The sequence below is a fragment of the Brienomyrus brachyistius genome, chromosome 2 (assembly GCF_023856365.1).
Source record: "Brienomyrus brachyistius isolate T26 chromosome 2, BBRACH_0.4, whole genome shotgun sequence".
NCBI classification, from domain to species: Eukaryota; Metazoa; Chordata; class Actinopteri; order Osteoglossiformes; family Mormyridae; genus Brienomyrus; species Brienomyrus brachyistius.
In genome coordinates, this window is record NC_064534.1 from 34,098,064 (window position 1) to 34,242,242 (window position 144,179).

Genomic DNA, 144,179 nt, shown 5'->3' on the forward strand with positions numbered 1-144,179 from the left:
GAAATGTAACAGGTGTGTGAATTGTGTCTAAACATGTGGTTAAACTTTGATTGTGTTTGTACATGCAAAAATTTGATCAGAGTACTGTTTATTAATGACAATGTAACTTTTAATCTGAACAACAGTGGCAGCACCAAGGAAAAGCTTGGGGGGGGGGGGCTCTAGCTCCTCCTCCAATGACCATAGTACCCCCACAGCACCCCCAAAATATTGGTTTCATTTTTTCTTTAACTATCTGTAAAATCTGTATATTGTGTAAGACATTTTTGCGGTTTTTACAGCATACTTGTAGTGTATTTTTTCTTCAAAGTACACATAGAGGCTCTGTGAGCTAGACGTTAGAATTTCATATTTTATCCTATTTTATCCATGCTGTAGCTTATCGTGCTGTGTGCTTCTATACACCATCTACATAAGCTGAAAAGCTAAAGCACCCGGTCTAAATAATCTCACTCCCCTATAGCACCTGTAGCATTAAGTCACTGGCGCTGCCACTGCTGAATAAACGACTCCAATCTGACTAAACCGCTTAACTTTTCCTCCCCATGTTACATTTCAGGACAAACGACGTAATATGTGTCCTTCTGATAAACCTCTTCTCAGACCTAAAACTGCCTTGGCTTCCAAGGACACTAAAGAAGCTGAAGGAGACCGTCTGGCTGTTTCTGATGGCTGATGGTCCTGCAATGTGGACCAGAGGAGGAAACTGGGAGGGAAAATGCTTTGCTTTATATCATGCCCACCCAAAGCCCCCAGTGAGTAAGCCATAGGCGCCGATAGCATGGAAAAACTCCCAAGAAGGAAGAAACCTTGGGAGGGACCAAACTCAAAGGGGGAGCCCATCCTCCTGGGGCCGGCAAAGTGTAGGTGCAGGATCACAAAAAAACTTGACGAGAGAAACGAGAGAATTCGACTGTCCCTCACAAAAACTGTAAAGTTTTAGTGGCTAAATTGCTTTTTCTATGCCTTTTCAAACAGGAGGAGATTTGTTTGGCTATACGTAGAAATTTTCTATACAATTTAGACAGCACAGAATCATTAACCTACTTTAATGCATTTATTAATACAACCACATATTTCACACATTTTGACATCAGTCATGCAGTGAAGATACAGTCTCTTTATTTCTTGACGCCAACCCTCCCCATTAATCCGGGCTTGGGACCGACACCTAGTTGAGCTGGCTTTCTCCCTTAAGTGGCTGGGTTAGGCTAAACTATGTACATATTTATGAAGACTACTATAAATTTATAAAGACCTCCCTAAATATGTAGTCTAACAAAACGCAGTTTAAAGAAGGTAGCCTACCTGGTAAACAAAGAAATTAAAAGGCCCACAGCATATAATCGGGCTATATCCAAGCAGTTTTTAAGAACGTAACCTACATGGCGAAATTGAATTACTTTCTGGACCAACAAACGCAACCAGACATGAACATTATGCACCTTCCTAGTCTTGATGTATGTCGTCATACAGATGAGGACGTTAAGGCAGCCTTTAGGTCCGACCCATCATGCACTGCAGTTTTTTGCAAATTCCTCAGATGGAAAACCATTAAATACCTCTTCTATTACCTTATATTACCTTATATTCATGTAATAAATATACAAATATCAATTAGTTGGAAATCAGCCAGACAGACGTAATTACTACAAATGGTTTCCACTGTATTTGTGACTCTGAGTGCCGCAGGCTTGGATGCAGTGCCGCACCATTTTGTAAGTAAATTAATAAATATTAATGAGACATCACCTACCACCCTGCAAAAAAGAAATTTGCCGCTCGTCCCCCTGCACATGAACCAACATGGCTGTGTCAACCAGCGGAGCTCCGGAGCCTCTGGAGAAACACGCGGCAAAAAAGGCTCGCATACGGTCTTCCAGAGTTTGGGAATACTTCAGTCATGACACCTTTTCTGCGCCTCTACTGTAGCTGGCGTTAATGACGCTGTTTCAGCCATTTTATATTTTCTGTTTACTTATTCTGTCATGTAAGACTGAGACAAATTATCGTTTACGACTATTCTTACACACTGTAGCCTGACTTGCTGACTTAAGTAAGCTTAACTATAAGCTACCTTTGCTAGTGTTTGTGAATAACATGTTTCTCTAGTTATGAAATTATTCCATGTTTTAGCATCTGTTTCAACATTAAAGTCAAATTGGTATATTGAAATATGTAAAAACTATTGAACTATTAGCTTAAGTCTAACATAGAAAATCCTACTGAATCTCTTAAGATTTTCCTTTTTTGTTAATGCACTAATGTTTAAGAAGTGTCTTAAATTGAATTTCAGATTTGTGTGTGGGTGGGAGTGGGTGAATTGTATTAAATTCATACATTCATTCTTTTGGCTCAGACATTACTGACCTAAAACAAATTGAGGCATTGGGTAAGTGCTTAAATTAGCTACTAAATGGCAAAAAATATTCTAAATATCACATTTTCCATTCTTCGGTATAATTTTAATGAATCACCTATGCTGCCAAACATTAACGCATAGATTGTCACAACACTCTATGTTTTAGTTCTTCTTTATGTGTATAGGACGGTGTGATGGTTCTGGTGGTGGGTGTGGCCGACGCTGCTCGCGATGTTTGGCTATGCTGCAGTCCCAGGGACCAAGTTGGAACACATTTCCACCTTCAAGCTTAGGTGGAAAAACGGCACCGAGACCCAGCAGCAGGACAACTTCTTGTCCAGACAACCAGCCCTGCTTCATCATTGAAGTAAGCCCTGTGAACAGGAGCGAGATGTACTTCTGCAGTGGATGTTATAGCGGAAAGAACATCCCCATCCTCACGTCTGCCGGAGTGCCCCCTCAAGTGGGTGTGTGACTTAACTCGATGGATGAATTGGACAGAATGTACTGTTACTAGAGGTCGACCGATATGGGTTTTTCAATAGCCGATGCCGATATTTAGGAGTCAGGGTCAGGCGATGGCCGATATATGCTGCTGATTTTTTTTGGCCGATAATTGGACGTTTTCCCCTCTATTTGCATGGTAAAATATCACACTAATAATAACAAACGATACACAAAATTTCTCAATTTAGCATTTATTGAATACTCAACTTGGAAACAATAACACATTTATAAACAATAAAAATAGCAGCATCAGAATCTCTGTTAGTGCACAATATAGCAGCAAACTCCTCATGTTTGACGGAAGGAAATTTGTAAACAATACAAAAAGGAATAAGCATGTTATCTTTAGTTGTAATCCCACTTCCAGTCCCTGAGTCTTACTCACCACACTCATACTTCACAGCAAACAGACAGCAGTTAATTAACCAGAAGAGAAAAATGCAAAAACACAACAGAACTTGTAAATAATAACAAACTAATAGACAATAAAAATAGCAGCATCAGAATCTCTATTAGTGCCAAATATAGCAGCAAACTCCTCATGTCTGACGGAAGGAAAATTTGTAAATACACAAAGGAATGAGCACATCTTCAGTTTTAATCCCATTTCCAGTCCCTGAGTCTTCCTCATCCCACAAGCAGGCAAGGCATGTCACCCCGGTTGTGTGACACTTATTTTATATAATAAAATAAGTGCCCCCTGCGGCCCCAGAGCCCGAGCAGCCGTCTCCGCTGCATGCAGCTACCGCGCCCACGTCCGAGGCGCTTTCCCTGCCTGCAGCTCCCGGGCAGGCGCCCCCTCTGCAGCCTGCAGCTCCAGTCCCTGGCCCCACTCCAGTCCCTTCTCCCCCTGTGACTCTGGTACCCTCACCCCGACGAGCCCGACCCCGGCCGCAGGTCCTTATGGCTGTGTCCCAAAAGGGGAGAGGACACAGACGCACGGCTGGGGTCCCACCCGCCCAGCCCCCTGGCTCGCCCTCCCTCGCCGGCGCTAGGGCTTGGTCGGCACCTGCGGGTCCTGGCCCTCCGGGTCGGCTGTCGTCTGCGGGTCCCCCTCCGCGGCCTCGTCGCCCTGCCTCGGTCCCTCCTCCGGCGTCTTATCGGTTGCCTGCGGGCCCCCCGACGGCGGCTCCTCATTCGCCTGCTGGTCCTCCCGCTCTGGCGTGTCGGAGGACGTCGCCGTCTGCTGCGGCTCCCCCTCTCTCCTTGCCCTCGCCAGGGTCCCTTCCAGCTCCTTCGTCCCCTTCCCTGGTCTCCCCTCCGACTCCCTCCTTCGTCCCTGCGTCTGTCCCTCACCCCGTCTCCTCGGCCCCTCCGGCTCCGGCCTCCCGGCCGCCTGCAGCCCTTCCGGCTGCCTCCCGTCGCCCGCTGGGTCTCCCTCGGGCTCCTCTTGGTTCCCCCTCCTTCTCTCCCTGGCCTCCCGTCTTTGTCCCTCCTGCCTCTGCTCCCCCTCGCTTTGTTCCTCCTGTCTCTGTCCCTCCTCTCTTTGTCCCTCGTCCCTCTGGCTTCTGCTCCTCTTTCCCCGATGTTCCCTTCATTCACTCCCGGTCCTTTTGTCCTGCCTGTTCCCTCCGTGTCCCCCTTTCTGATCTGTTTCTCTGCCTTTCCTGTCTTATGTCAAGTCTTGTCCTGGCTCCTTCCCCTGTGCCAGTTCTGTCTGTCCGTTCTGTTCCCTGTCCCTCATTAATGAGGTTTTATATAGATATACATATATGCCCGGCTTGTCCGCTCCTCGTGTGTGCCACGCCCCCTGATTACCCACGTGTGCTTCCCTGATCGTCTCCTGCTTTGCCCGATTACTTTGATTAGTCATGACCTATTTTAAGTCCTGGTCTTACCTGTTTGCCCTGTCCGTCATTGTAGTTTGTCAATGCCTGCGTTCCGTCCTGCTCTACCCGCTCCGTTTCCCCGATTAAAGACCCGTTTTCACAAACACAAAAAAAACTATATGTATACATATACATACACTGAACAAAAATATAAACGCAACACTTTTGTTTTTGCTCCCATTTTTCATGAGATGGACTTAAAGATCTACAATTCATTCCAGATACACAATATTACCATTTCTCTCAAACATTTCTCACAAATCAGTCTAAATGTGTGATAGTGAGCACTTCTGCTTTGCTGAGATAATCCATCCCACCTCACAGGTGTGCCACATCAAGATGCTGATCTGACATCATGGGTAGTGCACAGGTGTACCTTATACTGCCCACAATAAAAGGCCACCCTGGAATGTGCAGTTTTGTCTCACAGCAAAATGCCACAGATGCCACAAGCATTGAGGGAGCGTGCAATTGGCATGCTGACAGCAGGAATGTCAACCAGATCTGTTGCTCGTGCATTGAATGTTCATTTCTCAACCATAAGCCGTCTCCAAAGGCGTTTCAGAGAATATGGCAGTACATCCAACCGGCCTCACAACCGCAGACCACGTGTAACCACACCAGCCCAGGACCTCCACATCCAGCAGGTTCACCTCCAAGATCGTCTGAGACCAGCCACTCAGACAGATGATGCACGGCCCCATGTTGCAAGGATCTGTACACAGTTCTTGGAAGCTGAAAATGTCCCAGTTCTTGCATGGCCAGCATACTCACCGGACATGTCACCCGTTGAGCATGTTTGGGATGTGCTTGACCGGCGTATACGACAGCGTGTACCAGTTCCCACTAATATCCAACAACTTCGCACAGCCATTGAAGAGGAGTGGACCAACATTCCACAGGCCACAATTGACAATCTGATAAACTCTATGCGAAGAAGATGTGTTGCATTGTATGAGGCAAATGGTGGTCACACCAGATACTGACCGGTTCTGAGTCCCCAGACCCCCAATAAAGCAAAAAACTGCACATTCCAGGGTGGCCTTTTATTGTGGGCAGTATAAGGTACACCTGTGCACTACCCATGATGTCAGATCAGCATCTTGATGTGGCACACCTGTGAGGTGGGATGGATTATCTCAGCAAAGCAGAAGTGCTCACTATCACACATTTAGACTGATTTGTGAGAAATGTTTGAGAGAAATGGTAATATTGTGTATCTGGAATGAATTGTAGGTCTTTAAGTCCATCTCATGAAAAATGGGAGCAGAAACAAGAGTGTTGCGTTTATATTTTTGTTCAGTATATATATTTATGGGTGTATCGAGACTAGATGGTCAGTATGGATAACTAAGGTGCACTAAAACTGGGTGAGCAGGCAAGGCATGTCACCCAGGTTGTGTGACAATTATTTTATATAAATGTATATATGTATATATATATTCCATCCACCATCCCTCCTTTACGGAGAACTGCGTTATTTTTATTGTCCATTACGAAAAAAAAAAAAAAACTATATATATATATATATATATATATACATATATATTTATGGGTGTATCGAGACTAGATGGTCATTATGGATAACTAAGGTGCACTAAAACTGGGTGAGCAGGCAAGGCATGTCACCCAGGTTGTGTGACAATTATTTTATATAAATGTATATATATATATATATATTCCATCCACCATCCCTCCTTTACGGAGAACTGCATTATTTTTCTTTTCTATTGCTAATAAAAAAACTATATATATGTACATATATATATATATATATATATATATATATATATATATATATATATATATATATATATATGGGTGTATCGAGACTAGATGGTCAGTATGGATAACTAAGGTGCACTAAAATTGGGTGAGCAGGCAAGGCATGTCACCCAGGTTGTGTGACAATTATTTTATATATATGCATATACATATTCCATCCACCATCCCTCCTTTATGGAGAACTGCGTTATTTTTATTGTCTATTGCAAAAAAAAAACAGAAAAACTATATATATATATATATATATATATATATATATATATATATATATATATATACATATATATACATGGGTGTATCGAGACTAGATGGTCATTCTGGATAACTAAAGTGCACTAAAATTGGGTGAGCAGGCAAGGCATGTCACCCAGGTTGTGTGACAATTATTTTATATAAATGTATATATATATATATATATATATATATATATATATATATATATATATTCCATCCACCATCCCTCCTTTACGGAGAACTGCGTTATTTTTCTTTTTTATTGCTAATAAAAAAACTATATATATATACATATATATTTATGGGTGTATCGAGACTAGATGGTCATTATGAATAACTAAGGTGCACTAAAATTGGGTGAGCAGGCAAGGCATGTCACCCCGGTTGTGTGACAATTATTTTATATATATATTCCATCCACCATCCCTCCTTTACGGAGGACTGCTTTATTTTTAATATCCATTGCGAAAAAAAAACACAAGAAAAAGAAAAAATATCTATATATATACATATATATATATATATATATATATATATATATATATGGGTGTGTCGAGACTAGATGGTCAGTATGGATAACTAAAGTGCACTAAAATTGGGTGAGCAGGCAAGGCATGTCACCCAGGTTGTGTGACAATTATTTTATATAAATGTATATATATATATATATATATATATATATATATATATATATATATATATATATTCCATCCACCATCCCTCCTTTACGGAGAACTGTGTTATTTTTCTTTTCTATTGCTAATAAAAAAACTATATATATGTACATATATATATATATATATATGGGTGTATCGAGACTAGTTGGTCATTATGGATAACTAAGTTGCACTAAAATTGGGTGAGCAGGCAAGGCATGTCACCCAGGTTGTGTGACAATTATTTTATATATATATGTATATATATATTCCATCCACCATCCCTCCTTTATGGAGAACTGCGCTATTTTTATTGTCTATTGCAAAAAGAAAAAAAAAAAAAAACAATACATATATATACATATATATTTATGGGTGTATCGAGACTAGATGGTCATTATGAATAACTAAGGTGCACTAAAATTGGGTGAGCAGGCAAGGCATGTCACCCCGGTTGTGTGACAATTATTTTATATATATATTCCATCCACCATCCCTCCTTTACGGAGAACTGCGTTATTTTTATTGTCCATTGCGAAAAAAAAAAAACTATATATATACATATATATTTATGGGTGTATCGAGACTAGTTGGTCATTATGGATAACTAAGTTGCACTAAAATTGGGTGAGCAGGCAAGGCATGTCACCCAGGTTGTGTGACAATTATTTTATATATATGTATGTATATATTCCATCCACCATCCCTCCTTTACGGAGAACTGCGTTATTTTTCTTTTCTATTGCTAATAAAAAAACTATATATATGTACATATATATATATATATTTATGGGTGTATCGAGACTAGTTGGTCATTATGGATAACTAAGGTGCACTAAAATTGGGTGAGCAGGCAAGGCATGTCACCCCAGTTGTGTGACAATTATTTTATATAAATGTATATATATATTCCCTCCACCACCCCTCCTTTACGGAGGACTGCTTTATTTTTAATATCCATTGCGAAAAAAAAACACAAGAAAAAGAAAAAATATCTATATATATACATATATATATATATATATATATATATATACATATATATATATTTATATATATATATATATATATATATATATATATATATATGGGTGTGTCGAGACTAGATGGTCAGTATGGATAACTAAAGTGCACTAAAATTGGGTGAGCAGGTGAGGCATGTCACCCAGGTTGTGTGACAATTATTTTATATAAATGTATATATATATATATATATATATATATATATATATATATATATTCCATCCACCATCCCTCCTTTACGGAGAACTGCGTTATTTTTCTTTTCTATTGCTAATAAAAAAACTATATATATGTACATATATATATATATATATATGGGTGTATCGAGACTAGTTGGTCATTATGGATAACTAAGTTGCACTAAAATTGGGTGAGCAGGCAAGGCATGTCACCCAGGTTGTGTGACAATTATTTTATATATATATGTATATATATATTCCCTCCACCACCCCTCCTTTACGGAGGACTGCTTTATTTTTAATATCCATTGCGAAAAAAAAACACAAGAAAAAGAAAAAATATCTATATATATACATATATATATATATATATATATATATATATATGGGTGTGTCGAGACTAGATGGTCAGTATGGATAACTAAGGTGCACTAAAATTGGGTGAGCAGGCAAGGCATGTCACCCAGGTTGTGTGACAATTATTTTATATAAATGTATATATATATATATATATTCCATCCACCATCCCTCCTTTACGGAGAACTGCGTTATTTTTCTTTTCTATTGCTAATAAAAAAACTATATATATATGTACATATATATATATATATGGGTGTATCGAGACTAGTTGGTCATTATGGATAACTAAGTTGCACTAAAATTGGGTGAGCAGGCAAGGCATGTCACCCAAGTTGTGTGACAATTATTTTATATATATGTATATATATATTCCATCCACCATCCCTCCTTTATGGAGAACTGCGTTATTTTTATTGTCTATTGCAAAAAAAAAAACAAAAAAAACTATATATATATACATATATATTTATGGGTGTATCGAGACTAGATGGTCATTATGAATAACTAAGGTGCACTAAAACTGGGTGAGCAGGCAAGGCATGTCACCCAGGTTGTGTGACAATTATTTTATATATATGTATATATATATTCCATCCACCATCCCTCCTTTACGGAGAACTGCGTTATTTTTATTGTCTATTGCAAAAAAAAAAAACAAAAAAAACTATATATATATATACATATATATATATGGGTGTATCGAGACTAGAAGGTCATTATGCATAACTAAAGTGCACTAAAATTGGGTGAGCAGGAAAGGCATGTCACCCCAGTTGTGTGACAATTATTTTATATATATGTATATATATATATATATTCCCTCCACCACCCCTCCTCTACGGAGGACTGCTTTATTTTTATTTCCATTGCAAAAATAAAAAATTTTAAAACACAAAAAAAAAAAAAAACGAAAATAATAATAATAAAAATAATTTTGAATGTGTATTCAAATAAGTTTGAATGTGTGTGAACTATATATAAATATATATATACACATGCATATACAGAAATATATACACACACACACATATATATATATACACACACACACACAGACACACACTCACATAAACACATACACACACTGTGTACAGTCTTATGCAAAGGTTTGGCACCCCTTGACAAATAACATCTTTTCAATTACAAAAGCAACAATATCAGTTAATACAGTCTCTTTAGGAACTGGGGGAAAAATACACAATATTTTCAGCAAACATTGATGAATAGTTACTTTTTATGCCATAAATTGAACAAAATTACAAAATAAAAACATTATTATGGCACTCTGCAAAAGTTTGGGCACCCTACGTAATCAGTACTTAGTAACACCTCCTCTGCCAGATATCACAGCTTACAAGCGCTTCTTATAGCCAGCTGAAAGGCTTTCAGTTCTTGTACTTGGGATTTTCTCACATTCTTCCTTGCAAAAGGCTTCTAGTTCTGTAATATTCTAATATATCAAGGGCTGTATTGTCAAATAGGAGATCGGCAGCATTCTCCCACCTGAGAAAACTGTACTACAATGCCCTTGATAGTGTGTAGAAACACACTCGTCAGCTCTAGTCCTCCTGTAACAACGCAAAAGGACTGGCAACCCTCAGGTATTTATGCGTGCGATTGTATGATAAATTCACCCTGACAGTCTCACACTTCTCTTGGTACCAACAGGTCTCATGGAATATATAAAAGGCAACTGCAACAATTATACTCGGCACTAAACATCGAGGCACGGAAATGCAGCAGAGCTTGTGTATTTCTCAGGATGCATTCTAGTAAAATGCCCGGAAAATGAGCTAAAGACATATTTCAAGGGGCACTATATAAAACCGATGGAAATTTTACTGATTAAATAAAAGGAAAAGCATCGTTTGAAAAATCACAAATGTTTCTAAGATTCAATGCATCGCTTTTTGACCACATCATAGCGATGAACACATCATTGTTCCTGACAATGTCCTAATACAGAAATAAAACTTTATGTTGGTAAACTCAAAAAGCCTTCAGCTGTCACACTGGCTAACGATCTCAAACGATTATAAAGCAGCATTTTGAAAAGCGCTGTTTTAAAATAACAGATACAACACTTACCTTGTCTTCTGGCCAAATGCTTTTCACGGCTTGGCACTCCAACGGTGCTGAAACGAAATTTGTATTTCCTCCTACCTCGTTGGCCCTTCAGTTCTTCTTTTCTCCCTTTGGATGTTTTTTTCCTTCTTCTTTGGATATTGTTTTTTATTTTTGTTTGTTTTATTTTACTTTGCATGTTTTTCCTTCTTCGGATATTATTTTTTTGGCTTATTTTTTTAGACGATGTTTTTTTCGTCTTCTTTAAAAATTGATTTTTTTCGTCTTCTTTAAATATTGTTTTTTTTTTCATCCTTTTGATGTTGTTTTACGGAACAAGAGCCGTACAGTGCTACTCTATCAGGAGGTAGCGCCAACTGAACGCCTTGAAGCAGTACCCAGCTCTTTTATAGGGAGCGTCAACCCGAAGTCAAGTTCTAGAACGTTGCACTCACTTTTCATTGGTTTCCCAGCTATGCTGTCAGAATAATGTTTGCTGATTGGTCGAAAATTTTAAAACGTACCCGAGTACTGTAAAAAAAACTCAAGATCTTGCTACCCTACGGAGCACCCATAAGGTGATTTTTTTTATACGTTATATGCAGCTATTTGTAGCAGGCCGTAATTAGACTAATCCACCCTTTGTCAATAAAGCCAACAAGAGAACAGGTTGCCCAAAGTTTGCTCAGGTACACGCCACAGCACAACCTTAAAAACACATCCAGCACAAATCACACTAGTGAATGACACAGCAAATCACAGCAATAAAAAAGACCCCTATGGGCAATCCAGCACCCAGACTACAGGTGCCAAAAGGCCCAGCCTGCCTAATAATGAACCCAAAATATACATACAACAAAGAAAAAGACACAAACAAAAAAGAAAATAAAACTAGCCAGCTGCTCCCACTAAACCCCGCTCCCGAGGCCACTAAGCCGGCTGGCTTGATAATACACGATACAACCTCAGATAAAACATATTAAAGCAACACCAGGGAGGTTTACAACCTGATCCTTAAAATTATCGACCCGTAATTCCACCTTGAAAACCCCTAAAGAACAGTAGTTTACCCCATGACTCACTGCCCCATTCAAACAAAAAAAAAACAGGTTTTTGGGGTAACCTTTAGGTCAGCTCTTCAAAACCAGGTATGAGGACTCTTCAGCTAATCAGTCCTCTAATTAGAAATCTAATTAGGGAGTTGCAGCGAAAACCTGCATACACACCGGCCCTTTGCGGATAAGATTGTTCACCCCTGAAACAAGCAAACAGAAAGGCTGCTACACTGCAAATTCAATATGCCCGCCGATGCTCCACCAAATCTATCAGGACCCTGCCTGTCTTTCCCGTGCCTGCTCCTTTGCCAATATGCCCTACCATCGGAACATGCACAGCCATCTCGCCCCGGCTATGCCTCCAGTCCGAACTGCAGTTCCTATACCTGCCTATAATTGCCTGGCTACAATCCATCCCCCAAAATGAAATTGATGACCCAACGATCACAGCTAAGAATTCTATCCCCAAACCACTGGTCTTCCTCCCCAACCGAACGATCATTCACTGACCGTGGTAACTTATAAGGGTTGGTATGATGACCAGTGGTGGACCTCACCGAACGTTTAACTGGTCTCTACACCTCGGGGGGGACATAACCTCCTCCATTATACGAGGCCTACTTGTGGATGCTCTATTGCGACCCCTCCCACCAGCCCTGTCCCCGTAAAATCACAGAGTCCTCATCCGATTCCATTTCTGTTGCCCCTGTGGGCAACCCAGACTCAGGAGACATTACCAGAACATCTTCCCCTGACATAACAACCCCCTGTGGTACTGGACGCAACTCTGTTCGGTGAACTTGACGGACAACCCCGTCCCCCTCCATTGGAGTTGCAGAGTAAACTGCACCCTGATCTTGGGGACACCGAACTACCATATACAAACAGGCATCCCAATGATCCTGTATTTTACCTCGAACATGGTTCCGCAAACACACCAGCTGACCTTCATCAAACCCCTAATCATTAACCAACTCATTGTGTTTCCGATTTCGTGGTGTGGCTTGTTCCTCCAACTAAGCCTTCACATACTCTTGAAGCACCTGCAAACTTTCCTGATGGTTTTGTACCCATTCCTCCAAAGGTCCACCATACTGACTGATCCCGGCAGGAGCCTGAAGATAGTGTATCGGTAATCGAGGCTCACAGCCAGACCTTAAATAAAAAGGCATCATCCAGTCATTTGGTGGGGTGTAGTATTGTAAGCTTCTCTGCTGGAGGAAGTGTGTGAAGCAAATTGTGCAAAAAAAATATTAAAGCAACACCAGGGAGGTTTACATCTAGATCCTTAAAATGATCGACCTGCAATTCCACCTTGAAAATCCAATTACCATATAAAGGATACAAGATGTAAAGATGACAAATGACATGGCACACATTTGTTGTTTAGACTGTTGTGTCAGGTTAATTGAAAGCTGAAGGATCTTAGTGTTTACTAGTCTAAGTAACAGAATGTCTAAACACTGTGCTTGCCTTTATGGGTTTTTAAGCAGAACATATAGGTATAGAAACATATTAACATTACGTTTCACGATTCACTGACTGGAGAATAGGAGAATATACACATCAATATTACTACTTAAGTTAACTAACCCTAATCCCAACCCCTATTGGCACGGAGCCCGCCAGGGTTCAGGTGAGATATAAATCTGTAATCTGTATCAATGGTTTTGCTATCCATACCCACCCTATTAATGTTAGCTTCCCAGGGTTTCTTGTTAGACAAGCTCTGTGTCTCTCTATACCCCCATTTACTGCACGACTGATTGTCCATTTATAAAGAATCAAATAGGGTGAAGATGGTTTTAGTTTACAATTACTCTGGAAGGTGACCAGATTAAAAAAAACTAAATACCATGCCTACGTGTATGTAATCTCCATCACAGTCCCCATTTTCCCCATAATCCTCGTTTTGATAGTGCCAATTTGTGTAATGTGAGTTTTTTTTTTTTTTTAAAAACTGTTATAGAAGAACATACTGGATGCCACATGTGTACAATTACCCCTTTCTAATTAGTGGGGTCCGTTGTGTCAGCTACAGCCTTTACTAACATACACATAAGTATACAGTCTTACAGCACTTTTGTTTTCCTTTTGTATTTAATGGTTTTCCATTTAGGGGGCAGCATGGTGGTGCAGTGGTTAGCACTGTTGCCTCACACCTCTAGGGCCCGGGTTCGAGTCTCCACCTGGGTCACATGTGTGTGGAGTTTGCATGTTCTACCCATGTCATCGTGGGGTTTCCTCCGGGTACTCTGGTTTCCCCCACAGTCCAAAAACATGCTGAGGCTAATTGGAGTTGCTAAATTGCCCATAGGAGTGTATGCGTGAGTGAATAGTGTGTGAGTGTGCCCTGCGATGGGCTGGCCCGCCATCCTGAGTTGTTCCCTGTCTCGTGCCCATTGCTTCCGGGATAGGCTCCAGACCCCCCGCGATCCAGTAGGATAAGCGGTTTGGAAAATGGATGGATGGATGGACAGTTTTCCATTTGAGGAATTAGCAAAAAACTGCAGTGCATGATGGGTAGGATCTAAAGGCTGCCTAACGCCCTTAATTTGTTTGCAATTTCGCCAGGTAGGCTACCTTCTTTAAACTGCGTTTTGCTAGACTACACATTTCGAGATGTTTTATTGTAGTCTTGGTAAATATATATATATAGTTTAGCCTAACCCAGCCACTTAAGGGAGCAAGCCAGCTCAGGTAGGTGCCAGTCCCAAGCCCGGATTAATGGAGAGGGTTGGCGTCAAGAAATAAAGAGAAATAAAGACAACTAATACTCCTAGTTTGCGAGATCTGACTGCAATGGCAGCACTGCTACAAGGGTGTGGATAAATCTATACAAATATCACCTGCATGCACATTACTTCTTTTACAATAACCAACTCCTGATCCATACTGTTAGTCGTGAAAAAAAAAACTATCGTGTACATAGAGGCCCTGTGTAAAAAGATAACTGCCAAGGAAAAGATCAAAAACATTTATTTCAAGGATACAAAGTTTTTATGGTCATGTACAGTGTACAGTGCAATTCTTATTTGATTAACTTGAATGTCTCCACAGACTAGACGATTAAACAAATAAAGCAGCGCAACATTACAATAACTAATAACAAATAAACAAAGCTCACGAGTACTATTACAGTATTTATATCATTTATTTAAACTTAATTTTACCAGGTAAATTAACTACAAAGCAGTTACCACTGCTTTACCTGCTTCTCGGGAGAAATAGCAGATATACGTCATGTATGTGACTAAATTCTTAAGCCAATAAGGGCAAAGTTGTGTCGTAATGGAGGCGGATCCAGTTTGTGCAGCCGGTTAAAGACACTACGGGCATGTAAATGGAGAACGAAATTATAGTTATACCGAATCTCCTACACACAATACCAAGGTTACCAACTTTGAGATGGAAACCTGGGATATTCAGTCGAATCAGATCAAATATGATGCTAAGTTAGTACTAAGTTAAAATATGTTCCGCACTTGTAACATGCACCCATGATTTGGAACAGCAGCATACCTGTCAAGGTTTGGATTTGAAAATAAAGGAAATTTTCCGGCACCCGCCGTGAGCCATCCCACCACCGCAACCAGGCTCCAGTATCCCTTACATTTTAAGACAGGAAATATAAAATAATATAAATTATATAAAATATAATATAAATATAAATATAAATATATAAAATATATAAAATATAAAATAACCATTTGTCATTTATTTTCTATTAATTTTTCATGTTCACTCATGCGGCTCTGTCATTCACTAATGACTTGGATTTTTCATGCCGACTGACATCGTTCCTTCCCCGTGGGAGACAAATCTTACAGAACGCGTGACCCATCCTGCTCCTCTTCAGGAAAGTAAATTCGTCATCTTCGTCATCACCCCTTAAAACAATTACTGAAGCGAGACGGCGCACGCGTTACGGCGACAGATTTAAATTGTGAGTGCACTATATCTCGTCGCAAATGGTGCTTAACCACGGCGGGTCTCAAGCACAGGAGACTCCCAATTTCTAAATGACACACACTTGGCTCACAGCGCAAAGTTGTGTTAAACTTGCTTTGTCTAAAGCAGGCACACACATACGAGTATGATCCTGATAGGTAACTAAGCTATCGGTCTTATGTCCAAGCGCAACATAATTTAGGTTAGAACCTCATAACAAGTATTCCCGTTCGCTAATAGAGAGATCTCTCCCAGGATATATAGAAACGGAGACACTCGTCCGAATTGAACCTGGAAACAAAGCGCTACATCTGAGAATCTCGTCAGACATAGGGTTAAAGTTTACTGCAGTTTAATACGAAAGAACTACAATGAAATCACCGAAAATAAAACAAAATAATATAACTACTAATAATAGAAATAAAAATAACTATAATAAGCCCATATGATCCCGCTTAAATGCCTTCAGATTGCCATGAGTGCGACTTTTGCAACCAGTTGACAGTAGCGCTTCTTCACTGCACGTTCGGTCATAAAAAGTTTAAATTGTGTGCTCAGAATAAGTTTAAACCTTGTGCCTTGTGATTATTAACCAATTTTTATGCTGAATGGTCGGCTCAAACTCAATTGCGAAACACCGTGAGTCTGTTAATGTGTGACTTAAATGGAACTCATTAATAACCAGTATCACGTAATAACCTGGGTTAGAATAGAAGGCTTGTCCAACGAGCTGCGTCACCAGGTAATGTAAACGATCGGTAGCGAAGCTCCCCTCACGGCCAATGAGAGAGAGTCTCGCGATATTTCAGGCGAATTTGAGGTTTCAGAGCGTAGATCGCACAGGCAGGGATTCTTGTGAGCACTCAATGAACGGAGGCTGAAGTTGTGTAAAAGACATGCATTTATTCCTATAACTAACATAAGACAGACATTACACCTAACAAACAATAAACACGAAATAACGGAGTGGACACAAACAATGTAATCATGAAAATGCAATGACCAGATTTAAAATGAGTAACCTTAAAAGGGAAAATACTGTTCTGCAAAGCAAGCAATTTGTGGAAATACTGTCCTAAAGTAATATAGCAGGTGAATAGGAGTTTAGGTTGTTATAAATGAAAGGAAGTTTGTTTACTTGGTTGCAGAGTGGGGGGGGGGGGGTCTTGGCAGTTGGTTGCGGAGGCTGATGAGCTGATGGGTGATGGCACTCAGGGAGGCGCGGTGTTTGCAGCGGTTGTTGGAGTGGAGCCCCTCTGATTCCCTCTCCTGGTGAAGCTTGGGCTTGGTTGCAGTTCTCTGTCCAGCTGGGTCTTCACTGATAGGCTTCAGGAGGGCTTCTTGTGGGCTTCTCTTCTCTTGGGCTGATGTTCTCTGCCTCTCTTCGTGCTGATGGTCTTTTGTTTTCTCCTCCCTTCTGTTTCTCCTCTCCTGGCTTTGTTCTGAGGTGCCAGGTTTTATAGTGTAAAGTTCGTGAATAGGAGTGACCAGGAATTCGACTCCTGGACCAATGGCTGACCATCCATTTGGCGGGTTTTCGGAAGGGGGTCTGTATCAGTCCTTTTGAGATTTATGACCAGAGTGATTTCCCTTGTATTGATGATTTTCGTTAGGCTGGTGTAACTTTTGATATATTCACTTTCGTGGTAACCACTGACCAGATTTGGAAACTGGAGTGATTTTCCATCGGTTTGATACCAAACATGCCATAGCAGCCTAGCGGTTCACACCTCATACCATCTGTAATGATTAATTAATGATTACTTATATTATGTCGTTATGTTATATTACTCACACCTTATTTTATGCCTCACAATCTATATAATTGTAAATATACTGTGTAGCTGCTGGCGCGTTCCAAACTAAATCTCATTGTACTTACAATGTCAATAAAAACATCCATCCATCCATCTAGGCAGGCCAGTGTCGCCTCCATCCTTCCTGAAGTCAGTGATTCCTTTGTCTTTGTGCTGTTTAGTGCCAAATTGTTTGCTGAACTCCAACCTATCAGTTTCTGGACCTCATCTCTGTAAGCTGACTCATAAGAACCAAAGAGATTTACAAATGAGAGGAGGCCATTCGGCCCATCAAGCTCCTTTGAGGAGAACTTAGCTAATAGCTCAAAAATCTTATCTAGCTCTGATTTAAAAGAACCCAGGGTTTTAGCTTGTGTTACAATAACAGGAAGACTATTCCATACTCTAACTACACGCTGTGTACAGAAATGCTTCATCAAATTCGTTTTAAAATGTTCTCCAGCTAATTTCCACTTATGGCCACGAGTTCTGGTATTTAAACTAACATTGAAATAGCCATTTGGCTGAACAGCATCCAGACCTGTTAGAATCTTAAACACCTTGATTATGTCCCCCCTTAGTCTCCTTTGCTCGAGGCTAAACAGATTCAGCTCAGCTAACCTCTCCTCATTAGACATTCCTCTAAGACCAGGAATCATTCTCGTTGCCCTACGTTGCACCTTTTCCAAGGCAGCAATGTCCTTCTTAAGGTATGGTAACCAAACCCGCACACAATATTCTAGGTGGGGTCTTACCAAGGAATTATATTATCGTAGCATCACTTGCCTTGTCTTAAACTCCACACACCTAGAGATGCAATGTGCCTTCTCGCGTGGTGTTCCTGCAGAGGGAGTCTGTGAGTGCTGGAGATTGGGGGAGGGGGCAGTGTGGCTATGTCTGCTCTGTGTTCCTCCAGACGAGCAAAGAAGCTGTTTAGCTCCTTTGCTAAAAGGGCGTTGCTGTTAACAGTGACGGTGTTGTTGCCTTTGAAGTTTGTAATGTGTTGTATTCCCTGCCACACCCACTGTGGGTTGTTGTATGTGAAGTAGACCTCTATTTTCTGTTTCTCTGCCTGCCTGGCAACCTTGATGCCCCTATTCAGGTTAGCTCTGGCTGCACTCTGTGTTCTTGACTGCGCTGTCTTGTCCTGTAGTATTGTATTGTTGCTCTTGTGTTTATCTTGCACTTTCTCCCTCTGTTTGTGCTCCTTTCACTCTGTATAGTTCTATCTTGCCCGCACTTGTGTCATCTTGTGTTGTTTCTGTTTTTCTTCTTTGTGTTGCACCGTGGTCCAGGAGGAACAATGTTTCCTTTCACTGTGTACTGTGTATATTGCTGAAATAACAATAAACCCACTTGACCACCTGCCTCAATTCATCCTGAAGAGTTTTCCAATGTTGTTCAAAGGTCTGTTTGTTTCGAGTGAAGGACACGCCCCTGGACGTGCTGGATAAGGGGACCACAGATCAGTGTCCTCAGTCCTGCTTCTCCCTTCAAAGCTGAGAGGAAGATGACCCGCCTGCTGCTTCTGGTTTTGGCTTATGGAGCTCTGCTTATCTCCACAGAGGCCCAGCAAGATTACCACAGTCTCCCTGCACTCACAAGACGGCCATTAAACTCGCAGTCGAAAATGCTCATCAAGGAACCCGTCAGCACATGAATTTCTATAACATCCAGGGCCGTCCGAAGGTAACTGCTGAGAAAGTGTTTACAAAAGTGTGAAACTTTCATCATCTGCAAGCTGAACTAATGAGTATCACATTGATTTTGATGTTTTAATTTCAATGCATATGATGCTTAATGTCTCTTCACAATGAAAGTGATGGTTGTATATCTCAGCCCTGGTCAATTTTACCTTCTCACAGTTTCTCTCTGAATCTGCTGCAGTCAAGTCTGTGACAGTTTGCCATTTTTTGGGTGATTATTGTTTGTTATATTGCCTTTAAAACAGTTGTAGGCAATTTTGTATATAACGTGTTTATGTGATTTAGATCAGCAGTGAATACATTGACATTGAGATTCTCTTGAGAGCAACAAAATGTCCAAAGTCAACTGCAACAGACCATCGGGCTGACTGTATTTTCATGGACAAGAGGGTAAGTAAAGAGTCACTGTGACTGTGAGCATTGGACATATCAGTTAGCAAATTAATTTAGGTTCATGTTAACTTTTTTGATGCCCTGCGGGGGAAAGTTAGCCAACAATAAAGTAACAAATACATAGGTGGCCTCAAAGAGCCAGTTCCTTCACCTTATTCTCAAATTTTAGTAGGTTTACAGGCTTAAAGGCTGGATTACCAGGCAGAAGCAAATGCTAATCATCTGAGGGGTGACCTGTAGATTATGCTTCGAGCTATGAACCCTAGCTGGCCTTATTTAAAGACCTGTGGGCTGTACTACAAAGCGGGTTTTACATACCCAGAGTTAACTCAATCGAGCCAGGTTAACTAAAACTCATTGTTGAAATCAGCCTTAAATGGCAGTGTGGTGTTTTGTGGTGAAAGGGCAGGACTTAACTCTTGTTTTAATTAGAAAGCCAGTAATTAAACCTGGTCAGAGCAGGGTAGATGTGCAGTGTGAATTACCCTTTAAATTTACCTCTTTAAATAGTGAACTACAGGACCACTTAGCTTGATCGGAGGACAGTATTTTAATACAGAGCAGTGTTCAGTTAAACGGGATTTGTTGTTCATACTTTTAGATGAACTTGCTTTGTATAATATAGCCTTATGGTGACCCTGCTTTGGAAGCTCTTTCCTCTAAAATTGTTCTGTGTCATTAAACCCTGCACTCCAGCAGCTCTGCCTTAAATCATTAGATATATCTTTACTACACCTTCTCTCACTGTATTTATTGCCCACCACTCTTTAAATACTGTTTTTGTGTGTCTGTGTGTTTTTGCAGCCATTCATTAACTGTAGAGTTTGCAGCAGACGGTCTGGTAATGATCTTACACATCCATCAAATGACTGTGTACCAAACAAGAAAGTGGATGAAGTAAGTGTAGAGAGTCTTAGCATTATGGAAATGTAACAGGTGTGTGAATTGTGTCTAAACATGTGGTTAAACTTTGATTGTGTTTGTACATGCAAAAATTTGATCAGAGTACTGTTTATTAATGACAATGTTACTTTTAATCTGAACAACAGTGGCAGCACCAAGGAAAAGCTTGGGGGGGGGGGCTCTAGCTCCTCCTCCAATGACCATAGTACCCCCACAGCACCCCCAAAATATTGGTTTCATTTTTTCTTTAACTATCTGTAAAATCTGTATATTGTGTAAGACATTTTTGCGGTTTTTACAGCATACTTGTAGTGTATTTTTTCTTCAAAGTACACATAGAGGCTCTGTGAGCTAGACGTTAGAATTTCATATTTTATCCTATTTTATCCATGCTGTAGCTTATCGTGCTGTGTGCTTCTATACACCATCTACATAAGCTGAAAAGCTAAAGCACCCGGTCTAAATAATCTCACTCCCCTATAGCACCTGTAGCATTAAGTCACTGGCGCTGCCACTGCTGAATAAACGACTCCAATCTGACTAAACCGCTTAACTTTTCCTCCCCATGTTACATTTCAGGACAAACGACGTAATATGTGTCCTTCTGATAAACCTCTTCTCAGACCTAAAACTGCCTTGGCTTCCAAGGACACTAAAGAAGCTGAAGGAGACCGTCTGGCTGTTTCTGATGGCTGATGGTCCTGCAATGTGGACCAGAGGAGGAAACTGGGAGGGAAAATGCTTTGCTTTATATCATGCCCACCCAAAGCCCCCAGTGAGTAAGCCATAGGCGCCGATAGCATGGAAAAACTCCCAAGAAGGAAGAAACCTTGGGAGGGACCAAACTCAAAGGGGGAGCCCATCCTCCTGGGGCCGGCAAAGTGTAGGTGCAGGATCACAAAAAAACTTGACGAGAGAAACGAGAGAATTCGACTGTCCCTCACAAAAACTGTAAAGTTTTAGTGGCTAAATTGCTTTTTCTATGCCTTTTCAAACAGGAGGAGATTTGTTTGGCTATACGTAGAAATTTTCTATACAATTTAGACAGCACAGAATCATTAACCTACTTTAATGCATTTATTAATACAACCACATATTTCACACATTTTGACATCAGTCATGCAGTGAAGATACAGTCTCTTTATTTCTTGACGCCAACCCTCCCCATTAATCCGGGCTTGGGACCGACACCTAGTTGAGCTGGCTTTCTCCCTTAAGTGGCTGGGTTAGGCTAAACTATGTACATATTTATGAAGACTACTATAAATTTATAAAGACCTCCCTAAATATGTAGTCTAACAAAACGCAGTTTAAAGAAGGTAGCCTACCTGGTAAACAAAGAAATTAAAAGGCCCACAGCATATAATCGGGCTATATCCAAGCAGTTTTTAAGAACGTAACCTACATGGCGAAATTGAATTACTTTCTGGACCAACAAACGCAACCAGACATGAACATTATGCACCTTCCTAGTCTTGATGTATGTCGTCATACAGATGAGGACGTTAAGGCAGCCTTTAGGTCCGACCCATCATGCACTGCAGTTTTTTGCAAATTCCTCAGATGGAAAACCATTAAATACCTCTTCTATTACCTTATATTACCTTATATTCATGTAATAAATATACAAATATCAATTAGTTGGAAATCAGCCAGACAGACGTAATTACTACAAATGGTTTCCACTGTATTTGTGACTCTGAGTGCCGCAGGCTTGGATGCAGTGCCGCACCATTTTGTAAGGCATGCACTGGCCAATCATGTAGCACTTCTCTCATAAATATTAATGAGACATCACCTACCACCCTGCAAAAAAGAAATTTGCCGCTCGTCCCCCTGCACATGAACCAACATGGCTGTGTCAACCAGCGGAGCTCCGGAGCCTCTGGAGAAACACGCGGCAAAAAAGGCTCGCATACGGTCTTCCAGAGTTTGGGAATACTTCAGTCATGACACCTTTTCTGCGCCTCTACTGTAGCTGGCGTTAATGACGCTGTTTCAGCCATTTTATATTTTCTGTTTACTTATTCTGTCATGTAAGACTGAGACAAATTATCGTTTACGACTATTCTTACACACTGTAGCCTGACTTGCTGACTTAAGTAAGCTTAACTATAAGCTACCTTTGCTAGTGTTTGTGAATAACATGTTTCTCTAGTTATGAAATTATTCCATGTTTTAGCATCTGTTTCAACATTAAAGTCAAATTGGTATATTGAAATATGTAAAAACTATTGAACTATTAGCTTAAGTCTAACATAGAAAATCCTACTGAATCTCTTAAGATTTTCCTTTTTTGTTAATGCACTAATGTTTAAGAAGTGTCTTAAATTGAATTTCAGATTTGTGTGTGGGTGGGAGTGGGTGAATTGTATTAAATTCATACATTCATTCTTTTGGCTCAGACATTACTGACCTAAAACAAATTGAGGCATTGGGTAAGTGCTTAAATTAGCTACTAAATGGCAAAAAATATTCTAAATATCACATTTTCCATTCTTCGGTATAATTTTAATGAATCACCTATGCTGCCAAACATTAACGCATAGATTGTCACAACACTCTATGTTTTAGTTCTTCTTTATGTGTATAGGACGGTGTGATGGTTCTGGTGGTGGGTGTGGCCGACGCTGCTCGCGATGTTTGGCTATGCTGCAGTCCCAGGGACCAAGTTGGAACACATTTCCACCTTCAAGCTTAGGTGGAAAAACGGCACCGAGACCCAGCAGCAGGACAACTTCTTGTCCAGACAACCAGCCCTGCTTCATCATTGAAGTAAGCCCTGTGAACAGGAGCGAGATGTACTTCTGCAGTGGATGTTATAGCGGAAAGAACATCCCCATCCTCACGTCTGCCGGAGTGCCCCCTCAAGTGGGTGTGTGACTTAACTCGATGGATGAATTGGACAGAATGTACTGTTACTAGAGGTCGACCGATATGGGTTTTTCAAGTCAAGGGTCAGGCGATGGCCGATATATGCTGCTGATTTTTTTTGGCCGATAATTGGACGTTTTCCCCTCTATTTGCATGGTAAAATATCACACTAATAATAACAAACGATACACAAAATTTCTCAATTTAGCATTTATTGAATACTCAACTTGGAAACAATAACACATTTATAAACAATAAAAATAGCAGCATCAGAATCTCTGTTAGTGCACAATATAGCAGCAAACTCCTCATGTTTGACGGAAGGAAATTTGTAAACAATACAAAAAGGAATAAGCATGTTATCTTTAGTTGTAATCCCACTTCCAGTCCCTGAGTCTTACTCACCACACTCATACTTCACAGCAAACAGACAGCAGTTAATTAACCAGAAGAGAAAAATGCAAAAACACAACAGAACTTGTAAATAATAACAAACTAATAGACAATAAAAATAGCAGCATCAGAATCTCTATTAGTGCCAAATATAGCAGCAAACTCCTCATGTCTGACGGAAGGAAAATTTGTAAATACACAAAGGAATGAGCACATCTTCAGTTTTAATCCCATTTCCAGTCCCTGAGTCTTCCTCATCCCACAAGCAGGCAAGGCATGTCACCCCGGTTGTGTGACACTTATTTTATATAATAAAATAAGTGCCCCCTGCGGCCCCAGAGCCCGAGCAGCCGTCTCCGCTGCCTGCAGCTACCGCGCCCACGTCCGAGGCGCTTTCCCTGCCTGCAGCTCCCGGGCAGGCGCCCCCTCTGCAGCCTGCAGCTCCAGTCCCTGGCCCCACTCCAGTCCCTTCTCCCCCTGTGACTCTGGTACCCTCACCCCGACGAGCCCGACCCCGGCCGCAGGTCCTTATGTCTGTGTCCCATAAGGGGAGAGGACACAGACGCACGGCTGGGGTCCCACCCGCCCAGCCCCCTGGCTCGCCCTCCCTCGCCGGCGCTAGGGCTTGGTCGGCACCTGCGGGTCCTGGCCCTCCGGGTCGGCTGTCGTCTGCGGGTCCCCCTCCGCGGCCTCGTCGCCCTGCCTCGGTCCCTCCTCCGGCGTCTTATCGGTTGCCTGCGGGCCCCCCGACGGCGGCTCCTCATTCGCCTGCTGGTCCTCCCGCTCTGGCGTGTCGGAGGACGTCGCCGTCTGCTGCGGCTCCCCCTCTCTCCTTGCCCTCGCCAGGGTCCCTTCCAGCTCCTTCGTCCCCTTCCCTGGTCTCCCCTCCGACTCCCTCCTTCGTCCCTGCGTCTGTCCCTCACCCCGTCTCCTCGGCCCCTCCGGCTCCGGCCTCCCGGCCGCCTGCAGCCCTTCCGGCTGCCTCCCGTCGCCCGCTGGGTCTCCCTCGGGCTCCTCTTGGTTCCCCCTCCTTCTCTCCCTGGCCTCCCATCTTTGTCCCTCCTGCCTCTGCTCCCCCTCGCTTTGTTCCTCCTGTCTCTGTCCCTCCCCTCTTTGTCCCTCGTCCCTCTGGCTTCTGCTCCTCTTTCCCCGATGTTCCCTTCGTTCACTCCCGGTCCTTTTGTCCTGCCTGTTCCCTCCGTGTCCCCCTTTCTGATCTGTTTCTCTGCCTTTCCTGTCTTATGTCAAGTCTTGTCCTGGCTCCTTCCCCTGTGCCAGTTCTGTCTGTCCGTTCTGTTCCCTGTCCCTCATTAATGAGGTTTTATATAGATATACATATATGCCCGGCTTGTCCGCTCCTCGTGTGTGCCACGCCCCCTGATTACCCACGTGTGCTTCCCTGATCGTCTCCTGCTTTGCCCGATTACTTTGATTAGTCATGACCTATTTTAAGTCCTGGTCTTACCTGTTTGCCCTGTCCGTCATTGTAGTTTGTCAATGCCTGCGTTCCGTCCTGCTCTACCCGCTCCGTTTCCCCGATTAAAGACCCGTTTTCACAAACACAAAAAAAACTATATGTATACATATACATACACTGAACAAAAATATAAACGCAACACTTTTGTTTTTGCTCCCATTTTTCATGAGATGGACTTAAAGATCTACAATTCATTCCAGATACACAATATTACCATTTCTCTCAAACATTTCTCACAAATCAGTCTAAATGTGTGATAGTGAGCACTTCTGCTTTGCTGAGATAATCCATCCCACCTCACAGGTGTGCCACATCAAGATGCTGATCTGACATCATGGGTAGTGCACAGGTGTACCTTATACTGCCCACAATAAAAGGCCACCCTGGAATGTGCAGTTTTGTCTCACAGCAAAATGCCACAGATGCCACAAGCATTGAGGGAGCGTGCAATTGGCATGCTGACAGCAGGAATGTCAACCAGATCTGTTGCTCGTGCATTGAATGTTCATTTCTCAACCATAAGCCGTCTCCAAAGGCGTTTCAGAGAATATGGCAGTACATCCAACCGGCCTCACAACCGCAGACCACGTGTAACCACACCAGCCCAGGACCTCCACATCCAGCAGGTTCACCTCCAAGATCGTCTGAGACCAGCCACTCAGACAGATGATGCACGGCCCCATGTTGCAAGGATCTGTACACAGTTCTTGGAAGCTGAAAATGTCCCAGTTCTTGCATGGCCAGCATACTCACCGGACATGTCACCCGTTGAGCATGTTTGGGATGTGCTTGACCGGCGTATACGACAGCGTGTACCAGTTCCCACTAATATCCAACAACTTCGCACAGCCATTGAAGAGGAGTGGACCAACATTCCACAGGCCACAATTGACAATCTGATAAACTCTATGCGAAGAAGATGTGTTGCATTGTATGAGGCAAATGGTGGTCACACCAGATACTGACCGGTTCTGAGTCCCCAGACCCCCAATAAAGCAAAAAACTGCACATTCCAGGGTGGCCTTTTATTGTGGGCAGTATAAGGTACACCTGTGCACTACCCATGATGTCAGATCAGCATCTTGATGTGGCACACCTGTGAGGTGGGATGGATTATCTCAGCAAAGCAGAAGTGCTCACTATCACACATTTAGACTGATTTGTGAGAAATGTTTGAGAGAAATGGTAATATTGTGTATCTGGAATGAATTGTAGGTCTTTAAGTCCATCTCATGAAAAATGGGAGCAGAAACAAGAGTGTTGCGTTTATATTTTTGTTCAGTATATATATTTATGGGTGTATCGAGACTAGATGGTCAGTATGGATAACTAAGGTGCACTAAAACTGGGTGAGCAGGCAAGGCATGTCACCCAGGTTGTGTGACAATTATTTTATATAAATGTATATATGTATATATATATTCCATCCACCATCCCTCCTTTACGGAGAACTGCGTTATTTTTATTGTCCATTACGAAAAAAATAAAAAAACTATATATATATATATATATATATATACATATATATTTATGGGTGTATCGAGACTAGATGGTCATTATGGATAACTAAGGTGCACTAAAACTGGGTGAGCAGGCAAGGCATGTCACCCAGGTTGTGTGACAATTATTTTATATAAATGTATATATATATATATATATATATATATTCCATCCACCATCCCTCCTTTACGGAGAACTGCGTTATTTTTCTTTTCTATTGCTAATAAAAAAACTATATATATGTACATATATATATATATATATATATATATATATATATATATATATATATATATATATGGGTGTATCGAGACTAGATGGTCAGTATGGATAACTAAGGTGCACTAAAATTGGGTGAGCAGGCAAGGCATGTCACCCAGGTTGTGTGACAATTATTTTATATATATGCATATACATATTCCATCCACCATCCCTCCTTTATGGAGAACTGCGTTATTTTTATTGTCTATTGCAAAAAAAAAACAGAAAAACTATATATATATATATATATATATATATATATATATACATATATATTCATGGGTGTATCGAGACTAGATGGTCATTCTGGATAACTAAAGTGCACTAAAATTGGGTGAGCAGGCAAGGCATGTCACCCAGGTTGTGTGACAATTATTTTATATATATGTATATATATATTCCATCCACCATCCCTCCTTTATGGAGAACTGCGCTATTTTTATTGTCTATTGCAAAAAAAAAAAAAAAAAAAAACAATACATATATATATACATATATATTTATGGGTGTATCGAGACTAGATGGTCATTATGAATAACTAAGGTGCACTAAAATTGGGTGAGCAGGCAAGGCATGTCACCCCGGTTGTGTGACAATTATTTTATATATATATTCCATCCACCATCCCTCCTTTACGGAGAACTGCGTTATTTTTATTGTCCATTGCGAAAAAAAAAAAACTATATATATACATATATATTTATGGGTGTATCGAGACTAGTTGGTCATTATGGATAACTAAGTTGCACTAAAATTGGGTGAGCAGGCAAGGCATGTCACCCAGGTTGTGTGACAATTATTTTATATATATGTATGTATATATTCCATCCACCATCCCTCCTTTACGGAGAACTGCGTTATTTTTCTTTTCTATTGCTAATAAAAAAACTATATATATGTACATATATATATATATATATATGGGTGTATCGAGACTAGATGGTCAGTATGGATAACTAAGGTGCACTAAAATTGGGTGAGCAGGCAAGGCATGTCACCCAGGTTGTGTGACAATTATTTTATATATATGTATATATATATTCCATCCACTATCCCTCCTTTATGGAGAACTGCGTTATTTTTATTGTCTATTGCAAAAAAAAAACACAAAAAAACTATATATATATATATATATATACACATATATATTTATGGGTGTATCGAGACTAGTTGGTCATTATGGATAACTAAGGTGCACTAAAATTGGGTGAGCAGGCAAGGCATGTCACCCCAGTTGTGTGACAATTATTTTATATAAATGTATATATATATTCCCTCCACCACCCCTCCTTTACGGAGGACTGCTTTATTTTTAATATCCATTGCGAAAAAAAAACACAAGAAAAAGAAAAAATATCTATATATATACATATATATATATATATATATATATATATATATATGGGTGTGTCGAGACTAGATGGTCAGTATGGATAACTGAGGTGCACTAAAATTGGGTGAGCAGGCAAGGCATGTCACCCAGGTTGTGTGACAATTATTTTATATATATGCATATACATATTCCATCCACCATCCCTCCTTTACGGAGAACTGCGTTATTTTTATTGTCTATTGCAAAAAAAAAACAGAAAAACTATATATATATATATATATATATATATATATATATATATATATATATATATATATACATATATATTCATGGGTGTATCGAGACTAGATGGTCATTATGGATAACTAAAGTGCACTAAAATTGGGTGAGCAGGCAAGGCATGTCACCCAGGTTGTGTGACAATTATTTTATATAAATGTATATATATATATATATATATTCCATCCACCATCCCTCCTTTACGGAGAACTGCGTTATTTTTCTTTTCTATTGCTAATAAAAAAACTATATATATATACATATATATTTATGGGTGTATCGAGACTAGATGGTCATTCTGGATAACTAAAGTGCACTAAAATTGGGTGAGCAGGCAAGGCATGTCACCCAGGTTGTGTGACAATTATTTTATATATATGTATATATATATTCCATCCACCATCCCTCCTTTATGGAGAACTGCGCTATTTTTATTGTCTATTGCAAAAAAAAAAAAAAAAAAAAACAATACATATATATATACATATATATTTATGGGTGTATCGAGACTAGATGGTCATTATGAATAACTAAGGTGCACTAAAATTGGGTGAGCAGGCAAGGCATGTCACCCCGGTTGTGTGACAATTATTTTATATATATATTCCATCCACCATCCCTCCTTTACGGAGAACTGCGTTATTTTTATTGTCCATTGCGAAAAAAAAAAAAACTATATATATACATATATATTTATGGGTGTATCGAGACTAGTTGGTCATTATGGATAACTAAGTTGCACTAAAATTGGGTGAGCAGGCAAGGCATGTCACCCAGGTTGTGTGACAATTATTTTATATATATGTATGTATATATTCCATCCACCATCCCTCCTTTACGGAGAACTGCGTTATTTTTCTTTTCTATTGCTAATAAAAAAACTATATATATGTACATATATATATATATATATATGGGTGTATCGAGACTAGATGGTCAGTATGGATAACTAAGGTGCACTAAAATTGGGTGAGCAGGCAAGGCATGTCACCCAGGTTGTGTGACAATTATTTTATATATATGTATATATATATTCCATCCACTATCCCTCCTTTATGGAGAACTGCGTTATTTTTATTGTCTATTGCAAAAAAAAAACACAAAAAAACTATATATATATATATATATATACACATATATATTTATGGGTGTATCGAGACTAGTTGGTCATTATGGATAACTAAGGTGCACTAAAATTGGGTGAGCAGGCAAGGCATGTCACCCCAGTTGTGTGACAATTATTTTATATAAATGTATATATATATTCCCTCCACCACCCCTCCTTTACGGAGGACTGCTTTATTTTTAATATCCATTGCGAAAAAAAAACACAAGAAAAAGAAAAAATATCTATATATATACTATATATATATATATATATATATATATATATATGGGTGTGTCGAGACTAGATGGTCAGTATGGATAACTGAGGTGCACTAAAATTGGGTGAGCAGGCAAGGCATGTCACCCAGGTTGTGTGACAATTATTTTATATATATGCATATACATATTCCATCCACCATCCCTCCTTTACGGAGAACTGCGTTATTTTTATTGTCTATTGCAAAAAAAAAACAGAAAAACTATATATATATATATATATATATATATATATATATATATATATATATACATATATATTCATGGGTGTATCGAGACTAGATGGTCATTATGGATAACTAAAGTGCACTAAAATTGGGTGAGCAGGCAAGGCATGTCACCCAGGTTGTGTGACAATTATTTTATATAAATGTATATATATATATATATATATATTCCATCCACCATCCCTCCTTTACGGAGAACTGCGTTATTTTTCTTTTCTATTGCTAATAAAAAAACTATATATATATACATATATATTTATGGGTGTATCGAGACTAGATGGTCATTATGAATAACTAAGGTGCACTAAAATTGGGTGAGCAGGCAAGGCATGTCACCCCGGTTGTGTGACAATTATTTTATATATATATTCCATCCACCATCCCTCCTTTACGGAGGACTGCTTTATTTTTAATATCCATTGCGAAAAAAAAACACAAGAAAAAGAAAAAATATCTATATATATATACATATATATATATATATATATATATATATATATATATATATATATATATATATATATATATATATATATATATATATATGATTGTGTCGAGACTAGATGGTCAGTATGGATAACTAAAGTGCACTAAAATTGGGTGAGCAGGCAAGGCATGTCACCCAGGTTGTGTGACAATTATTTTATATAAATGTATATATATATATATATATATATATATATATATATATATATATATATATATATATATATATATTTATATATATATATTCCATCCACCATCCCTCCTTTACGGAGAACTGCGTTATTTTTCTTTTCTATTGCTAATAAAAAAACTATATATATGTACATATATATATATATATATATATATGGGTGTATCGAGACTAGTTGGTCATTATGGATAACTAAGTTGCACTAAAATTGGGTGAGGAGGCAAGGCATGTCACCCAGGTTGTGTGACAATTATTTTATATATATATGTATATATATATTCCCTCCACCACCCCTCCTTTACGGAGGACTGCTTTATTTTTAATATCCATTGCGAAAAAAAAACACAAGAAAAAGAAAAAATATCTATATATATATACATATATATATATATATATATATATATATATATATATATATATATATATATATGGGTGTGTCGAGACTAGATGGTCAGTATGGATAACTAAAGTGCACTAAAATTGGGTGAGCAGGCAAGGCATGTCACCCAGGTTGTGTGACAATTATTTTATATAAATGTATATATATATATATATATATATATATATATATATTCCATCCACCATCCCTCCTTTACGGAGAACTGCGTTATTTTTCTTTTCTATTGCTAATAAAAAAACTATATATATGTACATATATATATATATATATGGGTGTATCGAGACTAGTTGGTCATTATGGATAACTAAGTTGCACTAAAATTGGGTGAGCAGGCAAGGCATGTCACCCAGGTTGTGTGACAATTATTTTATATATATATGTATATATATATTCCCTCCACCACCCCTCCTTTACGGAGGACTGCTTCATTTTTAATAACCATTGCGAAAAAAAAACACAAGAAAAAGAAAAAATATCTATATATATACATATATATATATATATATATATATATATATATATATATATATATATATGGGTGTGTCGAGACTAGATGGTCAGTATGGATAACTAAGGTGCACTAAAATTGGGTGAGCAGGCAAGGCATGTCACCCAGGTTGTGTGACAATTATTTTATATAAATGTATATATATATATATATATATATATATATTCCATCCACCATCCCTCCTTTACGGAGAACTGCGTTATTTTTCTTTTCTATTGCTAATAAAAAAACTATATATATATGTACATATATATATATATATATGGGTGTATCGAGACTAGTTGGTCATTATGGATAACTAAGTTGCACTAAAATTGGGTGAGCAGGCAAGGCATGTCACCCAAGTTGTGTGACAATTATTTTATATATATGTATATATATATTCCATCCACCATCCCTCCTTTATGGAGAACTGCGTTATTTTTATTGTCTATTGCAAAAAAAAAAAACAAAAAAAACTATATATATATACATATATATTTATGGGTGTATCGAGACTAGATGGTCATTATGAATAACTAAGGTGCACTAAAACTGGGTGAGCAGGCAAGGCATGTCACCCAGGTTGTGTGACAATTATTTTATATATATGTATATATATATTCCATCCACCATCCCTCCTTTATGGAGAACTGCGTTATTTTTATTGTCTATTGCAAAAAAAAAAACAAAAAAAACTATATATATATATACATATATATATATGGGTGTATCGAGACTAGAAGGTCATTATGCATAACTAAAGTGCACTAAAATTGGGTGAGCAGGAAAGGCATGTCACCCCAGTTGTGTGACAATTATTTTATATATATGTATATATATATATATATTCCCTCCACCACCCCTCCTCTACGGAGGACTGCTTTATTTTTATTTCCATTGCAAAAATAAAAAATTTTAAAACACAAAAAAAAAAAAAAACGAAAATAATAATAATAAAAATAATTTTGAATGTGTATTCAAATAAGTTTGAATGTGTGTGAACTATATATAAATATATATATACACATGCATATACAGAAATATATACACACACACACATATATATATATACACACACACACACAGACACACACTCACATAAACACATACACACACTGTGTACAGTCTTATGCAAAGGTTTGGCACCCCTTGACAAATAACATCTTTTCAATTACAAAAGCAACAATATCAGTTAATACAGTCTCTTTAGGAACTGGGGGAAAAATACACAATATTTTCAGCAAACATTGATGAATAGTTACTTTTTATGCCATAAATTGAACAAAATTACAAAATAAAAACATTATTATGGCACTCTGCAAAAGTTTGGGCACCCTACGTAATCAGTACTTAGTAACACCTCCTCTGCCAGATATCACAGCTTACAAGCGCTTCTTATAGCCAGCTGAAAGGCTTTCAGTTCTTGTACTTGGGATTTTCTCACATTCTTCCTTGCAAAAGGCTTCTAGTTCTGTAATATTCTAATATATCAAGGGCTGTATTGTCAAATAGGAGATCGGCAGCATTCTCCCACCTGAGAAAACTGTACTACAATGCCCTTGATAGTGTGTAGAAACACACTCGTCAGCTCTAGTCCTCCTGTAACAACGCAAAAGGACTGGCAACCCTCAGGTATTTATGCGTGCGATTGTATGATAAATTCACCCTGACAGTCTCACACTTCTCTTGGTACCAACAGGTCTCATGGAATATATAAAAGGCAACTGCAACAATTATACTCGGCACTAAACATCGAGGCACGGAAATGCAGCAGAGCTTGTGTATTTCTCAGGATGCATTCTAGTAAAATGCCCGGAAAATGAGCTAAAGACATATTTCAAGGGGCACTATATAAAACCGATGGAAATTTTACTGATTAAATAAAAGGAAAAGCATCGTTTGAAAAATCACAAATGTTTCTAAGATTCAATGCATCGCTTTTTGACCACATCATAGCGATGAACACATCATTGTTCCTGACAATGTCCTAATACAGAAATAAAACTTTATGTTGGTAAACTCAAAAAGCCTTCAGCTGTCACACTGGCTAACGATCTCAAACGATTATAAAGCAGCATTTTGAAAAGCGCTGTTTTAAAATAACAGGTACAACACTTACCTTGTCTTCTGGCCAAATGCTTTTCACGGCTTGGCACTCCAACGGTGCTGAAACGAAATTTGTATTTCCTCCTACCTCGTTTGCCCTTCAGTTCTTCTTTTCTCCCTTTGGATGTTTTTTTCCTTCTTCTTTGGATATTGTTTTTTATTTTTGTTTGTTTTTTTTACTTTGCATGTTTTTCCTTCTTCGGATATTATTTTTTTGGCTTATTTTTTTAGACGATGTTTTTTTCGTCTTCTTTAAAAATTGATTTTTTTCGTCTTCTTTAAATATTGTTTTTTTTTTCATCCTTTTGATGTTGTTTTACGGAACAAGAGCCGTACAGTGCTACTCTATCAGGAGGTAGCGCCAACTGAACGCCTTGAAGCAGTACCCAGCTCTTTTATAGGGAGCGTCAACCCGAAGTCAAGTTCTAGAACGTTGCACTCACTTTTCATTGGTTTCCCAGCTATGCTGTCAGAATAATGTTTGCTGATTGGTCGAAAATTTTAAAACGTACCCGAGTACTGTAAAAAAAACTCAAGATCTTGCTACCCTATCTTGCACCCATAAGGTGATTTTTTTTATACGTTATATGCAGCTATTTGTAGCAGGCCGTAATTAGACTAATCCACCCTTTGTCAATAAAGCCAACAAGAGAACAGGTTGCCCAAAGTTTGCTCAGGTACACGCCACAGCACAACCTTAAAAACACATCCAGCACAAATCACACTAGTGAATGACACAGCAAATCACAGCAATAAAAAAGACCCCTATGGGCAATCCAGCACCCAGACTACAGGTGCCAAAAGGCCCAGCCTGCCTAATAATGAACCCAAAATATACATACAACAAAGAAAAAGACACAAACAAAAAAGAAAATAAAACTAGCCAGCTGCTCCCACTAAACCCCGCTCCCGAGGCCACTAAGCCGGCTGGCTTGATAATACACGATACAACCTCAGATAAAACATATTAAAGCAACACCAGGGAGGTTTACAACCTGATCCTTAAAATTATCGACCCGTAATTCCACCTTGAAAACCCCTAAAGAACAGTAGTTTACCCAATGACTCACTGCCCCATTCAAACAAAAAAAAACAGGTTTTTGGGGTAACCTTTAGGTCAGCTCTTCAAAACCAGGTATGAGGACTCTTCAGCTAATCAGTCCTCTAATTAGAAATCTAATTAGGGAGTTGCAGCGAAAACCTGCATACACACCGGCCCTTTGCGGATAAGATTGTTCACCCCTGAAACAAGCAAACAGAAAGGCTGCTACACTGCAAATTCAATATGCCCGCCGATGCTCCACCAAATCTATCAGGACCCTGCCTGTCTTTCCCGTGCCTGCTCCTTTGCCAATATGCCCTACCATCGGAACATGCACAGCCATCTCGCCCCGGCTATGCCTCCAGTCCGAACTGCAGTTCCTATACCTGCCTATAATTGCCTGGCTACAATCCATCCCCCAAAATGAAATTGATGACCCAACGATCACAGCTAAGAATTCTATCCCCAAACCACTGGTCTTCCTCCCCAACCGAACGATCATTCACTGACCGTGGTAACTTATAAGGGTTGGTATGATGACCAGTGGTGGACCTCACCGAACGTTTAACTGGTCTCTACACCTCGGGGGGGACATAACCTCCTCCATTATACGAGGCCTACTTGTGGATGCTCTATTGCGACCCCTCCCACCAGCCCTGTCCCCGTAAAATCACAGAGTCCTCATCCGATTCCATTTCTGTTGCCCCTGTGGGCAACCCAGACTCAGGAGACATTACCAGAACATCTTCCCCTGACATAACAACCCCCTGTGGTACTGGACGCAACTCTGTTCGGTGAACTTGACGGACAACCCCGTCCCCCTCCATTGGAGTTGCAGAGTAAACTGCACCCTGATCTTGGGGACACCGAACTACCATATACAAACAGGCATCCCAATGATCCTGTATTTTACCTCGAACATGGTTCCGCAAACACACCAGCTGACCTTCATCAAACCCCTAATCATTAACCAACTCATTGTGTTTCCGATTTCGTGGTGTGGCTTGTTCCTCCAACTAAGCCTTCACATACTCTTGAAGCACCTGCAAACTTTCCTGATGGTTTTGTACCCATTCCTCCAAAGGTCCACCATACTGACTGATCCCGGCAGGAGCCTGAAGATAGTGTATCGGTAATCGAGGCTCACAGCCAGACCTTAAATAAAAAGGCATCATCCAGTCATTTGGTGGGGTGTAGTATTGTAAGCTTCTCTGCTGGAGGAAGTGTGTGAAGCAAATTGTGCAAAAAAAATATTAAAGCAACACCAGGGAGGTTTACATCTAGATCCTTAAAATGATCGACCTGCAATTCCACCTTGAAAATCCAATTACCATATAAAGGATACAAGATATAAAGATGACAAATGACATGGCACACATTTGTTGTTTAGACTGTTGTGTCAGGTTAATTGAAAGCTGAAGGATCTTAGTGTTTACTAGTCTAAGTAACAGAATGTCTAAACACTGTGCTTGCCTTTATGGGTTTTTAAGCAGAACATATAGGTATAGAAACATATTAACATTACGTTTCACGATTCACTGACTGGAGAATAGGAGAATATACACATCAATATTACTACTTAAGTTAACTAACCCTAATCCCAACCCCTATTGGCACGGAGCCCGCCAGGGTTCAGGTGAGATATAAATCTGTAATCTGTATCAATGGTTTTGCTATCCATACCCACCCTATTAATGTTAGCTTCCCAGGGTTTCTTGTTAGACAAGCTCTGTGTCTCTCTATACCCCCATTTACTGCACGACTGATTGTCCATTTATAAAGAATCAAATAGGGTGAAGATGGTTTTAGTTTACAATTACTCTGGAAGGTGACCAGATTAAAAAAAACTAAATACCATGCCTACGTGTATGTAATCTCCATCACAGTCCCCATTTTCCCCATAATCCTCGTTTTGATAGTGCCAATTTGTGTAATGTGAGTTTTTTTTTTTTTTTAAAAACTGTTATAGAAGAACATACTGGATGCCACATGTGTACAATTACCCCTTTCTAATTAGTGGGGTCCGTTGTGTCAGCTACAGCCTTTACTAACATACACATAAGTATACAGTCTTACAGCACTTTTGTTTTCCTTTTGTATTTAATGGTTTTCCATTTAGGGGGCAGCATGGTGGTGCAGTGGTTAGCACTGTTGCCTCACACCTCTAGGGCCCGGGTTCGAGTCTCCACCTGGGTCACATGTGTGTGGAGTTTGCATGTTCTACCCATGTCATCGTGGGGTTTCCTCCGGGTACTCTGGTTTCCCCCACAGTCCAAAAACATGCTGAGGCTAATTGGAGTTGCTAAATTGCCCATAGGAGTGTATGCGTGAGTGAATAGTGTGTGAGTGTGCCCTGCGATGGGCTGGCCCGCCATCCTGAGTTGTTCCCTGTCTCGTGCCCATTGCTTCCGGGATAGGCTCCAGACCCCCCGCGATCCAGTAGGATAAGCGGTTTGGAAAATGGATGGATGGATGGATGGACAGTTTTCCATTTGAGGAATTAGCAAAAAACTGCAGTGCATGATGGGTAGGATCTAAAGGCTGCCTAACGCCCTTAATTTGTTTGCAATTTCGCCAGGTAGGCTACCTTCTTTAAACTGCGTTTTGCTAGACTACACATTTCGAGATGTTTTATTGTAGTCTTGGTAAATATATATATATAGTTTAGCCTAACCCAGCCACTTAAGGGAGCAAGCCAGCTCAGGTAGGTGCCAGTCCCAAGCCCGGATTAATGGAGAGGGTTGGCGTCAAGAAATAAAGAGAAATAAAGACAACTAATACTCCTAGTTTGCGAGATCTGACTGCAATGGCAGCACTGCTACAAGGGTGTGGATAAATCTATACAAATATCACCTGCATGCACATTACTTCTTTTACAATAACCAACTCCTGATCCATACTGTTAGTCGTGAAAAAAAAAACTATCGTGTACATAGAGGCCCTGTGTATTAAGATAACTGCCAAGGAAAAGATCAAAAACATTTATTTCAAGGATACAAAGTTTTTATGGTCATGTACAGTGTACAGTGCAATTCTTATTTGATTAACTTGAATGTCTCCACAGACTAGACGATTAAACAAATAAAGCAGCGCAACATTACAATAACTAATAACAAATAAACAAAGCTCACGAGTACTATTACAGTATTTATATCATTTATTTAAACTTAATTTTACCAGGTAAATTAACTACAAAGCAGTTACCACTGCTTTACCTGCTTCTCGGGAGAAATAGCAGATATACGTCATGTATGTGACTAAATTCTTAAGCCAATAAGGGCAAAGTTGTGTCGTAATGGAGGCGGATCCAGTTTGTGCAGCCGGTTAAAGACACTACGGGCATGTAAATGGAGAACGAAATTATAGTTATACCGAATCTCCTACACACAATACCAAGGTTACCAACTTTGGTCAGCTGACCGGAGTGAGACGTTTCTCAGGCGCCAGCCTGAGAGTCTGAAAACACGTCACACCAGATGCATGAGAGATGGAAACCTGGGATAACCATCCCACCACCGCAACCAGGCTCCAGTATCCCTTACATTTTAAGACAGGAAATATAAAATAATATAAATTATATAAAATATAATATAAATATAAATATAAATATATAAAATATATAAAATATATTTTTGGCCACATCCGGGATTCGAACCCCGGTCTCCCATGTGAAAGGCGGCGATCTTACCACTACACTATCCAGCAACTACATAATATAAGGGAGATTTACGGGAAAATACTAATACGGGAGGACGGCGGGAAAGAGAAGTAAAATACGGTAGTTTCCCGGCCAAAACGGGAGACTTGACAGCCTGAGATGGTCAGCAGGCTGTCTCTGGCCACGCCCCCTACACCCTGGCTTTTCCAGCGTGTTCGCGAAAACGACTTCATTATTTATCGCCAGACAGAGCTGTCTCTGGCCACGCCCCCTACACTCGGTCCGGCCCCTGGCTTTTCCTGAATTCTGATTCCTTTAGATAAACATTGACTTCATTGATATTGTTATTGATTTATCGACAGACCATCATACTTTTTAGACGTTATAATAACAACACTCTATTGATCCCCAAAGAGAGAAATTCTCTCCTTGCCTGCCCCCTCTTACTGTCCATGATACACAAGCACATATGTAGAAAAACGTCAGCTTGGAAGCCAAGGCTGGACTTAACGTACTCTATTCTGGTATTCTGTTCTCCCAAGTAAGGCGTGGGTTCGAATCCAACTTCCGACAAAAGTTCTTCAATCGCTACAGCACAATTTGAGCCACTGATCGGCTTTAATTGCTTTGTTTTATTTTTGCGTTTCAGGCAAAACTACATAACACTTAAAGACACTTCGGGCATGCAAATGGAGAACGAAATTATAGTTATACCGAATCTCCTACACACAATACCAAGGTTACCAACTTTGGTCAGCTGGCCGGAGTGAGACGTTCAATTCCCGTAAGATTTCTTTGCGCCAGCCTGAGAGTCTGAAAACACGTCACACCAGATGCATGAGAGATGGAAATCTGGGATATTCAGTCGAATCAGATCAAATATGATGCTAAGTTAGTACTAAATTAAAATATGTTCCGCACTTGTAACATGCACCCATGATTTGGAACAGCAGCATACCTGTCAAGGTTTGGATTTGAAAATAAAGGAAATTTTCCGGCACCCGCCGTGAGCCATCCCACCACCGCAACCAGGCTCCAGTATCAACAACAACAAACAAACAAATTTATTTTTATATAGCGCATTATCACAACATTACATTGTCTCAAAGCGCTTTACAGTATCCTCACCCAAAGCCCCCAGTGAGTAAGCCATAGGCGACAGTGGCAAGGAAAAACTCCCTAGAAGGAAGAAACCTTGAGAGGGACCAGACTCAAAGGGGAAGCCCATCCTCCAGGGGCCGGCAGGGATAGTCAAATAGAGAGAGGAGAGCAAGGAAGATAAGCCAATGCCGAAGCCGAGTCTTCTTCCAATTGCCAGGCAACCAGAGGTAAGGCAGCGGGTCATACATGGAAGATCAGAACGGCGAGCTGGATGCAGGGACGTCACTGGTGGTGGTCGGGTGTGCTGGATATCTTGATAGATTGAGGTCTCCAGGCATCACCCCCAGGAGGAGTAGGGGAAATAAAATGTACAATTAGGCATAGTAGAGGAGGCTATTGGCAGTGCTAAAAGCTAGGTGAGTACAATATGAAGTGCAATCTGCAAGCTCCGGCAGATATGGCTATGGCAGCATCAGTAGGAGGGAGAGGCAAGTGGGAATGCCGGCATGGGGAGTCCCTGAAATGTCAGCACTCCAGTTCCACAAGAGATTGCAAAGCTAGAGTGACAGCACTGACAATCCAGTTCATCCAAAGCCAATGGCACCGATCCCCACCCAGCTCTACACCTCACACTACAGGTCTGCCTGGGAGTGAAGAGTTAGCTAGGGCTAGAACTAGTGTCCCTATACGCTAAACTAAACAGGTGTGTTTTTAGTCTGGACTTGAGTTTTTAGTCTGGACAGAGCACGTTACTGACACACACATCTTCTTCGCAATGTTGCACACCTCTTTAAAATTTGCCTTTGTGATCTCCGATTGCCTCAATCGGACATCATTAGTGCCGACGTGGATAACTATCTGAGAGTATTTACGTTTACTTTTAGCCAGCACTTTTAAATTTGCCGAGATGTCGGTCGCTCTGGCACCCGGGAGACAATTTACAATGGTCGCTGGAGTCGCTACTCTCACGTTTCTTAGAATAGAATCACCAATTATTAGAGCACTTTCAACAGGCGTCTCAGTGGGAGTTTCACTGAGTGGGGAGAACCTGTTGGAAACGCGGATAGGCGAATGGTGCCGGTGTAAGTTTGGTTTGGATTTGCGACTATGCCGCCGGGTCGTCACCCACTCGCCTTGCTGCGAAGGCTCTGCTGCCGGAGCAGGGGGAGACTTACTGGCTATCGCGGACATATCCGGAGCCGCTAATACTGAGTCAATAAAACTCTCATTCTCCTGAATGTTATGTAACGTCCGGATACGTCCCTCTAACACTACAATCTTCTCCGTCAGTCTAGCGACTAACTGACACTTCTCACATGTATAAATACCGCTAATGACTGGAGAAGAATAGCTAAACATATTACACTCAGAACACGGAACAGTAGACATGGCGTTGTACTTACGTAAACTGAGGCTGTAAGGCTGGAAGCACCTTCTTAATTGAACGAAGATCGTGGGTCGGTACTTGCGTAGGTGATTAATCCGTCGGGGTCTGGGAAATTTTATTTATTTATTTTGGAGGATTATTAATCTTGCGAAGCTTTTTCCCAATGACTTAACTCGAATTATTATTTAGGTGATATCTATGGTTTCAAAGTTCGCGCGCTAGCAGTCAGTATCACTCTCGCAGGAAACAGGAAACAACGGAAATGACCATGTGTATCCCTTACATTTTAAGACAGGAAATATAAAATAATATAAATTATATAAAATATAATATAAATATAAATATATAAAATATATAAAATATAAAATAACCATTTGTCATTTATTTTCTATTAATTTTTCATGTTCACTCATGCGGCTCTGTCATTCACTAATGACTTGGATTTTTCATGCCGACTGACATCGTTCCTTCCCCGTGGGAGACAAATCTTACAGAACGCGTGACCCATCCTGCTCCTCTTCAGGAAAGTAAATTCGTCATCTTCGTCATCACCCCTTAAAACAATTACTGAAGCGAGACGGCGCACGCGTTACGGCGACAGATTTAAATTGTGAGTGCACTATATCTCGTCGCAAATGGTGCTTAACCACGGCGGGTCTCAAGCACAGGAGACTCCCAATTTCTAAATGACACACACTTGGCTCACAGCGCAAAGTTGTGTTAAACTTGCTTTGTCTAAAGCAGGCACACACATACGAGTATGATCCTGATAGGTAACTAAGCTATCGGTCTTATGTCCAAGCGCAACATAATTTAGGTTAGAACCTCATAACAAGTATTCCCGTTCGCTAATAGAGAGATCTCTCCCAGGATATATAGAAACGGAGACACTCGTCCGAATTGAACCTGGAAACAAAGCGCTACATCTGAGAATCTCGTCAGACATAGGGTTAAAGTTTACTGCAGTTTAATACGAAAGAACTACAATGAAATCACCGAAAATAAAACAAAATAATATAACTACTAATAATAGAAATAAAAATAACTATAATAAGCCCATATGATCCCGCTTAAATGCCTTCAGATTGCCATGAGTGCGACTTTTGCAACCAGTTGACAGTAGCGCTTCTTCACTGCACGTTCGGTCATAAAAAGTTTAAATTGTGTGCTCAGAATAAGTTTAAACCTTGTGCCTTGTGATTATTAACCAATTTTTATGCTGAATGGTCGGCTCAAACTCAATTGCGAAACACCGTGAGTCTGTTAATGTGTGACTTAAATGGAACTCATTAATAACCAGTATCACGTAATAACCTGGGTTAGAATAGAAGGCTTGTCCAACGAGCTGCGTCACCAGGTAATGTAAACGATCGGTAGCGAAGCTCCCCTCACGGCCAATGAGAGAGAGTCTCGCGATATTTCAGGCGAATTTGAGGTTTCAGAGCGTAGATCGCACAGGCAGGGATTCTTGTGAGCACTCAATGAACGGAGGCTGAAGTTGTGTAAAAGACATGCATTTATTCCTATAACTAACATAAGACAGACATTACACCTAACAAACAATAAACACGAAATAACGGAGTGGACACAAACAATGTAATCATGAAAATGCAATGACCAGATTTAAAATGAGTAACCTTAAAAGGGAAAATACTGTTCTGCAAAGCAAGCAATTTGTGGAAATACTGTCCTAAAGTAATATAGCAGGTGAATAGGAGTTTAGGTTGTTATAAATGAAAGGAAGTTTGTTTACTTGGTTGCAGAGTGGGGGGGGGGGGTCTTGGCAGTTGGTTGCGGAGGCTGATGAGCTGATGGGTGATGGCACTCAGGGAGGCGCGGTGTTTGCAGCGGTTGTTGGAGTGGAGCCCCTCTGATTCCCTCTCCTGGTGAAGCTTGGGCTTGGTTGCAGTTCTCTGTCCAGCTGGGTCTTCACTGATAGGCTTCAGGAGGGCTTCTTGTGGGCTTCTCTTCTCTTGGGCTGATGTTCTCTGCCTCTCTTCGTGCTGATGGTCTTTTGTTTTCTCCTCCCTTCTGTTTCTCCTCTCCTGGCTTTGTTCTGAGGTGCCAGGTTTTATAGTGTAAAGTTCGTGAATAGGAGTGACCAGGAATTCGACTCCTGGACCAATGGCTGACCATCCATTTGGCGGGCTTTCGGAAGGGGGTCTGTATCAGTCCTTTTGAGATTTATGACCAGAGTGATTTCCCTTGTATTGATGATTTTCGTTAGGCTGGTGTAACTTTTGATATATTCACTTTCGTGGTAACCACTGACCAGATTTGGAAACTGGAGTGATTTTCCATCGGTTTGATACCAAACATGCCATAGCAGCCTAGCGGTTCACACCTCATACCATCTGTAATGATTAATTAATGATTACTTATATTATGTCGTTATGTTATATTACTCACACCTTATTTTATGCCTCACAATCTATATAATTGTAAATATACTGTGTAGCTGCTGGCGCGTTCCAAACTAAATCTCATTGTACTTACAATGTCAATAAAAACATCCATCCATCCATCTAGGCAGGCCAGTGTCGCCTCCATCCTTCCTGAAGTCAGTGATTCCTTTGTCTTTGTGCTGTTTAGTGCCAAATTGTTTGCTGAACTCCAACCTATCAGTTTCTGGACCTCATCTCTGTAAGCTGACTCATAAGAACCAAAGAGATTTACAAATGAGAGGAGGCCATTCGGCCCATCAAGCTCCTTTGAGGAGAACTTAGCTAATAGCTCAAAAATCTTATCTAGCTCTGATTTAAAAGAACCCAGGGTTTTAGCTTGTGTTACAATAACAGGAAGACTATTCCATACTCTAACTACACGCTGTGTACAGAAATGCTTCATCAAATTCGTTTTAAAATGTTCTCCAGCTAATTTCCACTTATGGCCACGAGTTCTGGTATTTAAACTAACATTGAAATAGCCATTTGGCTGAACAGCATCCAGACCTGTTAGAATCTTAAACACCTGGATTATGTCCCCCCTTAGTCTCCTTTGCTCGAGGCTAAACAGATTCAGCTCAGCTAACCTCTCCTCATTAGACATTCCTCTAAGACCAGGAATCATTCTCGTTGCCCTACGTTGCACCTTTTCCAAGGCAGCAATGTCCTTCTTAAGGTATGGTAACCAAACCCGCACACAATATTCTAGGTGGGGTCTTACCAAGGAATTATATTATCGTAGCATCACTTGCCTTGTCTTAAACTCCACACACCTAGAGATGCAATGTGCCTTCTCGCGTGGTGTTCCTGCAGAGGGAGTCTGTGAGTGCTGGAGATTGGGGGAGGGGGCAGTGTGGCTATGTCTGCTCTGTGTTCCTCCAGACGAGCAAAGAAGCTGTTTAGCTCCTTTGCTAAAAGGGCGTTGCTGTTAACAGTGACGGTGTTGTTGCCTTTGAAGTTTGTAATGTGTTGTATTCCCTGCCACACCCACTGTGGGTTGTTGTATGTGAAGTAGACCTCTATTTTCTGTTTCTCTGCCTGCCTGGCAACCTTGATGCCCCTATTCAGGTTAGCTCTGGCTGCACTCTGTGTTCTTGACTGCGCTGTCTTGTCCTGTAGTATTGTATTGTTGCTCTTGTGTTTATCTTGCACTTTCTCCCTCTGTTTGTGCTCCTTTCACTCTGTATAGTTCTATCTTGCCCGCACTTGTGTCATCTTGTGTTGTTTCTGTTTTTCTTCTTTGTGTTGCACCGTGGTCCAGGAGGAACAATGTTTCCTTTCACTGTGTACTGTGTATATTGCTGAAATAACAATAAACCCACTTGACCACCTGCCTCAATTCATATTATTATATTAATCAAATATTATTATAAGGGAGATTTACGGGAAAATACTAATACGGGAGGACGGCGGGAAAGAGAAGTAAAATACGGTAGTTTCCCGGCCAAAACGGGAGACTTGACAGCTATGGTCAGCAGGCTGTCTCTGGCCACGCCCCCTACAGTCGGTCCGGCCCCTGGCTTTTCCAGCGTGTTCGCGAAAACGACTTCATTTATTTTCTTATTGATTTATCGACAGACCATCATACTTTTTAGACGTTATAATAACAACACTCTATTGATCCCCAAAGAGAGAAATTCTCTCCTTGCCTGCCCCCTCTTACTGTCCATGATACACAAGCACATATGTAGAAAAACGTCAGCTTGGAAGCCAAGGCTGGACTTAACCTACTCTATTCTGGTATTCTGTTCTCCCAAGTAAGGCGTGGGTTCGAATCCAACTTCCGACAAAAGTTCTTCAATCGCTACAGCACAATTTGAGCCACTGATCGGCTTTAATTGCTTTGCCTTGTGCCTTGTGATTATTAAGCAATTTTTATGCTGAATGGTCGGCTCAAACTCAATTGCGAAACACCGTGAGTCTGTTAATGTGTGACTTAAATGGAACTCATTAATAACCAGTATCACGTAATAACCTGGGTTAGAATAGAAGGCTTGTCCAACGAGCTGCGTCACCAGGTAATGTAAACGATCGGTAGCGAAGCTCCCCTCACGGCCAATGAGAGAGAGTCTCGCGATATTTCAGGCGAATTTGAGGTTTCAGAGCGTAGATCGCACAGGCAGGGATTCTTGTGAGCACTCAATGAACGGAGGCTGAAGTTGTGTAAAAGACATGCATTTATTCCTATAACTAACATAAGACAGACATTACACCTAACAAACAATAAACACGAAATAACGGAGTGGACACAAACAATGTAATCATGAAAATGCAATGACCAGATTTAAAATGAGTAACCTTAAAAGGGAAAATACTGTTCTGCAAAGCAAGCAATTTGTGGAAATACTGTCCTAAAGTAATATAGCAGGTGAATAGGAGTTTAGGTTGTTATAAATGAAAGGAAGTTTGTTTACTTGGTTGCAGAGTGGGGGGGGGGGGTCTTGGCAGTTGGTTGCGGAGGCTGATGAGCTGATGGGTGATGGCACTCAGGGAGGCGCGGTGTTTGCAGTGGTTGTTGGAGTGGAGCCCCTCTGATTCCCTCTCCTGGTGAAGCTTGGGCTTGGTTGCAGTTCTCTGTCCAGCTGGGTCTTCACTGATAGGCTTCAGGAGGGCTTCTTGTGGGCTTCTCTTCTCTTGGGCTGATGTTCTCTGCCTCTCTTCGTGCTGATGGTCTTTTGTTTTCTCCTCCCTTCTGTTTCTCCTCTCCTGGCTTTGTTCTGAGGTGCCAGGTTTTATAGTGTAAAGTTCGTGAATAGGAGTGACCAGGAATTCGACTCCTGGACCAATGGCTGACCATCCATTTGGCGGGCTTTCGGAAGGGGGTCTGTATCAGTCCTTTTGAGATTTATGACCAGAGTGATTTCCCTTGTATTGATGATTTTCGTTAGGCTGGTGTAACTTTTGATATATTCACTTTCGTGGTAACGACTGACCAGATTTGGAAACTGGAGTGATTTTCCATCGGTTTGATACCAAACATGCCATAGCAGCCTAGCGGTTCACACCTCATACCATCTGTAATGATTAATTAATGATTACTTATATTATGTCGTTATGTTATATTACTCACACCTTATTTTATGCCTCACAATCTATATAATTGTAAATATACTGTGTAGCTGCTGGCGCGTTCCAAACTAAATCTCATTGTACTTACAATGTCAATAAAAACATCCATCCATCCATCTAGGCAGGCCAGTGTCGCCTCCATCCTTCCTGAAGTCAGTGATTCCTTTGTCTTTGTGCTGTTTAGTGCCAAATTGTTTGCTGAACTCCAACCTATCAGTTTCTGGACCTCATCTCTGTAAGCTGACTCATAAGAACCAAAGAGATTTACAAATGAGAGGAGGCCATTCGGCCCATCAAGCTCCTTTGAGGAGAACTTAGCTAATAGCTCAAAAATCTTATCTAGCTCTGATTTAAAAGAACCCAGGGTTTTAGCTTGTGTTACAATAACAGGAAGACTATTCCATACTCTAACTACACGCTGTGTACAGAAATGCTTCATCAAATTCGTTTTAAAATGTTCTCCAGCTAATTTCCACTTATGGCCACGAGTTCTGGTATTTAAACTAACATTGAAATAGCCATTTGGCTGAACAGCATCCAGACCTGTTAGAATCTTAAACACCTGGATTATGTCCCCCCTTAGTCTCCTTTGCTCGAGGCTAAACAGATTCAGCTCAGCTAACCTCTCCTCATTAGACATTCCTCTAAGACCAGGAATCATTCTCGTTGCCCTACGTTGCACCTTTTCCAAGGCAGCAATGTCCTTCTTAAGGTATGGTAACCAAACCCGCACACAATATTCTAGGTGGGGTCTTACCAAGGAATTATATTATCGTAGCATCACTTGCCTTGTCTTAAACTCCACACACCTAGAGATGCAATGTGCCTTCTCGCGTGGTGTTCCTGCAGAGGGAGTCTGTGAGTGCTGGAGATTGGGGGAGGGGGCAGTGTGGCTATGTCTGCTCTGTGTTCCTCCAGACGAGCAAAGAAGCTGTTTAGCTCCTTTGCTAAAAGGGCGTTGCTGTTAACAGTGACGGTGTTGTTGCCTTTGAAGTTTGTAATGTGTTGTATTCCCTGCCACACCCACTGTGGGTTGTTGTATGTGAAGTAGACCTCTATTTTCTGTTTCTCTGCCTGCCTGGCAACCTTGATGCCCCTATTCAGGTTAGCTCTGGCTGCACTCTGTGTTCTTGACTGCGCTGTCTTGTCCTGTAGTATTGTATTGTTGCTCTTGTGTTTATCTTGCACTTTCTCCCTCTGTTTGTGCTCCTTTCACTCTGTATAGTTCTATCTTGCCCGCACTTGTGTCATCTTGTGTTGTTTCTGTTTTTCTTCTTTGTGTTGCACCGTGGTCCAGGAGGAACAATGTTTCCTTTCACTGTGTACTGTGTATATTGCTGAAATAACAATAAACCCACTTGACCACCTGCCTCAATTCATCCTGAAGAGTTTTCCAATGTTGTTCAAAGGTCTGTTTGTTTCGAGTGAAGGACACGCCCCTGGACGTGCTGGATAAGGGGACCACAGATCAGTGTCCTCAGTCCTGCTTCTCCCTTCAAAGCTGAGAGGAAGATGACCCGCCTGCTGCTTCTGGTTTTGGCTTATGGAGCTCTGCTTATCTCCACAGAGGCCCAGCAAGATTACCACAGTCTCCCTGCACTCACAAGACGGCCATTAAACTCGCAGTCGAAAATGCTCATCAAGGAACCCGTCAGCACATGAATTTCTATAACATCCAGGGCCGTCCGAAGGTAACTGCTGAGAAAGTGTTTACAAAAGTGTGAAACTTTCATCATCTGCAAGCTGAACTAATGAGTATCACATTGATTTTGATGTTTTAATTTCAATGCATATGATGCTTAATGTCTCTTCACAATGAAAGTGATGGTTGTATATCTCAGCCCTGGTCAATTTTACCTTCTCACAGTTTCTCTCTGAATCTGCTGCAGTCAAGTCTGTGACAGTTTGCCATTTTTTGGGTGATTATTGTTTGTTATATTGCCTTTAAAACAGTTGTAGGCAATTTTGTATATAACGTGTTTATGTGATTTAGATCAGCAGTGAATACATTGACATTGAGATTCTCTTGAGAGCAACAAAATGTCCAAAGTCAACTGCAACAGACCATCGGGCTGACTGTATTTTCATGGACAAGAGGGTAAGTAAAGAGTCACTGTGACTGTGAGCATTGGACATATCAGTTAGCAAATTAATTTAGGTTCATGTTAACTTTTTTGATGCCCTGCGGGGGAAAGTTAGCCAACAATAAAGTAACAAATACATAGGTGGCCTCAAAGAGCCAGTTCCTTCACCTTATTCTCAAATTTTAGTAGGTTTACAGGCTTAAAGGCTGGATTACCAGGCAGAAGCAAATGCTAATCATCTGAGGGGTGACCTGTAGATTATGCTTCGAGCTATGAACCCTAGCTGGCCTTATTTAAAGACCTGTGGGCTGTACTACAAAGCGGGTTTTACATACCCAGAGTTAACTCAATCGAGCCAGGTTAACTAAAACTCATTGTTGAAATCAGCCTTAAATGGCAGTGTGGTGTTTTGTGGTGAAAGGGCAGGACTTAACTCTTGTTTTAATTAGAAAGCCAGTAATTAAACCTGGTCAGAGCAGGGTAGATGTGCAGTGTGAATTACCCTTTAAATTTACCTCTTTAAATAGTGAACTACAGGACCACTTAGCTTGATCGGAGGACAGTATTTTAATACAGAGCAGTGTTCAGTTAAACGGGATTTGTTGTTCATACTTTTAGATGAACTTGCTTTGTATAATATAGCCTTATGGTGACCCTGCTTTGGAAGCTCTTTCCTCTAAAATTGTTCTGTGTCATTAAACCCTGCACTCCAGCAGCTCTGCCTTAAATCATTAGATATATCTTTACTACACCTTCTCTCACTGTATTTATTGCCCACCACTCTTTAAATACTGTTTTTGTGTGTCTGTGTGTTTTTGCAGCCATTCATTAACTGTAGAGTTTGCAGCAGACGGTCTGGTAATGATCTTACACATCCATCAAATGACTGTGTACCAAACAAGAAAGTGGATGAAGTAAGTGTAGAGAGTCTTAGCATTATGGAAATGTAACAGGTGTGTGAATTGTGTCTAAACATGTGGTTAAACTTTGATTGTGTTTGTACATGCAAAAATTTGATCAGAGTACTGTTTATTAATGACAATGTTACTTTTAATCTGAACAACAGTGGCAGCACCAAGGAAAAGCTTGGGGGGGGGGGCTCTAGCTCCTCCTCCAATGACCATAGTACCCCCACAGCACCCCCAAAATATTGGTTTCATTTTTTCTTTAACTATCTGTAAAATCTGTATATTGTGTAAGACATTTTTGCGGTTTTTACAGCATACTTGTAGTGTATTTTTTCTTCAAAGTACACATAGAGGCTCTGTGAGCTAGACGTTAGAATTTCATATTTTATCCTATTTTATCCATGCTGTAGCTTATCGTGCTGTGTGCTTCTATACACCATCTACATAAGCTGAAAAGCTAAAGCACCCGGTCTAAATAATCTCACTCCCCTATAGCACCTGTAGCATTAAGTCACTGGCGCTGCCACTGCTGAATAAACGACTCCAATCTGACTAAACCGCTTAACTTTTCCTCCCCATGTTACATTTCAGGACAAACGACGTAATATGTGTCCTTCTGATAAACCTCTTCTCAGACCTAAAACTGCCTTGGCTTCCAAGGACACTAAAGAAGCTGAAGGAGACCGTCTGGCTGTTTCTGATGGCTGATGGTCCTGCAATGTGGACCAGAGGAGGAAACTGGGAGGGAAAATGCTTTGCTTTATATCATGCCCACCCAAAGCCCCCAGTGAGTAAGCCATAGGCGCCGATAGCATGGAAAAACTCCCAAGAAGGAAGAAACCTTGGGAGGGACCAAACTCAAAGGGGGAGCCCATCCTCCTGGGGCCGGCAAAGTGTAGGTGCAGGATCACAAAAAAACTTGACGAGAGAAACGAGAGAATTCGACTGTCCCTCACAAAAACTGTAAAGTTTTAGTGGCTAAATTGCTTTTTCTATGCCTTTTCAAACAGGAGGAGATTTGTTTGGCTATACGTAGAAATTTTCTATACAATTTAGACAGCACAGAATCATTAACCTACTTTAATGCATTTATTAATACAACCACATATTTCACACATTTTGACATCAGTCATGCAGTGAAGATACAGTCTCTTTATTTCTTGACGCCAACCCTCCCCATTAATCCGGGCTTGGGACCGACACCTAGTTGAGCTGGCTTTCTCCCTTAAGTGGCTGGGTTAGGCTAAACTATGTACATATTTATGAAGACTACTATAAATTTATAAAGACCTCCCTAAATATGTAGTCTAACAAAACGCAGTTTAAAGAAGGTAGCCTACCTGGTAAACAAAGAAATTAAAAGGCCCACAGCATATAATCGGGCTATATCCAAACAGTTTTTAAGAACGTAACCTACATGGCGAAATTGAATTACTTTCTGGACCAACAAACGCAACCAGACATGAACATTATGCACCTTCCTAGTCTTGATGTATGTCGTCATACAGATGAGGACGTTAAGGCAGCCTTTAGGTCCGACCCATCATGCACTGCAGTTTTTTGCAAATTCCTCAGATGGAAAACCATTAAATACCTCTTCTATTACCTTATATTACCTTATATTCATGTAATAAATATACAAATATCAATTAGTTGGAAATCAGCCAGACAGACGTAATTACTACAAATGGTTTCCACTGTATTTGTGACTCTGAGTGCCGCAGGCTTGGATGCAGTGCCGCACCATTTTGTAAGGCATGCACTGGCCAATCATGTAGCACTTCTCTCATAAATATTAATGAGACATCACCTACCACCCTGCAAAAAAGAAATTTGCCGCTCGTCCCCCTGCACATGAACCAACATGGCTGTCTCAACCAGCGGAGCTCCGGAGCCTCTGGAGAAACACGCGGCAAAAAAGGCTCGCATACGGTCTTCCAGAGTTTGGGAATACTTCAGTCATGACACCTTTTCTGCGCCTCTACTGTAGCTGGCGTTAATGACGCTGTTTCAGCCATTTTATATTTTCTGTTTACTTATTCTGTCATGTAAGACTGAGACAAATTATCGTTTACGACTATTCTTACACACTGTAGCCTGACTTGCTGACTTAAGTAAGCTTAACTATAAGCTACCTTTGCTAGTGTTTGTGAATAACATGTTTCTCTAGTTATGAAATTATTCCATGTTTTAGCATCTGTTTCAACATTAAAGTCAAATTGGTATATTGAAATATGTAAAAACTATTGAACTATTAGCTTAAGTCTAACATAGAAAATCCTACTGAATCTCTTAAGATTTTCCTTTTTTGTTAATGCACTAATGTTTAAGAAGTGTCTTAAATTGAATTTCAGATTTGTGTGTGGGTGGGAGTGGGTGAATTGTATTAAATTCATACATTCATTCTTTTGGCTCAGACATTACTGACCTAAAACAAATTGAGGCATTGGGTAAGTGCTTAAATTAGCTACTAAATGGCAAAAAATATTCTAAATATCACATTTTCCATTCTTCGGTATAATTTTAATGAATCACCTATGCTGCCAAACATTAACGCATAGATTGTCACAACACTCTATGTTTTAGTTCTTCTTTATGTGTATAGGACGGTGTGATGGTTCTGGTGGTGGGTGTGGCCGACGCTGCTCGCGATGTTTGGCTATGCTGCAGTCCCAGGGACCAAGTTGGAACACATTTCCACCTTCAAGCTTAGGTGGAAAAACGGCACCGAGACCCAGCAGCAGGACAACTTCTTGTCCAGACAACCAGCCCTGCTTCATCATTGAAGTAAGCCCTGTGAACAGGAGCGAGATGTACTTCTGCAGTGGATGTTATAGCGGAAAGAACATCCCCATCCTCACGTCTGCCGGAGTGCCCCCTCAAGTGGGTGTGTGACTTAACTCGATGGATGAATTGGACAGAATGTACTGTTACTAGAGGTCGACCGATATGGGTTTTTCAATAGCCGATGCCGATATTTAGGAGTCAGGGTCAGGCGATGGCCGATATATGCTGCTGATTTTTTTTGGCCGATAATTGGACGTTTTCCCCTCTATTTGCATGGTAAAATATCACACTAATAATAACAAACGATACACAAAATTTCTCAATTTAGCATTTATTGAATACTCAACTTGGAAACAATAACACATTTATAAACAATAAAAATAGCAGCATCAGAATCTCTGTTAGTGCACAATATAGCAGCAAACTCCTCATGTTTGACGGAAGGAAATTTGTAAACAATACAAAAAGGAATAAGCATGTTATCTTCAGTTGTAATCCCACTTCCAGTCCCTGAGTCTTACTCACCACACTCATACTTCACAGCAATCAGACAGCAGTTAATTAACCAGAAGAGAAAAATGCAAAAACACAACAGAACTTGTAAATAATAACAAACTAATAGACAATAAAAATAGCAGCATCAGAATCTCTATTAGTGCCAAATATAGCAGCAAACTCCTCATGTCTGACGGAAGGAAAATTTGTAAATACACAAAGGAATGAGCACATCTTCAGTTTTAATCCCATTTCCAGTCCCTGAGTCTTCCTCATCCCACAAGCAGGCAAGGCATGTCACCCCGGTTGTGTGACACTTATTTTATATAATAAAATAAGTGCCCCCTGCGGCCCCAGAGCCCGAGCAGCCGTCTCCGCTGCCTGCAGCTACCGCGCCCACGTCCGAGGCGCTTTCCCTGCCTGCAGCTCCCGGGCAGGCGCCCCCTCTGCAGCCTGCAGCTCCAGTCCCTGGCCCCACTCCAGTCCCTTCTCCCCCTGTGACTCTGGTACCCTCACCCCGACGAGCCCGACCCCGGCCACGGGTCCTTATGTCTGTGTCCCATAAGGGGAGAGGACACAGACGCACGGCTGGGGTCCCACCCGCCCAGCCCCCTGGCTCGCCCTCCCTCGCCGGCGCTAGGGCTTGGTCGGCGCCTGCGGGTCCTGGCCCTCCGGGTCGGCTGTCGTCTGCGGGTCCCCCTCCGCGGCCTCGTCGCCCTGCCTCGGTCCCTCCTCCGGCGTCTTATCGGTTGCCTGCGGGCCCCCCGACGGCGGCTCCTCATTCGCCTGCTGGTCCTCCCGCTCTGGCGTCGCCGTCTGCTGCGCCCTCGCCAGGGTCCCTTCCAGCTCCTTCGTCCCCTTCCCTGGTCTCCCCTCCGACTCCCTCCTTCGTCCCTGCGTCTGTCCCTCACCCCGTCTCCTCGGCCCCTCCGGCTCCGGCCTCCCGGCCGCCTGCAGCCCTTCCGGCTGCCTCCCGTCGCCCGCTGGGTCTCCCTCGGGCTCCTCTTGGTTCCCCCTCCTTCTCTCCCTGGCCTCCCGTCTTTGTCCCTCCTGCCTCTGCTCCCCCTCGCTTTGTTCCTCCTGTCTCTGTCCCTCCTCTCTTTGTCCCTCGTCCCTCTGGCTTCTGCTCCTCTTTCCCCGATGTTCCCTTCGTTCACTCCCGGTCCTTTTGTCCTGCCTGTTCCCTCCGTGTCCCCCTTTCTGATCTGTTTCTCTGCCTTTCCTGTCTTATGTCAAGTCTTGTCCTGGCTCCTTCCCCTGTGCCAGTTCTGTCTGTCCGTTCTGTTCCCTGTCCCTCATTAATGAGGTTTTATATAGATATACATATATGCCCGGCTTGTCCGCTCCTCGTGTGTGCCACGCCCCCTGATTACCCACGTGTGCTTCCCTGATCGTCTCCTGCTTTGCCCGATTACTTTGATTAGTCATGACCTATTTTAAGTCCTGGTCTTACCTGTTTGCCCTGTCCGTCATTGTAGTTTGTCAATGCCTGCGTTCCGTCCTGCTCTACCCGCTCCGTTTCCCCGATTAAAGACCCGTTTTCACAAACACAAAAAAAACTATATGTATACATATACATACACTGAACAAAAATATAAACGCAACACTTTTGTTTTTGCTCCCATTTTTCATGAGATGGACTTAAAGATCTACAATTCATTCCAGATACACAATATTACCATTTCTCTCAAACATTTCTCACAAATCAGTCTAAATGTGTGATAGTGAGCACTTCTGCTTTGCTGAGATAATCCATCCCACCTCACAGGTGTGCCACATCAAGATGCTGATCTGACATCATGGGTAGTGCACAGGTGTACCTTATACTGCCCACAATAAAAGGCCACCCTGGAATGTGCCATGAAAAATGGGAGCAGAAACAAGAGTGTTGCGTTTATATTTTTGTTCAGTATATATATTTATGGGTGTATCGAGACTAGATGGTCAGTATGGATAACTAAGGTGCACTAAAACTGGGTGAGCAGGCAAGGCATGTCACCCAGGTTGTCCGTCGTCTATCTGAGCCAATCAGATTGTCTATCTGAGCCAATCAGATTGTCTATCTGAGCCAATCAGATTGTCTATCTGAGCCAATCAGATTGTCTATCTGAGCCAATCAGATTGTCTATCTGAACCAATCAGATTGTTTTTCTTACACAAAAAATTATTCCGTTTTCAAAACACTTTTGTGCAAGAAATGCTCCCATGAGCCTGTGTTTAGTGCCTACAGAGGTCTTCTTTTTGCCACTGGTACAGGAGAGTACGGGTCCCACCTTGCCACAGCCAGGCACCTCCACGCCATCGACGGGCCGCGGAATCTGTAACGAGCTGTAAGGCACGTTTCCCAAAGCCTTTGTTGCTAATAAGGTTATTTGCTAACAACATTAGATAACAACTGAATGGTTCCAACTATGCAAGTCGATAACATGAGGTTTTGGGAAACGTACCTTTTACATTAGCGGGGTCTCAATATCTTCATAATTTACAGCTGGATAAACAATGAGCGTAATGTAACTGTCAACTCATTACCTACATGTCTAATAAATGTTTAATAAATCCCATGAATATCTTTAAAAAAAAAAAAAAAAACCTCAAATGTGCGGCTATTTTCAGCAGCTAGCTTTAAACATGATGCTGACATTTGACCCCCCAGTATCTTGTAATGAATTTTAAGCGGTGAGGTAACTTTGACAGGCTTTCTTTTCCTACTAATCAGTTACACAGAGACGAGTGTTTATTTTATGTATGTATGTGCGTGCGCGTGCGTGCGTGCGTGCGTGTGCGTGTGTGTGCATGCCTGCTTGAGTTCCACGTGCAGCAGTGGGACAGAAACACAGGAGGGTTGTGGGTCGGCTCCCCGGCGACAGAGACTGAGGGCGGGGTACCTGATCGTCACTGAGATAGTTGGGCAGGCCTCCGACAAAGAGCTTGTGTGGCGAGTCTGGAACCACGGTGGAGACGACCCCTGCAGACAGAGCGGCACGGCGCCCAAAGCCGGCCGATCACAGCAAACCGACATACGAATAAATAAAAACATTGAACAAATAAACATCATCAATAATATTCATGAATAATTACGCTTAATATACAAATAAAAGAATAGCTCCTGCAGATGATTTCAGATAACTACTGGAACAATGAGTTCTGGAGGGGAGCAAGCTCTGTTACATGCTATAGAAATGTTGATCTGATTCCTTTCATTATCAGATTGTTACCACTGTTAAAAACCACAGATATTGTATTCTGATTGTATGCATTTCCTTATTAGGGCATGTCAGTTACTTCTGTTAAAAATCAGTTTATTCTGACGTCGTAAATTTCCTGACCAGAGTTTACCCTCTTTAAAGTGATGGAGGTCCACTTGTGCCAAAGATATGTCAATATGCATATGAGATTTCGTTTGTGCCAAAAATATGTAAACAGCACACAGTCTATGTCGACTGAGAATGTGACAAAGAATTTTTCTGTGACAATTCTATTATGTCAATGAGTTTGTCTGTGGAGCCCCTGAAGGGACCTAATGGTGTCCGCTAATTAGATACCCAGAAATAAACTGTGTGGCTCCTGCCCAAGCATTGCTGCCCAAACAGCAGCTTCCTCCTTATGCCGCCGAGGGAGGAGTAGCAAGTGGTTCCCCTGCCCCTTCCCCTCTCCCCCCTGCAGACGAGGATCATAACCATTCAGCACCCGACTCTACCTCCTTCTCGGTGATGAAGTGCCGTGGCGAAACACTCAGGCAGCAGGACGAGGTAGCAGAAATTCTTGCCCCTATGTTGGTTTGTCCAAATCCTCAAGGGGGAGATGAGGTTTGCTCATCTGACACTGTAGATGAAGGAGTTGAAGGACATTGCCAGTGACCTGCTGGATCCCAGGCAGAACAGACCTCACCATGCGACAGCCCTTCAGAGACTGGTCCTCCTGCGCATGGACTGGGGCATGATGCATCAGTTTAAACAGGAGCCTGGTAAATCCTGCGAGTGCTACACCGAGCGACTGATGGCAGCATTCTCCAACTACAGCGGGATGGACTCCCCCAGCGGACCGAGAGTGTATGTGATGTAAAATACACTAAGATAACTCAGTTCCTTTAAAGAGAGGCACTTTTAATACTCTGTATTTTTTTCATGTGCTGTACCCTTAAAAAGTACAACACTAGTACTCCATATTCAAATAGTCCCATTAAAAACTACAGCCCCCAAACATCAAACTGCATGCTTCTATGTCACCTACACTTCATTAAGCAATATTAACACAAGTAACATGTTTCATCACTTAAAGCCAATCTAACTTTTTAAAAATAAAGTCTGTTTCAACTGGACTTTTACCTAAGTAAAACAAACATTTTATGTTCTAGTTTTCTTAAAACTACTGAAACAAATAATTGGCTACACTGCAGTTCCGCTGTTTTGTTTGGCACCCCTGCGTGTCCTGCATTGTGTGGAAAAAACCTGAAGGCTGAGGAATGTTATGTAACACAGCTAGAATGTAAAAACTCTCTCTGGTGTAATTCACTGCGTAAAACCAATGGTGCTAAGTGTGGTGTCTTCTTCATAACACTCCCTGATGTTTGTGTCCGTGACCATGAGATAGGGTGGGCTGCTTTTCTTCCTGCCTTTGACTAGTATTCCTCCTAAATTGTTCATCTGTATTTGCTGCATTGGTACTTGTTGATGTGCGTGTGCCTTGTGTCACGATCGCCGTTTAACGGGAGCGGCGGACGGGCAGGAAACAGGCAAGGCAGGCAGGATACGGGGAAATACGGGGATTTATTAGGAACACGGGGTGCAGGAAACATCTCACGCAGACGGACTTCAATGACGGACACTGAACTCTAGTAAGACATGGACTCAAATAGACAGGACTGATTGAAAATAATCGGACACAGCTGGGTACGATCAGGGAAGCACACGTGGATAATCAGGGGGCGTGGCACACACGGTGGTCGGACTGTCCGGGACCTCCTCGGGGACTAGGGCAGGAAAGTCTGGAGCTGGGTCAGGGACAGGAGTGGGGCCAGGAACAAGAGCCCCAGGGGGCACAGTCATTTGAGGCAGAGGGAGCGCCTCGGGCTCTAGGGCCGCAGGGGGCAGCGGAGGCGGCTGCTCGGGCTGCGCAGGAGCTACGGGCGACGAAGGCGGCTGCTCAGACGCTGTAGCAGGAACCCAGGACTTTATGCTCAGCCCACTGCTGTTAACTCCGATGACTCACAACTGAGCAGCAATGCACATTTCGAATCACATCATCAACATCAGGCTGATGACAAGACTGTGGGTCTCGTCAATAAAAACGGTGACTCAGCATACAAAGAGGAAGTGTGATGACTATCGGACTGCTGCAGAGCCAACAACCTGTCTCTGAATGTTGACCAAAGAAATGGTTGTTGACTTTAGAAGAACACAAAGCACAGAGTGACCACTCTCTGCTGCACATCGATGGCTCATCTGTGGAGATCGTAGAGAGTACCAGATTCCTTGTTGTCCATCTGGCGGAGAATCTCACCAGGTCCTTCAACATCAGCTCCATAGTAAGGAAAGCACAGCAGCACCTCTACTCTCCACGGAAGCTCAGAAAAGCCCATCTCCCATCCTCACACTCTATTGGGGAACTGTTGAAAGCACCCTGAGCAGCTGCATCACAGTCTGCTTTGGGAACTATGTCGCCTCAGATCGCAAGTCCCTACAACAGATAGTGATGACAGGTGAGAAAATCATTGGAGTATCTTGTTAGAGAAATATGTACTTTTTTTATTATCATTTTGCTAGACGCTTGGAAACAACACCCTGCCGCAGCTTGATCTTAATTGAGCAATAACACGTCTCAAGAACTGTCGCTTGAATATTTCCACCCCATATATGGTGACAAACAATGTTCAATGTCAGTTGCATATCCTGTTTGTGTACCTCAATAAAAGACACTGCGAGGGGAGTTCCTTTTTCGAAGTTGGCCGAGTTCGACTGAGAGGCTGACACCTCGAGGTCAGGACCGGGCTTCCCTTTGTAAGGAAAAGTGGTAAAAATGCCCCAAGGTTCTTGGTTGATCATTTGAATGCAGACAATGTTAGGAATTTATGATCATGGGGGAAGCCAGGGAGAGAATGGGGGTTCCAGTTGGCACCACTATGGTGATAAGGATAAGATAAGGTGATAAGAATTTAATTACAATGATCATAAAAGTCTCTACCCTGTTCTGTCCTGTCCCCGTCTCAGGATCCTCACACTCCAGGGGGTCACTCTTTATATGTAAATTCACTCACAACACCTACACACAACACCTTGGTGGGGAGGGCCTTTTTGGGTATAAAGGGGGGTGAAGAACTGTCTTCAATTTGTGTCTGAGCTGCCTTTCAGTACCCGGTGTGTCTCTACACTGTATTACATTGTATTATTTTTGCTGTTCAATAAACCATCATTTTGCTGAAACTGCGGAGACTCTGCAAGTGGATTCCCTACACCTTGCAGCAAGTAAAACGTCATCACAGCTGTCTGTGTTGTTCTGTGTTCAGAGACTGGTTTGTTTCCAGCGCATCTTCAGAAGAAGATAACCCTAACATATCTCTCCCCTCCATCACGGATATTCACACCACACACTGCATCCGCAAAGCCACCACCATTGTGGATGACCCCACCCACCCCTCACATTATCGTTTCACCCTCCTGCCTTCTGGAAATAGGTCCCGGAGCATTCGGGCCTTTACAGCCAGACTCAAACAGCTTTATCCCCCATGCCGTCAGACTACTGAACTCTCAGGGACTAATCTGATACCACACACACATACACTCATTAACACACTTTATTATTTAACTACTATTTTTTTATCTTATTGTAGCCATGTTTACAGTTACTTTTATTTATTTTTATTGCTACCTCATTGCACAACCAAACTGCACCTTATCAGTATTGGGTTTACTGTGCTGTTTGTGCTCGTTGGTGTCAGTTGTCCTCTCTTTTTGCACTGTCCTGCAATGTTTGCACAGTTTTTGCTCATTATGCACCATACAGTATGTTGCTAGGTTGGTATGTGTTAGTCTTGTGTTAATTTAAGTAGCACCTTGGTCCGAGGGAAACAGTTTCTTTTGTAACTGTACTATACTCAACTGTGTAAAGTTAAAAATAACATTAAAGACCTACTTGACTTGACTTTTACTGATAACAGGTGCTAAAGTGAAGTGACTTGCTTCTGGGAAAGATCTCCAGCTGAAATTCTCTACAACAATTATGGGAGAAATATGGGAAGGACGCGGCGTCAGACCTGCCCCAGTGGGACGAATGTGGTTTTCCTAGAAACAGCAGCTTCAGTCCCAATCAGATAAGCCAGATGCGTTTGAAATTAGAGGAACAGGATCAGACTGGTTGCTCAGGTATTAATGTGGTAGAACTAAAACGGAGACAAATTGGAAGGTGTTTCAATTGTGGGAAAATGAGACAAAGCAGGCAGAGGAGATGCGGGTGGCAAAAAAGCATGAGATAAGGAATGCAGAGAATGTGGATGAGGGTGAGACTCCTGTGAAAACTGTGTATTGAAAATTAGGGCCACAGTATTGTCATCCATCCTGTCAGGGTATGTGGAAATACACTGAGGGTAAATGGCCTAATGCAGGAAGTGTCTTAATCCTATAACATCCAGCTGATTCAGGCTGTTGGGACAGTGTGGGACTGCACTCTTCTGGCTGGGACCTCGAATAAATGAATGAATGTTACATGTATACAGCCCTTTTCTAAGATACACAAAGAGCTTTACAGAGGCAATGGGGAGCCACTTCAACCCAAAGGTGAGGCAGCAGGAGAGGGGGCCCAGGCAGAGAGAACAGCCAACAAGAGGGGTGCTTCCACAGACAGGACGGGGGCCCCGGCAGACCAACGCTGACGACTCCTGGGACCAAGTCAACAGAGCAGCTGTTGTCATTGTGACTCACCCTCATACATCCATCCATCCATTGTCCAAACCGTTTATCCTACTGGGTCGCGGGGGGTCCGGAGCCTATCCTGCAAACAATGGGCACAAGGCAGGGAACAACCCAGGATGGGGGCCAGCCCATCGGAGGGCACATTCACACACCATTCACACACCATTCACACACACATGCACTCCTACGGCCAATTTAGCAAGAGAGAACATGCAAACTCCACACACATGTGACCCAGGCAGAGACTCAAACCGGGGTCCCAGAAGTGTGAGGCAACAGTGCTAACCGCTGCACCACCATGCCGCCCCACTGTTGGTTACATGTGTACATATTTTGTCTGATCTCTTCACCACCAGGTGGCAATATAGCAGCTCCAGAGTTGTTGATGGCTAGAGTAAAAATAAAAACACAGTAGCACAGAGGTGTAGCTAAAAATTCTGGGCCCCTGACAGAATGTCACCTTGCGCCCCTCTATCGAATTTTACATACTGGGAGAGAGATTTGTTGAGCCATCTTCCAATCTAATCCAATCCAGCTTTATTTAAAAAGCACTTTAAACAACCTTATCGACCAAAGTGCTGCACAAAGGAATAAATAAAAATATTCACAAACTTAAAAACGAATTAAAATAAATTTAATAAAAACCAAAACATTAAATGTAAGTAAATGGCCATTAATAAAATAAAAATATTATATTAATAATTATTTATGAATATATAAAAATTTATATTAATAAAGAAAAGGCTAAGATTGAAATAAAATTTACTATTAAAGTTAATATCTCACAAGGTGTCCAAGGAGAAGAGATGAGTTTTAAAAAGAGATTTAAAGATTTAAAGAGAAGAGGCCTCTCTAATGTGAAAAGGCAAATCATTCCACATTTTAGGAGCTGCGAATGCAAAAGCTCGATCCCCTCTAAGCTCACGCTGAGTCTTAGGAACCATCAGGAGCAGCTGATCAGCTGACCTGAGAGAGCAGGTGGGGGTGTAAGGGTGAAGCAGCTCACAGAGGTCAGGTGGAGCAAGACCCTTGAGGGCTTTAAAAGCAAATAACAGAATTTTAAAATGAATCCTAAAATGTACGGGCAGCCAGTGGAGTGAGTCTAAAATGGGGGAGACATGCTCATATTTCCATGTGCGGCAGTATTTTGAACCTTCTGGAGGTGAACAATAGTGGAGCCTCTAACCCCAACATAGAGGGCGTTACAGTGGTCCAAACTAGTACCGACAAAAGAGTGGATTACTGTCTCAAAGTGCTGCCTAGAAAGAATTGGCTTTATTTTGGCCAACTGCCTCAATTGTAAAAAGCTTGACTTGACAACTGATCTTATCTGCGTGTCAAACTTAAGGTTGGTGTCGACTTTAACCCCTAGGTGTGTGATGACTGGTTTACAATATTGTTCCAAGGAACCTAAAATTACAGTGGAGGTCAGAGGAGTGGAGTTACCAAAAACCAACACTTCTGTCCATTACCTCCCCACTTCCTTGTTAGTTACATTATTTGTTCTGCATTACTGTACTGCTTTGGAGCCTTTTGATATTAAGGTGAATAACACAGTGAAAAAAGAGACAGATGCATTGACAGCAGTTGTGGCCACACTTTGGACTGGGAGTGTAAGAGCAAAGGAAACTGAATCCACTATGTTCTGTCCTGTAAATTTTTATTAAACAACACATGACACACATACGAGTCCTATTTTAACTTTCAGGGCTGATGGTCTGCAGCCTGGCTTGTGGTCTACAGTGCAGCGCAGGTGCAGTCACTGTGCTGAGCCCGGCGTTATAGTAATGATGCAGCCTTTCACACTGACCAGTGAGAAATAACCTTGAAAATGACTGTGCTCTTTGTGGTTCTCCTTTTGGAAACATCTTACCACCAAGCAACAGACATTTGACAACAGACTTCTACTCATCAATTATCAGAAATGTCATGCAGTAATCAGAGGTTAGACGGAAAAAATGACTTTTGTATTTTTCATCTTTTATCTTGGAGCAAACAGTTTTAATTGATGTACATGAGAGTAAATGGTGAATCAGTTTATTTGCTTTCTAGCTTTCTAGCACTTGGCTACCCAACCATTCATCAGTATGTGACCACTGCCATCTGGCTGAGTAAGTCTACTGTAATACTATTATTACAGTAGTATTATTAGTATTATTATCAGCTTATTGTGAGAATGGGGTGTGGGAAAAATGTCTTAAATGCAGACTGGTTACGGTGATCAGGAGCTTACTAATGAAAATGAGAAGAGCAAAGGGTTTGAACATCATAGTGGTTCCACTTGTTTTGAATCAGCCAGTGAGAAACTGACAAAGGGACCGGAAACAGGGAGGTACATGCTACAGAGCAGGCTGATCTGATTGGCTGTTCACACAGGTTTGCACGGCACTGCAGTGATTTACATTTTAATTTTTCTGGGTGTCTGTTAGCTTAACCCTAATAAATCAGTTTCACTTGTTGGATTTCCACTTATGGTCCAGCATGGTGGTGCAATGGTTAGCACTATTGCCTCACACTTCTGGGAGCTGGGTTTGTGTCACGGCCATAACACCATGTGTGTAAAGTTTGCATGTTCTTCCTGTGTTGTTGTGGGGTTTCCTCCAGGTTCTCTGGTTTCCCCCCCCCCCCCCCCAGTCCAAAAACATACTGAGGCTAATTGGAGTTACCAAATTGCCTGTAGGTGTGACTGGTATCTGTGCCCTGCGATATGCTGGTGGCCCATGCTGGGTTGTTCCTTGCCTCACACCCATATCCTCCAGGACAATGTACGCTACTGTAATACAGAATTGAGATCTTGCAAGTACAAGTATGAGTACGTTGGAGGGCACGTCAGAGGCGGAAATGCTGTAGGTGACGTCAGACGCCGGAGACTTGGCGGAAAATCTGAATGAACAGCGAGGGGAATTTGGAATCTCTTGTGGAATATATCGACTGGTACTTCAACATTATAGTCATGAAGAAGAACGCAGATGCATCTTCTCCAGCCAAAAGCGAGACACCGTCCTCCAAAAGAAGTTGCCCGGCAGACTCCCCTGGCACAGCATCGCCGACTGGTAAAGACTTTGCCGACATCCTGGATTCAATCGACAAACGATTGTCCAGCTTCGACGAGAGGTTGGCTCTCGTCGAGATTCTACATCAGGAATTCAAATCCCCGAGGGAATCTTTGGAATTCAACCAGCAGCAGGTGGAAACACTCGCTGCTGAAAACACCTCACTATGGGACTCGGTTAAGTCTCTAACTGAAAATGTGACCCATCTAAATGAAGAAAATAAAAAAATAAAAGAGACTGTCGTCGATCTACAGGCCTGTAGCATGAGAAATAACCTGGTGTTTTCAGGCATCCCAGAATTACCGTCAAAACCTTTATCAAGAACCACCTGAAGCTTTCAGAGGACACTGAAAAACATCTGCTTTGAGAGAGTCCATCGGCTGGGAGCCAAGAGGCCTGGTGCACTGAGACCGTATCCTATTGTGGTTAAATTTGGATATTTTAAGCAGAAGGAGCAGGTGAAGAGCCGCGGCTGGGAGCTGAAAGGAACAGACTTTGTCGTAAACGACCAGTTCCCCAAAGAGATCCTGGAGCGACGCAAAGTTCTGTTCCCAATCCGACGCAACTTTATTTAGAAGGGTTCCCGAGCTCTCATCGCCGTAGACCAGCTCTACGTGGATGGGCAGCTGTACGGCGACCCCAGTACCACTCCCTGGTAGCCAGCTTAAACTACAGGCAGACGTTTTATTACAAGAGACTCATAGACCTGCCAAAGGATGAACTTAAAACACCCGAGTTTCCCAATGTGTTCTCAGCCTGCTATAACTCTAGGCAAAGTGGGCACTAGGGGGCAGCGTGTGGCTCAGTGGGCTAAGCCTGTATCCTTGTAATCAGAAGGTCGCAGGTTCGAACCCAGCCTCAGCACGTCTGCGGCTCCTTGAGCAAGACCCTTAACCCCCAGCTCCCTGGGCGCCACTATGAGTGGCAGCCCTTCGTGGTCAACTTACTCCACAAAGAGCAAGTTGAGGAGGCGTAAAGATTATTGATCCCCTGTAGGGAAATTAAGTTATTTATTTATTTATTATTATTATTATTATTATTATTATTATTATTATTATTATTATTATTATTATTATTATTATTATTATTATTATTATAATAAAGAGGGGTAGCAATTCTAATACATCTATCCACCCGTCCATTTTTCAAAGCGCTTATCCTACTGGGTCGTGGGGGGTCCGTAGCCTGTCCCAGAAGCAATGGGCAAGTGGCAGAGAACAACCCAGGATGGGGGGCCAGCCCATCGCAGGGCACACTCACACACTATTCACTCTCACACGCACACCTAAGGGCAATTTAGCAACTCCAATTAGCCTCAGCATGTTTTTGGACACTGGGGGGAAACCGGAGTACCCGGAGGAAACCCCACGATGACATGGGGAGAACATTCAAACTTCACACACGTGACCCAGGCGGAGACTCGAACCTGGGTCACCCAGGTGTGAGGCAACAGTGCTAACCACTGCACCACCATGCCGCCCCCATGGAACACCATAATACTCAAAATTAAATTAATAAAAATATCCATCCATCCATCCATTTTCCAAACTGCTAATCCTACTGGGCCGCAGGGGGTCCGGAGCAACAGTGCTAACCACTGCATCACCATGCCTCCCCATTCTAATACATAAAAATGTCAATTTCACAGTACTCAACACAATTATAGATCCACAGGGTAGATTTATAATCATTAAATTATCTATACTTAACAAAAAGTTATGTATTGTTAATATATATGGTCCAAATGTTGATAACCCCTCATTCTTCCACGTTTTCTTTACCGCACTCTCTGAACACCAGGACTGCGCACTTGTTCTTGTGGGCGACCTCAACTTTGGACTAAATAAAGAAATGGACAGGCTCAGTACAGCTGCTCAGCGCAATTGGGAATCCACAAACATAGTTAAACAGCACATGAGCGACTATGGACTTTGCGATGCATGGCGTTCTCTTCACCCCACCCGTAGGGAATATACTTTCTTCTCACATGTCCATCACTCTTACTCTCATCTGGATTATTTCCTAGTCAGTAGCTCTCTGCTGAGTGACATTTCAGACACAGAGATACACCCTATAGCTGTCAGCGATCATGCTCCTGTATCTTTAACCCTAATAAATAAGAAGGCCATTCCACCAAGTAGAAACTGGAGATTTAATACATCATTGCTTAAAGATGGAGATTTTATTAACTATTTTAAAAAAAGAGTGGGCTTTATATTTAGACTATAATGACCTGCCTGGAACATCAGCATCTGTTCTCTGGGAAGCAGGCAAAGCTGTGATGAGAGGTAAAATAATCTCATTCTCATCACATAAAAAGAAGAGAAAACAAGTGTATCCAGGACTTAGAAGAAACCATGTGTCACGGGAAGGTTCGGGTGGACAGGCGATCGTGCGGGCGGTGGTTCAGAAAACCAGGCTGACGAGCAGGATCGGGGTAATCGGGGTTTATTCGGGAAAGGGAGACACGGGAGACAAGCGAGGCTAGATACGATCAGTTAAAAATAAATATGGAAAAAAACAACTATATGTGCTGTTAAAGACTGAAATGGGGATACAGTATATGACCCTGACAGAAAAAACAGCACTTTCAGGGACTTTTACAAATCTTTATATTCACCACAGATAAACCCATCTAAAGACGAAATTGATCAGTTTCTTGATAGTATAACCCTTCCGAAATTATCAGACAATCAAGCGATGGCACTGGATTCTCCGCTGACACCAGGTGAACTCCAGGAAGCCCTGAACGGTATGCCCAATAAAACGGCTCCAGGTCCAGATGGATTTCCAGCAGAATTCTATAAAGAATTCTGGACAATTCTGGCATCAACATTCTGCAGAATGTTGCAAGAAACCAGGGAAAATGGTCGGCTACCACCAAATATGAATTCTGCAAACATTAGTCTCTTGCTAAAACCAGGCAAAGATCCTACAGTATCTACCAGCTATCGTCCAATATCCCTTATAAACGTTGACCTTAAAATAATCTGCAAAGCTCTCTCAAAAAGAATAGAGAAGTTAACCCCTCTCATAATTCATCCTGACCAAACTGGTTTCATAAGGGAGGCACTCATCAACAAATACACGTAGATTACTTAATCTAGACATAGACTATTCATGCAATAAAAACCTTCAAATTACAATACTGTCTCTAAATGCAGAAAAAGCATTCGATAGAGTTACAGTAACTGGAATTTTTTATTTGCAGCTTTATGCAAATTTGGTTTCAGAAACTCTTTCATAAACTGGTTAAAAATATTATATAGTTCACCAACAGCATGCGTCAGGACGAATGACTAAACATCCTCCAGTTTCTGTCTCAAGAGGGGCACCAGCCACGGATGTCCTCTATCCCCCTCATTGTTTGCGATTTTTATTGAACCACTAGCAGCAGCAATTAGACAGGCTACAGTGATTAAAGGCATTAAATGCAGGAATGTAGAACATAAGGTAAGACTTTATGCGGATGATGTGTTACTTTTTCTCCAGCATTCACAAACCACTCTTTCTGAGGTAATTACATTAATAAACTCTTTCTCAAGAGTCTCAGGTTATTCGATAAACTGGTTAAAATCTACAGTTCTTCCAATTAATTGCTCCTTCCAGAATAATTCTTCCTCTCCACTGTAGTCTGGAGATATTAAATATTTAGGAATTAATGTTACACCTAGGCTGGCAGATTCAACTAAACTAGACCATTTCCCACTTTTAAAGAAAGTAGCGGATGATCTGGTTAGGTGGAAGTCCCTACCCATATCACTTATGGGAAGGGATGCCTCAATAAAAATGATGGTTTTGCCAAGAACTAATTATTTATTTGCAATGATCCCGAGCAAAACATCACCTGACTGGTTTAGATCTCTGGACTCCGCTATCTTTCCAGAGGAATTCAGATGAACCCCCACGTATTAGCTTAGAAACACTGCAAAGGACTAAGGATAAAGGAGGACTAGATCGGCCTAACTTTCACCACTATTTCTTTGCCAACAGGCTCCAAAACATCTCAGGGTGGTTAAAACATACCCTCTTAGATGAGCCTTGGCCAGACGTAGAACAGGCACTATGCAATAAGATAGAGATTTCGGATTTACCATTCATTAGCTCAAACATCAAAACGACAGGAATGCTTCAAAAGCATCAGTATCAGCTCTTTTCTGACAGCGTGCTGGGAGTTTCTAAAAATGACTGAGTCTTCATTAATCCCATGCAAGCGTACTCCCATCTGGAACAACCCTGATGTACTACTAAACAATAATTGATAAACTTCCCAGATTGGAGTTGTAAAGGTATTAAATACTTGGAACATATATTTGAAGGAATAGACTTTATTCCCTTTGACATATTAAACAATATGGGATTAGCAAGAATAGATTTTTAGAATATCAACAAGTTAAATCTATAGTAAAAAAAAAAATAAGGTCTAATCAAATCAAATTACAAATACCGCAAAGTGTGGCAGAATTCCTTAATCTGAAACCCCCCAAATTACTGTCTAAAATATACAGGACACTTTCTAAAATGGATGACTCATTGCAACATGGGTGGAAGATCTATCAGTCAGCTGGGACCACAATTTCTGGTCTAAGATATGTTTAAAAACCTATAAACTGATTAGAAATTCCAGTTTACAGTTAATACAATACAAAATCCTGCATAGAGTGTGTAATATTCGTGCAGAAAATATTGCATAATTTGTTAGACACAGAATTGATTATTTAAATGATGTGTACGTGTTAAATAGAAGCTTTATGTTGATTGGTTAATGCACACGTGATCTGTTTATGCATACTCGCTGAGACTCAGTCGGAGTAGTTCTACCTGCCTGTACGGAGTACAACATAAACTCCGTGTCATTCAATAAAGATTCTGCACAGCTATCCTGCCGTAATTCTTTATAAACAAGACAAAACATGGTGCGAGAGTAAAAGTGAATCACACGGACACAATGGACGTCGCTGGTGTTCCGTCGCCCCGCATGGACAAAACAGACAAACAAGACAAAACAGCATAAACGTCAAATTCTCAAAACGAATACTGGAAGAAATAATCAAGCTTAAAATTGAGTATTATATTTGTGACCTTGAGCGAGTACCCCCCTAATCAAGCGGTATCCAAAGCGAGCACACAGGAGAGATTAGGGCTGGATCATAAAAGTATTTATTGGTTTTATTAACAATCGCAACAAAAAGGGGAGGGTTCAATAACTCCCGGTGACCTGGTTGATGTTTCCACTGGTGAAGTATATCCCCCAGTAGGTAGTTTAAAACCCCGGCCCGCGCCACTGGGCAGCCAGAGATATCCTCACAGCAGGCTGGGACCCTATTGCTCGATTAGCACCCCTGGTTTAAACAAATCAAAATACCATATACTCAAAACAACAAAATAGTCCTCACTGCAGAACAAAATAAAAACCAATACCGACAGCGCACAGCAAATCCACTCCAATACGCACACTGGGGTCGTCAGAGCACTGGTCCCAGGCTCCAACTAATAAGCCCAGGGACAGCCTGCTAGAGGGTACGGACAGAGTCACCCGAGAAAGTCCACGGTCTCAGCGGAGTTATACATGTGTATCGTTCGCAGATAATTTTACAAAGGCAGTATATACGTTGCGCCCTAAAAGAGGGGAAGAGAAACAGTGGGTACAACTTTCCCCAAAGGTTGCGGTTTCCTGCAAATGCCAAAACAGAAATTACAAAACCCACACTCCATTCCTCATAATAAACATAAAACCAACATGTATCCCACACAGCAAAAGCGTTTATCTACCTCCAGAGGACCCGCACTCACACCAGCCGATCAGGTTTTCACCTCCGGTCGCTCTTTTATATATTACCATCGCGTCAGTCAATAATTAAAACTATGTCCGACTCAATAGCAATTAACTATGTTAGGAAAAAGATAAAACCCATACCTTGTCTTTGCAAACAATCTTGTTCTGGATACACGACTTCACCCCCTTGTGCCTTTGGGCAAATGCGTTCGTCCCTCACCATCAATGCCCCAAAACTTCACGAAGAGTGGTCCGCCTTATCCAGAGGAAGACTAGGCTACTTGCCGCACTCCCTCTTCCCAAGAAACCTCCAAGACCAAACAGTACTTCGATTCGAATCGCGAGATTATGCGGGTATAAATCTGATGGAATACCGCGCCCCATATCATCATAAAAATCCCCTCGGGGTATCAAAATAAAGGTCCCCTTTTCAGCTATATGGTCGCTACTCGTACCGGTTATATATTAATTGTTGTTTGTATTATGGTATAAAATTTAATCAAGAAATTGACTAAAACAACACCTGATGCACTGACAAATATAATACATTTTCATACCCGTAGTATCATATTTGATACACACATTTTCAGCACGTTTTTCTATAAAATATTTCATGATATATTAAGTTATTATTAGTTAGTTCACACTAATAAAGACTCATTTTGAAATATAATTAATTTTCGCTACATTGCGCTTACTGTAACTGTTCCCAAAATAGGACTTCTTATCCCATGAAAATCCTGCCGGCTACAACGTGTTTGCAGCCGTCAGTGATTCTTGAAAAAAAAAAGACGTTTTCCATCTGAACTACATAGGTCATCCACCAGAGGGCAGAATACAGGTATATCATTATATACACCAGGTTTTTGAGGAAAGGGATAATCGTATTACTAACGTAGAGGTCTTAAATATGATACATGTGGCGTTATAGGGAGTTAATGTAATTTTCTATTCACTCATGCAAATAAATAATTGTTTGATAACAAAAAAATACATTTGTTTTAATTCTTTTTTCCTGTAAACATATCACTTGTCCCCCCCCCCATGCTCCCACATTCAAAAATGAAACTTTTGATAGCACTTTATTGCCATCGGTTCCACGGGAATGCAGACCTCTATTCTTTTCTTCTACCTGGCAAGTCCACCATTATAATAGCAATTCACCAAGGTGCAAGCGCATGTAGCTCTTAAAGAAATTGTTTGAAAAAATTAGTTTATAGCATGTTTACACCCTAAATACACCAGTGACTGAGTACAACCCTTGTGGACCAGGCGCCTGGCTTTGACTATTTTTCTGCCATTAAACTAGCAAACATGGGTTGGCCATGAAGTAAAATAACTTGTGCCTTTAAATTGTTAAAAAAAAAGTCCTGTGTGTTGTAAAGTGAGGTATGAAACAGATACCAGGCTGCTTCAGTGAGGGTCAGCGTAAGTTTTATTCATGTGATTTTGCGGTTTCAACTGTTTCATTGGAATCAATCCAAGCAGCAGCATGAAGACTGTAAACCAAAGAAGTGGGACGATGCCTGAGAAGAACAACTCAGTCAATCCTCACATCTCCTCTCTCCTCAGGCGATTGATGGACTCTGAGCATGACACATGTACAAAAGATGAGGACTCTTCTCCACTATTCGAATGGAAATTGTTCTTAATCTTTTATTTATACCTTTTGCTTATACCGTAAGATTTAGGAACACACTGAAAAAGATCAACTTTAATACATTTGAAGGTTGAAGTTATTGGAATTTGTTACGGCTGATTTGGTGGAATATGTTTTTGGACAGAACTGTCAAAAAATGTGGAATGAAAATGCAGTTTAATGGTTGAATCTGTAGCTTGCCTAACTTGCTATAAATTACACACACATGCAGCATTAAAGTAACAGGGAGCTATTAGAACAGAGTTGTTGTATTACATTAACACAGACCAGCAAAAAATATAACATTATTCTAACATTAATGTAATGTTGTTCTGAATAGATTTCTATGTCCAGTCCTGATTTCAAATTGGGCCTTTAAGCCTAGAATATGGTCAGTTTTAAAAACACTTGACTTTGTTGCAACTCATTTTCATGTTAATGTCATCTTTCCTGTTAATGTGAGTTTGTTCTGTGTGGGTCTCTGTCTCAGGCTGTCATTTTATTCATAGTTATTCATAAAATACTTGACTTTGTTGCAACTCTGACTAAGTTGAATTCCATCAAGTGGTTAACGGGTGTGAAGATAAATGTAAGGTACTCCATCTAGGGAGCAGAAATATAAAGTACAGGTATTTCATGGGTGTCACTGAAATAAAGGTAGCTGATCATGAGAAAGACCTTGGTGTGTATGTTGATGCTTCCATGTCCCATTCTCGCCAGTGTGAGGAAGCAATAAAAAAGGCCAATAGGATGTTGGGGTATATCTCCAGGTGTGTGGAGTTTAAGTCAAGGGAGGTAATGCTAAGATTATACAATTCCTTGGTGAGACCTCACCTAGAATATTGTGTGCAGGTTTGGTCACCATATCTTAAAAAGGACATTGTGGCCTTAGAAAAGGTGCAGCGTAGGGCCACAAAAATGATTCCTGGTCTTAGAGGAATGTCATACGAGGAACGGTTACTTGAGCTAAATCTGTTCAGTCTCAAGCAAAGGAGACTGAGGGGGGACATGATCCAGGTATATAAGATTCTAACAGGTTTGGATGCTGTTCAACCAAACAGTTACTTCAGCATTAGTTTAAATACACGAACTCGTGGCCATAGGTGGAAATTAGCGGGAGAACATTTCAAGCTGGATTTAAGGAAGCACTTCTTTACACAGCGTGTAGTCAGAGTATGGAATAGCCTTCCTGATAATGTAGTGCAAGCTGAATCCTTGGGTTCCTTTAAATCAGAGCTAGATAAGATTTTAACAACTCTGAGCTATTAGTTTAGTTCTCCCCAAGCGAGCTTGATGGGCCGAATGGCCTCCTCTCGTTTGTATAGTTCTTATGTTCTTATGTTCTTAAGATTATCCTGAAATTTTCAAGTTAATGTCATTCCAGTTAATGTGAGTTTGCTCTGTGTGGGTCTCTGTCTCAGGCTGTCATTTTCGTCTTAGTCTCATTTAAACCACTTAACAATATGCATAGATTGCATAGCTGCAAATGTAAAATACAAAAATTAACTTGGAAAGCATTCTACAACAACATTCAGTATTGTGGAGTATTAATAGCATTTATTGCCAATTCCAGTTGCTAGGTAACTTCTATATTTTGAATAGAATACAAGATAATATTTTAAACTAGATTACAGTTAATTGTTATTTTTCTGTTTAAAAAAGACAATTGCTGTAATTTACATAGGACAAAACCTGTAAAAGACATTTTGTAATTATTTTCTAAATGAAATGAAGATGCTTTGTTACTCCCCTTGGGGAAATTCTCTTTTCACCTACCCCATCTTGCTCTACTTGACACACGGGCACAGACAAAGGTAACAGCAAACCTGGCAGCAAAGGGCAGCCACCTGTAGGGACACCCATGGAGCTGGGGGTTTTACAGTGATTAACAGCAATTTTGCAATACCTTTCTGGCAGCTTTTTTTTTTTGCTAGGTATTTACAGTAAATTCCACATTCAATTCTACACCAAAACAGACGTCATTCCTAAGCGCAGCATGGACTGCTTCCAGACACAGTATCATATGCAATTTCCAGAGTCACTTGAGTAAGCTGGAGATGCCTCATCCCCGGGTAAGAGAGCCTGCAGTAGGCAGCCTACCAAAAGAGGGCCTTTCCTGTTCCCTTCGTGAATTATAAAACCAGTGGAGAGAGCTCTCCTGTTGCAGTTTCAAAGAGAAGACCAACATGGAGAATTTTGGACTGAGGTTTTGCAGTATGAGGGTGCTGAAGGAAAAAGGAGTTTCAAAGACATTGGTCTGCCTGTACTGCCGATTTTGTCTCTGGCAATTTCAGATGTTCATGTAGAACGTGAATTTACTAATGTGACATTCCTTAAATCTGACCACCAAACAGAATGGTTGTAAATTTTCTGTCCAGTTTGGTAGATGTACAATTTGGACTGCAAAGAGATGGACTGATGCAGAGGCAGAGCTATAGATAGGCCTGGGTGAGCTCTGCTGGGCCCACCCATTCAGATTAATGAAATTACATTTTTTATATGTATTACCGGCTTCTAACTCTGTTCCTGCACATCACTGCTGTTACTGTGGCAAGTACGACAGAATGTGTGAGCTCCCTCTAGTGGTGCTCTTTAGGTAGAACACCACAGTCGTGGGTGTATTATTGTTGCAGTCACCATGTTGTAAATATCTAAGCCTATATAAGAAAATGTAGGGTAATGAGCTTCACTCAGGCCCACCCAAATTTAATACAGGTCCATCCATCAGCCACTTTTCCATATTTAAATGCTGCAGGAGGATGCTCACATGAAAAAAAAGACTAATTCATTTCTTTATCCAAAACTATTTCTTTCCTCATTCATTACAAAGAAAAGAGCTTTAACTTGTGCGTGCATTGCTTAATTTTAAGCAGCATTATGGAGTATTTTTGGAGATAGAAAAGTTTATGAAGGGTCTGATTTTGGGTATCTTTTACTTGTGGTTTGGGCTATAAAATTGGAAGGAGTTGCCAACCTTCACTGTGCAGGGTCTGCGCTGTTCTCATCCGTGGACAGTGTGTGAGTTTGTGGGTCAGTCATAAATATGCGGGGGGGCTGTATTTATTCAAAATAATACAGATAAAATTAATATATCTCATCAATTAATTTAAAGTTATTTTTCACCCCAAGCACACCTACCCTTCCTGAAAATGGTTTAGTCTACAGTCCTGCTCTGGGGTACGTTTCCTGTACCATGATGCATGTTAGCAAAACACAAAAATATGCCAGGAAAATAGCAAGAGATCAAAGAAAAAGATACATTCTGTGGGCCATGGCTGCTGCCGCATGGCAGAGGGTGTGAGGGGGAAGTGCAGGGACGATGTCGGCATCACCAAAAGGAGGGCTACAGCTCTTTGGAGGGAGCCGGTGAGGAGGGCTGGGGGGAGCCAGTCTGCATCCTCTCACTCCTGGGGAGGACCGAGTATTGGCCATCCTAGATCTGAGAGGCACTTGAGGGAATCCCGGGGTGCATAAATCTCTGTAGTCTACCCACCTCCAAGACATCTATGCTTTCTACTCCCCAGCCACTTCCTCTTGGCCCACCAACATTTGGCCCCCTGTAGTGTGATCACCAGGGTTCCTCAATATGTGGCACCTCCACACCTGGCTCCTCTACATCAGCCATCCCTTGTCTGGGCCCCTCTACATCAGGCCCCCTCTGACGTGGCCCTCAGTCCCTCAGGGCGACACTGTCCCCTGAGTCCCCAGAATCCCTTTCAGTCTGGGAGATCACCTAACCCACCCATCCTGCTGCCTAATGCCGGTGTCGTGCTGTAAACTGTCCCCCTGCCACGGAATGTAATCTCTCATTTTAAAGGCAATGTCGCTTCGCTTCTCCTGCGCGGCAGCAGCGTCCGCTCGCTGTAACATCGGTAGTCTTGTTTAAGCAGACTAAAAACTCACATTTCTTGTTTATTATGATATTTTACAGTCAAAGTTAAGATTAACATCCTCCTGTAATACGTCGCAAATGTGACACTTACTACTATTTCATTTAAACGCGACAATAATGCATTTCTTTTCGACGCTCGTTCGTGCAAATACAGTCGCCTTCAGTCTTAAGAAGCGATTCATCTACTTGAGTAATATTTTTAATACTTTGTTGAATTAATTCTGCCTCAATTTCTTTGCTATTCTGTCTTCTTTTCATAACTATAATGCGGCGATTAGCTTCATACTGGGCACCGACACACCTGGAAATGACGTAACATCGAACCAAATGGCAAAAGTAATCAGAAGTCAGCAGCCTGTCCAGAACGCACAGATAACAAGCTACACTGCAAGTCATCCAGCCACGACGTCACCCAGCCACTCGTCTACCATCTAAAATACAGATAAATTACATGTGCTCCGTATTTCTGCAGTTGATATTATTTTGAACTGGACCATAAAGAAAATATTCTTGGCCTGGAGGGAGGAGTGCTGGGCTATTTTATAGGAGGCTACTCTTTCTTAATAACCCCATTTTTAATTCTGAACAATAAGCTTAATAGGATGGGGCGACATGCTGGTGCAGTGGTTAGCACTGTTGCCTCACACCTCTGCGACCCGGGTTCAAGTCTCCGCCGGGGTCAGATGTGTGTGGAGTTTGCATGTTCTCCCCATGTTATCGTGCGGTTTCCTCTGGGTTTTCCGGTTCTCCCCCACAGTCTAAAAACATGCTGAGACTAATTGGAGTTGCTAAATTGCCCGTAAGTGTGCATGTGTGAGTGAATGGTGTGTGAGTGTGCCCTGCAATGGGCTTGACCCCATTCAGGGTTGTGTCCTGCCTCGTGCCCATTGCTTCTGGGATGGGCTCCCGACCCCCGTGACCCAGAAGGATAAGAGGTTTGGAAAACGGATAAAACTGAAGAGCGATTTAAAATAGGTGATTGTCCAGTAAGAGGATTTAACTTTAGCTACAGTGTTTTTTGTTATACAGGTATATTTTGTTTTACAAAAACAACATTTACTTCTACACTATACGGTCAATTAAAGTACCTTCTGCATCCTGGAGATGGTCATTACCTTCTGGAGAGTCTATTTCCTCAGCAACTCTCTTGTTGCTACCTTCTGGAGACAGATGAATGCTGAAAAGATCTTCCATCTGGTCAGCAGTAATTGTGATTGGCTCAAAGCAGAACAGGTGGCGCAGAATGTAGACAGTGTTTATAACTCACTTATTAATTATCAATGTGTTACTGGTTACTTTATTAGTTTATATTCAAAGAAATAATAGCAACTTGATCCATGTTGGTCAAAGGATAAAATTCTGATCCTAACTAACGTACATGTAAACAGAACACAGAATACCTCTGAAATGGACCCTGACCCCTGTGGATGACCTGAAACGTGACAATGTCATGTTCCAGCAGATTCCCATCTCTTATTGACCGGATAGGCCTCAGACAACCTGCATTGGCCATGAAGTCAAGCAGAGGTGTCTTTCACTTCTCAAGGTCCTCCAGAGTTGTACTTTCAGGTACCTGCCATCAAAATGGACTGTTATTGAGGCTACTTGAATTATAACTTTTTAGTAAGAACCCACACACCCATATCATGTTTGAAGCCTTTCAATTGCAGCATTAAAATTAGGCAGCATTCGGCAGGTAAAGGAGCAATATTTGCTGGCAGGCACATGGGACGATTAATCTGCGCAGTAGGGACAACATGAAGAGAGGAAAATTTGCTGTAAAAAAACTCAATTTGTTCGCCATAATATCTTGCTGACCTCCTTCCCAGGGCTTAAACTGCCCACAATGCTTTTCCACCCTCTATGCATATTTAGTATTTCCCTGATATATCAGACGCTGATATGGGCAGTACGGTATGCGCTCCGTCTGGTTAGATGTGGGCCTGCACTTTCTTAGGGGCCTGCCCCTCCTGACACAGACTCTTCCAGAATCTCATACTCCTCTCCATTTCCCATTCTTCACACTGTTTATTAGTGTATGGGAACGGGACAACCCTAACTGAAGGGTCAGGACTTGCACACAACACACACCCCTCCTGCCCTAATGAAGTGGCGGTATACTTAGCCCATTTATACCACCAATTTCCAAGTGTACGTTTTGCTAACCCATCCAGGTCTACTTCATCCTGGGCATCCTTCTAAAATTTGCTCACTCTCCTCACTCCCATATCTCCCCCCATTTCTCTCCGCTTTCGCTCACTGTAATCTGAGAGGTTATTCAGCATCAAAGGACCAGGCTGAGTCAGTGAAGTCAGTTGTCCTGTGCTCACCTGACCTGTGGTCCTGCTGTGCACCCAGACCTGAAGGGCCTGATAAATCATTAGCATCACTAACATCGTTGCTGTCAGCCGTACCAGAACCCACAGCTTCGTGTCCTGTCTGGAGTGGCTGGTCTGCTTGCGATGCTCCCTCTTGGCCCTCACTCTGCTCTGATCCTGAAACTGACTCCACCCCAAGCTGTGGAGCTCCTCTGGGAGCTCCATCAGGGCCATCTGAGTCAAGGGCAGCTGCATCCTCTGTGTAGTTTTCAGTGACTCTGTCTTTCGTGCGGTACTCTAGTGCAGTGGTTCAAATGGTACCACGTATTACTCCCTTCTACCTGCACCGCTGTTGCTGTGGCTCGTGTCACCTTGAAGGGTCCCTTTCGTCGGGGCTCGTGCCACTTTCACCGGAACACTCGCAGGTAGACTTTATCTCCGGGAAAGATGACTGGCTCCTCCTGGTCTGTGTCTTCTTTCTGTGCTTTCTCCTTTTCCTGTTTGGAAATAGTTTTGTGTATTTTGGTTAAAGTCCTCATGTACAACTTTAATTCATCCCCCAGCTGATCTAGGCTGGGTCCCTTATACGCCCCCTCAAGTCGATCCAGGCATAGGTCTCCCAGTCAGCATTTCATGCGGAGACAAATGCATCACCTGTGCGTTTCCATCCGATATGCCATCAAGGCTGTTGACAGGGCATCCACCCAGTTCATTTTCATGGTGGTGCAAATCTTATTCAGCTTCTGCTTAAGTGTGCCATTCACTCTCTCCACCATACCCTGCAACTGAGGGTGATACACACATGCCAACTTTTGTTTTATTCTCAGCTGTTAAACCACTAACTTTTAACTTTCCCCACAAAGGCAGCTCCATTATCAGAGCTTATTTCAGTTGGGATCCCAAACCTCGGACTCTCTGATCAGGAATTTCACCACTGTCATCGCCCCCATGTCCTTGGACGGTATTGTCTCCACCCATCTGCTGAACCTGTCCACAATCACAAGCATATATCGCTTTCCATATGCTGTTTTTCCCATGTCCACATAGTCCACCACAAGTGTCTGAACGGTCCCTCAGGCACTGGAATGTGCCCTACTGGGGCCGTGATTGCTTTGCGTACATTGTTCTTAATGCACACCTCATATTCACATTCTGACAACCTTGCATCCATCATTGCTTGCAGCTTGTTGTGTAATTTTCCTTAACTCCTCCCCCCGTGCGCAATGGTCAAGACCATGCGCATCCGTTATCAAAATATTCACCAGAGTCAGAGGTGCAGCCAAAAGTCCCTCATAGTTGCGATACAGACCATTAGCATCCTTAGAGGCCCCCCTTTTTAGCCACACTGAGGCCTCATAGGGGCCCGCCCGCTCCTGCAGGGCCACCAGATCAGAAACCTGCTCTGTAGTCACCATAGGTAAAAGATCAGCAGTACTCACCTGCGCAGCCGCCCTGGCTGCCGCATCAGAGGCTGCATTTCCTTGAATAACAAAATCACGACCTTTGCGGTGGGCCTGACACTTAACAATAGCCAAACGCTTGGGACGCATCATTGTGTGTAGCAACTCCAAAATCTGATTATAATGCTGAATGGGGGAGCCGTCACTTTTGCGAAAGCCCCTTTGCTTCCAGACTGCTCCAAAGAGATGGCATACACCGTGTGCGTATGCAGAGTCTGTGTAGATAGTAACTGTCTTATGTTGTCCTCGCCGGCACGCTGTAGTCAAAGCCTTTATCTCCACTAATTGAGCGGAACAGGGTTGTGCCACTGGCTCTGAAACGAGAGTGTGAAAATCATCACCCTGTGCCTGGACTACAGCAAACCCAGCCTTCAAGGCATCCCCATCTCTCCAACATGAGCCATCCACAAACAAAACCATCTCGCTATTTTCAGTGGGAGAGCTCTCCAAGTCTGCTCTCAGTTTAGTGTAAACCAAAGACTCTGCCACACACTCATGTGGCTGCCCCTCATCCTCCAGGGGAATGCTGTCTGCAGGGTTTACTGTAGTGGAGCGCTTTATTGTCACATCCGGGTAAGTGAGAAATGCAAAGTACGCTAGCTGCCTTGCTGGGGTCAACACAAATTTGCCTTTGTCAATAAGGTCCACCATCTTATGTGAAGTATAAAGTGTTTTTGCATTCTAGCTGTGTTACAGTATGTAACACAGCCTTCAACTTTTTTCCCCACACAATGCAGGACATGCAGGGGTGCCAAACAAAACAGTGGAGCTGCAGTGTAGCCAATTATTTCTTTCAGTAGTTTTAAAATCATTTCTGAGGCTGTGTGTTAGAGATGGAGGTGAGCAACACTGAGGCATCTCAGGGAACCATGTTGCCCATATTAAAAAACACACACGCATGCAACTCAGGCAATCCAGCATTTCTTATTTCAGTTATATATGACACTGCATGGGGGCGGCATGGTGGTGTAGTGGTTAGCACTGTTGCCTCACACCTCTGGGACCCGGGTTCGTGTCTCCGCCTGGATCACATGTGTGCGGAGTTTGCATGTTCTCCCCATGTCGTCGTGGGGTTTCCTCCAGGTACTCCGGTTTCCCCCCACAGTCCAAAAACATGCTGAGACTAATTGGAGTCGCTAAATTAACCATAGGTGTGCATGTGTGAGTGAGCCCTGTGATGGGCTGGCCCCCCATCCTGGGTTGTTCCCTGCCTCCGGACCCCCCGTGACCCAATAGGATAAGCGGTTTGAAAAATGGATAGATGACACTGCATGTTTTTGTTTTACATGTTCACTACAAGTCAGTGTTTTTTTCATTGTATGATTAATGCCACATTCATACCAAAAAACACACTAGACATACTGTACAAGGCAATCAAGGGAAAAACCTTCTCAGAATACAAAGTGAATGTATCAACCGAAGAAGGATGTTTCCTTTTCAGAATATTCATTTTTTTACCATGTGGAACCACTGTCCATGATTCAATTGAGTGCATTCAAAGAATGATACATCAAGACTAATAGTGACAAAATATTCATTTAATATGCATTGTACATGAATGTAGGACTTAGATGTTGATGAATTTCTCATCAGTGAAGGGCATATACACTCAGGGAAAAAAAAGTTGAAAACCCAGAACTATCCAATTTAGATGTAATTTGGTACACGTGCAGACCAGTGATGGATATGTAAATGATTAGAATTGCAAGGAGTTGGCATGTTTAATTACCAGACACAGGATGCCTCGTAGTCACATTAGCCAGTTAACAGCACTTGACGGAGTTTGATAGGGTTGCATTGCGGGTTTGCATGAAGCCAGGTGGTCATATGGTGCAACTGCATGTGGGCCATGCGGATATCAGTCGCCTGATATTGAAACCAATGGGCACGTGAGGCATCCACACACGTCGTGAAGTTTCTGGTCATCCAAGACAGACCACGCCAAGGAAGGATCGTTGGATTGTGCTCCAAGCATCACAGATCCCCATGACACCTGCGCCTGATATATGGACACAGCTACTGGACTCTCTACAACACCCTATATCATCGTGTCGCGATGACTGGCATCAGCTGGACTACGGGTTCACCGTCCCATGCATAGGCTGCCGTTCACAATAGCACAGAAACGGTTGCGTTTGGAGTGGTGTAGTCACTGGGAGGCATGGACTGATGACGACTGGCGTCCTACCATGTTCAGCGATACATCTCAGTTCTGCAGTACCACAGATGACCGTCGTGTGCGTATGGTGGCGCCGCAGGGAGAAGAGCAATCCTGCCAACACTGTGGAGTGACACACCACACTCTGACGGCACAGTGGTACACCAGTGACATCCTAGTGGTATCCGGGCCCAGGGGTGTGCTATACCCTACTGACATGGGACCAGCAGTGTGGCCATACCGCCAACTCCGTTTGATCTGATATTATAATCATCGAGATACTGTCACATGCCCTTTCATCACATGCAGATTTCATTTTCACAACTTAGTCTGTTGTGCTTCACTTTTTTGCCACCGAGTTTGTGTTCTGACACCAAGTTGATGGGAATTGATTATTTGAGCGTCATCTAAAGAGCTTATATTACTTTAGATGGTATTTAGACTCACATGGTATTTTGAAAAGATTCCCATATGCGCTGATTAGCTGGGGTTGATCTGAGCAGCTGTGCACTTTTCTCCTGTAACACAAAAGTTTGCTTTTAGGACAGAAAACAAGGTTAAGACCATATTATGTGGTTTACATCTATCAAAATAAAACCAAAGTCACTGTTACCAAAAGAGTAACCATGTGTTGTCAAATTCCCTAACATTTTGCTTCATCTTACTTTGGATGTCCATGGTTAGGAGAGAAGCAGAAATCTGCTCAACCATTAGAAAGACTTTACTCGATACAGGGAGTGAGATCTTGTTGCAGGTGACAAGGCAGGATAGAGTGTATTTAGAAAAATAATGAAGAGGGAATGTGAGTGTGAGCTATTGTGGCATCTGTGTATAACCCAATATGGCGGCATCCTTCTGAATGTAAACAACATAGCCAGCTTAATTAGCTTAGTCAAGTGTAATTGAACTAAGAAAAACTTAGCAATATACGTTCCCTGCTTGGTGTGATAAATACAGCAGCAGCTGCTGGTGGACGGGCTACAAACAGACATCAAGAAGAAATCCCACCTCACAACCATTTACTGTACCAAACCCCTTAATGTAACTTGTAAAGATGTAGGTATTGGAGTATTCACATATTCATTTGCAGTGTACACTTCCTGTCCAGTAAATTTGGCAGGACGAAATTTGAATAACCTAGGCCTGACTCGTGTATGCGGCTGAAGGAGTAAAGGTAGAATGGGTGGAGAATCCTGGGCTGAGCTGCATGGTGGCCTGGGGGACAATCATGAAAACACAGACCCTGTGATATCCTCAAAACCCACAACTAAAAGGGGAGTCAGGAACCACTTGACCCGTTAAGCCACATGGTGGCCTTATGAGCAGGCAAACACACTATGGGCTAAGGGGTACAAGACAGAGGAGAGAATAGGATGGCCAGTGACATGTGAACAGGACAAGGCAGGGATGGATTCTGACACAGGTGCCATACTACTTTGTTTAAATATGCCCAAGTGCTCAGAATGTTTTAGTGCAAGTCTTAGACAATGGTATCTCTGAATGAGGCAGCAGTTTGGTTCCTCCTGAAGGCCCTATAACTGTCCTGAGAAGTTGTTTGTATGCACTTGCTGCCTTGACACTTGCTGATGTGCGTGTGCTCTGCTTGAGCAGTAAAGGGGAGATCACATGCAGAGATGATTTTCTGTAGCTTCTCAGTCCGAGTAAAAATAAAATCTTCTCGTTATATAGGAACCAAGTCTCTGGCTGGAAATTTCTACAACAGAGCCATTTAGTCATTTATAGAAATATACAGAGCCAATGAAGGAACCAGATGTCACAGCACAGTAACACAGGTCACTGTCCGTGGAACTGAATGAATAGGATAACCGGCCAATGTGTTTGTGTGCTTACACTGATTATATGTCAGGGGGGAAAATATTTATATCATTGAGGGGAAAAATGTAAAAATATATACAGTAAGGACAATATAATCGTAATTTAATGTATCCCTTCTGCTCTTTAAAAAGCACAATGTCTGACTGACAAATATGTCTATTATTAGCACATTTTAATAATTTAATTAATATTAAGCAGTACACCTATTTCCTGTAATCACTCTGCGTTAAAGCAATTTTTAAAACTAGCTGTGAACTGGATGCTGTTCTGACTGTTGTTGCCATGGTGCCTTATTTACTTTCAAATCGCATTGTCCACAACCTGATCAAAGGACCAAACTTTAAAATCAGTGCAGGGTAGTGTCACAAGTAGTGATGCTTAGGCTTTAACCTATGTCCTGGAAAGAAAGAAAATCTACAAGCAAGATATTCTTGGATAAGAACGTCAAGGTATGCAACCTCTGGCAATAAAATTTTCTGTGCACAAATCAGCTCCACAATGTCTTTTAGCTGAAGGGTCAACTGCCAATCATCATCTGTGGGCTCTTTCACCTTGTCACACATGATCACAGGAAGAAGTCTTAGAAAATTCCAGTTCTGAACAGCCTGACCATAAAGCTTTACTCCATTGGAGTTTACTGCACATGGCTTACTCAACACATCAGAGCCACTGTACTTAAATTTCTTAATGCGTCTATTCAGAATTGAATAAGTGAACCACTTTTTCTGCTTGATGAAGTACTTCAGGTAAAGGGCTAAATCATAGGAAAGGATACCCTCAAAAATGTCATGGCCTAAACAAGGTGGCAGGCCAGGCATACAAACATCGAAGTAATTCAATGAATTAAAACTCAGATATTATACCTTCAACGTTTTGTTGTTCCTCAGACTGTAAAATGCATTTGGATCTGTTTGAAAATCTGTTCGGGTTGTCCGGTGTCATGCCCGGCTCGTCCGCTCCTCCTGTGTGCCACGCCCCCTGCCTACCCACGTGTGTTTCCCGGATTGTACCCAGCTGTGTCTGCTTATTTTCAATCAGTCCTGTGTATTTAAGTCCGTGTCTTACCCGAATCCTTTGTCCGTCATTGATGTTGTCGGTGCCCATGTCCTGTCCTGTCCTGCCTTGCCCTGAATAAACCCCGTTTTCCCCGTATCCCGCTTGCCTGACTGCTCCTTACCCGCACGATCGCCGCTCTGCTCGCGATCGCTCACCTCGTCCCGTGACATCCGGCAATACCTGCAGAAATATTCAGAAAAACTAAAATTTTCTGTAAATCCACCGATATTATGAGACCCCAAATTGTCCCCTGCAATGCACAAAACAGTCCCTTTAACTTTTTCCTCTGCCACCGTTATTCCATTGTCTTCCAGGTCTTTTAAGTCTGCAATGAGCCTTGAGAAAACTTTGTCATGGCCAAAGTGTTTGAAGTCTTTTTCCTGACACAGCATTACAAGTGACATGTGGTCTGTACTTGATGAGGTGGTAAATTAGCCAGAGACAAATATACAGCTACTACTTTGTGCTGCTTTTTGCTGAACCTAATGGGTTCACCGCCTCAAAAGAATCTTGATATAGAATTAGTTTTAGACATGATGGGTTTTGAGAAAAGAACTCATTGTTTTTATATACCTGACCATCACTGACATCACAAAGCACATCAGTGTATGGTACGTATGTACCCTGTGCAGCACAATTCTGCCATAAGTCTGACTCCAGTAAATGTCTCAAAGTGTCTTTCAATGGAACATAGTAGGCAAACCTCTGTGACCTTGTTTCATCCCTTCCTAAGTACAACTTTACAGGTTCTGTGTATCTAAACATCTGTTTAAAAGCCCTAGTTCTTGAAAAATTGGTCCTCATTGGTCCTTCATGACTAATGGTGAAAAGGTCAGATTCCTTCACAACATCACATATACTACCAATAACCTCATCTGTTAATTCAGTTAAGTCACTTTTCAGGAATGCACTTAATTTATTCAAAGTATATGTCTGTCCTAGTTCATGTATGCTTAGCATCTCTTCAATAATATTTTGTATAGTTGATGCTGGCAGAAGAAACTGCCCATGTAATTTCAAGTAGAAAAGAGAAATATTTCTAAGAAAAAGGTCACTGAAATTTTCTGTAAGATGGACTTCACCTTCATCAGTCTCACTAAATCTCTCTGTAGGGCCTGTAACTAACGGTTCAGTTTCAAGAAACTGAGAAACTGTCTCCTTATAAAGATCTCTTATACTGTCCACAGAACATTGTCTGTGTTTCCTGGACATGTAGGCTGTAAACGACGATCTCACAGTGAACGTATGGTCGCATCCTGTCACCGGACATGTCACAACACGTCCTTCGGCTATATGTTCCTTTAAGTGAGCTGTTAGTGATCTGACATCGCGACATTGGCGCTGGCACATAGACATATTACACGTAAACACCGTAAGGGCATTTGTAGTATCAATATATGAATCTGTGTTATGTTTACGGTAAAAATGAGCCTTAAATTCCCCATATGAACGAAACGTATTGTGGCAATCTGTAGCGCCACACTTGAACACGCATCGTGGTTCATGACGGTGAAGTTTGACATGTAAAACATGTTCCCTAAGGGTTTGCACTGATGTTCCACAGAAATAACAACTAAACATTGTAACTGCGTGAACAAACACGCACTCTATTGCTGTTTTAAACACCTAAATGCTGTTTCACATCCCGCTTGCAAATCTAAGTTTTACATGTGCTGCCAAGATACGTTCATGCGCCGTCAACACGGTACATGCTACTCGTGTTTAAAACCACACACTGCTTAACACTGCTTAAAACGATTTAATTTAACTTACCAATTTGCCCAGACACATTTATTTTATTTTATATTCCCACTAGTTTGTAGATTTTTTTTAAATGTTATGTTTGTTATTGGGTGCTTTCCACTTCATGTACCCACATACAGCGCTGGCTTAAAGCAATACATTCTGGTCCTGACGCAATGCATTGTGGTTAGATTTTTATCGTCCGCTGCATTATGTCACCATGTCACGTCGTACAAAAACCTCGCGAGAGCAAGACAGATCATCCTGCACCTCTTAAGTGTTATGTAGTTTTGCCTGAAACGCAAAAATAAAACAAAGCAATTAAAGCCGATCAGTGGCTCAAATTCTGCTGTAGCGATTGAAGAACTTTTGTCGGAAGTTGGATTCGAACCCACGCCTTACTTCGGAGAACAGAATACCCCTTACTTTGAAAGGCCATTTTCGCTGCGCAGGAGGCTTTAGACCGCTCGGCCATGGGGCAGTTTCCAGTTGAACCCTAAGGAGTAGGTTAAGTCCAGCCTTGGCTTCCAAGCTGACGTTTTTCTACATATGTGCTTGTGTATCATGGACAGTAAGAGGGGGCAGGCAAGGAGAGAATTTCTCTCTTTGGGGATCAATAGAGTGTTGTTATTATAACGTCTAAAACGTATGATGGTCTGTCGATAAATCAATAACAATATCAATGAAGTCAATGTTTATCTAAAGGAATCAGAATTCAGGAAAAGCCAGGGGCCGGACCGAGTGTAGGGGGCGTGGCCAGAGACAGCCTGCTGACTGTTCCAAATCATGGGTGCATGTTACAAGTCCGGAACATATTTTAACTTAGTACTAACTTAGCATCATATTTGATCTGATTCGACTGAATATCCCAGGTTTCCATCTCTCATGCATCTGGTGTGACGTGTTTTCAGACTCTCAGGCTGGCGCAAAGAAATCTTACGGGAATTGAACGTCTCACTCCGGTCAGCTGACCAAAGCTGGTAACCTTGGTATTGTGTGTAGGAGATTCGGTATAACTATAATTTCGTTCTCCATTTACATGCCCGTAGTGTCTTTAAGTGTTATGTAGTTTTGCCTGAAACGCAAAAATAAAACATAAGCAATTAAAGCCGATCAGTGGCTCAAATTCTGCTGTAGCGATTGAAGAACTTTTGTCGGAAGTTGGATTCGAACCCACGCCTTACTTCGGAGAACAAAATACCCCTTACTTTGAAAGGCCATTTTCGCTGCGCAGGAGGCTTTAGACCGCTCGGCCATGGGGCAGTTTCCAGTTGAACCCTAAGGAGTAGGTTAAGTCCAGCCTTGGCTTCCAAGCTGACGTTTTTCTACATATGTGCTTGTGTATCATGGACAGTAAGAGGGGGCAGGCAAGGAGAGAATTTCTCTCTTTGGGGATCAATAGAGTGTTGTTATTATAACGTCTAAAACGTATGATGGTCTGTCGATAAATCAATAACAATATCAATGAAGTCAATGTTTATCTAAAGGAATCAGAATTCAGGAAAAGCCAGGGGCCGGACCGAGTGTAGGGGGCGTGGCCAGAGACAGCCTGCTGACTGTTCCAAATCATGGGTGCATGTTACAAGTCCGGAACATATTTTAACTTAGTACTAACTTAGCATCATATTTGATCTGATTCGACTGAATATCCCAGGTTTCCATCTCTCATGCATCTGGTGTGACGTGTTTTCAGACTCTCAGGCTGGCGCAAAGAAATCTTACGGGAATTGAACGTCTCACTCCGGTCAGCTGACCAAAGTTGGTAACCTTGGTATTGTGTGTAGGAGATTCGGTATAACTATAATTTCGTTCTCCATTTACATGCCCGTAGTGTCTTTAACCGGCTGCACAAACTGGATCCGCCTCCATTACGACACAACTTTGCCCTTATTGGCTTAAGAATTTAGTCACATACATGACGTATATCTGCTATTTCTCCCGAGAAGCAGGTAAAGCAGTGGTAACTGCTTTGTAGTTAATTTACCTGGTAAAATTAAGTTTAAATAAATGATATAAATACTGTAATAGTACTCGTGAGCTTTGTTTATTTGTTATTAGTTACTGTAATGTTGCGCTGCTTTATTTGTTTAATCGTCTAGTCTGTGGAGACATTCAAGTTAATCAAATAAGAATTGCACTGTACACTGTACATGACCATAAAAACTTTGTATCCTTGAAATAAATGTTTTTGATCTTTTCCTTGGCAGTTATCTTTTTACACAGGGCCTCTATGTACACGATAGTTTTTTTTTTCACGACTAACAGTATGGATCAGGAGTTGGTTATTGTAAAAGAAGTAATGTGCATGCAGGTGATATTTGTATAGATTTATCCACACCCTTGTAGCAGTGCTGCCATTGCAGTCAGATCTCGCAAACTAGGAGTATTAGTTGTCTTTATTTCTCTTTATTTCTTGACGCCAACCCTCTCCATTAATCCGGGCTTGGGACTGGCACCTACCTGAGCTGGCTTGCTCCCTTAAGTGGCTGGGTTAGGCTAAACTATATATATATATTTACCAAGACTACAATAAAACGTCTCGAAATGTGTAGTCTAGCAAAACGCAGTTTAAAGAAGGTAGCCTACCTGGCGAAATTGCAAACAAATTAAGGGCGTTAGGCAGCCTTTAGATCCTACCCATCATGCACTGCAGTTTTTTGCTAATTCCTCAAATGGAAAACTGTCCATCCATCCATCCATTTTCCAAACCGCTTATCCTACTGGATCGCGGGGGGTCTGGAGCCTATCCCGGAAGCAATGGGCACGAGACAGGGAACAACCCAGGATGGCGGGCCAGCCCATCGCAGGGCACACTCACACACTATTCACTCACGCATACACTCCTATGGGCAATTTAGCAACTCCAATTAGCCTCAGCATGTTTTTGGACTGTGGGGGAAACCAGAGTACCCGGAGGAAACCCCACGATGACATGGGTAGAACATGCAAACTCCACACACATGTGACCCAGGTGGAGACTCGAACCCGGGCCCTAGAGGTGTGAGGCAACAGTGCTAACCACTGCACCACCATGCTGCCCCCTAAATGGAAAACCATTAAATACAAAAGGAAAACAAAAGTGCTGTAAGACTGTATACTTATGTGTATGTTAGTAAAGGCTGTAGCTGACACAACGGACCCCACTAATTAGAAAGGGGTAATTGTACACATGTGGCATCCAGTATGTTCTTCTATAACAGTTTTTTTTTTTTTTAAAAAAACTCACATTACACAAATTGGCACTATCAAAACGAGGATTATGGGGAAAATGGGGACTGTGATGGAGATTACATACACGTAGGCATGGTATTTAGTTTTTTTTAATCTGGTCACCTTCCAGAGTAATTGTAAACTAAAACCATCTTCACCCTATTTGATTCTTTATAAATGGACAATCAGTCGTGCAGTAAATGGGGGTATAGAGAGACACAGAGCTTGTCTAACAAGAAACCCTGGGAAGCTAACATTAATAGGGTGGGTATGGATAGCAAAACCATTGATACAGATTACAGATTTATATCTCACCTGAACCCTGGCGGGCTCCGTGCCAATAGGGGTTGGGATTAGGGTTAGTTAACTTAAGTAGTAATATTGATGTGTATATTCTCCTATTCTCCAGTCAGTGAATCGTGAAACGTAATGTTAATATGTTTCTATACCTATATGTTCTGCTTAAAAACCCATAAAGGCAAGCACAGTGTTTAGACATTCTGTTACTTAGACTAGTAAACACTAAGATCCTTCAGCTTTCAATTAACCTGACACAACAGTCTAAACAACAAATGTGTGCCATGTCATTTGTCATCTTTACATCTTGTATCCTTTATATGGTAATTGGATTTTCAAGGTGGAATTGCAGGTCGATCATTTTAAGGATCTAGATGTAAACCTCCCTGGTGTTGCTTTAATATTTTTTTTGCACAATTTGCTTCACACACTTCCTCCAGCAGAGAAGCTTACAATACTACACCCCACCAAATGACTGGATGATGCCTTTTTATTTAAGGTCTGGCTGTGAGCCTCGATTACCGATACACTATCTTCAGGCTCCTGCCGGGATCAGTCAGTATGGTGGACCTTTGGAGGAATGGGTACAAAACCATCAGGAAAGTTTGCAGGTGCTTCAAGAGTATGTGAAGGCTTAGTTGGAGGAACAAGCCACACCACGAAATCGGAAACACAATGAGTTGGTTAATGATTAGGGGTTTGATGAAGGTCAGCTGGTGTGTTTGCGGAACCATGTTCGAGGTAAAATACAGGATCATTGGGATGCCTGTTTGTATATGGTAGTTCGGTGTCCCCAAGATCAGGGTGCAGTTTACTCTGCAACTCCAATGGAGGGGGACGGGGTTGTCCGTCAAGTTCACCGAACAGAGTTGCGTCCAGTACCACAGGGGGTTGTTATGTCAGGGGAAGATGTTCTGGTAATGTCTCCTGAGTCTGGGTTGCCCACAGGGGCAACAAAAATGGAATCGGATGAGGACTCTGTGATTTTACGGGGACAGGGCTGGTGGGAGGGGTCGCAATAGAGCATCCACAAGTAGGCCTCGTATAATGGAGGAGGTTATGTCCCCCCCGAGGTGTAGAGACCAGTTAAACGTTCGGTGAGGTCCACCACTGGTCATCATACCAACCCTTATAAGTTACCACGGTCAGTGAATGATCGTTCGGTTGGGGAGGAAGACCAGTGGTTTGGGGATAGAATTCTTAGCTGTGATCGTTGGGTCATCAATTTCATTTTGGGGAATGGATTGTAGCCAGGAAATTATAGGCAGGTATAGGAACTGCAGTTAGGACAGGAGGCATAGCCGGGGCGAGATGGCTGTGCATGCTCCGATGGTAGGGCATATTGGCAAAGGAGCAGGCACGGGAAAGACAGGCAGGGTCCTGATAGATTTGGTGGAGCATCGGCGGGCATATTGAATTTGCAGTGTAGCAGCCTTTCTGTTTGCTTGTTTCAGGGGTGAACAATCTTATCCGCAAAGGGCCGGTGTGTATGCAGGTTTTCGCTGCAACTCCCTAATTAGATTTCTAATTAGAGGACTGATTAGCTGAAGAGTCCTCATACCTGGTTTTGAAGAGCTGACCTAAAGGTTACCCCAAAAACCTGTTTTTTTTTTGTTTGAATGGGGCAGTGAGTCATGGGGTAAACTACTGTTCTTTAGGGGTTTTCAAGGTGGAATTACGGGTCGATAATTTTAAGGATCAGGTTGTAAACCTCCCTGGTGTTGCTTTAATATGTTTTATCTGAGGTTGTATCGTGTATTATCAAGCCAGCCGGCTTAGTGGCCTCGGGAGCGGGGTTTAGTGGGAGCAGCTGGCTAGTTTTATTTTCTTTTTTGTTTGTGTCTTTTTCTTTGTTGTATGTATATTTTGGGTTCATTATTAGGCAGGCTGGGCCTTTTGGCACCTGTAGTCTGGGTGCTGGATTGCCCATAGGGGTCTTTTTTATTGCTGTGATTTGCTGTGTCATTCACTAGTGTGATTTGTGCTGGAGTGTTTTTAAGGTTGTGCTGTGGCGTGTACCTGAGCAAACTTTGGGCAACCTGTTCTCTTGTTGGCTTTATTGACAAAGGGTGGATTAGTCTAATTACGGCCTGCTACAAATAGCTGCATATAACGTATAAAAAAAATCACCTTATGGGTGCTCCGTAGGGTAGCAAGATCTTGAGTTTTTTTTACAGTACTCGGGTACGTTTTAAAATTTTCGACCAATCAGCAAACATTATTCTGACAGCATAGCTGGGAAACCAATGAAAAGTGAGTGCAACGTTCTAGAACTTGACTTCGGGTTGACGCTCCCTATAAAAGAGCTGGGTACTGCTTCAAGGCGTTCAGTTGGCGCTACCTCCTGATAGAGTAGCACTGTACGGCTCTTGTTCCGTAAAACAACATCAAAAGGATGAAAAAAAAACAATATTTAAAGAAGACGAAAAAAATCAATTTTTAAAGAAGACGAAAAAAACATCGTCTAAAAAAATAAGCCAAAAAAAATAATATCCGAAGAAGGAAAAACATGCAAAGTAAAAAAAACAAACAAAAATAAAAAACAATATCCAAAGAAGAAGGAAAAAAACATCCAAAGGGAGAAAAGAAGAACTGAAGGGCCAACGAGGTAGGAGGAAATACAAATTTCGTTTCAGCACCGTTGGAGTGCCAAGCCGTGAAAAGCATTTGGCCAGAAGACAAGGTAAGTGTTGTACCTGTTATTTTAAAACAGCGCTTTTCAAAATGCTGCTTTATAATCGTTTGAGATCGTTAGCCAGTGTGACAGGTGAAGGCTTTTTGAGTTTACCAACATAAAGTTTTATTTCTGTATTAGGACATTGTCAGGAACAATGATGTGTTCATCGCTATGATGTGGTCAAAAAGCGATGCATTGAATCTTAGAAACATTTGTGATTTTTCAAACGATGCTTTTCCTTTTATTTAATCAGTAAAATTTCCATCGGTTTTATATAGTGCCCCTTGAAATATGTCTTTAGCTCATTTTCCGGGCATTTTACTAGAATGCATCCTGAGAAATACACAAGCTCTGCTGCATTTCCGTGCCTCGATGTTTAGTGCCGAGTATAATTGTTGCAGTTGCCTTTTATATATTCCATGAGACCTGTTGGTACCAAGAGAAGTGTGAGACTGTCAGGGTGAATTTATCATACAATCGCACGCATAAATACCTGAGGGTTGCCAGTCCTTTTGCGTTGTTACAGGAGGACTAGAGCTGACGAGTGTGTTTCTACACACTATCAAGGGCATTGTAGTACAGTTTTCTCAGGTGGGAGAATGCTGCCGATCTCCTATTTGACAATACAGCCCTTGATATATTAGAATATTACAGAACTAGAAGCCTTTTGCAAGGAAGAATGTGAGAAAATCCCAAGTACAAGAACTGAAAGCCTTTCAGCTGGCTATAAGAAGCGCTTGTAAGCTGTGATATCTGGCAGAGGAGGTGTTACTAAGTACTGATTACGTAGGGTGCCCAAACTTTTGCAGAGTGCCATAATAATGTTTTTATTTTGTAATTTTGTTCAATTTATGGCATAAAAAGTAACTATTCATCAATGTTTGCTGAAAATATTGTGTATTTTTCCCCCAGTTCCTAAAGAGACTGTATTAACTGATATTGTTGCTTTTGTAATTGAAAAGATGTTATTTGTCAAGGGGTGCCAAACCTTTGCATAAGACTGTACACAGTGTGTGTATGTGTTTATGTGAGTGTGTGTCTGTGTGTGTGTGTGTATATATTTCTGTATATGCATGTGTATATATATATTTATATATAGTTCACACACATTCAAACTTATTTGAATACACATTCAAAATTATTTTTTGTCACGGGACGCTGGAAGCCGGTAAGGCGAACAGGCAGGCGAGCAGACAGGAAGCAGGCAGACAGGCGAATTACGGGGCAAACTGGGGTTTTAATAAGGGAATCGGGGGAACGGGTAGCAGGGAACATCTGACGCGGACTAACATCAATGACAGACCACGCTAACAGGTAAGACCAGGACTTAAAACCAGACAAGACTAATCAAAGTAAGCAGATACAGCAGGGTACAATCAAGGAAATGCACGTGGGAAGGCAGGGGGCGTGGCACACACGAGGAGCGGACGAGCCGGGCATGACAGAGCCCCCCCCCAAAGGCGCGCTGCACCGGGCGCGCCCAGGAGGAGGCGACGAACGGGACGAGGGGACCAAGACCTGAAAAACAAAACCCAAAACCAAGAACAAAGGACCGGGAACTAAACAGAGAGACAGAACAGGCACAAAGACAGGACCAGGGACAAAACCTGACAGAGGACGGGGAACACGGACCGACAGAGAAAGAGAGGGGACACAGAAGGAACAGGCGGGACACAAGGGCCAGGAGTGAACGGAGGGCACAGAGGAGGACGGGCAGCAAAGACAGGAGGAACAGAGCCGGAGGGAGCAGAGAGAGGTGGGACAAAGGCGGAAGGAGGAGAGAGGACCGAAGGGACAAAGGGAGGAGCGAAGGGAGACAAGGAGGGGGAACAGAGGGGAGCCCGAGGGAGCCCCAGCGGGCGACGGGAGGCAGCCGGAGGGGCCGCAGGCGGCCGGGAGGCCGGAGCCGGAAGGGACCCCGGAGGGGTCGAGGAGACAGGGCAAGGGACCCGCGGAGGGGCCAGGGAGGGAGCAGGAGGGAGCACCGGGGAAGGGGACGAGGGAGTAGGAAGGGGCCAGGGCGAAGGCCCGGAGGAGGGGGGAGCCGCAGCAGGCGGCGACGTCCGGGAAAGGGCCGGAGGTAAGGGCCCCGCAGGCGACCGAGGAGCCGGCGTCGGGGAACCCCCAGGCGACCGACCAGGACCCAGAGAGGGGAGCGAGGCAGGGCGACGAGGCACCGGAGAGGGACCTGCAGGCGACAGCCGACCCGGAGGGCCAGGACCCGCAGGCGCCAACCGAGCCCCAGCGCAGGCGAGGGAGGGCGAGCCAGGGGGCAGGGCGGGCGGGACCCCAGCCCTGCGTCTGTGTCCCCTTCCCCTGCGGGACACAGACAGGCCGACCCTGGTTCGGGGTCGATGTCGCCGGGGCGAGGGACAAGGGGTTACGAGTTCTGTCCCCGAGGGGTCCCATTCCAGCTCCTCCACCTCCGAAGAGGGAGGAGCCAAGATGGAGTTGTCCAGGACCACCTCGGGGACTAGGACAGGGACTGGAGCTGCTGCAGGCGGAGGGGGCGCCTCTGGAGCTGCTGCAGGCGGAGGGGGCGCCTCTGGAGCTGCTGCAGGCGGAGGGGGCGCCTCTGGAGCTGCTGCAGGCGGAGGGGGTGCCTCTGGAGCTGCTGCAGGCGGAGGGGGCGCCTCTGGAGCTGCTGCAGGCGGAGGGGGCGCCTCTGGAGCTGCTGCAGGCGGAGGGGGCGCCTCTGGAGCTGCGGCATGCCGCCGGGGCGCCGGGACAGGAACACGGTCAGGCCGCCGGGGCGCCGGGACAGGAACACGGTCAGGCCGCCGGGGCGCCGGGACAGGAACACGGTCAGGCCGCGGGGGGGGCGCCTGCCCGGGAGCTGCAGCAGGCGGCTGCTGAGGGGGCGCCTGCCCGGGAACTGGAGCGCGGTCAGGAACTGGAGCGCGGTCAGGAACTGGAGCGCGGTCAGGAACTGGAGCGCGGTCAGGAACTGGAGGTGGCTGCAGTGGGGGCGCCGGCCCGGGAGCTGCAGCAGGCGGCTGCAGAGGGGGCGCCTGCCCTGGAGCTGCAGGTGGCTGCAGTGGGGGCGCCTGCCCTGGAGCTGCAGCAGGTGGCTGCAGTGGGGGCGCCTGCCCGGGAGCTGCAGCAGGCGGCTGCAGAGGGGGGTGCCTCTGCAGGAACTGGAGCGCGGTCAGGAACTGGAGGTGGCTGCAGTGGGGGCGCCGGCCCGGGAGCTGCAGCAGGCGGCTGCAGAGGGGGCGCCTGCCCTGGAGCTGCAGGTGGCTGCAGTGGGGGCGCCTGCCCTGGAGCTGCAGCAGGTGGCTGCAGTGGGGGCGCCTGCCCGGGAGCTGCAGCAGGCGGCTGCAGAGGGGGTGCCTCTGCAGGAACTGGAGCGCGGTCAGGAACTGGAACACGGTCAGGAACAGGAGCTGGCTGCAGTGGAGGCGCCTGCCCGGGAGCTGCAGCAGGCGGCTGCAGTGGGGGCGCCTGCCCTGGAGCTGCAGGCGGAGGGGGCGCTTCCGGAGCTCTCCGGAGCTTGATCAGCCTCCGGAGGTCTTCAGCCATCCTCTCCAGATCTGAATACGGGGATTCTGGAGTGAAAGAGGCGAAATCCTGCCCCAGTTGCACTGCGAGCTTTTCCCCCTCCGGAGGGCCCTGTGGGGCCGGTTCTCCCATCACCCTCCAATACAGTCCCTGGAGGGTGAAGTACCTGTCAGCGAGGGCCGCGGGCGAAACGGGCGTGGCCCCTTTAAGAGGGCGGGGAACCCGCGGGATGGCGTCCCTCACTGCTCTGGCCCTCCCATTGGCCAGCCGCTCGGGCCGGTTATCGCACCGCTTGGGGGGTGTTCCGCAGGGAGGGGCTCTGGGTCCGGGAAGACGAAGGGCTCGTCCTCTTCATCCTCGCTCGGAGCCCAGAGCCTCGCCAGGGAGCAGGGTCCCAGACCGTACGGTCCCAGGTCGGGACCCAGGACGAGCTCCTCCTCCTGAGGGAGCCAGGGGCTGGAGAGCGAGCAGGCGCCCAGACGGATCGGCTCTTCTGGGAGCTTCTTCCTCCCTCTCCGCTTCTTCTTTTGGTCTGTCATTCTGTCACGGGACGCTGGAAGCCGGTAAGGCGAACAGGCAGGCGAGCAGACAGGAAGCAGGCAGACAGGCGAATTACGGGGCAAACTGGGGTTTTAATAAGGGAATCGGGGGAACGGGTAGCAGGGAACATCTGACGCGGACTAACATCAATGACAGACCACGCTAACAGGTAAGACCAGGACTTAAAACCAGACAAGACTAATCAAAGTAAGCAGATACAGCAGGGTACAATCAAGGAAATGCACGTGGGAAGGCAGGGGGCGTGGCACACACGAGGAGCGGACGAGCCGGGCATGACAATTTTTATTATTATTATTTTCGTTTTTTTTTTTTTTTTGTGTTTTAAAATTTTTTATTTTTGCAATGGAAATAAAAATAAAGCAGTCCTCCGTAGAGGAGGGGTGGTGGAGGGAATATATATATATATATACATATATATAAAATAATTGTCACACAACTGGGGTGACATGCCTTTCCTGCTCACCCAATTTTAGTGCACTTTAGTTATGCATAATGACCTTCTAGTCTCGATACACCCATATATATATATATATATATATATATATATATATATATATATATATATATATATATATATATATATATGTATATATGTATATATATAGTTTTTTTGTGTTATTTTTTTGCAATAGACAATAAAAATAACGCAGTTCTCCATAAAGGAGGGATGGTGGATGGAATATATATATACATATATATAAAATAATTGTCACACAACCTGGGTGACATGCCTTGCCTGCTCACCCAGTTTTAGTGCACCTTAGTTATTCATAATGACCATCTAGTCTCGATACACCCATAAATATATATGTATATATATATAGTTTTTTTTTTTTTTTTTTGCAATAGACAATAAAAATAACGCAGTTCTCCATAAAGGAGGGATGGTGGATGGAATATATATATACATATATATAAAATAATTGTGACACAACCTGGGTGACATGCCTTGCCTGCTCACGCAATTTTAGTGCACCTTAGTTATCCATACTGACCATCTAGTCTCGACACACCCATATATATATATATATATATATATATATATATATATATATATATATATATATATATATATATGTATATATATAGATATTCTTTCTTTTTCTTGTGTTTTTTTTTCGCAATGGATATTAAAAATAAAGCAGTCCTCCGTAAAGGAGGGGTGGTGGAGGGAATATATATATACATATATATATAAAATAATTGTCACACAACCTGGGTGACATGCCTTGCCTGCTCACCCAATTTTAGTGCAACTTAGTTATCCATAATGACCAACTAGTCTCGATACACCCATATATATATATATATATATATGTACATATATATAGTTTTTTTATTAGCAATAGAAAAGAAAAATAACGCAGTTCTCCGTAAAGGAGGGATGGTGGATGGAATATATATATATATATATATATATATATATATATATATATATATATACATTTATATAAAATAATTGTCACACAACCTGGGTGACATGCCTTGCCTGCTCACCCAATTTTAGTGCACTTTAGTTATCCATACTGACAATCTAGTCTCGACACACCCATATATATATATATATACATATATATGTATATGTATATATATATAGATATTTTTTCTTTTTCTTGTGTTTTTTTTTCGCAATGGATATTAAAAATAAAGCAGTCCTCCGTAAAGGAGGGATGGTGGATGGAATATATATATAAAATAATTGTCACACAACCGGGGTGACATGCCTTGCCTGCTCACCCAATTTTAGTGCACCTTAGTTATTCATAATGACCATCTAGTCTCGATACACCCATAAATATATATGTATATATATATATAGTTTTTTTATTAGCAATAGAAAAGAAAAATAACGCAGTTCTCCGTAAAGGAGGGATGGTGGATGGAATATATATATATATATATATACATTTATATAAAATAATTGTCACACAACCTGGGTGACATGCCTTGCCTGCTCACCCAATTTTAGTGCACTTTAGTTATCCATACTGACCATCTAGTCTCGATACACCCATATATATATATATATATATATATATATATATATATATATATATGTACATATATATAGTTTTTTTATTAGCAATAGAAAAGAAAAATAACGCAGTTCTCCGTAAAGGAGGGATGGTGGATGGAATATATACATACATATATATAAAATAATTGTCACACAACCTGGGTGACATGCCTTGCCTGCTCACCCAATTTTAGTGCAACTTAGTTATCCATAATGACCAACTAGTCTCGATACACCCATAAATATATATGTATATATATAGTTTTTTTTTTTTTCGCAATGGATATTAAAAATAACGCAGTTCTCCATTAAGGAGGGATGGTGGATGGAATATATATATGCACATATATAAAATAATTGTCACACAACCTGGGTGACATGCCTTGCCTGCTCACCCAATTTTAGTGCACTTTAGTTATCCAGAATGACCATCTAGTCTCGATACACCCATGAATATATATGTATATATATATATATATATATATATATATATATATATATATATATATATATATATATATATATATATATATAGTTTTTCTGTTTTTTTTTTGCAATAGACAATAAAAATAACGCAGTTCTCCATAAAGGAGGGATGGTGGATGGAATATGTATATGCATATATATAAAATAATTGTCACACAACCTGGGTGACATGCCTTGCCTGCTCACCCAATTTTAGTGTACCTTAGTTATCCATACTGACCATCTAGTCTCGATACACCCATATATATATATATATATATATATATATATATGTACATATATATAGTTTTTTTATTAGCAATAGAAAAGAAAAATAACGCAGTTCTCTGTAAAGGAGGGATGGTGGATGGAATATATATATATATATATATATATATATATATACATTTATATAAAATAATTGTCACACAACCTGGGTGACATGCCTTGCCTGCTCACCCAGTTTTAGTGCACCTTAGTTATCCATAATGACCATCTAGTCTCGATACATCCATAAATATATATGTATATATGCAGTTTTTTGCTTTATTGAGGGTCTGGGGACTCAGAACCGGTCAGTATCTGGTGTGACCACCATTTGCCTCATACAATGCAACACATCTTCTTCGCATAGAGTTTATCAGATTTTCAATTGTGGCCTGTGGAATGTTGGTCCACTCCTCTTCAATGGCTGTGCGAAGTTGTTGGATATTAGTGGGAACTGGTACACGCTGTCGTATACGCCGGTCAAGCACATCTCAAACATGCTCAACGGGTGACATGTCCGGTGAGTATGCTGGCCATGCAAGAACTGGGACATTTTCAGCTTCCAAGAACTGTGTACAGATCCTTGCAACATGGGGCCGTGCATCATCTGTCTGAGTGGCTGGTCTCAGACGATCTTGGAGGTGAACCTGCTGGATGTGGAGGTCCTGGGCTGGTGTGGTTACACGTGGTCTGCGGTTGTGAGGCCGGTTGGATGTACTGCCATATTCTCTGAAACGCCTTTGGAGACGGCTTATGGTTGAGAAATGAACATTCAATGCACGAGCAACAGATCTGGTTGACATTCCTGCTGTCAGCATGCCAATTGCACGCTCCCTCAATGCTTGTGGCATCTGTGGCATTTTGCTGTGAGACAAAACTGCACATTCCAGGGTGGCCTTTTATTGTGGGCAGTATAAGGTACACCTGTGCACTACCCATGATGTCAGATCAGCATCTTGATGTGGCACACCTGTGAGGTGGGATGGATTATCTCAGCAAAGCAGAAGTGCTCACTATCACACATTTAGACTGATTTGTGAGAAATGTTTGAGAGAAATGGTAATATTGTGTATCTGGAATGAATTGTAGATCTTTAAGTCCATCTCATGAAAAATGGGAGCAAAAACAAAAGTGTTGCGTTTATATTTTTGTTCAGTGTATGTATATGTATACATATAGTTTTTTTTGTGTTTGTGAAAACGGGTCTTTAATCGGGGAAACGGAGCGGGTAGAGCAGGACGGAACGCAGGCATTGACAAACTACAATGACGGACAGGGCAAACAGGTAAGACCAGGACTTAAAATAGGTCATGACTAATCAAAGTAATCGGGCAAAGCAGGAGACGATCAGGGAAGCACACGTGGGTAATCAGGGGGCGTGGCACACACGAGGAGCGGACAAGCCGGGCATATATGTATATCTATATAAAACCTCATTAATGAGGGACAGGGAACAGAACGGACAGACAGAACTGGCACAGGGGAAGGAGCCAGGACAAGACTTGACATAAGACAGGAAAGGCAGAGAAACAGATCAGAAAGGGGGACACGGAGGGAACAGGCAGGACAAAAGGACCGGGAGTGAACGAAGGGAACATCGGGGAAAGAGGAGCAGAAGCCAGAGGGACGAGGGACAAAGAGAGGAGGGACAGAGACAGGAGGAACAAAGCGAGGGGGAGCAGAGGCAGGAGGGACAAAGACGGGAGGCCAGGGAGAGAAGGAGGGGGAACCAAGAGGAGCCCGAGGGAGACCCAGCGGGCGACGGGAGGCAGCCGGAAGGGCTGCAGGCGGCCGGGAGGCCGGAGCCGGAGGGGCCGAGGAGACGGGGTGAGGGACAGACGCAGGGACGAAGGAGGGAGTCGGAGGGGAGACCAGGGAAGGGGACGAAGGAGCTGGAAGGGACCCTGGCGAGGGCAAGGAGAGAGGGGGAGCCGCAGCAGACGGCGACGTCCTCCGACACGCCAGAGCGGGAGGACCAGCAGGCGAATGAGGAGCCGCCGTCGGGGGGCCCGCAGGCAACCGATAAGACGCCGGAGGAGGGACCGAGGCAGGGCGACGAGGCCGCGGAGGGGGACCCGCAGACGACAGCCGACCCGGAGGGCCAGGACCCGCAGGTGCCGACCAAGCCCTAGCGCCGGCGAGGGAGGGCGAGCCAGGGGGCTGGGCGGGTGGGACCCCAGCCGTGCGTCTGTGTCCTCTCCCCTTATGGGACACAGACATAAGGACCTGCGGCCGGGGTCGGGCTCGTCGGGGTGAGGGTACCAGAGTCACAGGGGGAGAAGGGACTGGAGTGGGGCCAGGGACTGGAGCTGCAGGCTGCAGAGGGGGCGCCTGCCCGGGAGCTGCAGGCAGGGAAAGCGCCTCGGACGTGGGCGCGGTAGCTGCAGGCAGCGGAGATGGCTGCTCGGGCTCTGGGGCCGCAGGGGGCACTTATTTTATTATATAAAATAAGTGTCACACAACCGGGGTGACATGCCTTGCCTGCTTGTGGGATGAGGAAGACTCAGGGACTGGAAATGGGATTAAAACTGAAGATGTGCTCATTCCTTTGTGTATTTACAAATTTTCCTTCCGTCAGACATGAGGAGTTTGCTGCTATATTTGGCACTAATAGAGATTCTGATGCTGCTATTTTTATTGTCTATTAGTTTGTTATTATTTACAAGTTCTGTTGTGTTTTTGCATTTTTCTCTTCTGGTTAATTAACTGCTGTCTGTTTGCTGTGAAGTATGAGTGTGGTGAGTAAGACTCAGGGACTGGAAGTGGGATTACAACTAAAGATAACATGCTTATTCCTTTTTGTATTGTTTACAAATTTCCTTCCGTCAAACATGAGGAGTTTGCTGCTATATTGTGCACTAACAGAGATTCTGATGCTGCTATTTTTATTGTTTATAAATGTGTTATTGTTTCCAGTATTCAAGTATTCGAGTATTCAATAAATGCTAAATTGAGAAATTTTGTGTATCGTTTGTTATTATTAGTGTGATATTTTACCATGCAAATAGAGGGGAAAACGTCCAATTATCGGCCAAAAAAAATCAGCAGCATATATCGGCCATCGCCTGACCCTTGACTTGAAAAACCCATATCGGTCGACCTCTAGTAACAGTACATTCTGTCCAATTCATCCATCGAGTTAAGTCACACACCCACTTGAGGGGGCACTCCGGCAGACGTGAGGATGGGGATGTTCTTTCCGCTATAACATCCACTGCAGAAGTACATCTCGCTCCTGTTCACAGGGCTTACTTCAATGATGAAGCAGGGCTGGTTGTCTGGACAAGAAGTTGTCCTGCTGCTGGGTCTCGGTGCCGTTTTTCCACCTAAGCTTGAAGGTGGAAATGTGTTCCAACTTGGTCCCTGGGACTGCAGCATAGCCAAACATCGCGAGCAGCGTCGGCCACACCCACCACCAGAACCATCACACCGTCCTATACACATAAAGAAGAACTAAAACATAGAGTGTTGTGACAATCTATGCGTTAATGTTTGGCAGCATAGGTGATTCATTAAAATTATACCGAAGAATGGAAAATGTGATATTTAGAATATTTTTTGCCATTTAGTAGCTAATTTAAGCACTTACCCAATGCCTCAATTTGTTTTAGGTCAGTAATGTCTGAGCCAAAAGAATGAATGTATGAATTTAATACAATTCACCCACTCCCACCCACACACAAATCTGAAATTCAATTTAAGACACTTCTTAAACATTAGTGCATTAACAAAAAAGGAAAATCTTAAGAGATTCAGTAGGATTTTCTATGTTAGACTTAAGCTAATAGTTCAATAGTTTTTACATATTTCAATATACCAATTTGACTTTAATGTTGAAACAGATGCTAAAACATGGAATAATTTCATAACTAGAGAAACATGTTATTCACAAACACTAGCAAAGGTAGCTTATAGTTAAGCTTACTTAAGTCAGCAAGTCAGGCTACAGTGTGTAAGAATAGTCGTAAACGATAATTTGTCTCAGTCTTACATGACAGAATAAGTAAACAGAAAATATAAAATGGCTGAAACAGCGTCATTAACGCCAGCTACAGTAGAGGCGCAGAAAAGGTGTCATGACTGAAGTATTCCCAAACTCTGGAAGACCGTATGCGAGCCTTTTTTGCCGCGTGTTTCTCCAGAGGCTCCGGAGCTCCGCTGGTTGACACAGCCATGTTGGTTCATGTGCAGGGGGACGAGCGGCAAATTTCTTTTTTGCAGGGTGGTAGGTGATGTCTCATTAATATTTATGAGAGAAGTGCTACATGATTGGCCAGTGCATGCCTTACAAAATGGTGCGGCACTGCATCCAAGCCTGCGGCACTCAGAGTCACAAATACAGTGGAAACCATTTGTAGTAATTACGTCTGTCTGGCTGATTTCCAACTAATTGATATTTGTATATTTATTACATGAATATAAGGTAATATAAGGTAATAGAAGAGGTATTTAATGGTTTTCCATCTGAGGAATTTGCAAAAAACTGCAGTGCATGATGGGTCGGACCTAAAGGCTGCCTTAACGTCCTCATCTGTATGACGACATACATCAAGACTAGGAAGGTGCATAATGTTCATGTCTGGTTGCGTTTGTTGGTCCAGAAAGTAATTCAATTTCGCCATGTAGGTTACGTTCTTAAAAACTGCTTGGATATAGCCCGATTATATGCTGTGGGCCTTTTAATTTCTTTGTTTACCAGGTAGGCTACCTTCTTTAAACTGCGTTTTGTTAGACTACATATTTAGGGAGGTCTTTATAAATTTATAGTAGTCTTCATAAATATGTGCATAGTTTAGCCTAACCCATCCACTTAAGGGAGAAAGCCAGCTCAACTAGGTGTCGGTCCCAAGCCCGGATTAATGGGGAGGGTTGGCGTCAAGAAATAAAGAGACTGTATCTTCACTGCATGACTGATGTCAAAATGTGTGAAATATGTGGTTGTATTAATAAATGCATTAAAGTAGGTTAATGATTCTGTGCTGTCTAAATTGTATAGAAAATTTCTACGTATAGCCAAACAAATCTCCTCCTGTTTGAAAAGGCATAGAAAAAGCAATTTAGCCACTAAAACTTTACAGTTTTTGTGAGGGACAGTCGAATTCTCTCGTTTCTCTCGTCAAGTTTTTTTGTGATCCTGCACCTACACTTTGCCGGCCCCAGGAGGATGGGCTCCCCCTTTGAGTTTGGTCCCTCCCAAGGTTTCTTCCTTCTTGGGAGTTTTTCCATGCTATCGGCGCCTATGGCTTACTCACTGGGGGCTTTGGGTGGGCATGATATAAAGCAAAGCATTTTCCCTCCCAGTTTCCTCCTCTGGTCCACATTGCAGGACCATCAGCCATCAGAAACAGCCAGACGGTCTCCTTCAGCTTCTTTAGTGTCCTTGGAAGCCAAGGCAGTTTTAGGTCTGAGAAGAGGTTTATCAGAAGGACACATATTACGTCGTTTGTCCTGAAATGTAACATGGGGAGGAAAAGTTAAGCGGTTTAGTCAGATTGGAGTCGTTTATTCAGCAGTGGCAGCGCCAGTGACTTAATGCTACAGGTGCTATAGGGGAGTGAGATTATTTAGACCGGGTGCTTTAGCTTTTCAGCTTATGTAGATGGTGTATAGAAGCACACAGCACGATAAGCTACAGCATGGATAAAATAGGATAAAATATGAAATTCTAACGTCTAGCTCACAGAGCCTCTATGTGTACTTTGAAGAAAAAATACACTACAAGTATGCTGTAAAAACCGCAAAAATGTCTTACACAATATACAGATTTTACAGATAGTTAAAGAAAAAATGAAACCAATATTTTGGGGGTGCTGTGGGGGTACTATGGTCATTGGAGGAGGAGCTAGAGCCCCCCCCCCCAAGCTTTTCCTTGGTGCTGCCACTGTTGTTCAGATTAAAAGTAACATTGTCATTAATAAACAGTACTCTGATCAAATTTTTGCATGTACAAACACAATCAAAGTTTAACCACATGTTTAGACACAATTCACACACCTGTTACATTTCCATAATGCTAAGACTCTCTACACTTACTTCATCCACTTTCTTGTTTGGTACACAGTCATTTGATGGATGTGTAAGATCATTACCAGACCGTCTGCTGCAAACTCTACAGTTAATGAATGGCTGCAAAAACACACAGACACACAAAAACAGTATTTAAAGAGTGGTGGGCAATAAATACAGTGAGAGAAGGTGTAGTAAAGATATATCTAATGATTTAAGGCAGAGCTGCTGGAGTGCAGGGTTTAATGACACAGAACAATTTTAGAGGAAAGAGCTTCCAAAGCAGGGTCACCATAAGGCTATATTATACAAAGCAAGTTCATCTAAAAGTATGAACAACAAATCCCGTTTAACTGAACACTGCTCTGTATTAAAATACTGTCCTCCGATCAAGCTAAGTGGTCCTGTAGTTCACTATTTAAAGAGGTAAATTTAAAGGGTAATTCACACTGCACATCTACCCTGCTCTGACCAGGTTTAATTACTGGCTTTCTAATTAAAACAAGAGTTAAGTCCTGCCCTTTCACCACAAAACACCACACTGCCATTTAAGGCTGATTTCAACAATGAGTTTTAGTTAACCTGGCTCGATTGAGTTAACTCTGGGTATGTAAAACCCGCTTTGTAGTACAGCCCACAGGTCTTTAAATAAGGCCAGCTAGGGTTCATAGCTCGAAGCATAATCTACAGGTCACCCCTCAGATGATTAGCATTTGCTTCTGCCTGGTAATCCAGCCTTTAAGCCTGTAAACCTACTAAAATTTGAGAATAAGGTGAAGGAACTGGCTCTTTGAGGCCACCTATGTATTTGTTACTTTATTGTTGGCTAACTTTCCCCCGCAGGGCATCAAAAAAGTTAACATGAACCTAAATTAATTTGCTAACTGATATGTCCAATGCTCACAGTCACAGTGACTCTTTACTTACCCTCTTGTCCATGAAAATACAGTCAGCCCGATGGTCTGTTGCAGTTGACTTTGGACATTTTGTTGCTCTCAAGAGAATCTCAATGTCAATGTATTCACTGCTGATCTAAATCACATAAACACGTTATATACAAAATTGCCTACAACTGTTTTAAAGGCAATATAACAAACAATAATCACCCAAAAAATGGCAAACTGTCACAGACTTGACTGCAGCAGATTCAGAGAGAAACTGTGAGAAGGTAAAATTGACCAGGGCTGAGATATACAACCATCACTTTCATTGTGAAGAGACATTAAGCATCATATGCATTGAAATTAAAACATCAAAATCAATGTGATTCTCATTAGTTCAGCTTGCAGATGATGAAAGTTTCACACTTTTGTAAACACTTTCTCAGCAGTTACCTTCGGACGGCCCTGGATGTTATAGAAATTCATGTGCTGACGGGTTCCTTGATGAGCATTTTCGACTGCGAGTTTAATGGCCGTCTTGTAGAGTGCAGGGAGACTGTGGTAATCTTGCTGGGCCTCTGTGGAGATAAGCAGAGCTCCATAAGCCAAAACCAGAACCAGCAGGCGGGTCATCTTCCTCTCAGCTTTGAAGGGAGAAGCAGGACTGAGGACACTGATCTGTGGTCCCCTTATCCAGCACGTCCAGGGGCGTGTCCTTCACCCGAAACAAACAGACCTTTGAACAACATTGGAAAACTCTTCAGGATGAATCGAGGCAGGTGGTCAAGTGGGTTTATTGTTATTTCAGCAATATACACAGTACACAGTGAAAGGAAACATTGTTCCTCCTGGACCACGGTGCAAGACAAAGAAGAAAAACAGAAACAACACAAGATGACACAAGTGCGGGCAAGATAGAACTATACAGAGTGAAAGGAGCACAAACAGAGGGAGAAAGTGCAAGATAAACACAAGTGCAACAATACAATACTACAGGACAAGACAGCGCAGTCAAGAACATAGAGTGCAGCCAGAGCTGACCTGAATAGGGGCATCAAGGTTGCCAGGCAGGCAGAGAAACAGAAAATAGAGGTCTACTTCACATACAACAACCCACAGTGGGTGTGGCAGGGAATACAACACATTACAAACTTCAAAGGCAACAACACCGTCACTGTTAACAGCAACGCCCTTTTAGCAAAGGAGCTAAACAGCTTCTTTGCTCGTCTGGAGGAACACAGAGCAGACATAGCCACACTGCCCCCTCCCCCAATCTCCAGCACTCACAGACTCCCTCTGCAGGAACACCACGCGAGAAGGCACATTGCATCTCTAGGTGTGTGGAGTTTAAGACAAGGCAAGTGATGCTACGATAACATAATTCCTTGGTAAGACCCCACCTAGAAAATTGTGTGCGGGTTTGGTTACCATACCTTAAGAAGGACATTGCTGCCTTGGAAAAGGTGCAACGTAGGGCAACGAGAATGATTCCTGGTCTTAGAGGAATGTCTAATGAGGAGAGGTTAGCTGAGCTGAATCTGTTTAGCCTCGAGCAAAGGAGACTAAGGGGGGACATAATCCAGGTGTTTAAGATTCTAACAGGTCTGGATGCTTTTCAGCCAAATGACTATTTCAATGTTAGTTTAAATACCAGAACTCGTGGCCATAAGTGGAAATTAGCTGGAGAACATTTTAAAACGAATTTGATGAAGCATTTCTGTACACAGCGTGTAGTTAGAGTATGGAATAGTCTTCCTGTTATTGTAACACAAGCTAAAACCCTGGGTTCTTTTAAATCAGAGCTAGATAAGATTTTTGAGCTATTAGCTAAGTTCTCCTCAAAGGAGCTTGATGGGCCGAATGGCCTCCTCTCATTTGTAAATCTCTTTGGTTCTTATGAGTCAGCTTACAGAGATGAGGTCCAGAAACTGATAGGTTGGAGTTCAGCAAACAATTTGGCACTAAACAGCACAAAGACAAAGGAATCACTGACTTCAGGAAGGATGGAGGCGACACTGGCCTGCCTAGATGGATGGATGGATGTTTTTATTGACATTGTAAGTACAATGAGATTTAGTTTGGAACGCGCCAGCAGCTACACAGTATATTTACAATTATATAGATTGTGAGGCATAAAATAAGGTGTGAGTAATATAACATAACGACATAATATAAGTAATCATTAATTAATCATTACAGATGGTATGAGGTGTGAACCGCTAGGCTGCTATGGCATGTTTGGTATCAAACCGATGGAAAATCACTCCAGTTTCCAAATCTGGTCAGTGGTTACCACGAAAGTGAATATATCAAAAGTTACACCAGCCTAACGAAAATCATCAATACAAGGGAAATCACTCTGGTCATAAATCTCAAAAGGACTGATACAGACCCCCTTCCGAAAGCCCGCCAAATGGATGGTCAGCCATTGGTCCAGGAGTCGAATTCCTGGTCACTCCTATTCACGAACTTTACACTATAAAACCTGGCACCTCAGAACAAAGCCAGGAGAGGAGAAACAGAAGGGAGGAGAAAACAAAAGACCATCAGCACGAAGAGAGGCAGAGAACATCAGCCCAAGAGAAGAGAAGCCCACAAGAAGCCCTCCTGAAGCCTATCAGTGAAGACCCAGCTGGACAGAGAACTGCAACCAAGCCCAAGCTTCACCAGGAGAGGGAATCAGAGGGGCTCCACTCCAACAACCGCTGCAAACACCGCGCCTCCCTGAGTGCCATCACCCATCAGCTCATCAGCCTCCGCAACCAACTGCCAAGACCCCCCCCCCCCCCCCCCACTCTGCAACCAAGTAAACAAACTTCCTTTCATTTATAACAACCTAAACTCCTATTCACATGCTATATTACTTTAGGACAGTATTTCCACAAATTGCTTGCTTTGCAGAACAGTATTTTCCCTTTTAAGGTTACTCATTTTAAATCTGGTCATTGCATTTTCATGATTACATTGTTTGTGTCCACTCCGTTATTTCGTGTTTATTGTTTGTTAGGTGTAATGTCTGTCTTATGTTAGTTATAGGAATAAATGCATGTCTTTTACACAACTTCAGCCTCCGTTCATTGAGTGCTCACAAGAATCCCTGCCTGTGCGATCTACGCTCTGAAACCTCAAATTCGCCTGAAATATCGCGAGACTCTCTCTCATTGGCCGTGAGGGGAGCTTCGCTACCGATCGTTTACATTACCTGGTGACGCAGCTCGTTGGACAAGCCTTCTATTCTAACCCAGGTTATTACGTGATACTGGTTATTAATGAGTTCCATTTAAGTCACACATTAACAGACTCACGGTGTTTCGCAATTGAGTTTGAGCCGACCATTCAGCATAAAAATTGGTTAATAATCACAAGGCACAAGGTTTAAACTTATTCTGAGCACACAATTTAAACTTTTTATGACCGAACGTGCAGTGAAGAAGCGCTACTGTCAACTGGTTGCAAAAGTCGCACTCATGGCAATCTGAAGGCATTTAAGCGGGATCATATGGGCTTATTATAGTTATTTTTATTTCTATTATTAGTAGTTATATTATTTTGTTTTATTTTCGGTGATTTCATTGTAGTTCTTTCGTATTAAACTGCAGTAAACTTTAACCCTATGTCTGACGAGATTCTCAGATGTAGCGCTTTGTTTCCAGGTTCAATTCGGACGAGTGTCTCCGTTTCTATATATCCTGGGAGAGATCTCTCTATTAGCGAACGGGAATACTTGTTATGAGGTTCTAACCTAAATTATGTTGCGCTTGGACATAAGACCGATAGCTTAGTTACCTATCAGGATCATACTCGTATGTGTGTGCCTGCTTTAGACAAAGCAAGTTTAACACAACTTTGCGCTGTGAGCCAAGTGTGTGTCATTTAGAAATTGGGAGTCTCCTGTGCTTGAGACCCGCCGTGGTTAAGCACCATTTGCGACGAGATATAGTGCACTCACAATTTAAATCTGTCGCCGTAATGCGTGCGCCGTCTCGCTTCAGTAATTGTTTTAAGGGGTTTTATACTGTGCAAGGCACAGAAGAAGGCCACAAGCAGCATGCGCATGCATTAAATGTGTGTGTCACTCATCTAGCGTCGGCAACCGCCTAGCTATATCTTTGGTTACCTCTAGTGGTCAGGCATAGAACTACCACTCCATTTCGAAATTGCGCCTCTAGTGGCCAGGCATAGAACTACCACTCAATTTCGATATTGCGCCTCTAGTGGCCAGGCATAGAACTACCACTCCATTTTGATATTGCGCCCCCGGTGGTCAGGCATAGAACTACCACTCCATTTCGATATTGCGCCCCCGGTGGTCAGGCATAGAACTACCACTCCAGTTCGAAATTGCGCCTCTAGTGGTCAGGCATAGAACTACCACTCCATTTCGAAATCGCGCCTCTAGTGGTCAGGCATAGAACTACCACTCCATTTCGATATTGCGCCCCCGGTGGTCAGGCATAGAACTACCACTCCATTTCGAAATTGGGCTTCTAGTGGTCAGGCATAGAACTACCACTCAATTTTGAAATTGCGCTTCTAGTGGCAAGCCATAGAAGTACTACTCCATTTCGAAATCGCGCCTCTAGTGGTCAGGCATAGAACTACCACTCCATTTCGATATTGCGCCCCCGGTGGTCAGGCATAGAACTACCACTCCATTTCGAAATTGCGCTTCTAGTGGTCAGGCATAGAACTACCACTCAATTTTGAAATTGCGCTTCTAGTGACAAGCCATAGAACTACTACTCCATTTCGAAATCGCGCCTCTAGTGGTCAGGCATAGAACTACTATTCCATTTCGTAATCATGCCTCTAGTGGTCAGGCATAGAACTACCACTCCATTTCGAAATTGCGCTCCCGGTGGTCAGGCATAGAACTACCACTCCATTTCGATATTGCGCCCCCGGTGGTCAGGCATAGAAGTACCACTCCATTTCGATATTGCGCCCCCGGTGGTCAGGCATAGAACTACCACTCCAGTTCGAAATTGCGCCTCCAGTGGTCAGGCATAGAACTACCACTCCATTTCAAAATCGCGCCTCCAGTGGTCAGGCATAGAACTACAACTCCATTTCGATATTGCGCCCCCGGTGGTCAGGCATAGAACTACCACTCCATTTCGAAATTGCGCTTCTAGTGGTCAGGCATAGAACTACCACTCAATTTTGAAATTGCGCTTCTAGTGGCAAGCCATAGCAGTGCCACTCCATTGAAATTGCACCTCTAGTGGTCCGCCATAGTAGGTTAACAACATCTGAGTTGGGTCTCTGGTGGTCAACTGCGGTGATACAACACGCATAATTGGACACACAGGTTCTTGCCTGAAAGCAGGAATCAACTTCACGGACTAAATCAGTTTGATCACAATACATTAACATCCAATTAGGTTATTGTTGCATAACTAATTGATGTTTACAATTGAATAAGAAACACAATTCATTTGGTTTGATTCCCGTTTAACCTTTTTGATTTATTTTAGGTTTTATTTCACCTTATGCTTTCATTCATTCCCTCTCCCCCAACAAGGGGACTTGCATAGAAGTTCAACCACTATTAACAACAGTAAACCAGTTACGTACACAATCCCATCAGGAAGTCGTTTGGATGTGATCAGTTGAGCCCTTCGGGTGCTGGGTGCTTACCATTCGCTCTCTGTTGGTTGAGCTTGTCTGTGGCTCTGCTGTCACTGCTTGTGATCGTACAGTTTGTCAGAACCGAAGGGGAGTTCTCAGCAATTGGATGCCCAAAAGCGTGTCAGCCCGGCTACACCCACTGACTCATTACGGGCAAGGCTGACAGGTACCTCAGGCGGTCATTACAACTTTTGAGCAGGACTTCGTTTAGGGTGAGTTCTGAGAACGGCCCTAGCTTGGACTCTCACTAGGGTGGGTGATACCTGAAGGCAATTTTGCCAGCCGATAAGCTGAGCTCCACCTGGGTTGTCTCAGTTGTGCATACAGAATACGCCCTTCCAAGTTAACATTGCTGGGGATCGGGGGAGTGGAAGCCGGACTCAGGCTTGCTTGGCTGGGAGAATGATTCCTGGTCTTAGAGGAATGTTTAATGAGGAGAGGTTAGCTGAGCTGAATCTGTTTAGCCTCGAGCAAAGGAGACTAAGGGGGGACATAATCCAGGTGTTAAATCTGGTCATTGCATTACATTTTTTTTGTATCCACTCCTTTATTTCGTGTTTATTGTTTGTTAGGTGTAATGTCTGTCTTATGTTAGTTATATCCATCCATCCATTTTCCAAACTGCTTATCCTACTGGGTCGCGGGTGGTCCGGAACCTATCCCGGAATGTGGAATGGGCACGAGGCAGGGAACAATCCAGGATGGGGGGCAGCCCATCACAGGGCACACTCACACACAAATCGTGATTATATTATTGCACTATACTATATAAATAAAAAGTAAACTTAATACCAGTTGTGGTAATAAAGTGCACAGAGAGTAAGAGAGAGTAGGGTTTCACATAAACGTATGTTCATTAGCATTTAGTATTCTGATGGCTTTGGGGTTAGAAGCTCTTATTAAATCTGGTTGTTCTGCAATGCATACTGCGGTAACGTTTACCAGAGGGCAGAAGTTCAAACATCTCATGTGCTGGGTGCGTGGGATCTTTTTTAAATATAATTATGCATATGTAGAACTAGGGATATGATCCTGTTAAGTATGATAGTTCTGTCTCATTATTGCAGGATCGACATCCATAGTAACTGTGGTGATCTATCCATTTGTGTGCATGTCTGTGTGTGTGTGTGCGAGCGGGTATACCTATCCTACCCCATAGCGTGATAAATACCTGTTTTTTTTTTCCCTTATGGGGACCACGAAACTGAAAACCAGGAAAACTCTATTTTATAAAAATCTGTGACTGCTGTGGAAAAACTAAAAATGCAAAACCTCTTTTATTTTGCTTGGTTACTTATGGTTATGGTTAGGGCAGGGTGGGGGTTAAGATTGTCATAGTTAGCGTTAGCATTTATCCAATAGAAGTCAATGAGCGGGCCCCATAAGGATAGGTATACCCTATGTGTGTGCATGTGTGTGTTTGTCCCATATTGCCTGGGCTTCAGGATACCTCATAACCCGGAACTTCATCAGAAGTAGTTAGAAAATGGATGAATGGATGGATGGATGGATGGATGGATGGATGGACAGATCAATAAAAGTACAGAACATCCATTTTACAAAGAACCATCAACACTAAATGTATGCACTGGTCATGCTCCTGGAAATTAAACTTTTCTGAAAAGCAGCATGTTCATAAATTAGCTGCTGTTATACCTTGGGGGAACAAATGCAGATGAAATTGTAAAACAAACTGCAGTGGCAAAACAGTTCTGGCTGCCTGTGCTGCCCTGCCTGCCCGCCCTTGTGGAATTAAAATTGGACATCGGTAGGCCCGGGAGGTTGGCATATTGGGACTGTGTGTGTCTTTAGGCCTTAGGCAAGAAGAGATTGTTTTGAATACTGTGTGACCTCACTTCGAGATAGCTGCCTGCAGTAAGTTCCGCAGACCCTGAGGAAAGCTCGGGCCTTGGAGAGGCAGACAGCGGAACAAAGGGGGGGGAGAAACCACCTGCAGGGAGAGATTCGAAGTGACGAAACCCTAAAAGAACCAAGTGTAATTCTAAACATTAGATGTTCTAAAAACACAATTCTTTCTTTACTTTTGACACCTGCATGCGTCAGTGTGGAGCAAAATTCCATGTATCAATTTATCTCAATGAGGATACTGCACCTGGGGGTAGCACACTGGTACAGTATGTGGATGATTTGTTGCTTTGCTCTCACACTCGCGAGTCCTGTAAACAGGACACCAGAGCTCTGTTAGACTTCCTGGCTGAAAATGGGCACAAAGCCTCCAAAGAAAAGCTGCAGCTGGTGTCACAAAGGGTTAAATACCTTGGACATGTGTTGACAAGTGAGGGAAGGTCATTAGGACCAGATCGAGTGGCCTCCATACAGGAGATGCCCAAACCAGAAACTAAACAGCAATTGCTTTCAGTCCTTGGCATGATTGGCTATTGCAGGCCTTGGATTCAGGACTATGCACAGAGATCACAGCCCTTGATTGACTTGACAATTGGGCTAGGACTGACAGACAGACTGACGTGGACGTCCGAAGCTGAAGACGGCCTGATTGATTTAAAACAAGCGTTAATGTCAGCTCCAGCTTTGGGGGTGCCTGACTATAGAAAGCCATTTGTGCAGTATGTAGATGAGAAAAAAGGGTTCATGACTTCAGTTCTGATTCAGTATCATGGGGAAAGGGGCAAACCGGATGCATACTACTCAAAGCGTTTGGACTCGGTGGCTCGAGCATTGCCCCTTTGTCTTCGAGCGGTAGCTGCGGCCGCAGAGGCAGTGATGGCAAGCGCAGATCTAGTCCAGTTACATCCACTGAAACTTCGAGTTCCCCATGCAGTGCACGCAATCCTGACACAGGTCAGGACATCTCATTTGACGCCTGCGCGATCGGTGCATTATCAGAATGTTTTGTTAACACTGGCAAATGTGACTGTGGAAAGATGCTCTGCTTTGAATCCGGCGACCCTCCTTCCCACGGAGGCGGACGGAGAACCCCATGATTGTTTGCAGGTCATCGACTGTGTGTGCAGGCCTAGGCCGGATCTGACCGACATCCCACTGGAAGGAGGCGACATCCTGTTTGTCGATGGGAGTTCTTTGAGGCTGGAGGACGGATCTCCAGCGACCTCCTATGCCGTGGTGATGCAAGACGGATTACTTGTGGACGGAGGGCCTCTGCCCAGACATTGGTCCGCACAAGCGGCTGAGCTGTTTGCACTGCGACAGGCCTGCAAATTGGCTGAGGGACAAAAAGTCACTATCTACACAGACTCAAGATACGCCTTCGGGGTGTGTCATGATCATGGTGCATTGTGGAAGCAGAGAGGTTTTCGCACCAGCACTGGAAAACCCATTCAGCATCATGAGTTAGTGGAACAATTACTGGACGCTCTCATGCTACCTAAACAGGTGGCAATAGTGAAGTGCCAGGCCCACACTAAGCGGACTGATGAAATCAGTCAGGGAAATGACCTCGCAGACCAGTGGGCTAAAAGTTTAGCCAAGAACTCCACTGGGTTTGGGAATAAGGTTTTACTGGCAAAGAATGTCGATAAACCAGGCGCTGAAAATGACCTTGTTTTGATTCAAACAGGTGCAACGGAGGCTGAGCTCCACGGCTGGAAACGGAGCGGGGCATGGAGTGATAGAGAAGGCGTGTGGCGACATTCTGGGACTAACAAACCTTATCTCCCTAGATCTGCGTATCCAGGGATGGCCAAAGCCGTTCATGGCCTGGATCATGTGTCTCGGGACGGGATGGTGGCAGCTGTGACTCGGGTGTGGCATGCCCCTGGGTTTGCCACAGCTGCTGCCCAATTCTGCGGGAAGTGTATGGTGTGCATGAAATTCAATGTGGGAAAGGGCACTCCAACCGACCCTGCAGTGACCCTGAGTCCCCAAAGCCCATTCGATCACCTGCAGATGGATTTCATTGAGCTAACGCCGTGCAGGGGATATAAGTATTGCTTGGTGATTGTAGATCTGTTTTCCAGATGGGTGGAGGCATTTCCTTGCCGTCGCCCTGATGCTCTGAGTGTGGCTAAATGTCTGTTAAAGGAGGTGATTCCACGATGGGGCATTCCATCTAAAATCACCACAGACAACGGTCCTGCGTTCATCGCAGAGATCCTGGCTAAATTGTCCCATTGGATGCAAATTGATTTGAAGCATTATTGTGCCTATCACCCCTCGAGTGGGGGGATAGTGGAGAGAGCAAATCAGACACTTAAACTGAAATTGGTGAAAATTTCAGAGACGACGGGCCTGCCCTGGGTGGATGCCCTGCCCCTGGCTTTGTTATTCATGCGAGCAAGGACGCACCGCCAAACAGGATTGGCTCCTTTCGAAGTGTTGACGGGAAGGCCGATGCGTGTTTTGTCTCCCTCGCGATATGTCACACTGGAGACCGTGGAAGGGGATTTGCTGACTTATCTTACAGGTTTGCGGCAGGCGATAGGTGCAGCCTGGGACCAGGTTCGTGCCAATTGGAGGAATCCAGAGGGAGAGCTGCCATGAGCTGTGACACCGCTCGAGCCAGGGAGCTGGGTGTTGGTTCGCGACCTGAGGAGGAAAAGATGGAACACGCCAAGATGGAGGGGACCCCACCAGGTCTTGATGGTGACCCCTCACGCCGTGAAAGTGGAGGGAATCGACGCCTGGATCCATCAAGTCCACTGCAGACGCGTGTCCGACCCTGGTGGTTCTTTCGAGACTGGCCCCTGAAAGGGCCACAACTGTGTTGCCTTGCCCTGATAGCCATTTTTATTGTCACAGTTACATTTGGGATTGATGGCATATTGTGGTGGAGAACTGCTTATTCCGGTTGTGTCACCCGCTGTACTCCAACAGAGCCCAACCCACGACAAGTTTTGAACCGAGGGAAAAGGGAGGTGATGAATGCCAATGCCGATGCTAATGCTGTGGAGCTTTTGGCCCGAGCTGTGACTGCTGAGCTGAGGCGCAGATGTCGTTAGCTGTGCGGGCATATACACGCAGCAGACGGTCTCTTAGTCGGACTGAACAATGGTTTGGGGTATTTATTCCATCCCTTGGGGTGGCAGACCTTCAGACAGAGGTGACTGCCCTGCAGACTGCAGTTGAAAAGGTGGCCAATCAAATGCTTGACACCGTGAAGGCCGTCTCGGGTGAATTGTCGGCGGTTAGGCAGGTAGCTCTGCAAAACCGCATGGCATTAGATCTCCTGTTGGAGAATGTTGCACGTACATCCCTGATTCCACTCAGGCTGTGCAGGATCTAGAGGACGTGGTGCAAAAGCAGATGTCTGAGGTACACAAAGAGCATGGCCTGTTTGAGTACAGCTGGGACTACTGGTTCTCCTCACTGATCCCGGGTTTATCAGGGGTGTTTAGACCCTTAGTTTTTAGTGTAGTGTTACTGCTAGTAGTGTTGCTGCTAATCTTTTTGCTGTTTAGGTGTTGTTCTAGTATTCTGTCTTCCCAGGCAAATTCTGTTATGCTCCTACGGGCTCCCCCTCTTCCCTACGCGGATGATCCTCTTCTTCCCGCCTGGCTCTACGACCCTCAGCCCCAGGTTGTCGTCCATGCGACCGGCAACGCCAACACCGCTGGTGACTCCTGTTCCATCCGGCCGCCACCAGCCCGCTTCGACCCGCTGCGCAATGGTCCGGCGTTTTACTACACTGCGGACTCTGATTGTTTGTGAACTATGCGGATTTCGCATGTTCAAAAGGGGGGAATGTGGAATTAAAATTGGACATCGGTAGGCCCGGGAGGTTGGCATATTGGGACTGTGTGTGTCTTTAGGCCTTAGGCAAGAAGAGATTGTTTTGAATACTGTGTGACCTCACTTCGAGATAGCTGCCTGCAGTAAGTTCCGCAGACCCTGAGGAAAGCTCGGGCCTTGGAGAGGCAGACAGCGGAACAAAGGGGGGGGAGAAACCACCTGCAGGGAGAGATTCGAAGCTGCCCCAACTGGTGCACAGCGAGTTATAGCTTTATAAAATAGTTGTGGCAGACAATATATAGCAAGCTATGCGGTAGTGCAAATGTATAAGTAATTGTTAATCATACTAATCATATGTTAACCATGTATTGGCAGTGATTCAATGACAATACGTCAATACGTTAATCATTAATCAAAGGACAACTGAGTATTTACAGTGATTCAATGTCATGTAATCAATATCTATATTCATATCTCCAGTAGGAGCCTAGCAGTCGAGACATGTTCTGGTAGACTGAGTAGAATGGGTGGACTTTACCTTGCCACCAAGGTGAACCAATAGAATTCGAAAATTGTGTTTGTTATACGTTTAAGCTTGGTTCATTGGTGTGTTGTGACCAATCAGGATTTAGACACCCTTACTGTGAAGTGGGAGTTATGGTATATCAACTGGTTGCTGGGAGAGCTAAAAAAGATCTTGGTACCGAATGCCAGAGTGTGATGAGAGCGCTTTGCTGAGTTGCTAGAAAAGAAGAGATTTCCTTTACCTCATCAAACTGAGAGGTCCGACTTTTATTCTAAGTGTTATATTTTAAATTTTTCTACCACACCCTCCTGCCCATTACGTCCTGCCTGTGCCACCCTCCTGCCTGCCCTCCTGCCTGTTTACGTCTTTCCTGTGTGCCCTGCTGCCAGTTATTCTGTATTTACATCCGGACTTAACTAATTGAACCATATAAACCATATAAATCAGGACTTTGTTAACCTGACTTCTGCCCTGTGGAGGATGGGCTCCCCCTTTCACTCTGGTTCCTCCAAAGGTTTCTTACTATGACTGAGTTTATCCTTGCCAATGTCGCTTTCTAATTTTTCAGGCTAGATCTTGCTCACTGGGACAATTGGGCAGGGACAAAGTAAAGTGCTTTGAGACAATGTAAGGCTATGAAAATGTACTATACAAAATAAAGTGAATTGACTTGAGTAATGTGGCACAAAGCAACCCTTCTTTGCCACAGGAAATGTCTGGTGCAATTTCTTTTTTAATTGTACATGTCAATTGCATAATACCCTAAACTAATTCATTATTATTTCTATTATTATCATCATCATCAGTATTTCATTAGTATTCCATGGTATTTAGATTTTTCAGGAATCAGTGTGTGTACTGTATACTTTTTAATTTATTTGCACTATGTGTAGTGTCTCTGCAGCTGTATATACTTGCTGCATTATGCACAAGAACTTCCCTCAGGCATCAGTATAGTTAATCAAATGTAATATTTCTTGCTTGTTTATTAAGTTGTTTTAGGTATTTTGTGTGTTCCACTTAATTTAGTGTAATTAGTCCTAGTTGACTCAGGTTTAGTTAGATTTTTCCTTCTGTTGTTCCTCTGCATCATGCTACTGTCATAAAATTTCAATGTCTTACCTAACTTAAGAGTTTTGTGCATTGTGTTTTGGAGAGAAAGAAATCATTACTTTTTTTCTTTAGATTCATCCACTGATTCTATCACCTATGACACATTCCCCCTGAATATTTGTTTGTTTATTTATGTATTTGCTTGGGGGATGGAATTAACAAACAGAAATAACTGAATGAATCAGGGTAGTGAAAAACATTTATAAACTTATCATTTTGGTATTGGTACGATCCTGTTCTGGTTAGTTAGCCGAGGGAGTAAATCATCCGGAGTTTCATCTCTCAATCTCCTCCTACACCCACTCAGCATCACAGTATGGACTCCCCAATGCAACTGATCTGCACGTATTTGTACTCTGGGAGGAAATTGAAGCCCCCATAGGAAAAACTCAAAGCCTACAGACATATGCACAAAACCAGGGGACATGCTCAGTTCTGCAGGCCTGGAAGTGTGAGAGAAGGCTATTTATTGAGTTTCCCCTCTGCCCCTGGTAAAGATGAAACATGCACAAGTCATTAAACACACATATACTTACATGAAAGTCTGACTGATACTGGAGCTTCCAGTGCCCGTAAACCAGGTACTGGGGTACTCCATTTCCTTCTTGATAATTAGCGCCATTGAAAAAAAAACGGTGCCTTTCCTAATATTAACTGACTCTCAGACAAATGTACTGCTTGAAGACCCTGCCACTATTCGCATTTTCCAGCAGGAGTCACAAATCTTCATTGCATTCAGTTTATTCTCAGATGAGCTCATGCATGTTTCTATGTGCATCTTTACACTTAAACAAATACAGCTAACCTCTGTTGTTATATTCCATATATATTTGTCGTGACTGGCCTTTTTTCTCAAATGATGGATTTCTGAAACTAAAACTGACAGTATTCTAAAATATTTATATTGCCACATCATCGACACATGTTCTAATATGACATAGCATTCCCCTGGACCATAGTGCGACTTAGAGACAAGATATAACATGCCCTTCACGGTAAAACACTAGATAGGTGCAACACTTAATGTCAACGTTGTCAATGTCAATGTTGACTTAATGTCAACGTTAAATTCATGGATTCGCAAATTAAGTAACACGGTTACAGTACAAAAACGAGCAGAGCTGTGTATGGCATGACTATCTCGCGGCGGCGACAAAATATGCTTATCCTTCTAATTATTCAGAATAAAATATATTTGCAAGCACAGCCGTTCACGGCTTCCGTACAAAAAGCTGTCACTACGCTACAGGAAGAATACACGACCAATATAGGATTTACACAAGTCTGCTTCTTTTGTTTTATTTAGTAACAACTTTCACAAAAATTGACAGCAATACTGCTAAAAGTGCAGATCTGTTGCCAAATTAAATAAACAAAGAAATTAATCATAAAAATATTCAAAGTATATACAGCCAGGGGCGCCGCTAGCAATTTTGGGCCCTATGACAAAATATGAGGTTGGGCCCCCCTACCACACCCATTCAGATCTCTGGGGGCCCCTAAAGGGCGTGGGCCCTTAGAATTGTCCCAACTTTCCCCCCCTTAGCGGCGCCCCTGTATACAGCTAACCATTTCCAATCGAAAAGTACATACAAGTCTCCAATATAAGTTATACAATGGAGCGCAGATAAAACTTTTAAATAGTAATTAACCAAACTATATAAAGAATACAAGTTTGAATACAGGTAATTTGTATAAATTTTACTGTGTTCAGACTGAAAAATCAGCACCAGCCTTACACACATTGCAGTTCTGCTTTTTTCTTCTTTTAGCATAATTACCCGTTTCACGTTCACGAGGCAGAAGATCCCTGCAAATGTGAAAATTCACAAGTAACAGGCACCATTAACCTCAAGCCATAACAGTCTGCTAGCCTGAACAATAGCAAACTCTATGTATTACCAATTATTACGCAGGTTGTCACTTTATCAAATCATGACTGTTACTAAGAAGTGGGACTGAAACGCGTGTCACGAGATCTCGCGATATTACAACATGACGAGATTTCTCGTTGGAGCGAAAAGCCGTTTCACGAATGCGCTGCAAATGAGCTGCTGTAAATATGTCGGCATCTGACTAAATTACTATAGTAGATACCCCAGACACTTTTGAATCTTTTGTGTGTCAGCATTTCGGGTGCCCGGCGGAAAATATAAATGGCGAAAGGGAGACAGACAAAACACGAACCATCTGTAAGGACTGTAGAAAGCTAATGCCGCACACAGCGGCTAATGCTACTACTAACTACTATGCAAAGCCATTTGCAGCACCATCATAGCTCTTTATTTAAATTCACTGCACCGGTGAAGAAAACATTTTTAAAAAAATGTTATGTTTATTATTGGGTGCTTTCCACTTCATGCACCCACATACAGCGCTAGCTTAAAGCAATGCATTCTGGTCCTGACGCAATGCATCATGGTTATATTTTTTATCGCCCGTTGCATTACGTCACCATGTCACATGGTACCAAAACTCCGCGAGAGCAAGACACATCAGGCAGCACCTCTTAGCAGGCTGCACAGGCTGGATCCGCCTCCATTACGACACAACTTTGCCCTTATTGGCTTAAGATTTTAGTTACATACATGACGTTTGTATATCTGCTATTTCTCCCGAGAAGCAGGTAAAGCGGTAACTGCTTTTCAATTAATTTACTTGGTAAAATTAAATTTAAATAAATGATATGAATATTGTAATAGTACTCGTGAGCTTTGTTTGTTGTTAGTTACTGTAATGTTGCGCTGCTTTATTTGTTTAATCGTCTTGTCTGTGAAGACATTCAAGTTAATCAAATAAGAACTGCACTGTACACTGTACATGACCATAAAAACTTTGAATCCTTGAAATAAATGTTTTTGATCTTTTCCTTGGCAGTTATCTTTTTACACAGGGCCTCTATGTACACAATAGTTATTTTTTTCACGACTAACAGTATGGATCAGGAGTTGGTTATTGTAAAAGAAGTAATGTGCATGCAGGTGATATTTGTATAGATTTATATTTACCCCTAGGTGATAAGTTTGACAGTCATTTCTTTTACCGTTTGGCCTCTCGGTTGAACATAATAGTGGCGCGAGCAGCTCCACTTGGTTTTTTAAAAATACTCAGCCATGAACTTTTGGTGAACTCAGGTGAATCCCTTCCTTCAGTAGTAAACCTTGGTAGTTTCAGCCGTTTACACATTGTCTCACTAAAAGGTTGATAATATATTTGTCCTTTTACATAGTGATAAAATATACGCGATAAAAATGTGAATATTCATAGATTCAGGACTAACAAAGTAGCTAACAGAAACTCAGACTAACAAAAGGTGCAAATACATACTCAGTTGGTTCCATTGTGTTGATTACATTATAATGTTTACATTGTAATGATTATATCATGGATATTTGGCATACTTTTTATAAAATCGTAATTCTTATATTCTGCGTTATATAGTGCTAAATAATATTCCATAGATGGATGGACTTTATTAATCCCCGTGGGGAAATTGTGTTTTTTATGTCTCCCTCAACTTACTCTTTGTGGAGTAAGTTGTCCGCGAAGTGCAGCTACCTGTTGGGGCGCCCAGGGAGCTGGGGGTTAAGGGCCTTGCTCAAGGACCCACAGACGTGCTGAGGCTGGGTTAGTTTCAACTGGTGACCTCATTACAGGCACAAGGACTGACCCCTGCCCCCCAACTGTGTATGAGTAGCATTTATGCTGTTTCTTGAGTGTGAGCTAGTACATAAACCAGCTAGTGCTCACCATTGCAAAAATACTCTAGCTTTCTGTCATACACATTTTTTTTATTTTCTTACATTGTCCGTTTTTGTTCATAGTCTGTAATATTCTGAATAACGACAATGTAGAGGAAAAACAGATTAAATTCTCCTTGTTTGTAATTTCCCCATGTAATCCACTGCCTTGTGGTAAGAGGTGCAAAAGTCAGACGCGTTGAATGATGAGGATACGATATTGAGTTTAGTTCTTGAGAGGATTTATTCATATGATATTTTAACACACAGTACTTTGAACTGGTTTGTTTGGCGCAAAAGGGCCGATATGCAGACACCATCACACATGGCAAATACGGTCAATGACTGTTTCACTTTGCACCTTCAGCCCTGAGCCGCGTAATCTCAGCACCTTTAATAACAACCATTGCTGCCTCCTACAGGTGGGAATACACTTAGACAATAGTAAATATCACTAAGGCAGGCAAGTACCTCTCGTTTCAAGTGTTGCAATACTATATAACATTATATTATAAACAATAAATACGAATAAATAAAAACATTAAACAAATAAACATAATCAATAATATTCATGAATAATTATGCTTAATATACAAATAAAAGAATAGCTCCTGCAGATGATTTCAGATAACTACTGGAACAATGAGTTCTGGAGGGGAGCAAGCTCTGTTACATGCTATAGAAATGTTGATCTGATTCCTTTCATTATCAGATTGTTACCACTGTTAAAAACCACAGATATTGTATTCTGATTGTATGCATTTCCTTATTAGGGCATGTCAGTTACTTCTGTTAAAAAATCCGTTTATTCTGACGTCGTAAATTTCCTGATCAGAGTTTACCCTCTTTAAAGTGATGGAGGTCCACTTGTGCGAAAGATACATCGATATGCATATGAGATTTCGTTTGTGCCAAAAATATGTAAATAGCACACAGTCCATGTCGACTGAGCATGTGACAAAGAATTTTTCTGTGACAATTCTATTTTGTCAATGAGTTTGTCTGTGGAGCCCCTGAAGGGACCTAATGGTGTCCGCTAATTAGATACCCAGAAATAAACTGTGTGGCTCCTGCCCAAGCATTGCTGCCCAAACAGCAGCTTCCTCCTTATGCCACCGAGGGAGGAGTAGCCAGTGGTTCCCCTGCCCCTTCCCCTCTCCCCCCTGCAGACGAGGATCATAACCATTCAGCACCCGACTCTACCTCCTTCTCGGTGAAGAAGTGCCGTGGCGAAACACTCAGGCAGCAGGACGAGGTAGCAGAAATTCTTGCCCCTATGTTGGTATGTCCAAATCCTCAAGGGGGAGATAAGGTTTGCTCATCTGACACTGTAGATGAAGGAGTTGAACATAAGAACATAAGAACTATACAAACGAGACGAGGCCATTCGGCCCATCAAGCTCGCTTGGGGAAAACTAAACTAATAGCTCAGAGTCGTTAAAATCTTATCTAGCTCTGATTTAAAGGAACCCAAGGATTCAGCTTGCACTACATTATCAGGAAGACTATTCCATACTCTACACGCTGCGTAAAGAAGTGCTTCCTTAAATCCAGCTTGAAATGTTCTCCCGCTAATTTCCACCTATGGCCACGAGTTCGTGTATTTAAACTAATGCTGAAGTAACTATTTGGTTGAACAGCATCCAAACCTGTTAGAATCTTATATACCTGGATCATGTCCCCCCTCAATCTCCTTTGCTTGAGACTGAACAGATTTAGCTCAAGTAACCGTTCCTCGTATGACATTCCTCTAAGACCAGGAATCATTTTTGTGGCCCTACGCTGCACCTTTTCTAAGGCCACAATGTCCTTTTTAAGATATGGTGACCAAACCTGCACACAATATTCTAGGTGAGGTCTCACCAAGGAATTGTATAATCTTAGCATTACCTCCCTTGACTTAAACTCCACACACCTGGAGATATACCCCAACATCCTATTGGCCTTTTTTATTGCTTCCCCACACTGGCGAGAATGGGACATGGAAGCATCAACATACACACCAAGGTCTTTCTCATGATCAGCTACCTTTATTTCAGTGACACCCATGAAATACCTGTACTTTATATTTCTGCTCCCTAGATGGAGTACCTTATATTTATCGACGTTAAATTTCATCTGCCAGGTATCGGCCCAGTCACTAATTAAATCAAGATCCCGCTGTAGCTGCTGAGCCACTAATTCAGTATCTGCTACACCACCCACCTTGGTGTCATCTGCAAATTTCACCAGTTTACTGTATATATTGGTATCCATATCATTTATGTAAATTAGGAACAATAGTGGTCCTAAAATCGAACCCTGCGGTACCCCACTATGAACGCAAGCCCACTGTGAGTTGAAGGACATTTGCCAGTGACCTGCTGGACCCCAGGCAGAACAGGCCTCACCATGCGACAGCCCTTCAGAGACTGGTCCTCCTGCGCATGGACTGGGGCATGATGCATCAGTTTAAACAGGAGCCTGGTAAATCCTGCGAGTGCTACACCAAGCGACTGATGGCAGCATTCTCCAACTACAGTGGGATGGACTCCACAACGGACCGAGAGTGTATGTGATGTAAAATACACTAAGATAGGTAAAAACTCTTTTGTGGACTAAGTAAAACAAACATTTTATGTTCTAGTTTTCTTAAAACTACTGAAACAAATAATTGGCTACACTGCAGTTCCGCTGTTTTGTTTGGCACCCCTGCATGTCGTGCATTGTGTGGAAAAAACCTGAAGGCTGAGGAATGTTACGTAACACAGCTAGAATGTAAAAACTCTCTCTGGTGTAATTCACTGCATAAAACCAATGGTGTTAAGTGTGATGTCTTCTTCATAACACTCCCTGATGTTTGTGTCCGTGACCATGAGATAGGGTGGGCTGCTTTTCTTCCTTCCTTTGACTAGTATTCCTCCTAAATTGTTCATCTGTATTTGCTGCATTGGTACTTGATGTGCGTGTGCCTTGTGTCACGATCGCCATTTAACGGGAGCGGCGGACGGGCAGGAAACAGGCAAGGCAGGCAGGATACGGGGATTTATTAGGAACACGGGGTGCAGGAAACATCTCACGCAGACGGACTTCAATGACGGACACTGAACTCTATCTAGTAAGACATGAACTCAAATAGACAGGACTGATTGAAAATAATCGGACACAGCTGGGTACGATCAGGGAAGCACACGTGGATAATCAGGGGGCGTGGCACACACGGTGGTCAGACTGTCCGGGACCTCCTCGGGGACTAGGGCAGGAAAGTCTGGAGCTGGGTCAGGGACAGGAGTGGGGCCAGGAACAAGAGCCCCAGGGGGCACAGTCATTTGAGGCGGAGGGAGCGCCTCGGGCGTGGGCTCTGGGGCCGCAGGGGGCAGCGGAGGCGGCTGCTCAGGAGCTACGGGCAAAGCAGGCGGCGGCTGCTCGGGCTCTGGGGCCGCAGGGGGCAGCGGAGGCGGCTGCTCGGGCTGCGCAGGAGCTATGGGCGACGAAGGCAACTGCTCAGACGCTGTAGCAGGAACCCAGGACTTTATGCTCAGCCCACTGCTGTTAACTCCGATGACTCACAACTGAGCAGCAATGCACATTTCGAATTCCATCATCAACATCAGGCAGATGACAAGACTGTTGTGGGTCTCATCAATAAAAACGGTGACTCAGCATACAAAGAGGAAGTGTGATGACTATCGGACTGCTGCAGAGCCAACAACCTGTCTCTGAATGTTGACCAAAGAGATGGTTGTTGACGTTAGAAGAACACAAAACACAGAGTGACCACTCTCTGCTGCACATCGATGGCTCATCTGTGGAGATCGTAGAGAGTACCAGATTCCTTGTTGTCCATCTGGCGGAGAATCTCACCAGGTCCTTCAACATCAGCTCCATAGTAAGGAAAGCACAGCAGCACCTCTACTCTCCACGGAAGCTCAGAAAAGCCCATCTCCCATTCTCACACTCTATGTGGGGAACTGTTGAAAGCACCCTGAGCAGCTGCATCACGGTCTGCTTTGAGAACTGTGTCGCCTCAGATCACAAGTCCCTACAACAGATAGTGATGACAGGTGAGAAAATCATTGGGAGTATCGTGTTAGAGAAATATGTACTTTTTTTATCATCATTTTGCTAGACGCTTAGAAACAACACCCTGCCGCAGCTTGATCTTAATTGAGCAATAACACGTCTCAAGAACTGTCGCTTGAATATTTCCACCCCATATATGGTGACAAACAATGTTCAATGTCAGTTGCATATCCTGTTTGTGTACCTCAATAAAAGACACTGCGAGGGGAGTTACTCTTTCGAAGTTGGCTGAGTTCGACTGAGAGGCTGACACCTCGAGGTCAGGACCGGGCTTCCCTTTGTAAGGAAAAGTGGTAAAAATGTCCCAAGGTTCTTGGTTGATCATTTGAATGCAGACAATGTTAGGAATTTATGATCATGGGGGAAGCCAGGGAGAGAATGGGGGTTCCAGTTGGCACCACTATGGTGATAAGGATAAGATAAGGTGATAAGAATTGAATTACAATGATCATAAAAGTCTCCACCCTGTCCTGTCCCGTCCCTGTCTCAGGATCCTCACACTCCAGGGGGTCACTCTTTATATGTAAATTCACTCACAACACCTACACACAACACCTTGGTGGGGAGGGCCTTTTTGGGTATAAAGGGGGGTGAAGAACTGTCTTCAATTTGTGTCTGAGCTGCCTTTCAGTACCCGGTGTGTCTCTACACTGTACTACATTGTATTATTTTTGCTGTTCAATAAACCATCATTTTGCTGAAACTGCGGAGACTCTGCAAGTGGATTCCCTACACCTTGCAGCAAGTAAAACGTCATCACAGCTGTCTGTGTTGTTCTGTGTTCAGAGACTGGTTTGTTTCCAGCGCATCTTCAGAAGAAGATAACCCTAACATATCTCTCCCCTCCATCACAGATATTCACACCACACACTGCATCCGCAAAGCCACCACCATTGTGGATGACCCCACCCACCCCTCACATTATCGTTTCACCCTCCTGCCTTCTGGAAATAGGTCCCGGAGCATTCGGGCCTTCACAGCCAGACTCAAACAGCTTTATCCCCCATGCCGTCAGACTACTGAACTCTCAGGGACTAATCTGATACCACACACACATACACTCATTAACACACTTTATTATTTAACTACTATTTTTTATCTTATTGTCGCCATGTTTACAGTTACTTTTATTTATTTTTATTGCTACCTCATTGGACAACCAAACTGCGCCTTCTCAGTACTGGGTTTACTGTGCTGTTTGTGCTCGTTGGTGTCAGTTGTCCTCTCTTTTTGCACTGTCCTGCAATGTTTGCACAGTTTTTGCTCATTATGCACCATACAGTATGTTGCTAGGTTGGTATGTGTTAGTCTTCTGTTAATTTAAGTAGCACCTTGGTCCGAGGGAAACAGTTTCTTTTGTAACTGTACTATACTCAACTGTGTAAAGTTAAAAATAACATTAAAGACCTACTTGACTTTTACTGAACAGGTGCTAAAGTGAAATTACTTGCTTCTGGGAAAGAACTCCAGCTGAAATTCTGTACAACAATTATGGGAGACATATGAGAAGGACGCGGTGTCAGACCTGCCCCAGTGGGACGAATGTGGTTTTCCTAGTAACAGCAGCTTCAGTCCCAATCAGATAAGCCAGATGCGTCTGAAATTAGAGGAACGGGATCAGACTGGTTGCTCAGGGACTAATGTGGTAGAACTAAAACAGAGACAAATTGGACGGTGTTTCAATTGTGGGAAAATGAGACAAAGCAGGCAGAGGAGATGCGGGTGGCAAAGAAGCATGAGATAAGGAATGCAGAGAATGTGGATGAGGGTGAGACTCCTGTGAAAACTGTGTATTGAAAATTAGGGCCATAGTATTGTCATCCATCCTGTCAGGGTATGGAAATACACTGAGGGTAAATGGCCTAATGCAGGAAGTGTCTTAATCCTATAACATCCAGCTGATTCAGGCTGTGGGGGACAGTGTAGTACTGCACTCTTCTGGCTGGGACCTTGAATAAATGAATGAATGTTACATTTATACAGCCCTTTTCTAAGATACACAAAGAGCTTTACAGAAGCACTGGGGAGCCACTTCAACCCAAACGTGAGGCAGCAGGAGAGGGGGCCCAGGCAGAGAGAACAGCCAACAAGACGGGTGCTTCCACAGACAGGACGGGGGCCCCGGCAGACCAACGCTGACGACTCCTGGGACCAAGTCAACAGAGCAGCTGTCGTCATTGTGACTCACCCTCATACATCCATCCATTGTCTAAACCGCTTATGCTACTGGGTCGCGGGGGGTCCAGAGCCTATCCTGGCAGGATCTGTGCACGAGGCAGGGAACAACCCAGGACGGGGGGGCAGCTCATTGCAAGGCACATTCACACACCATTCACACACACATGCACTCCTACGGCCAATTTAGCAAGAGAGAACATGCAAACTCCCCACACATGTGACCCAGGCGGAGACTCGAACCTGAGTCCCAGTGGTGGGAGGTAACAGTGCTAATCACTGCACCACCAAGCAGCCCCACCCTCATACATGATTTCTGATTCTTGATTTTAATCCCCTTTTCTGTTTTTGGCAACATATAAAGTGCTGTGAATGTCACTGTCAGATTGTCATATCATCCTCCAGTTGTCCCTTGTCACCCTGGATGCACATTGAGTGTTTGCTAAATATTTTATCTTGTAGTGTTCCTGATTTTTTCCTGTGTTTTAATTTGCAATTCTCAAATTTCATGACTGGCATCCGTGGGGACGATTAATTAAACCTGTTAACTCTGCACTTCAATTTCAAACTGTTGGTAACATGTGTACATATTTTTGTCTGATCTTTTCACCACCAGGTGGCGATATAGCAACTCCAGAGTTATTGATGGCTAGAACAAAAAAAACACAGTAACACAGAGGTGTAGCTAAAAATTCTGGGCCCCTGACAGAATGTCACCTTGCGCCCTCTGTCGAATTTTACATTCTGTGAAAGAGATTTGTTGAGCCATCTTCCAATGTAATCCAATCCAGCTCTTTATTTGAAAAGCACTTTAAACAACCTTATGGACCAAAGTGCTGCACAAAGGAATAAATAAAAACATTCACACACTTAAAAACGAAGTAAAAGAAATTTAATAAAAACCAAAACATTCAATGTGAGTAAAAGGCCATTAATAAAAATTTAAAAAAATCAATTAATTAATAAAGAAAAGGCTAAGATTAAAATAAGATTTACTATTAAAATTAACATCTCACAATGTGTCAAAGGTGAAGGAGAAGAGATTAGAAGAGATTTAAAAACGGACAGAGGGGATTCCTCTCTAATGTGAAAAGGCAAGTCATTCCACATTTTAGGAGCTGCGACTGCAAAGGCTCGATCCCCTCTAAGCTCACGCTGAGTCTTAGGAACCGTCAGGAACAGCTGATCAGCTGACCTGAGAGAGCGGGTGGGGGTGTAAGGGTGAAGCAGCTCACAGAGGTCAGATGGAGCAAGACCACTGAGGGCTTTAAAAGCAAATAACAGAATTTTAAAATGAATCCTAAAATGTACGGGCAGCCAGTGGAGTGAGGCTAAAATGGGGGAGACATGCTCATATTTCCATGTGCGGCAGCATTTTGAACCTTCTGGAGGTGAACAATAGTGGAGCCTCTAACCCCAACATAGAGGGCGTTACAGTGGTCCAAACTAGTAGTGACAAAAGAGTGGATTACTGTCTCAAAGTGCTGCCTAGAAAGAATTGGCTTTATTTTGGCCAACTGCCTCAATTGTAAAAAGCTTGACTTGACAACTAACCTTATCTGAGTGTCAAACTTAAGGTTGGTGTCGACTTTAACCCCTAGGTGTGTGATGACTGGTTTACAATATTGTTCCAAGGAACCTAAAATTACAGTGGAGGTCAGAGGAGTGGAGTTACCAAAAACCAACACTTCTGTCCATTACCTCCCCACTTCCTTGTTAGTTACAATATTTGTTCTGCATTACTGTACTGCTTTGGAGCCTTTTGATATTAAGGTGAATAACACAGGTGAAAAATTAAGGTGAAAAAAGAGACAGATGCATTGACAGCAGTCGTGGCCACACTTTGGACTGGGAGTGTAAGAGCAAAGGAAACTGAATCCACTATGTTCTGTCCTGTAAATTTTTATTAAACACCACATGACACACATACGAGTCCTGTTTTAACTTTCAGGGCTGATGGTCTGCAGCCTGGCTTGTGTTCTACAGTGCAGCGCAGGTGCAGTCACTGTGCTGAGCCCGGCGTTATATTAATGACGCAGCCTTTCACACTGACCAGTGAGAAATAACCTTGAAAATGACTGTGCTCTTTGTGGTTCTCCTTTTTTCTTACCACCAAGCAAGAGACTAAACATATTTTCTACTTATCAGTTATCAGAAATCAGAAATGTCATGCAGTAATCAGAGGTTAGACAGCAAGAATGACTTTTGTATTTTTATCTTTTGTCAATCTTTTATCCAGCGACTACTAATTCTCATCGGGGTCTGGAGAGGGTGGGACCTGTCCCAGGAAGCACAGAGCACAGGCCTGCATGGGATGCCATTCCACACAAGCAAAAACAATTAAGATGGTCAGATTTGCCTCACTGTGTGATTTTGACTGAAAGATGAACTAAGCACAGTCTTGTGTGTATAAAAATGCGTAGATTCATTTAACTTTAACAATGAGATTCAGCAACATGACCTTATAGTGTTAATGATCGGTATCTTACTGGTATTAACTGAATTATGCAAAATTCTACATTATTCTATATTATTGCACCCAAATTGTTCATACTGACTAAATGTAATTACTGACATCCTGGACATACTGCTTTTTAGGTTTGAATTTAAAATGTTAGTAGACAAATTCATGCTGTCAATAACATCTCACTTGCTCACCCACTTTTAGATAAAAATACCCTTTGTGGTTTTTCTAGTGAAGCAGTGGGCCTGAGCTGAGGACCTGATGGTTGTGTGGTTTTCGCTCACTGAGAAGAGAGACACAAACACCCTGCTCTCAGTCGGTCAGTCTTCCTGTAAAATGCAGAGGTGAGACTGCTAGTGGAAAATTACTGACTGCAGCGTCAACAACACATATAAACAGCAGCACAAACAAAATGTTCCACAAATGCAGGACATCTGTATGCTTACAGCACACATCAGACACGCTGACCCTCAGCACTGAGCTCCTCCAGGCTCTGTGCTCTCCCTCTTCTCTTCAATTTCTACACAAATCACTGCTGCTCCAGTGAAGATCCTGAATTTTGCAGGTGATACTACTGTGTTTGCCATCATAACTGAAGGTGATGAGTCTGCCTACAGACTGGAAGTCATACAGCTGACCATCCAGTTCTGAACTCACATTATCCCAAATGTCCACATGCTTAGACTCCTCTCATCATCAGGGAGGAGCGTCCCTTGGCACTGTAGAGTAGATGGATGAGAGCAGGCTGATAACAAGGCTGTCATCAATTTTATGTGACACCTCTCACCCCCCCAGCAGACTATGGAGGCCCGTAAGGGCAGCTCCTTCAGTAAGAGACTCAGACACCCGGCGTGTGACAGAACGGTACCGCAGGTCATTGGGCCCCACAGCAGTCAGGCTTTATAATCTGCACTCTGCTCATTGAACTTTTCCCCTGTTCACTGTCTTCTGATACAGTTTCTATCTGCTGCTGATCTGCAATATTGTTCCTCCTTATTCACTGATGTGCAGTGTTGCATTGAGCCAGTGCATTATGCCCTGTGTGGCAGCTTCCTTTGGGAGGCTAATATCTGGCACATGAGCAATAATGTTACATGCAATAGGATTGTGTATAAGTTAAGGATTGTGTATAAGTTAATTTTAATATTCCTATAATATTCCTCTGTATGTAATATATTCTTATTTTTTGTTTCTATTATTACCCTATATTTATATATACATCCATTTCTTTTACATTCATAATGATGTTGTTTGTTGTTTTGTGCCCCACTGCTCTTGTAACAAGCCTCAGTCTTGACTCTCCCTTTTAAGGTCTTGGCCTTAAATCACACTCGATATAGGTGGTGTCGTCCCCATCACCCTGACCAGGATACATGCTGTAAGATTAATGGATGGTGTTTATCTGTGTGATGAAAAAGAATGTGAATAAAACAAAAATGTACCATTATAAATGGGAGCCCTAGGATGTGTGGTGGTTAGAGATGTGGACTGATGAGAATTTTGCTTTTCTAAAGTTCTGTTGTGAAAACTGTACATTCCGTTCCATGTACAGTAGTGATATGTAGCAATCATGTGCTCCAGTCAAATGTCCAGCTGCATGAATAATAATGGTGGCTTGTTTGGATAAAATAACTTAGGCTGAATACTTGAAAGCGTGACCTGGGTGAGGTAGAGAGGAAACAGGGTCTTACAAGGAGCAGATATTGTTCTGTCTGTGTGGTTTTTACTCTTTGCAAAGTGAGTCCAGCACAGTGCAGTCAGTGGGTCAGTCTTCCTGAGCTGCATCTAACCAGTGGAAACATCTGCAGCACTGCAGAGAAGCACTCAGCAGACAAACAAACCCAAACAGCTTACAGCTGTATGTCACTTTTGGACAGAGGTGGACAAAGTACACAACTTCACTACTTGAGTTAAGTATAGATACTCCTCGTCAAATAATACTCAAAGTTTTTCAGTTAATTTTTTACTTCAGTTAAAGTACTGGAGTATTTGCATCTAAAAATACTTAAGTATTCAAAAGTACATTATGTTTTAAATGCAAGACATTTTTCAGAACCTAATGACTCCTGAACACCCCACTGAATACACTGACTGGCTTGTACATCTTGTAGAATAAAAAGCTTGTGGAATATGATACAATGACTATAGAAACACAACTGACATAACAAAAGTACAGCCATTGTCATTTTCATCTTATTTAACACCCCCCACCCCACTCACACAAAAGAGCATGGTAGTGTTCTTACAGAGCCGTAGCAGTGTGTGTGTGTGCATGTGTGCATGTGTGTTTGTGTGTGTGTGTGTCTATGTGTGTGTGTGTTTGTGTGTCTGTGTATGTTTGTGTGTGTGTCTATGTGTGTGTATGTTTGTGAGCCAAGTAACAAGACAGGGAGCAAGAAACAAAACTCCTCTTTCTTAATTATCCACATCGTTATTAACGACACAGGTATATATACAGGTACATATACAGGTACATGTATATACTCAAAAATACATCCAGAACACACAATTAAATGAAAAACGTAATTTAAGAACACTTGAAATTTTCATTCAGTTTCTTTCATCTGTTTAATATAATCGATCAGTCCCTGTGCGTTTGCCCCAAACCATTCAGCATGGTACACAAGGGAGACAAGTAAGCATGTGTGACATCAAAGAACTGATTGCAGCAACTCAGCCTTTCCACAGCATTAAAGCCGCTTATTCCCCCCCATGCCATGAAGAAATAATCTCTGTGGCTCCCCTCTCCCCCTCCCTCAGCCCCCAGTCTGGCTTGAACATTTGCACTTCCAGTAAAAATGCGCCCCAAAACACACTGACACCAAACTCAGCACCGGTGCTCCGTAAAATCCCGTGATTCAGTCTCAGAAGCACTGGCTCCCCTGCCCTCCTCTGAACATTATTAAAGCTACACCCTGAACACTCTGTGTGACTGACATGAATGAGAAGCATCTTTATTCATAATCTCTGTAGCGGAGGTCAGAATACAGAGTGTCATTATTCCCGTCTTTCTTCTGTCTCCTGGGTTTTGGCTTCTTAAGGTTCAGGGCAGCGTAATTCAGTGTGTCCTCGTCATGGCACTGTGGAGACAAAGATGGCAGAATTGGATGGATCAAATCGGTTTGCTATTACCTATTTTCACAAATAGCACTTAAAATGCTGATCCCAGGATGGAAATCAGTCTGAGGTTCATTTGTTTTACTGACGATTTGTAATTTGTAATATTTATTACATACTTGCTTGCGTGACCATTCCACTTTTGATATATCACTGTTCTTTTCATCTGTTTAAAATATATAACACATCAATATATTATTTAATTTCGCACGGTATCATACCGTGGTCAGATAACATTCCGAATTTTCAAGCAATCAACATCCTTTTTGTCTCAAAAATGAAAGTAAAAATGACTTCTGTCAATTTAAGTGTGCATGTTTGGATACGTGTCATTTGTTCTCATATATCATATATAATAAAATTGCTATAAAGGAGATCTTGGTAATAAAAGTTATTGATATGCAACTTATTGCAACATGTATATTTCAATAGATTTTGCAAAATATGAAAGATATAATACAAAAATGTAAATCTTACAGTACAAAAAGGTTTATATAAATAAGGTGAGATTTAATAATGGATTTTAAAACTGTATTACCTGCAAGAGTGGTTTTAATATGAAAATGTTATCTATCATAAAACAATTTTATATTTCTATAATTTGTTAAAATCTACATTTTGTCCTTCTGAGTGCATAAAGCCGGGCAGCGTACCTGCACAGTGTGTACAGGTCAGTTTACATCTTATACAAATGAGAGCAACGTTCAGAATAATGCTGCAAGATAAAACTATCAGCAAGCCAGAGTGAAGAGGATCCAGCAGCTTCTGAAAGCCTGTAACAAAGAGATAGATTTCAGCATAATGATATAGAGACACATTTCCCATTTGCTTACATTACATTAGTTAAAGATCAAATCGATAACACATTACAGCAGTTGTTTTGTAAATAGTCCATTTTTAACATGAACTTCTAGTATTTTGCATTTTAACAATTTATATTAATATTTGAAATAATTATTAAATTAGGCTCCGGACCCCCCGCGACCCAATAGGATAAGCGGTTTGGAAAATGGATGGATGGATGGATATTAATATTTGAAATAATTATTAAATTAGGCTCCGGACCCCCCGCGACCCAATAGGATAAGCGGTTTGGAAAATGGATGGATGGATGGATAATTATTAAATTAACATCTGTGTAATTTAATTTAAGCACTTAAATTAGAAAATTCATTACATTAAAAAAAGAAATAAATGTCTTAATAGCAGAATAAGCTAAATAAAACTTTGAAGCAGATATACTCTCCACACTGGGTGCTACCATCTATATCCAGCTGTGTGCCGTTCCCAAACAGCATCTCCCCACACTGGGTGTTACCATCTATATCCAGCTATGTGCCGTTCCCAAACAGCATCTCCCCACACATGGCCACAGCGCAGTAGTAAGTCCCAGCATCGGAGAGGCTGAGGTTCCCCTTGGGGAGGCTGTAGACGCAGCTCCGTGTAGGAGATCCAGCCTCAGGGCTCTTCTCACACTCATCACTGCTGTTTCCATGGCTGTAAATGACTCCAGGAAGGGATTCTCCTGATCCATGTCTGAACCAGTAAACACTGTGTTCTCCTGCACAGCTCCCAGTCTCTATCGTACACTGCAGGCTCACAGAGTCTCCTGGCTGCAATGTGTCAGACACAGGCTGCTGTACCACAGTCCTGCTGTTGGAGTCTTTACCTGAAAAGCAAAATAGTCATGATGACAGCCCTTTGAGAATAACAATGGAAAATACAGATCCTCAAAAATTGTTCTTACAGATTTTTGGGAACTGAATCGATGTTCTTCTAGCCATCCAAGAAATCAGTAACTTCTTGGAGAACAGCTGACATTCTTCTCTCTTTTTATTGTATTACTGCTTATTAGTATATATCAGGTAACACTATACATTAACTGCACCTACATAATACCTAAATAAAAATTATATGATAATAACAAACATTATAATCATATAATGTCTTGTATTAATGTATGAAGGTAGATGAATATAATTAATTTCAATTCAAAGAAATGAAGTGTGTAAAGTGTACTTTATATTTTCATGATTTTCGTGACTTTACATTTGGTTTATGTTGCCCCTTTTCCACAGGAAGGTATTTATTGTTTTTGCATATTTAGCTCTTGATGTGTTTTGGTATTTTTGAGCATTTTGCTGTAGTACCTGCATAATTTAATTCAAGAGCCGAAGAGCTGTTTGCCCATTACTAGTTTGTCTATCTTTTAACATTAAAGAAAAAGTATACATAGTAAAAGGAATTACTTGGTTTCGTAGTTCCTCCTATTTATTTTCTTATGCACACAAAAGTAAGTTTTTCCGTTCAACCATAGCACTACAGCGAAAAGCAAAACGTCATGGCAAATACAATTATGCTTTATTCCAATACACATTGCTAATTTTTCATTATTATTACATTTATTCAGCATAATATCTTCAAAGGTTTCATGATTTAATTTGCAATCTTCTGGCCTGAAATCTTTTCCTGCTACACTGAAGACTCTCTCAGCGTGTGCAGAGAAAGCTGCAGCCAAAGGGTTGGCATCCTCTGATAAACATGGTTGGTTCAGGTATCGGTGACATTATGTGAACCTTTCATGGCAGGAATAGGGACTAGTTTGACTTTTGATGCAGGAAAAGTGTTTGGGACGTTTCTTAGGTTAGAAACTGCCGTCACTGCAGCCAACACTGACTTTTAAGGAGAGACACTCAGCTCTTCCTATGAGCAGATCCACCATGGTGCACAAAATGACAGTATAATTATTATTTTAGGTGACACTTCAAATGTTGCATTATTTCATTCTTTACAAAACGACATTTTTATAACAATGATGTATAACAATGTTAATGTGTTTATGTATAATTCATATTTAAATTAAAGTTCATATTTTAGTTAAAAGCTACACCTACAGTACGTATATGAACTTGAATTTGAATCCAAACCCTTTTTCGTTCTTCTTCTTTAAATTCAAATATAAATTTCAATGCCACAACCTGTTTTCAACCACAATTCAAATGTAATTCAGATTAACAAAATGAACTGAAATTCAAGTTCATATATGTATTCAAAATCCTGAATTTTAGGATACGTATTTGAGAATTTCATTCTCAAATCAGTTCTGAATGGTGCACATCCCTAGTTCATATGTTAAATCATGCATTTTTTTTTTCAGAGTGAATACACACTGACTGCTCAGATAAATAACGTCAAAAATAATTTTCTTTTGTTGCTTAAGATTTTTGCACAGTCCTATACTGTATATAACAACTCAAACATTTTTTTATGTTATTTGTTTTAAAGAGGCTGCAATGTGTAACATTAACATCTGTATAAAGAGAAGGTTAGGCTTTTGGCTGACAGCAAGCAAAATGCAACAAATTGTATAATAATAATAATAATAATAATAATGAATGATTTTTGTTTGATGTTTAGAAAAACATTTATGGAACAAAGCAGACAATAAGGTATCTTTGCTAATTTTATATTGACAAACAACTAAACTGTCAAAATTATTTTGCAGGGAATAATCTTACTGACATTATAATAAAGCAAATATGAAAATAGTTGGAATCTCATTTACCTGTGATTATGACAAAGGTTCCATTCCCGAAGGTGACCTCATGAAGAAACACAGCAGCACAATAATACACTGCAGAATCTGACGGCTCCACGTTAGAAATAGTGAGGTTAAAACTCCCCTCTGCATTCAGTAAGGAGTAACGTTTTATGCTTTTATATTCCTTGTAAAATTCACCAGGTACGTAGAGAAGTGCTTTCGCCATGGGCTGGGGCTTCCGACCAACAGCTTGCTTAAACAAAGTAACAAAAGTTGTTTCTCCTTGACAGAAGCATGTCAGGGTCACACTGTCTCCAAGCTGAACCCTCATCAGGTGACTGGGCTGAACAACATCTGTAGTCAGTGCAGTGTCTGCAAAAACAGAAAAACAAAAAAAATCATAATCAAATAAGACATATAATAGTAATCTAAATAACTATTAACTATGATGCAGATTAAATGGCCAAATTCCACTGATCACATCATACAGATAAATGAAAATATTAAAATCCCAAAATAATTTATATTATAGGGCCTTACTAATGAAAATGAGAAGACCAAAGAGTCTGAACATTTTTGTGCTTCCACTGTTTAGAATAAACTGCTCTGCTGCTAAGTGAGAGATCATGGTCGTGGTCGGGATGAAAGGGCAGGAAACAGAGAGGAAACAGAGAGACACACATCAGGCTGATCTGATTGGCTGTTCACATGGGAACTTAAGTAACAGTGAAAAAGCATTTTAATGTGCACTTACATGACGTTTATTAATTTACTCCTTAACATCCAGTTAAAATGAGAACAATTAGATAAACAGGAGCAGATACTGAGCATATAAAGTTCTTTGTACAGAGTGCTGAGATACTGTGGGAGAGCATTTGCTAATCATCTCTCTCAGACAAGCTCAGCACAGTATGAGTCTGTTATCTATCTGATATTAGACAGTCTCTCATACAGTAATAATAATTGATACTTTATTGGTCCCTGTGGAGAAATTGTCTTAACTTCTCTCTCAACTTGCTCTCTTTTTTTTAGAGTAAACAGAGTAAGTTGTCTGCGAAGGGCAGCCACCCATAGTGATGCCCAGTGAGCTGGGGGTTAAGGGCCTCGCTCAAGGACGCAGAGATGTGCTGTGGCTGGGTTTGAACCAGCGACCATCTTATTACAAGCACACAGGCATTAGATCTTCTAATCACACTTAAAAGGCAGATTAAATGTTCTTTCCACCATGCAAACAGAATGTAAATTGTAGCTTTACTGCTTAGATTTACATTCACACATTTGCATTTAAAACAAGCATTTTAAGTGATGTACATGAGAGTAAATGGTGAATCAGTTTATTTGCCACTCTACACATTACATTGGCGCCCATTATAAGTAACTGTACAGTGACATTGCAGTTCCTCAGTTGCTTTGATGCATTTCTGGAATCACCCTTAACATCTGCAAAACTGTAAGTGCATTTCCCAAAACAATTCGTGCAAACAGCACCACACAGATGGACTGTCTACAAAAAAAGTCATAGAGGCCACCAGCAGCCCGAATACCACACCGTAAGGCCGTATGTTAGGATGCTCTCTATGGCAGAGCGGTAGGAGGCCACCAGCAGCCCGCATACCAGACCGTAAGGCAGCATGTTAGGATGCTCTCTATGGCAGAGCAGTTGAAGGTCCCGATCAAGAAATCCGACAAGTTTCCCCAATAAGCCAGTAACCCCGCTTCATAGAACAGGCCACAGGACTGGTTTTGGTGAGATAGTCCGAGTAGTAGGTAGAAATCAGGATGGAGACTGAGTGTGGGTCTAACAGGTGAGCAGATGTAGGACAGAATGTAGAGCCCTCTGGTGGAGTGCCTGTGCATGACTGAATGTATGGTTTGGGTCTGATGGTCTGAATAGTTGGTAGAAATAGGCACCTTCCTACCTGATGTGGTAGGTCTAGATAAGGGGTCACCAACATGGTGCCCCAAGGATGCCCCCAATGACCACATGAGTTGCCCGTGGACCTGTTCTATAAAATAGCACAACTCACCAGCGAACATCATCTAAAATTTTATTTTGTCCTGTTTCTAATCTATCACATTTGCATTTATATAGATTTGAAATTGAATATAAAAAAGCATTTAAAACATGTTTATCATGCATGAAGTTTAGACATGTTTAGGAGGGCGTTTAAAACTGATATCAAACTTCGTATGGCTCAGTACCCGTGAAGTAGCTCTCCGTTTTAAAAAGGTTGGTGACCCCTGGTCTAGATCTTGCAAGTTTGTTTGTACTGGCTGTGTGAACATACTGTAGCACTGTTAAGAATATGCAACACAGCCTGAGTTGGGGATCTGCTGTATGCATCAGTAATATAATGCTTTGTCCTTTTCTAGGCTGTTCATTAAGACATAAAGCCTGAAAGTTTTCTGAATGGCATTAATGAAATTGAGCACTGCCCCCACCTGCTGGCCAATTTATTAAAACATTGAAATCGCTGTCTGCACAGGCTGACGTGTCATTTAAGTCTGATAATTTTCTATGAGTCAAACGGCAAGAAAATGACAAGAAGTTAAAAACATGGAGTTAGATGAAGGAGAAAAGATTACAAATTTGAAGATTATGAAATCAGGACATGTCAGCTAAGTCAGCCAAGGTGGGTCTTAAACATATGGACGGAAGTATGAGCGCTAAACTTAAACGGGTTCACTTGTAACCGCTGCCACCAAATTTCGTTAAATTGCTGGGGAGGTCCAGATACATGAGACAGGAATAGAAGGATTATTCTTTATTAATATACAGACGAGGGTTACAACCCTCCCTAGGGCAATAGAAGGGGATACCTGCCACGGGACATTCTAAAACGCTTAATGTGAAAATGCGTAACGCAACTTAATGTATTAAAACAGTCACCACAAATCACCAAATTTCTCGCGAATGTATCTGGCCATAAAGACTTACCTGACAAGAAATCAAAACCGAAATGCTAGGAATATGGACTTTAAGCCTTTTCTTTATGGGCGTCAATGGAGGGGAAAACGCTTGACGTAAGATGAAGTCCATATTCCTAGCATTTCGGTTTTGATTTCTTCCCTGGCATGGGTGACGGGTACACCACGTTCCCAAAGCCACGTTAGCCTCGAGCGAACTGCCCGGAGAAACCGCTCACACCAGCGCTGCAACCCGATCTCCTCCCCTTTTAAACACACATTTCTATGGCGTTAAATTAGTGCCAAAAGTCGTGCGCATAAAAACAGAAAATCCATGCTCTCTACGCGCTCGCGATTGCACAGCACTCACTCACTCGCTCGCCGTTAAATTAGGGCCAAAAGTCGAACCACGCGCGTGCGTGTGCTCGAGTGCTGAAAACCCATCCCCTCTACGCGCTCGCGTCTGCACAGCACTCGCTCGCTCGAATTTCCCGCTTCGTCTTACCGTATATAAAAGAATGGGCCAATGTACGGTAAATTGCATTGTGAATAAAATTTCTTAATACAACATCACAAAGCCAATTTAATAAATTCAAATCCTGGGAAGAACGCTCCTCAGATATTAGTTCTCGGGTTAGTGTTAGCAGACTATAGGCGAAACCACCTTAAGTGCTATCTGTTAATGTTTATTAAATTAGCATTAAAATGGAGAGGTTTATAATATCTTTTGTCCTTGTAGCTGCTAAATACACTCATTATTAAAGCCATAAAGTTGTCTGCCTACTACATTGGAATCTCCACTGAGTAAGTGTTTTTGATGGATTTTATTTAACTTTATTATACTCTGGTCCTTAGATCTAATGTCATACTTCTTCACTTATATTGTTTGTGAAAAGGTTTACCACGGTCAAACAGAGCAGCCACTACATCATCATACATGAACAAGCACCTCACAAAACAAAAACATTTCATTTTCATAATTAAAACTTTTGAATGGTAGGCCTAGTGTGTGGATCAGAGACAAGATCTTGACACCTCATTAACTATAATTTGTTCTGTGAACAGCTCAGATACCACCTTCTCGAAAGTCTTCTGCATAAAATAGAAATAGGATTCAGCGCGACTCCACTAAATTTGGATTACCTGGAGTTCCTTTGTCATCAGGAGCTGTATCTTCTGCAGGCCCTGTCTAATCACATTGAAGTACCTCCTGCTATCACCCTGGCTTTGCAAGAGCTCTTTGACCTTGTGAGGGCACATCTGGAACGTCCAGCCCCATGTGTCACACAGGAAGTCGCTGCCACCAATAGACGACCCAAGATTTTGATTGAAGAACAATGTTTGAAAGAAATGCTCCATACTCAACTTCCTGTGCCTTGCATAGCCACACTGATGGGTGTTTCAAGAAGAACAATCTTAAGAAGAATAAAAGAGTATGAGCTCTGTGTTAGGGAACTTGACAATTTGGTTTCTTCTGTCAAGAATGATCTACCAAATGCAGGCTACAGGATAGTCAATGCAGGCTGCAGTCAATGGGCTACAGGGTTCGGTGGAGAAGAGTTGCAGCCTCCATGCATAGGGTTGATTCCATGCGCATCATATAAAGGTTGTCAAGTCTTGGCTGTGTTGTACGCAGAATGTACCAGGGCCTTTGTCTCTCGTACACGTGGACACAAACCACAAGTTGATCCGGTTTGTATTACCAGCAAATTTATTTGGAGTAAACCCTGGGTGGATTGGTGTGAGGTGGTGGTGGGGCTTTGGAGAAGATTTCCTGCCGATCAACACTAGCAACTTATATCTATCTGTCATGGAGGTCTCGGGACTCACAGATATTCAGAGACATGTGGATAGTTTACCAGTGGTTTTCAGCAGGAAATAGTTATTACTACAAATTGTCACCCCCCCCCCGCCCCCCACAGAAACTGGATCTGGCTATAGTGGGAAAATCTTTTTTTTTTTTTTATTTGTGAGAACTTGAAAGCAAAACAAAACTTGGAAAAAATATATGCTCATTCACCAATTTTCTAATCTGGGGTCTAAAGTGGTCAGGCTTGCAAGTGTATTTGGTTATTTGTCTATCCTAGCCTGTTGCAGTGTATATTTCCTGTATATTTTGCATGTAAAAAATGTTGTTTGTTATGTCAGTGCTTAATATTATCATGTAGTCTTCATGAACTTTCTTCATCTTGGCCAGGGACTGCATTTGAAAAGTAGCCACTTGACTAAAATTGGCACATTTTCAGAAATGCCAGCAACAATACTGATAATGAACACCCCTCTAACTGACTCTCAGTTGGTTTAGAAAAAATACTTTTAAGAGAAAAGAAAGCCTTCCTTTGGTTTTGCATTTTTCTCTTTTTTGTTGGCTGTGCACAATATATTAGAAGAATACCTTACAATTATATTAGTTAAGAAATAACAGATTGCGTATATACAATATTAAGGTGATAACAACAACCCTCACTGTCTCTAGGTGCTGCTTCAGACAGGGCATTCTGCAGCAGGGACACCACCCGTCGTGCAGCATCCAGCAAATCTCCCTATCACAACAGCCCACATAACAGAATAACATTAGTGTATGATTCAGTAGGGCTAGTCCAGGTCTGGAAAGTAGTTGGGCCAGATTTTTAAACCAAGAAATTTAGCTGGGCCAGACATTTTCAGCGGCCCAGTAAGCAACAGGTAATGGCATTTTAAACAAACACAAATCAAGGTACATTATTTTAAAAAACTACAACTGAACAGAATCTGAGAGCAATATTTTTTTTCACTTCTGAAATGAGAAAAATATTTTGGTCGTATCTGACCTAGACGCATCCCAAAGAAAAAAAATGCCTATTAGATGGTAAACAGACATAAAGAAAAAGGGAAAAATCGTCTATAATCATCATCCGCTTATACTGTGGTGATCCATTTCACCCACACAGGCATGATCACCATTAGCGGTTTCCACATTATTGTCGAGGTGACTATTCACTTTACCTCTGCTTTCTCCGACATCTTCCTGATTCTGCCGCCAACAAGGGGCTCATAGGGTGGAGACTGAGGGTGTTAAACAGACCAATCTTTTGTCACTGAATGCAACAAATAATGTATTTATCTGTCAAAAGTCCAGCACCAGGAAAAGCAACAGAGTGACAGTAGAAACTGTAATAATAATGGAAGTGCGCCGCCCTACAGGGAAGGAGGAGTGATGGGAGTCCCGGTGGTGGCTAAGCGCGCGTGGGGAGAGGCGTCGTACTGTGAGGCTTCATGAACTTCCGATGGGGCAGTGCTGTCATACAGCGGGGAGCCTGAGAGGGGCACTGTGGCCGGGTGCGAGAGCCCTGGGTAATGAGT

General features: G+C 42.5%; 2 protein-coding genes and 1 long non-coding RNA gene across 3 annotated transcripts; 1 reads left to right on the top strand and 2 right to left on the bottom strand.

The window, feature by feature from the left end:
• Window positions 1–24,688: 24,688 nt before the first annotated feature.
• On the bottom strand, window positions 24,689–96,052 carry LOC125718978 (uncharacterized). Its single transcript, XM_048993342.1, has 4 exons — window positions 95,987–96,052; window positions 95,864–95,900; window positions 54,210–54,403; window positions 24,689–25,174 (listed from the first exon to the last, which is right to left on the bottom strand). The coding sequence occupies exons 1-4, from the start codon at window positions 96,050–96,052 to the stop codon at window positions 24,689–24,691; spliced, it is 783 nt and encodes a 260-aa protein (XP_048849299.1).
• Window positions 96,053–113,501: 17,449 nt separating this feature from the next.
• On the top strand, window positions 113,502–117,930 carry LOC125715565 (protein NYNRIN-like). The gene is made up of 2 exons (XM_048987287.1): window positions 113,502–116,106; window positions 116,950–117,930. Exon 1 carries the CDS (start codon window positions 113,581–113,583, stop codon window positions 116,002–116,004), a length of 2,424 nt encoding a protein of 807 aa, XP_048843244.1. The 5' UTR covers window positions 113,502–113,580; the 3' UTR covers window positions 116,005–116,106; window positions 116,950–117,930.
• Window positions 117,931–134,086: 16,156 nt separating this feature from the next.
• On the bottom strand, window positions 134,087–135,555 carry LOC125715736 (uncharacterized). Its single transcript, XR_007384162.1, has 3 exons — window positions 135,043–135,555; window positions 134,509–134,555; window positions 134,087–134,352 (listed from the first exon to the last, which is right to left on the bottom strand). It is a non-coding gene; the product is annotated as an uncharacterized LOC125715736 (long non-coding RNA).
• Window positions 135,556–144,179: the final 8,624 nt, after the last annotated feature.

What these genes read in the sequence shown, in the direction of transcription:
- LOC125715565 (XM_048987287.1), top strand. Translation starts at nt 113,581, where the DNA reads ATGCGTCAGTGTGGAGCAAAATTCCATGTATCAATTTATCTCAATGAG.
- LOC125718978 (XM_048993342.1), bottom strand. Translation starts at nt 96,052, where the DNA reads ATGAAGAGGACGAGCCCTTCGTCTTCCCGGACCCAGAGCCCCTCCCTG. An exon ending in TGCGGAACACCCCCCAAGCG is followed by an intron (nt 95,901 to 95,986) that starts GTGCGATAACCG and finishes GCCCTCTTAAAG; the next exon opens with GGGCCACGCCCGTTTCGCCC. An exon ending in CCCGCGGCCCTCGCTGACAG is followed by an intron (nt 54,404 to 95,863) that starts GTACTTCACCCT and finishes ACTTGACATAAG; the next exon opens with ACAGGAAAGGCAGAGAAACA.